The sequence below is a fragment of the Maylandia zebra genome, linkage group LG8 (assembly GCF_041146795.1).
Source record: "Maylandia zebra isolate NMK-2024a linkage group LG8, Mzebra_GT3a, whole genome shotgun sequence".
NCBI classification, from domain to species: Eukaryota; Metazoa; Chordata; class Actinopteri; order Cichliformes; family Cichlidae; genus Maylandia; species Maylandia zebra.
In genome coordinates, this window is record NC_135174.1 from 8,645,287 (window position 1) to 8,789,465 (window position 144,179).

At 39.8% G+C, this 144,179-nt stretch overlaps 1 protein-coding gene and 2 long non-coding RNA genes across 3 annotated transcripts; 2 read left to right on the forward strand and 1 right to left on the reverse strand.

The window, feature by feature from the left end:
* Positions 1–4,966: 4,966 nt before the first annotated feature.
* On the forward strand, positions 4,967–8,781 carry LOC112434722 (uncharacterized). Its single transcript, XR_013099786.1, has 8 exons — positions 4,967–5,261; positions 5,725–5,764; positions 5,910–5,956; positions 6,269–6,313; positions 7,153–7,182; positions 7,961–8,029; positions 8,210–8,284; positions 8,642–8,781. It is a non-coding gene; the product is annotated as an uncharacterized LOC112434722 (long non-coding RNA).
* Positions 8,782–11,705: 2,924 nt separating this feature from the next.
* On the forward strand, positions 11,706–106,668 carry uts2r (urotensin 2 receptor). The gene is made up of 5 exons (XM_004557539.5): positions 11,706–11,760; positions 41,760–41,933; positions 43,150–43,865; positions 47,206–47,584; positions 104,556–106,668. Exons 3-4 carry the CDS (start codon positions 43,152–43,154, stop codon positions 47,581–47,583), a joined length of 1,092 nt encoding a protein of 363 aa, XP_004557596.1. The 5' UTR covers positions 11,706–11,760; positions 41,760–41,933; positions 43,150–43,151; the 3' UTR covers position 47,584; positions 104,556–106,668.
* Positions 65,816–66,303, reverse strand: LOC143419951 (uncharacterized). Its single transcript, XR_013099977.1, has 2 exons — positions 66,066–66,303; positions 65,816–65,984 (listed from the first exon to the last, which is right to left on the reverse strand). It is a non-coding gene; the product is annotated as an uncharacterized LOC143419951 (long non-coding RNA).
* Positions 106,669–144,179: the final 37,511 nt, after the last annotated feature.

The following is a 144,179-nucleotide window of genomic DNA, read 5'->3' on the forward strand; positions in this document are numbered from 1 at the left end:
TGTCTTTATTCACCATGATCTCTTTTTCTCTCTCTTTAACACCAAGTTAAACTAAGCAGAACATACTAAACTTTAGGTTATAGATGTTATAGAAACAACATGAACTGGTGAACTAAAATGAGCCTTCATTCAACAACAAATATGTCTGAAACTCTGTTATCCAGCTGAGAAGTTCACTGGACCAGAATCAATTTTGGGAGTTTCAGAGCAAAAACTGATTCATAAATATCTGTGATCTCTTCTTCCATGCTTCACTGCATCTGCTCCCAGGTATATCTATTTTTTTCTTGGTGAACTTTCCTGGTGCACCTTTGCATATTTTAAATATAAGCATCTTTTCCTTATATTGAATCTGCAATATAAGAAACTGCCACCCATCCTATATTGCCACGAAGTGACTACAACGACAAATATTTTCAAATGTTAAAAAACTAATACATATATAAAAATACAATATTTTTGTCATCGTAAATGAAGTGCTAGTGAGTGATTTTTGGAAACCGACTATGATTAAACAGTGGCGACCCGTGCTGGTGTATATGACAGCATTGCTCTACTCCATTTCAGCATAACTACTCTAGTACCATCGTCTGTCTTTCCCTTAAGCTTGTTTACACAGGTGAGTGGTAGGACAGAAGATCTCACTAGCTTGCCAGCACTTTGTGTTCTTATTGGTCAACATCACAGAAATGACAGAACCACTGTGGAAGATCAAAAATAACGTATTTCTGTCAGAATGTCCTAGTGCCTGTCCCAAGTCCAGATAAATAGGAAGGATAGTTGTGTCAGGAAAGGTATCGGGCATAAAACCTTGGCTAAATCAAACATACAGGTTATAAATGAGTTCCATCCCAAACTGGTCAGGGCCCATTGTTAACAACGACTGCCCTCGGTTGGGTGGTGACAGTCAGGTACATTTTGTGGGCAGGAGACCGTAAAGAAGAGAATCAACGCTAGGAGCATTTGAACTTACCATGGTGTAGATGGGAAGAACAATGGGGTTCTTCTCATCTACACAAAGAGTAGAAGTAGTGGAAAGAATGAGAACAAAGAGTATGTTTATAGTGTTGTAGAGTAGAAGAGAAGTTCAGACAGTTTGAAGGTTGAAATCAAAGGAGTGATGTTGAATGTTGTCAGTGCATATGCCCCACAGGGTGGATGTCAGGAGGAGGAATGAAGCATTCTGGAATAAGCTGGATGAAGTAGTAAAGTGTTCCAAGAGGGGAGAGACTGTGATTGGAGAAGACATGTAGGGGAACAGGGGGGATGAGGTGATGTTGAGGTAGACATGGTGTTAAAGAGAGAATTGTAGAAGAGCAGATGGTGGTGGATTTTACATAGGATTTAAGAGTGGACTACATTTTAAGCAGAAGGTGCGAACTCAAAGAGAGCAACGATTGCAAGGTGGTGTCATAGCAGAATGTCACTAATCTGCACTGGAAAGTAATCTGTAGGGTGACTTTGGAAATCAAGAAGAAGAAATGAGTGAAAGCAGAGGTCATGATTAAAGGGTGGAAACTCAAAAAGGGAGAATGTTGCACAGAGATGAGGGAAGAGTTAAAACTGGCTCTGGGTAGTAGTGAAGAGTTGTCAGAATACCGGGAAATTACAGCTGGTGTGGTGAGGGAACGTGCCATGAAGGTGTTTCCTCTGGACAAAAGAAAGAGGACAAGGAGAACTGGTAGCTGTATGAGAAAGTGCTTGAATGTATTCAAAGGAAGAGGTTAGCAAAGAAAAAGTGGGATTGCAGGGAGATTAAGAAAGTAGACATACGGTAAAAAAATACATTTTTCCTGGCCAAAATATATTTCAAATATATGGTAAATATATTTTGTATTTGTGATGCTCCAAAAAAATATATTTTTGAAATTGAAAATATATTTCTTTCAAACCAAAATACATTTCAAAACATATTTTAGGGTGAAGAAAATACATTTCCAACCTTACAGTAGAATGTATATCAAAGTATCCTTTATTTAAAATATATTTAGTGCAATAATGATGATAATGATAACAATACTAAAAGTAACATGTTTTATGCACATCTGCAAAAAACAGTTGGATTCAAACAAAACAGAGTCAAAGGTCTATCACGAATTAGGTTGTTTATTCATTTGCTTACAGTATTTCACATTACACAATATCTCACTATAATGTAGCGTTCATTGACTTTGAAATTATCTGTCAGTGATACAGTAAACAAGATACAACAACTGCTATGTACACTTTAGTTTTTGACAATATATACAATTTAGTACTTAAAGGAACACACTCCACTGTTTTGGAAATAGGCTCATTCTCCACCTCCCTCAGAGTTAAAAATGCAGCGTCTTCTTTCTAGATCCGTACGTTAATAGGGCTCTGGAGCGTGATCTTACGGGATGGGGCGTAGCCAGGATTTTTGGTCAAGGCGCCATATTAGCAGGCCAAACAAATGCTTGCTGTGTGGTCGGTTGTAATGTTAGATTGCACTACCGACAGAGGAATAAGCTTGAAAACAGGCTCTCTTTTCATTGTTTCCTCACCTGGAAACATCATGAGGGAGCTTATGTGTTGGATGTTACCAAAAGAAGGCGTCTAGCCTGGATAGCAGCTGCGAGACGAGCTGATATTCAGTTCTCTACCAGCCACAGATATCTGTTGGTGTGCTCCAGTATTTTCATTCAGGTAAGTTCTAAATAAGTTCATATTATTATTTATAGCCTGTTAATTTTATTTTCAATAGCACAAACTTAGAACAAACATGCAGAACTACCTTCTATTTATAGAGTTGCTAATTATTTGGCATTATTGCAACAAACCAGCCTATGAAATGAATGAAACAAATCCTGACTGGGTTCCAACACTACACATGGGGCACTACGAAATCCCTGCTTCAAACTACATGCTACATACCACCATGCCAATCAGATTACTTCTTCCATGTGAGGGTAAAAAGGTGACCTTCCTGGATAAGATGGCAAAGGTTTGCTGCGTTTTGGTGAACATGTGCCCCAGTGTGGTAGTAAAACCAGGGAAAAATGCTCTTGTTAAATACTTTTAAGTCTTGTGCTGTTTATGTAGTGATAAGTTTTCAAAAGAGACAGTAAATTACAGAATGCTAGTAGTGGGTGATATTATACAAATGCTGTCATGATTTTATGTGAACATTTTGTCATTTGTAAACTATACATAACATTTTTTCTACATTGTAACTGATGTGATGTTCGACAAAGTGCTTTTAATTAAAAATAGGCAAACATTTCTTTGTTTCTTTATTCAACTTTTGAACAGTGGTATTTAGTAAGTACATATTCAGTAAATGCAAAGTATTTACATGGCCCCCTAAATTAAAACATTATGGGTTATTCAGAACAGAACTATGCTTGGAAAAATATTGTCCCATCAGTTGATCCAACTCCTCCACAGTAGCAGGTGGAACCTTTCTTTTTTGAGGATGGCTTCTTTTACCTGTCACAACGAATGGTCTGTTTATGTTTTGATCAAGAACCTTTTTTTTTGGGCAGCTGAAGAGGAGAAGTCTATCTTATGGCCAACCTCTGGCTGTATCTTGGTCATATTACCCAGCAAAACCCAGTATGCAGGTTCATCTGTAACAGTCCTTGTGCCACAGATCCTCACTGTTGCTTCTACATTAAACAGAAGAGCAGTGACATGGCTGCAAGTCTCCACGACTCTAGCCATACAGCTGCAGTGGGCGGCTTCAACCTTCCCTGTGATGCTCACAATGACCTGTGGCTGCAATGCTGCAATTCAGTCTTTAAGAGTGCAGGACCTAAAACACACACAGACAAAGTTCATTTAAAGACAAGAACTTTAATAAGCCAAGTCCGACACAAATGTGTTTTATTTACTTTCAAATCCATTTATCATAAATGTAACAAATAAAGTGTTTTTATGTATCCATCTATAGAACGCTGCATGTTATATTCTAAATCTGCATGTTTCTTTTTAGAAACCTATCAGCAAAAAATGAATCTAAAGTATGTAATGCAAGGATGTAATCACTTTCAAGAGGGAGAAAACATAAAGTTCGACTTTAAGTGACAACTATGGACACCTAATATGACAAGCAGATTCTGCAGGTCATTAATCAATGTATAAAACTAAAACAGAATGTATTTTTAGTGACACAGGACACAAACAAGGAAGCAAGATGTGTAATTAGGATTATTTATAATAAATATGAATTAATTAGGGCAATTTCTTTAACCATAAAGAATAACTAAATCCTTCAGGACAATGTCACATCAATGCACTGAACTCACTATGTTATCCCTCTAACAGAGCCTCTACATGTTCTCACTGTAATTTCCCCCTCACGAATGAATTTTTGCTAGCACTAATTTGAATGCTGGGGGGAATCAAACGCATTTTACTCGCAGTACTCAAGCTGACTTACCTTTGCTTGAATGACGGCGTACTCACAACGTGGAGGCTTAAAAATAGCCAAATCTTGTACCCAGTCCTTGGTGAATTGGATGTGCGCCTCCAGAGATTTATAATTGCGAAATTGGTGCGCCGTGTATGCTCTGACTCCACAGACAAGGTATGAGAGTAGATCATGCTAAGTCAATAGCGGTTTGGTCTTCAGGGTTTCTACTCCACGGCTATATTTCATACGGGTCCACATTTCAACAATCAAGTACCGTCTCTTTGCATCTGGACAGAATCTGTCTCTATACCGTCATTTTCTTTTGAGCTACGTTTCAGAATGGTTCGTAGCAATCTTGTTTTGATTCGTGACCTGCCAAGATGGTGCTGCGCTCCCACAATGCATTGCGACATTACGTCAACTCCAAAGCCCTTTGCGTGCAGGAGTGTATGCGCATGCGCATTGCCACGGTGGTTTAAAAAATAAAGATATAATGAAAAGTAATTAATAAAAATTAAATATTTAAACATTCCCACAAATGTGCAATGAACGTGCAAAAACTCTCTTTAGTAGTTGTTGCTGTTTCTTTCTTTCTTTCTTTCTTCTTTTTTTTTTTGAAAAATAACGACGTCTCTGAGGCGCGAAATCTGACAGCGAGAGGAACGGCCGGATACAGGAGACGGGAAGAAACAAGCCGATTATGTTCGCGTTAATTAAGTGGTTGGAAGATGTAAAATTCTCAATTCTGCCAACTGAACATATACGAGATTTTAATGAGGATGAATAATTAGCCGGCATGGAGGAAACGGACCTTTATTTCGTGGAGTGGCGACAAGAAGCCAAGGCGGGTGGCCAGTCTAAGAAGCCTCCATCATCAAGCTAGCAGGTGCCTTTTCCCATATAATATTACTTTATTCTCGTGTATTTGGAACGGAAGCGTAGAGCTGCCACCCAGGCAAAAGAGAAATATAAGTATATCACGTTATAACGTGAAAAGTTTATCGTTCTAACAATATACTATCATGTTTGAACAACATTGTACGAAAAATGTACATAATTATCACGTCCGTACAATATTGTGCGAACGTGACAATTATGTATATTATAATAACGTGATATTATATTATACAAACATGAAAAGCATAATGTTAGAACAATAAACATTTCACGTCATAACGTGATACAGCTCTATTTTTCTTTTGCCTGGGTGGCAGCTCCACGCTTCCATAATTTGGTAATCAAAATATGTAACTTAATTAATTATATTGTGACGTACTTTTGCCTTTTCTTATTATTCTGCCTTCTCAATAACTATCAAAGCCTATTCACATTTAATTTGGCTTTCACAGAAATCCTACCTCTCCTTCTGGCTACAGAGTACTTACCAAGGTTAGAAACAAAGAACAGTTATGCTTTATTAATGTTCGCTAATTACAATGTTCCACATTTCCTTGCTTTTTAAGTCATTTTTAGGCTTTTTAGAGTTTTTGTTTTTTATTTTTTTAGCAGTAATGTTTCTGCCTATTTATTTCAGCCCATGAAATCGAATGCAGATCTTCCTAATGTGAGATTTACATAAATGTAAGTAATTTTGTTTGTCATTGTCATTAATGTTGTTGCTGTTGTTGTTTTTGTGCAGTTTGCAATCATATAAACCTAGCAAGCATCAGTCAGCACAGTGACTAACCTAAACAGATTCTTGCTTTATTCACATATATTATATGTAATTATATATACCTGCACATTGTACCTAGGGTTGCAGCCACTTGGCCCCACCCCATTGTTGTGACAGCCCTGATTGTACTTATACACTGCATCTGAACAGGGAACAGTCTGCCACATTAATGTATTTTTAAGTGACTTGTTTGTAATACATGAATTTGTTTTTTACAGATGTCAAAGTCTCAACCTCATGCTGCCCTCCCCCATCCTCCTAAAGTAAGTATTTGTTGTTGTAGTTTTTTATGCGGTGTCTGTGTCACATGCTAATCATAATTATTGAAATAACTGTTTTCTAACAGATTTTCCAAAACACTAGTTATGTTTGTTGTCATTCAGACCAATACTACTGCTTAGACATTGTTTAGTGGTCATGCATGTTTGACAAGCTCGTTATGATACCAAAACAGTAGGCCTATCACAATAATCGATATATCGACTTAACACACAATACATGTACATGACCTCAATAATTGTTGATGATGTAATTTATCCGCCATTATATTTACAAAAATAAAATATAATGATAACATAACAATAACATTAAATAACATTGTTTTCTATTTGTTAGAAAATTTACTATTTATTCAAGTTTTTAAGGTATCTAATATTTTGATTCCTAATTTCAATGATCTAAATACTTTAAGAATTAGATGTTGGTTTGTCAATTGAAAGTGTGTAGATCTTGCATTATTATGGTGTTATATTATGATTATACATTCAAAGACATAAAATGGTCTTAAAATGACAATGACATAACTTGTCGCAATTGTTTATGGGGCAATATACCAACCAACAAAAAGTCGCTATCGTAACAGGCCTTCAAAACAGACGGTTTTATGATTGATAAATTCAAAAAATAAATACATTTAATTTCTCTGAGATTCTCTAATATTCAGTTACAGTTCACAACACAGTTACCCGTACATGCAGTATTATACTGTAAATATAAATCTCTGCATTTAGCATCCCACTAGAAGCGTCACAGTTACTGCCTCTTTTTTTTTTTTTTTTAAATACCTGTACTATCACTAACACATTTACTGTTTTACTTTTAGCCTGTGGATACAAATGCAGATTTCCTTAATGTAAGTTGTGCATTTTAATTACATCATGTTATTTTTATTATTATTTATTTATTTATTTTATTTTACATTCAAATATTTCAAGCTTCTTGGTTAAAGAAGCTTCTAATTTGTGTTGTACAGTTATTTCATTTTTAACCTTAATTTATATTTTATTCCTTCCCAGTTAAATTTACCCTTCATTCTAATTTGTGTTGTACAGTTATTTCATTTTTAACCTTAATTTATATTTTATTCCTTCCTAGTTAAATTTACCCTTTTTAATTTTTCATATTTATTTCCTATCTTATTCATAGCCTTTTCCTTTTTTGTTCTCTTTAGGTCACGAGCAGTTGTCCAAGCATTTCACTACATATCGTACTGTGTATGACTGTGTACGTGACAAATAAAATTTGAATTTGAATTTGAATTTGAATTTGATTGCTAGTAGGTAAAGAATAGTTCACCTATAATTCATATTCCCAATTAATTTCTCACCTCTGATTGAATGCCTTTGTTTGTTTTCCTTTTGACTATAACAAAACATTTTTGCTGGATATATATGGTGAATTTATATGCATAGATACAGTCGTAGTGCTTGACACATGCAAACAGCAGTAGATGTACTAAAAAGGAAATAATTACAATCATGATGTTGATTGCTGATGTCAGTATATATATTTTAGAGGAATGTTTTGTTTTTCACCCAAAATGAACTATATTGCTTCAGAAGAGATTTATTACCCTATATAAACAGTATCTATATATTGTTCTGTTTTTTGTTTGTTTTTGTTATTTTCAGGTTCAATGGTGCGTGTTCTTCTAATGGCCGCCTTCCCACTGGAGGTTTTGATCCACAGCAATTTAAAAGGTAATCAGCTTTGAAAGTCAGTTCAAATGGTTAGCTAATAGTACTTTAAAAAGCCTACTTCTCTGTCACCAGTTTCTTTACCAAAAAGCATAATATTGTAGTTCAAATGTTTAGATGAACAAAGATCAGATTTTTGGAAATTTAACTAGCCAGACACTCAAATGTTAATGCTTTTTATAGGAGGACACAGCAAAACAGACATCGGCGCAGAGCGAAGAACTGCCCTTGATAAAGAAACCATGACAGCCATATATAGTAAGTGAAGACTGTGTATCTAAAATTGCATACTGCACAAGTAACTCACTTTGCAACAATAAAAATTGCACAGATAGGTGATGAAGCATTGAAGTGGTTGGACTCAGACAAAGAAGGTCAACAGATTGAATGATGGAGAGTAAGGATAGATGACCAAAAGGGGTGTTAGTATTACTGTAATGTGAACTGGATAGACTTTCCATCGAGGGGGAAAAAAAAGGTAAAATTATGTGGAAAATATATCTGTATCTCTATAAACGGAAATATCTGTTTGCTAAATGAAGCTAGCTAATTTAAATCATGTTTTTATTTTAACTCTGATAAAAGTACTAGAACTGTGACTTTTGTTTGTTACAGTGGCGGTAAGGAAGAGGTTCCCCAATGTATCCAGAGGGGCTTTGGGGATTGCAGTCAATTCAAAGCTGGGGGAACTCAGACTGTTGGAAAAGAAAAAAAAAGTTACATTTTAAATATGTTTTATGTTCGTACACACCCACATATATATATCTATATATATATATATATATGTGTGTGTGTATTCCTCTGCTTGTTATTGATCAGTAAACATCTTTGAGTGATCACATTTTTATTGTGTTAATAGCAGTTCACATCAAATTCACAGTATCGTTACTTATAAGTGTTTGTTGCAGTTGCATTTTGTATAGTAAAATGTATGTATATATATATATGTGTGTGTGTGTATATAAATATATTTTGAAATGTATTTTAGAGCATATATTTTTTGGCCAATTTTTGTATATTTTGAAATATATTTCAAAATATATTTCAAAATATATTTTTTTACCGTATGGGGTACTGGGAGGCTAGGAGTAGAGCTTAGCAATGAAGGCTAGAGAGAGGTGAAAAATGTAAAAGGAAAGGCTTATAGTGAGTTTTATTTGAGGTGTGTGTATGTGTTAGTTGATGAGCCACACCATGAATATATGGGAAAGAGTTGTTTAAGCTAGTTTAAGAAGAGAGACCACAAGAAGCAAAACGACATCATGCCAAGAAAAAGCACTACAGATGCAATGCTTACTTTAGTGCACCTATGTTTGGCTATGCTGTCATGGCTAGCCAACTACCTTTTGTTTTAATGACAAAGTATCAGCATGCTATTTGGCTTCTTTAATAAATCTGAATTCTGACAAGTTACAGAAACATACAATGTTGAAAATGCCGGTTGCGGTACATTAGCTAATGGTACGTTAGCTAATGTAGCCTAGCTAACTGTAGGTTTTTCAGAGACATGACCGGTTACCATGTGACATTAACATGTCAGCCATTTTGGACATGTAATAATCTTGAAACATGCACCTGACTGGACAGCAGGATATAGGCCTTGTGTGAGAAAAAAAGAAATGATAATTTATTTTTAAAGTATGTATTAGTGATTGGAAGCAATCGCTACTACTTACAATAACTAGCAGTAGAACATGGCTCTGACTTCCGCTCATTGCCAGATTGCCATTCTACTCATGTGGTAGTATGTTGCATCTCTCCATGTACTTGTCTGCTAGTTCAAGCTCTTGTGCACCTTGTACTTGCCTGCCTGTCCTCTCTGTCCTCCTTGAAAACTGCTGGAAAGCCTGTCCAGTTTTGCCCTCCAGGTGGGTGTGTCCCAGTGATGTCTGGATGTCTGGAGCCTTGATCTCCTCCATACCTGCTTCATACCCTGGAGGACGGGGCTGTGGCCCCCCCACACCCTCTAGCAGATCATTACATGAAGGAACCTTTAAAAAAAAAAAAAAACAAGCGCGTCCATGCTCACAGGTGTACACACGGGTGATCACACCCACAAACTACACCCTTTTTGGCTCCTACCTCAAAGCACACTGTGTTCTGTTGATCTTATGTGCTGCATAATAATGTTTAATATTTACTGTCATATTCCCATATATCATTGTGATGTTGTTTATTCTATTACTCTTGTTCTCTTCTGCTTGTTTTCTTTTTTCTTTCTCAGCAGGTGATCCAGGTGATTGATATATGCATTTTATTATTATTATTTTTTCCCGCTCATTCTGTTGGTTTTTGTTTTTTGCCCTTCTCCCCCGTCCCTCTTCTCAGCTGTTTCTCTTTCCCTCTTTCTTTCTCCCCTTCTTTCCCCCAGTCAAGTCTGTCCCGTATTCAGTAAGTGAAAATAAAATAAACAATAAAAGGTGAATCAAATAGACCATTACGGCAAGGCTGGGATGGTCAATTTGGTAAAGTAAATCCGTTGGGCATCTTTCTTTGTCTTTAGACAATAATTCTGATGGCAAAAGAGCCAAACGGGACAGGCAAAAAAAAAAAAAAGGAAAGGAAAATTCTTCCAAGGTTTCTAAATGTCTAGACTTTGTTGTTGTGAATGTGAGAGCATTACTGATGAGATGCCTGTGCATCTGTCACTCACTTTTTCACTACCGCAGGTTAGCAGTTAGAAATATTAGATTGCAGCAGCAGTCTTACCATTTCCCACTGATTTAGGGCCAAATAGACAAGGCAACCATCTGTTTAACTCTGTATGCATGTTTCCTCAGCAATTATTCGTTCCGGAGCATCTCAGGTCTACTGCCAACTCAACACTATCACACAGATACAACCTTTGCACATGCAAAAGAGAGCAGTTATCACACCTAAGCAACATTACTAAGCTGTCACGATTTCACATTTTTCAGAAGAATTAGAGTCTAAAATCTCGAGTGTTTATTGTATGACAGTCTGTAGAGTTGCTGAAAACGCAAAGGTCAGAGAAAGGTAATTAATGTAGGGATGAGGTTTAACAGACCACACTGAAGCAGAGCAATAAACACAACACAGATCCTGCAGTTTTCTTTGTTGAGACAAACTGACCGGGTCAACCACGAGACGCCCCGTTGCTGAGATGCTATCACGTTTGCTTTAAACTGAAAGATTTCCGGAGCTGAATATTTTGTCTTTCTTCCTTTCCTTTTCCCTTAACCAGATAACTGAATTCAATGCCACTTTAAGGTATTATCAGTAAGTAAATTGACTGCAGTTTAACCGTGTGGTCAAGTTATGAACAGATAGCTGTTCACATCCTCTGTTTACCCAACAGAAACCAAAGACAATAGCATGATTTCCAGGATAAGAGATTTAATCCACTGGGAGATTGTAGGAAATGGAAACGCTTTCAAGCTCTGGATGTAAACACCTTGTTGTTGCTTTGAAAGTTTTTCATGCACACTTCCCTGCCAACAGCATTTTCTTCACACTGTCCCCTGGTTACACTTCCTGTGAACAACGAATCATCTTAAATTAACATAGAAAGACTCTGTGCTCACAGCCATGACAGAGTGGAAGGGCTGCTAAATTTACATAACACCTGTAGCTAATTCACCACAGAAACTAAATCAGGCAATTAGAGGATGATGAAGTCTCTCTGACAGGCGCTCTCTTCAAATGGGGTCTTTGCAAGAAAAGATTTTCAAGTTAGCAGGGTGCCTTTCTGTTTTCAACTGGTTGGACTACAGGTAAATCACTTGTATATTTTCAACTAATGCAAGTTTTCCAATCACAGCATTAAATTACAGAGAGCTTGATTTTGCTGTTCTGTCGATTGTCTAGGCCAGGCATGTTAAACTATTTTATATCATGAGCCACATACAGTGGGTTTTGATCTTAAGTGAGCCTGGCGAATGAAACTCCAATTTCTGTCTGTGTAAAAAGTTTAACTATGCATTTAATCAGTGAGATATTTTAATATTAGAGAAACAACCTACTGTATGTCTCAGGTTGTCTACATGATAAACAACTGCTGCTGTAGTAAATTAGATTTTAAGGATGTGTGTTGATGTGTATTTAAAGAGAACGGGTTTGTACCAAGTTGTAAATGTGCTTTTAAAAGTTGTTCAGTTGGGTATTTAAACTTTGTTGTTGTTGTTGTTGTTGTTGGGGACTGGCTCCCCTTTGGCTTCAACTGGCAAATCCAGGAACTGCAGTTATTGGCATTGCTTTGGTTTCATTTTCATTCCCATAGGATCCCACTTGGTGCAGACTCTGAGTTGCTGTTGCTGCTGGTGTTTAATACTTTCCTGCAATTTTGTCTATTCCTTAAGCTTCTCGGGGGTACAATGAGTTCAATATGCTATATTAGAGTTTTAGAAATTTGTAAATTGTAAATGACTCAAATAATGTTTCTGATGTAACACAATCAGTGTTAATGACATTTTTTGATCCTGACGTGTCAAAATGCACTATGATGCAAAAGTTTTTCTGAGTGTGTAACCTGGTGTTTGCCTAGCTGTGGGACTGCCTGCACTCCAGCGGGATTGGAGTACGGCATACAGTTAGCAGTGGATGGATGTATTAAGAACTGGATACATAATGAAAAGATGGTCTCTCATTCATTCAAATAAATCAGCTTTAAAAGAGCAAAATCAAACTTCCTCTAATCTTCCACGCTGGCAAATTTGACCAATAGAGAAAATGTAGGCCCAATATAAAATCTGAAGACGTTTCTTCAAGCTACATAAGGATTAAATCAAATAATCATCTGGCTTTGAACCGAATTTTGATATTGAGTAATTTAGCATGTTTTGGACAGAGAAATGCTGACATCATGCTTTTCCAACAAGACCAAATGCTCTATGGTCTCGGCATTGATGTGATAATGGAGCTGATACAGCAGTGCCACTCAGGTTTGCAGCTAATTTATACCAGTGGGCATTAATGCGCAAGGCAATTAGTGAAACTGCACGGCACTTCTCCATAATGCACCCATATTTTATTTAGAAATCTAAAATAAATTATTGAAATAAATATTCGATAAACTGAATATTAAATTAATATTCAAAAGAGCAGGTCACGCTAGAAAAATGTGTTCCACTCCTGCCAAATGGACATAAGCCCCTCTTAGGTGGGAACAACAAAAAAACAGCAAATAAAAAAAATAGTTGTAGACAGTCTGTCGAGGTGTTAATGTCATAAATGTAGTTCATGCAGAAACACAGAGGGTGAAAGTACTACTACTAATGTTCCTGTTCAGTTCCATGTTCATGTCTTATTGTCTTAGTTTTCCCAGTTTAGGTTTTAGTTTAGTTCCCGCTCCTATTCACCTTGGCCTGTTTTGTGTTCATGTTTGGGTTTTTTGGGCTCTTTGTTAAACCTTAGTTTGTTTCTCCCGTGTCTGCATTTGGATCCGTTCCATAAATATACCGGCGTGTCCCGTTGTGACAAAAACTTCCAAGTCTTGGGGCTATCTGAGGAACACGTGAATTTTAGCTGAAACGTTCAGTTACCAGACCTAAGCTAATGTCAGCTTAGGTCTACTCACTTTTTTCTTTTTCAAATTTGCATAAATAATGAGGTGGATAAACTAACTCCAAAAAGACGCAAAATTCATCCAGAGGAGTTTGATGCAATGACAAGATTTCCGGTGGGAGATTCATTCATTCATTTCTCAATGGGCAAAATATATGGAGGAGAGGTTTTAAATGGAGCGCACAAAGAGATTTACTAACATTTTGTTACACTGAGTTTATTGCTAATTGTCCCGATATTTAATGCCCCCCCAAACAAGTCTTATTTTTTGTACTCCATATTCAACTGACTGCACCTGGATTAAGGAAACAGAGTAAATACCCTGTAAATTACCCACACCTATGAACACTATATATCAATTGCGCTCACACCCTATTTTGCCCTGTTTAGTAAACCCCTTCAGTCACTGGATTTACACAGGAAGGTTAATTTATTCTGGGAATAACTTGGGAAGCACAACAGTCTTTGGATATGTTCTCTACAACAGGTGTATCAGCACAGTTAATTTAAGCAGCTGGAACCAGAACTACATGTTGTATCCATTTAAATGAAAGGAAGTGGCGTCAAAAGGTGTTTGTCCTTGTAATTGTCTTGGGCGCACAGCTGTGAAGCATGCGTCACAAGCCACTCACGTAATGGGGCACCTTGTAGTCGTCTATTGGAAAGCTGTTTCACAGTATTTTAACAAATATCAACAAAGTCTCTATAAGCTTTGTTGTTAAAAGTCACATTGAAAACTTTATTCTACTGAGGCATGATATCACGTAACACAGACTGTTAAAAGTGGGTAGCAGTGTTTCTGGAATAAAAGGGCTTCTCTTCTTGTTCCTAATGTGCCACATATGGTGATTCATATATAGGTTGATACAATGTCAACCAACCTGTCAGCAGTGGAAAATTAGTCTGAAATTACCTGTCAAAATAATCATTTTGATTCATGAGAGCTGTTCGTGTTCCTTTAAACTGTCTCCAATTATAACTTTTTTTTCATCCAACACCTTAGAGGTCTCCAGTAAGTTAAACTGTGTAATTGCAGCACTTGTGTCACTGTAAAACAAAGATGTATAAGGTACAGGCCCAGTTCTAGGTTCATAGGAGAGCTGAAGCAAAGTAAAGATGACAGCCTGTAAATAAAAAACTAGCACTTTACTCTTACTTTGTTTTACTTTTCCAAACCAATTTCACTTAACCGTGTTTGTCAAGTTTCACACTCATTTTGTTTCTTTCTGGCTTTAAGTCTTCTTTTAAGAATTATTTTTTAACATTGCCGTACACAATACAAGACCAAAGTTGAACTTGTTGGAAGTTTTGAGATGTGTCACATTTCAGTGTGAAGCTAAAGCTGTTAAGTCAAAAGAACATTATCCCAACAATCAGACATGGTGGTGCTGCTGCCGTCATCATCCGTCATCAATTCTGCTACACTGGCAGGGCTAGGGGCCAGGACTCTCCTCTCCGGGTTCTTGGGGGATGTTGCTAACTCCGGGTCTGAAAGCAGGCAACCCACCCGCAGTAGATGTGCTCGGTGTGAGGTCTCGCAGCAAGCTATCAAATACGGCGCATTTTTCGGCTTTTAAAAAAAACGCTATGCATCGCCAGGTGTTTCATCAGATTTGAGGTGTTACCACAGTATCAGCTTAAAGCACTTGTTGCAGGCTGCTGAGTTTGCATATTTTGCTGTGAAGTACAGCCAGGCTTTTGACCACTTCGCCTTGGGCGTTTTTAATCTGTAGCTCTGCTCTAAAAGAACGTACGTACCTGGGCCCGCCTACTACACTTGGAAACATAAAATGATTGGCTAGAATCTAAAGTGTATCACAGCTCAGGAAAAAAAAGCACCGAAATAAAGCACCGAAATGTGCGCTGCTTTTTGGTCTGGTTACTACCGTTTATGTCAGAACCTGTGCCATCATGGCACCAGATACCGGTACCCATCCCTAGTCTGGGATGAGGCAGCTGGTTGCACAAATGAGTCCATAGTTTTCAAGTGATGTCAGAGCTACTGGGAGACACGCACCTGGAGGCAAAATTCTACTATGGTCATTTCCCCTCCAGCCTTCCTTTGAATGTCTTTGAGTTTAAATTAGTCCAACTGCAAGATAGGTGCTGTGGTATTGGACGCAATCTATGTTTGTTTACAGCTGCCAGAAGGGTGAAGAACATGGCACCAACATGGAGTCACACCTCTCCTCACCCTGGCTTACAGGCCAAATCTAAATAATTTACTAAATTAATTGTGCTCCTTTTTAATTTCTATTTAAAGTCATTGATGATTTTTTTTAAATACTGTATTACTGTATCATTTGTAGGTAGGGTTACATAATTGCTTGTCTAAAACCATCAGAACATGGGTCAGAGCATTGAGGGAGGGATGGTGCTGTGAGGGTAACACTCACTCAGCCTGAGAAGCTCGTGGCTAATTCACCACAACCGACTGTTTTCATGAATTTGTGATTTTTGCTCATGTAATTTATATCTTGCACTCCAGGACCAACAATGCGCAGTTTCTGCTTCTAAAGTAGGCAACATGGCAAACAAATCCCATCTGCAGTAATCAGTCAGATTCTTTAAATACACCTACATGAAACAGATCTACAGTATCAGCTGCTTTACAAGTATTTAATGTGGAGTCACTTCTGTTAGGTCTTGTGTCTGTGTCTGCTCATATTTGTAAGAAACGGCTCCCCTTCTGATTGCAATTGTGATAAACCAGCTGGTTTAATAACAGTCGAGGAGTTCTGTGAAATTGGCCAAAAGTCTGGGGCTGGATTTTAATTAGACTTCAGTCAATTAACAAACACAGATGGACTGTCAGTTATAGACAGTGTGTTTAATATACATAAGTATAGCCCATGGTAACTGCTGATGTTTTCAACATACCTGAACAAGTAAACCTCTGTTATTTTATTTAAGGCACAGTTTCAAAAAGGATCAGATTACAAGTCAGTGATTAGATTCTCGTTATCTTATTTCAATCTGTCTTTGCTTTTGAAGTGTGTGTAGCAATCGAGCCAAGCCCGGAAAAGCAGAAAAAAAATGTTGTTTATGCCAATATTCAACTTGAAGGCAAATTATCTATTAGACCAGAGCAGAATTGCTGTTTTCCAATGAAGACATGGGCAAAAGCAGACATTTTAGAATAAATGAACTCTGAATTGTTAAAAGTTATTCTCATCAGCAGCCTTTAACCCTTTAAAGCGGTCGGAGCGGGCACGCTCCATTTTGCATAACTATTTTTAAATCCCGGTAGCACTGCAACCATGTAAGCTAGTGCAATAATTTTTTTTGCATATGAAACCGGAGGAATTGTACTTACATCTTATGCCATCGGCTTGTCCTAGGTCACGGTTTCCTTCCACATAAAGCTTTGCAAAAATTGCATAAAAGCACTTGCAGCAACAAAAACATAATATTCCAGAATTGTGGTGCTGACACTCACCAGTCCCCGGCCCCCTTCCTTCCGCTTAGGGTACAGCCTCAGGGTGCTGGACTTGGGGTGAAACCCTCCATGCATGGTAAGGAGCTTTCTTGTCTTTATGTCAGTGGCTTCTATCTCCTCCTTTGGCCAGCCTATTACCCCAGCAGGGTACCTGATCACGGGCACGTGTTGATGGCCCGGATCTTGTTCTTACCATTCAGCTGACTCCTCAGGACTTGCCTGACCCTCTGCAGGTACTTGGTGGTTGCAGCCTTTCTAGCGGCCTCTTCATGGTTCCCATTTGCCTGCGGGATCCCCAGGTACTTGTAACTGTCCTCTATGTCTGCAATGTTGCCTTCTGGTAGTTCAATCCCCTCAGTTCTGACTACCTTCCCTCTCTTTGTTACCATCCGACTACACTTCTCCAGTCCGAACGACATTCCAATGTCATTGCTGTATAGCCTGGTAGTGTGGATCAGTGAATCGATGTCTCGTTCACTCTTGGCATACAGCTTGATGTCATCCATGTACAGGAGGTGGCTGACAACTGCTCCGTTCCGTAGTCGGTATCCGTAGCCAGTCTTGTTAATGATCTCACTGAGGGGGTTCAGGCCTATGCAGAACAGCAGTGGGGACAGAGCATCTCCTTGGTAGATCCCGCACTTGATGGTGACTTGTGCTATGGGCTTGGAGTTGGCCTCTAGTGTTGTACGCCACATCCCCATTGAGTTCCTGATGAAGGCTCTTAGGGTCCCATTGATCTTGTACAATTCTAGGCATTCCAGTATCCAGCTGTGGGGCATTGAGTCATAGGCCTTCTTGTAATCAATCCAGGCAGTGCACAGGTTGGTCAGTCTGGTCTTGCAGTCTCGGCTGATTGTTCTGTCTACCAGTAGCTGGTGTTTTGCGCCTCTGGTATTCTTGCCAATTCCTTTCTGTGTCCCGCTCATGTATTGACCCATGTGCCTGTTCATCTTAGCCGATATGATGCCTGACAGGAGCTTCCATGTAGTACTGAGGCAGGTTATTGGTCGGTAGTTGGAGGGGACCGGTCCCTTCTTGGGGTCCTTGGGGATCAGGACCGTCCGGCCTTCGGTTAGCCATTCCGGGTGTCTCTCGTTAACTAACAGCTGGTTCATTTGTGCTGCCAGACGCTCGTGGAGTGCAGTCAGTTTCTTCAGCCAGTAGGCGTGAACCATGTCGGGCCCTGGTGCTGTCCAACTCTTCATACTGGAGACCCTTTCTTGGATATCTGCCACTGTGATGGTTACTGGACCCTGTTCAGGGAGGTCGCTGTGGTCTGCCCTCAGATCCTCTAGCCACTGAGCATTGCCGTTATGGGTTGCATCCTTCTCCCATATGCTCTTCCAGTATTGCTCCGTCTCCAGCCTTGGTGGTGTTGTTCTCTTATTGTTCCCTTGCCACTGAGAGTACACCTTTGCTGGTTCTGTGGAGAACAGCTGGTTTATTCTCCTGCCTTCTATCTCTCTGGTGTACCTCCTCAAGCGGCTGGCCAAGGCTGTGAGTCTTTGCTTGGCAGTTTCCAAGGCCTCAGGTATGGACAGCTTGCTGTATTTCTTAGGCACCTTATTCGTCGCACCTTTCTGCAACTCCGTTAGTTGGCTAACCTCCCTCCGTGCTACTTTGATCTTGCCCTCTAGCCTCCTTCTCCATGGAGGGTACTGCCCCTTGTCGCTGTTCAACTTGTAGCCAAGCATCTCACTGATCACTGCTGCCGTATTGTAGATCAGCTTGTTAGTGTCGGTAATCGTGGTTGTAGGTATTGCCCGTAGTGCTGCATTAACATCATCTAGCAGACCTTCTGAGGGTACTTCACGTAATCTTGGTAACCGGCTACGCGGAATCCAGGTTTCAAGCTTGGCCATGATCCTATTTTTCAGGTCAGTTCCTCTCGCACTCAACGATCCTTCTCCTATCGCACTTGGGGCTATGTACCCAATCTCGGGTGGGGGTGATGATATCTCCCCCCTGACCTGGCGTCCTGACTCCTCCTTGCCGTAGCATTTGTGTTGTACCTCGTCAATCTCTAGCTGTGAGAGCAGTCCCTTCTTTCGAATGTTGGAACACTGAGCTACTAGTTGTTTCGCCGTCATTGTGGATGTTGGGTATCGAAGAATCCATAGGTCCCTCATCCTATTCATGTAGCCCCTTCCGCCGGGGTTACTTGGGTAGTAGCATTCCAACAACGCCCTGTTTTCGTCTCTTGCCCATCGATGCCTTCTTCTTCCAGTAGCCCACTTTTCGTCAGGGTGCCCTGGTTCCTCAACATCTGACGCGGACCTTGTTGATCCGGGCGACGTCCGAGCCGGCATGCCTTCATATTTATCTGTCTCGCTCATGTCTGCGGTAGGCTTGCTTAGCATAGGGGGTCTAGCCTTAGGACCCTTACTGGATACAGACGCCCCAGGCAGGAATCGAACTTGCGATCCCCTGTTCCAAAGGCGTGTAGTCTAACCACTACGCTATCCAGCTGCTATATATATATATATATATATATATATATATATATATATATATATATATATATATCGAACAATACAACATTTGTAATTTATTTTATCAATTTTCCTTCTGACGATGCTGTCTGTGTTGAGCGCTCAGTGAATCTGCGTTTGACTACTCCGCCTAGGCTGCACTGTCCAGCGCAGATCCACTGAGCGCTCAACACAGACAGCATAGTCAGAAGGAAGAGCGCAGGGCAAGCTAGCGAGACAGAAGTTAAGCTCTCCTTTTAACATGGACCTCCCCCACTCTCATTCAGATCTGGCGTTTGGAATTATTTTGGTTTTCATGTGACGTATGACCCTGACCCACTCAAGGCTGCTTGCAAATTGCATCAATCCCCACCCACACCAATGATACAATAGCTAACATCGAAAATAAACATGTACATCAATAATCAAGAAAAAACTAAAATAAAACATAACTGCGAATGGCAGGTGGATGGACAGACAGGAAGTTGGGACAGTTAAGAGTTCACCTCATGCAGTTATCACCGAACGGCACCGACTGGCCAACTTCGTGGTGCTTCTTGGATAATTTTTATTGCAATTATCTCAAATGCCTGGTAGAGCAGTTCATTCTACTAACAACCTCCCAAAAAAGTCTCAAAGAAGTGCCCCCAGTTATGGTGAGTGAGAGTAATATTTTAACTGGTGTTATTTTGCACTAATTAGAAAGTATGTGTATATATATTTTTGTGCCGTAAATACAATTTTTTTTTGTCTTATTTCCAAAGTATTTGTTCAAGTTCCATTATATTTTATGTGCTTTTGGATCAATTTTCTTTTTGTGTCAATTATCTTTTAGTTGCAGTGTGTTTGACCTCTCAGGGCCACTGTAAATATACCCATGGAGACTATAGCTATGTCCCAATTCATAGGCATCCTTCGGAGGACCTGGCCTTCGCGGTCTACATGGGCCGGGCCCTTCGAAGACCAAGAAGGCCGGAAGTGTGTGGCGTAAATTGTTGACCATCTCACACGTCTGCTTAATCAGTTTTCTGTTTGGCGTTTATTCAGCTGTATGAATTTATAACTTTAATCTCAGCCAAACCAATTCAATCAGGAACAAATAAAACACTGACAAAAGCCAAACAAGTTAAGTTATCTAGGTGGCTTATATATCATGTTTAACCTGAGTAGCAAAAGAGGGTCTGAAAACGATGTGCTGGGAGTCCGATGTTCTCGCTGGCTCTAATGAGCCTCGACCTCCCAGTCGGCTATCGAGCTGGTGGGTAACAGATGTCTCGGAACACTTTTGCAAATATGTGATGTCCTGATAAATCGAAAAGATATTTGAAGTTTAAACAGCTACAGTCTCGACTGAAAATATCTTAAAAGTTTATTTTGTGGTCTAGAAAGAGTAATATTAAAACTAAGTAGCTGCTGCCATTGTTGGAAACTGGAATTGGCTGGGCCGCGCTATGAATTCAGGAATAGGGTGGGCCACGAAGGATACACCCGACCCATTCTTCAAATCTGGGGAAATGAAGGATGCATTTGTTGTCCGAATTGGGACAGCCTTCGTCACCTAGCTGTGACGTAATCGGCCTCCAATGGATGTTAGTATTCCACTCTCTAACCTTGTCACTATTTCTCTCTGAAAATTAGGCTGGAAATGGCAACAATGCTAAACTTGAGGATTTAAAACCGTATCCTACAAACTAAAGGGTTTTGTCTGATGGATGTGTCCATCTTTTATGGACAGTCTATAGTCATGCAGCAGCTTTGCCGTCTTTCAAATTCCCAGTATAGCCCAAGATGTGAAGTCTAAATCAAAGTCAAGATAACGCTGTTATGAATTAGTCTGAGAGATACAGCTCTTTCAGATCTGCTGAAGTTATTATACAACTGTACTCAATGTGCTTCTGATCACCAGTTTCTTCAGCTTCATTAGTGACATCCCCACTGTTCCCCTTTACAAGTGATTGTGCTTCTACAGACTAATTATCAAATGGTGATTAATGATGCTGAGCTGGCAGTGAATGTACTTGAGATCTTCACAGACAGTTTGTCAGCCCCGTGTTTCTTTGTGTGTGAATAACTTTTAAGAAAGCATACACTACTTTCTATTACTCAAGACTTTTTTTTTTATAAACAGTACCGAACGAGACCAGATAATAAAACCAAAAAACACAGGTCACTGTTCTTGGAGGCTACAATGCACGAGTGTAGGATTCGGCTATGGGCTGATGAATATGGTTTAGAATTGGACTTGGTCAGCATGATGTGTGATTTTAGCCACAGCAAGGCTTTGAGAGCATATGAACAGATAAGCCACAACAAGAGTGCAGAGAACAAAAATAAGATAACCACAGCAAAGAAATATTTCAAAAGAAACAAAACAGGAATGATGTCACTAATTATTTTAATAGAATTAGTTTGTGACATTTAGCCACATCTGATTATGCTAATATAATAATAATTAAAAAAAAAAAAACTTTGCTAGTTTCAACATTCGCTCCATGAGTGACATCGTAATGTTCATCATAAGACAACGATGGACACAGTTTGGACTTTCGCAAACTTAAAGTGTCTCAAACTAGAACAAGCAGAAACCAGTAAACGGGGAAAAGTTTTCTTTTATTAAAAAGAAGCATTTTTTTACTTTATGAATGTCCGCAGTACCCCACGGAGCACCTAAGGGCATTTAGTCTCACAGTTAAATGAATTTCTTTAGACAATTTTTGGCAAATATTGAGAGTCTGCAGATTTCTGTCAGAGACTGTTTATTCCTCCAAAGCAGTGTTGTTTCAGATCTGTCTGCTTTGCCTTCACCTCTAAGATACTACAGCACTATGACACTATATCGATTGTTTTCTGTGTATTATACATCTCATAAGTGTTGTAAGTCTCTTACTTAAAGGCCAGGATTATGGTTATGCTCACAAAAGTATTTCTGTTTTGCATATCTCTTATCTTCCACCAGTTTACTGGTGACCTTTGATAGGTGAGACCTAGTGACCTAGAGGTTAGGGCAAGGATGAACTCTTGGTCTGAGTCATCATCAGTGGCAACCTCATCTCTAACCCTGACACTGTAGCCTTAGGCATTCAGATTATGGAACCTTTTATTTATCATTGTAACTGAAACACATTAAAACCCATTCAGTCTTTGTCTACCTCTATTTTATAATTTTCTGCCTTCTCGGAATAGAAGGAGTGCTAAAACGAGAAAAACCATAATGCCAGAATGTACAAGACTTAATTTGACGTGTACCATCTCCCAGTGTCTTTGGCATGTGGCTTACTCAAATCTCCAAAGATGGTTTACAAAGGCCTGTTAACAGTTTAAATATGAATGAGGCAAAATTTACATGAGTTTTCCAAGGCACAGAAGTCTTATATAGATTCATGCATGAAATATAAACCTACTTACATTTTACTGGAATGCAAAATTCTTATGTTTCTTTTCTGTTTCCTTTTTATATGTGAGAAACGTGACACTTAAAGAGAGGAAATGAAAAGTAACAAAGAAAAGTGGGCATTTCAAACCACACCATCTCTGTTTTGACAGAAAGGCAACCAGACGTCTTTCACACAATGCTCGCTCTCACACAGGGAGGCTTGTCTTACAGCACTGTTTGTGTATCATTTCAATTAAATCGTGGTCATCACCACGAATGGTTCCACCCCGCACAGCTTTTATCTGCGTCTGTGGTCACATCTGCCTGCAGACCATCACAGTGCTCTCTATGTAATGTAATCTCAGCTTAACTTGAGCTGGGAATCAATGAGACCTCTTGATCCCTCATGCGCACGTACGCACACACACGAACCACACAATCAGCCTGGGGGCCAGTTTAACTGATCAAGTGAATTTCACACTGCGGTTGTGTCCTTTAAAGGTGAAAGGCAGTGCGTTCGGGCCTGTGGATACTTGCCAAATGCCCTGCTGCTTCATCATTTTGCTCATACTCTATTAAATCAAAGCATTCACCATTCCTTTCACTTCCTACAAATTCATACACTATAAGCGACAAAGCTTAAACAGCCAGTGCACTGACATCTTTACACATCCTTTATTGTTATTGTTAAACATCATTTATTTTGTGTCTACACTATATTAACAACAAGATGCTCTGTTACTACCTAATGCAGGCACATTTACAGCGAGCACTCTGCACATATTTGCTCATAAAATGTCTTAATTATTTATTGAGTATGTTAATGGCTTGAATGGGGTTCTGTCTTCCAGAAGCCATAACAGCTACTGTGTGTTTGTGTGATAGCTTCCTGTGTTGTTATTCAGGTTGAGAGCTTTCCACAGTGTTGCCTGTGGGCTCAGACCACTAACTTATAGGTTCTGGGGTGTGCCGCGAAAACAACACCTCCTGGCTGTTAATCAGGCAGTTATTTTGAAGATGCCGACTAAATTCATAAATACCGGGGGGGAAATTGGAGAGAATGTTGTCTTCCCGAAGCAAGGTTTAAAGAGATTTACTTTTCTCTCGCAGGTTTTTATGTTTAATAATGTCTAGCTTGTTTTATCAGGGCACTGAACAAATGCCAGGCCAATCGATGCTGCAGATAGTTGCTGAAGAAATCTAAAGAAATGATCACAATATCGTGATACAAGTAAGTGCTCAACAATTGCAGAAATATGAAGTTCATCCAGGAATCCAAGAATCATACTGCAACATTCATTGTGGCTATTAAACACGACATGTGTACATCAGCTGCTGGTAATACACAGGGATGTAACATTGGTGTGTAAATGGTTGGAATGCCATAAAAGAAATAGAAAAAAGAAATTTGCAAAGAAATCAGAGAACAAATAGGTAGGTATATAGGTATATTTAATAGGTAGGTCACAAACTCATATGTGAAGATAAGTCATGCAACACAGCACAGCGAGACATGTAATTAATAAAGATATAAGATCTAGACATGACCCAAAACCCACATCCAAACAATTATAAACCTTGATCTACAGGGAGTGCAGAATTATTAGGCAAGTTGTATTTTTGAGGAATAATGTTATTATTGAACAACAACCATGTTCTCAATGAACCCAAAAAACTCATTAATATCAAAGCTGAATGTTTTTGGAAGTAGTTTTTGTTTGTTTTTAGTTTTAGCTATTTTAGGGGGATATCTGTGTGTGCAGGTGACTATTACTGTGCATAATTATTAGGCAACTCAACAAAAAACAAATATATACCCATTTCAATTATTTCTTTTTACCAGTGAAACCAATATAACATCTCCACATTCACAAATATACATTTCTGACATTCAAAAACAAAACAAAAACAAATCAGCGACCAATATAGCCACCTTTCTTTGCAAGGACACTCAAAAGCCTGCCATCCATGGATTCTGTCAGTGTTTTGATCTGTTCACCATCAACATTGCGTGCAGCAGCAACCACAGCCTCCCAGACACTGTTCAGAGAGGTGTACTGTTTTCCCTCCTTGTAAATCTCACATTTGATGATGGACCACAGGTTCTCAATGGGGTTCAGATCAGGTGAACAAGGAGGCCATGTCATTAGTTTTTCTTCTTTTATACCCTTTCTTGCCAGCCACGCTGTGGAGTACTTGGACACGTGTGATGGAGCATTGTCCTGCATGAAAATCATGTTTTTCTTGAAGGATGCAGACTTCTTCCTGTACCACTGCTTGAAGGTGTCTTCCAGAAACTGGCAGTAGGACTGGGAGTTGAGCTTGACTCCATCCTCAACCCGAAAAGGCCCCACAAGCTCATCTTTGATGATACCAGCCCAAACCAGTACTCCACCTCCACCTTGCTGAGTCGGACTGGAGCTCTCTGCCCTTTACCAATCCAGCCACGGGCCCATCCATCTGGCCCATCAAGACTCACTCTCATTTCATCAGTCCATAAAACCTTAGAAAAACCAGTCTTGAGATATTTCTTGGCCCAGTCTTGACGTTTCAGCTTGTGAGTCTTGTTCAGTGGTGGTCGTCTTTCAGCCTTTCTTACCTTGGCCATGTCTCTGAGTATTGCACACCTTGTGCTTTTGGGCACTCCAGTGATGTTGCAGCTCTGAAATATGGCCAAACTGGTGGCAAGTGGCATCTTGGCAGCTGCACGCTTGACTTTTCTCAGTTCATGGGCAGTTATTTTGCGCCTTGGTTTTTCCACACGCTTCTTGCGACCCTGTTGACTATTTTGAATGAAACGCTTGATTGTTCGATGATCACGCTTCAGAAGCTTTGCAATTTTGAGACTGCTGCATCCCTCTGCAAGATATCTCACTATTTTTGACTTTTCTGAGCCTGTCAAGTCCTTCTTTTGACCCATTTTGCCAAAGGAAAGGACGTTGCCTAATAATTATGCACACCTGATATAGGGTGTTGATGTCATTAGACCACACCCCTTCTCATTACAGAGATGCACATCACCTAATATGCTTAATTGGTAGTAGGCTTTCGAGCCTATACAGCTTGGAGTAAGACAACATGCATGAAGAGGATGATGTGGACAAAATACTCATTTGCCTAATAATTCTGCACTCCCTGTAATAAGACTAGAATTTGGAACTGGCCAGGGTGCCAATTTGGCTTCTTTATAAAACTGCTAATTAGGGGCTTTTTCATCACAGTCACACAACAGTTTTACAAAAGGTCCCCACGACCTAATTAGACTACGAGAAGCCCGGTGTCTTTATTCTGCTGCTGCTTTTAGTGTTATATGATATTCGTATTAGATCTTGGGATATCATTTGGACTGGAGAATGTGGCCGAATAATTGCAAAGAGACGGACGGTGAGCTGGACAGAAAAGGTAACGTTTCCAAAAGGCAGAATGGTGGACCAACAGGAACCAAAATTCATGAAGGTCAGCGACAACCAAATACCTGCAGAAGATAAGTCCGGTGCTGAGAAGCCAGATGAACAGCCATCCCTACGTATGCCTTAAAAAGCTATATGAATAATAAGCTGACCACTGGAGGAGATGGATGCCACTGATGTCAAGACACGAAAACTCCTCACACAATGCACAGAGGTGTTGATTAACGAATGTCAGAGGCACAAAACAGGCTTAACAACCTTACACTGTAAAGGTTAACTCAATTAACTGCAAGGTTATCGTGAAATACATGAAACGTTAAAAAAAAATACCTGAGGTTGTGATGGCCATTTAAAAAAAGCAGTGGTGCGCAGTAACTTTTAAACAAAGGCAAGTGGACATGATGACCACCCCTGCTTATTTACAGTAACTAAAGATGAGTTGTGGAGGATGTTCCTTCAGTAAAAGTAGCAGTTAGACTCAAAATCGTGCAGCTCTGGCAAAATTTTCTTTCTTTTTTCTGTACAAGTACAAGAAAAGCAATTATTCTGCAGAAAAGTATTCCCTGGAAAATACTTGAGGGGGCTTTTTCACCATTACTTGACAGCACAGTGAAGATTAGAAAGGAAAGTGGTGAGAGAGAGAGAGAGAGAGAGCGGTGGAAGACATGCACCATTTAGTCGAGCGTCATACGGGCATCTGCTCACCGGCACCCACTGCTGTATTTGCTAAAGCGTGAACTCAGGTTAAATACTTAAATATATTATATGTTTGTAGTGACTCACCTGTGAGGACATGGTGTGTATAAAATGCAAACAAACAGAAAATGCTGAATTAAGAAGGTTGACTGTGAATACCTTCAAACCGTAATGAAAAAGTGGTTTCCTGAATGGTTCTTCATTAAATACACAACTGATTAAGTGTAATCACATTATTTCTCACATATATTCATCTGAAAATGCTGGTGGAGACAGCACCTGTTAAACTTGCCTGATATATTCAATCGTAGTAGACAAGAGTTGACATGGTCTGTCAATCAAGGCTTTCCGAGGCTAAAGTTATTTAACGTTTCTTGATACTTTGTTCTAACTCCTCTAGATCAGCGGTCTGCAACCTTTTTTGCCCCACGGACAGGTTTATGTCCGACTATATTTTCATGGACCAGCCTTTAAGGTGTCGGGAACAAATACAACAAAATAAAACCAGTACCGGTACCAAAAAAAGAAGATCTAAAAAAAGACCCAGGGAAACTGAGTTAACGATAAAAATGTTAAAAAAAAAATAAAGCTAAAAACTGATTAAACCCCTCAAAACCATGAATTTCACACCCGAGCCTCAACTCTTGTGGCCCGGTACCAAACAACTCACGGACCACAGTGTTGGGGAGTAATGGAATACATGTACCGGAGTTACGTATTTAAAATACAAACTATGAGTAACTTTATTCCATTACAGTTAAAAGGTGGTATTCAGAATACAGTTACTTTGTTGAAATTAATGGATTACACGGCGGTATTTTCCCATTTCATATGTTACTCAATGATGTGAAGAAATATTTTTAAAAATTATTCACAAAAATTATTCAATGTGAAGGTAATAGGCAGAGTATTACAGGCATTGCCTTAAAGAATGTAGCCTTATGAGCAGTGTAGTCTGTGCTGCAGGGAGAATGGACTGCCATACCCGTTATGTGTCTGTGAGCGCAAGGGAGGGAGTTTTCAGCTACGAGCCTGACAGAACCCAACGTATTAGCCAGAGGTCCCTTTACGGTTTTACGCCTTGACGGTTCGGAGCTGCGAACCTGTTTCACAGGTGCGGAATAGTTTTCTATACGAGATCGCTGCAAAAAGTGCAGCCTTACCTAATGTCAACCTACTGTTACTCATTTTATATCAAGTTTTAAAATCTAGTTGGTATTGGTATGGCAAATAACCTTCAGTAAAATTAATAAGTCACACAACAATAGTACATTCATGTAGTTGTAAAAAGCATGATAATATATTAAGTAATCCAAAGTATTCAGAATACGTTACTCTCATTGAGTAACGGAATACATTACAAAATACATTTTGGGGCATGTATTCTGTAATCTGTAGTGGAATACATTTTAAAAGTAACCTTCCCAACACTGACGAACCGGTACTGGTTTGTGGTCTGGAGATTGGGGGCTGCTGCTCTAGATAACACATGTTGGCCAAGGAAATTAGTCAGAGAAAAATATATCTTTTGGTGATAAATCACAGACTAATTTTCTTGTAGATAGGTGTGCATTTGCACAAAAGCATGGAGAGCAGTAAAAACTGAGCCAAGACTAGTGTAGCTTGTCTAGCATTCTGCTTTCCTTGAATTCTCACGCTCAAAGACTAGATGTTTGTGCAAACAACCAGAAAAAGTCTGGGACGCAGACATTCCCAAGAGAATAACAGAAACTTTAGATTCCAGTAGCTCCAAGTCACGAAATGTCAAGCTAGCTTCCGGAGACAAAAGCCATCTGCAGGTACAAAGTGGTAGTTTAGAGGCTGGATGCAAACATCCAGAAGTTTCTGGATGGATTGTAGTTCAAGATGCAAGTAGGCAGGTTGCTTTCACTTGGTAAGTTGGCAGATTTGTTTATACATATATCGTTGAGTGAACTAATCATATTTCTGGAAGCCCTGCTATGGACGATGCGTGTTTAACAGCAGTCACAAGAAGAATAAAACTATTATCTTGAAACGAGGTCATCCACCTGTCTGGTAAGGAAAATCGATTTTTATATCTCACCCTGATGTCCTTTGTTCTTCAGTTCTCTTATATATATATTTTTTAAACACAGAAATACATTAGATGACCTTATAGCTGCTTAACGATTAGATTTTGTGAAACCTCTTCATTCTCTGCCCACTTTTTAGTCCGAAAATTACCAGTCTGCATCTTCTGTTGCTGCATTTATTCTTAACCATGTCTGTCTTTTTGTGCGAGATGATTGGATCCCCACTCTATGGATAGTTTGAAGCTTTGATAGTTATATGTAATTTAATATGTGGGATTTAATAAGTTTTCTTCGTCCCACTCCTTTTTCAGGCAATTTTTGTTTTTTGTTTTGTGCATTTTATGTTCAATATAGGTATTTGTTGTGCCTGGAAATGAACAAATAAATGAAATGAAATGAATGAAATTTCCATTTTCACAAGATACATCTAGGAATTGATTCTGGCCATATCTGATGATTAGGGCTGGGTATCGTCACTGATTTCTAGAATCGATTCAATTCCGATTCACAAGGTCCCGAATCGATTCGATCCACGATTCGATTTAATTCGATTCGATTCGATTTAAATCTGGGAAATTTTGACAGTCAGAGATATAATTCAGATCAGGACATTTACATATTTTTGTATCTATAAAAAGGAAGCTGACACTCGCAAGACTTTATCCAAGGTGTGAGCATCACAGCAGATGCCTTTGTGTCAAAGTAGCTGAAGATAAAACACAGAAAAACATGTAGGTGATTTTCCGGGCCTGGGATTTTATAAAAATATTCTGCAGTACATCAAAAACGAAAGAAAACCATTAATTAATGAACATTACCTCTGACGTTACAGCGGTTTTATTAGAGACACGGCTAAGCATTTTGCATTTTGAATAATTTTAAAAAGTTTCAATTTGTTCAGTATTGAACAGCAGAAATGAGGTTTTCTTTTCGGAAGAATGTAAAAGGGGAAAAAACAGCGGCCGACAGCGCTGTAAGCAACAGTAGACTTGTGTAACAAGCAAGCGAATAATGAAGAAAGCGAAACTGTTCGAGAGAGGGGGGGGGGGGGAGAGGGGGAGGGAGAGAGAGAGAGCTGCGCATCGCAATGGAAGCAAAACAGTAAAAGAGTGAATTCATGACGATGTTTATGTGAAGCGTTTGGATCTTCTTTTGCTGCTGATTCGGTCAATATTGTTTGGAGAGAGATCAAACTAACAGCTTTAGAATCAGCGCATAAAGGGCGTGAACACAAAGCGCGGACCCGGATCAGCGAGCTGTCGGCTTTCAGCCCCGACTGTGAGAAAGGCAACATCTAACTGATTCTGATCCGCGGGTCGCGCTGTGTGTTTAAGTCTATGTGCAGAATCCCTGTACCTGCTCTCATTTACTGTTTGGTGGTTCTTGAAATTTTGTGAGATGTCACCAGAGATTCTGGCATTTCGGACAAAATAAATTTATATTAAAAAATCGATTCAGGATTTTAATGAATCGATTTTACGTTATCCAAGCCAGAATCGATTTTAATCGATGAATCGATTATAAAAACCCACCCCTACTGATGATACAAGCGGCATTGTTCTGAACGGGAGTCAACCTGCACCCATGTTATGAATTTCCCTGATATCTCATTATAATGCAGCCTCCTGCTGCTCTGTTTTCTATGAAGGAGTAATGAAGGTCGTGCTGATAGGCTGCAGATGTACATTCAAACCCATAAGAGAATAAAACAAGGGATTTGTCTTTGAATCAAATCCCTTCCCAATCTCAAAGAATGACTGACACCCATGTGTGTGTGTGTATTGGAAACATGTCTTGATTGAGACTTGTCCATGTGGGAAGATTGACTGTCTGTCAGTGTAATGAATGAACGGTGATGCCAGCCTTTAGTGGCAAACTAATCCTTACATAACTCAAAGACTTCATTTCTCTGCTGTTCTCTCTTTGTGGTCGCCGCCTCTGTTTTTGTGCTGAAAGCAGCTTTGATGTGGCCAATAAGTCAGATCTAATAATGAAGTAGTTGGCTTTATTCAACCTGGAAGAAAGCCTCAATTTGCTGCAGTATAATAACCCACCCACAAAACCAAGTGGACCAGCTTTCTGCCCACTAATGTGTCACAAAGTTTACACTACGCGTAGAGCATAAAAAGACAGCTCACGTCTCAGTGCAAGAGAGGTGTAGCTTGTACTAGTAATAGGAAAAATAATAATGGAGGAGCAGCCATGTTGTTAGACACTGTCGATCCAGTTTAAAATATAAAAACTTTTGTAGCAAAAGCAATACTGTAAAATTAAAAAGTTATTCACAGCATCCAGTTTCTTATGAGAGCTTTAAATAATGTAATGAAAAACTATCAGCACATTAAAATAAAGCCATAGTTAGTAGTGACTGCTGGTAATGTGTTGCTGTTGTTCAGTGTGCATATAGACATAAATCTTGAAGCTAACTGAATGGTATGTTTTATTGAGAGAGGCTTCATGCTATGTGATTTTAAGATTAGCTTTTTTTTCTATCAGTATGATTGATAGATGCAAAAGTATCTTTTTATGACAAAGTTGTGTTAAAATGCATAGTATATTATGCAAGTTACACTGCATTGCTATTCTATATTAATTCTTAAACAGGAAGAAATTGTGAGATTCACTATAGTCTCCATGTCCATGAAAAAAGTTATTGGTGTTAAACGATGGTAGCAAATATTGCAGTATGTGATAAAGTATTAAAAATGCCATTACAGATTTTTTTTAATATAAAATAAAAACTGAAACCTCACAGATTTATGTAATATTTTTTCTGTTTAGTGTTAATTTATTCAGCCATTTTTGAAAAAACTGATTCAGTAGGAAATGCTCGTAGGCAATTATCAGACTATTGAGGTCCTCTTGGTGAAATTGCAGGGTGTTAACCTCACAATGCAGAGTGATTTGAGATGTTTTTTCTTATTTTAAATAATATTATTATGCATAGAATGATTTTGACAATTGCTTCCAGGCTTGCTGTTTTTGTTAGGTGAAAGTGTGGCAGTGGGAGGTGAAGATATTTCCCAGTCACTCCACCTTCCCCAGTCACCAAGTTTTGGTTACTTATAATCTCTGGCATCAGCTTTCTTCACTTGGTGACAGTTATGTTAATAATGAGGCTCTTGTGTCAGAATACTGATTAACAAATTTCTGAACTGTGGTTGCACTAATTTAGAAGTTGGCTGGTTCCATTACAGTTGTCCCTCGCTAACGCGGTTTACCTTTGCGGCCTCAGTGTTTCGCGGATTTGTTTGGTGAAATTTTCCATGTTTTGTTTTGTTTTATTTTTTAAAAGCACATTGTGTCCTGCATCCCGATTGGCTGTAGACCATTGTCAATCACTCTCGTGCCGTGTCTCCTGTCCAATACAGAATCTTTCCAGCTTGTCAAATTTACATAAATCTTCGATCACTAGCGCTCTGAAGTGCTTAGGGATGGGTACCGGTGTACGGTGCCATGATGGCACCGGTTCTGACATAAACGGTAGTAACCAGACCGAAAAGCAGCGCACATTTCGGTGCTTTATTTCGGTGCTTTTTTTTCCTGAGCTGTGATACACTTCTAGCCAATCATTTTAGTTTCCGAGAATAGTAGGCGGGCCCAGGTACGTACGTTCTGTTAGAGCAGAGCTACAGATTAAAAATGTCCAAGGCGAAGCGGTCAAAAGTCTGGCTGTACTTCACAGCAAAAGATGCAAACTCAGCAGCCTGCAACAAGTGCTTTAAGCTGATACTGTGATACTGTCAAAGGAGGCAACACCTCAAATCCGATGAAACACCTGGCGACGCATAGCGTTTTTTTTAAAAGCCCAGAAATGCGCCGTATTTGATAGCTTGCTGCGAGACCTCACACCGAGCGCATCTACTGCGGGTGGGTTGCCTGTTATGCAACATCCCCCAAAAACACGAAGAGGAGAGTCCTGGCCCCTAGCCCTGCCACTGTAGCAGAAATGATGAGGATGATGATGCAGCAGCAGCCGTTCTTTTCTGCGTGAGTAGCTTCATGTTGTTCGAGTGTAATTTACGTTGAGTAGGCTAACCACGTTATTACATTAATGCATGTAAGGTGAACTAGCAAATATCATCATAGCTACATGCAGCTGTCTTCTTGTTTGATGGCAGATACTCGCTTCACCCTGGCCAAAAAGGCTAAAATGACCAAAGAAAAAGTGGAAAACAGTTAAATATGAGAGGTTTTGGACAAAGTTTGTGTTTTTTCCATTGTTTAAGCACTGCTTCCAGCCAAGAGTGATACCATATATGCCCCATAGCTGCAGAAAAGGCTAACATTGTTATCTTTTTACAAAAAACCAGCTGAACATGAGAGGTTTTTGGACCAATTTTGTGTTCTCCATTCTTTAAGCACCGGTTTGAGCACCGTTTGAGCACCGGCACCGTTTCAAAAGTACCGATTTGGCACCGGTATCGGATAAAACCTAAACGATACCCATCCCTAGAAGTGCTGTACTGTATGTTTGTAAGTTTTCTCCCCAACAAACACAACAATGTTGACAAAACATTTTGGACCGTCAGGTAAGACACAGGTAAGGTGTCTTTGGTTTCATTCTATAATACTGAACTTATTTTTCTACGAAGGTTTGAACTTTGAGAGCATTTAAACAAGAGAGAAAAGTGTGAAAATGTTCATGCCTGTCTGACAAAGTGTATAAAGTGTGTAGTGAGGGGTTTTACAGCCTTGAAACATCTATAATAATTGTAAAAAATAAAGTTGGCTACTTCGCGGATTTCACCTATCGCGGGTTATTTTTGGAACATAACTCCCGTGATAAACGATCGGGGACTGCTGTATTCTTGACTACGCTGCGTGATTATTTGCACCCATTGGCCGTTTAGGGAATCATAAAGTCACATCAAATTATGTATTATAAATATTAGCTTTGGTTAACGATAGAAAACTGCCCTACATATAGCTTATGGTAGAATGCATGTTAAAGAAAACAGTGGTTGGAGAACGCAGCACTAATATTATTGCGAATGTGAACTTGTGATCTTGTTACCTGTGAAATGGCTGCTGTGAGGACATGGACCAGTTGTTTCTACAAAGTGTGTTTTGTTCGTCAATATGACGAAAATAACACCAATAAGCTGGACCTGATTTCGAATAAAACAATTTACATTAGTTACCTACTTTTGTGTATCATCACCCCTCTTTAACCCACAAATTTAAATCTCTATTCATGAGCAGACCTGTGGTGTTCAAGAGTCAACTCTGCAACGTTATCAGATGCAAGTTCTAACTTGTGAATGATGCAGTGAATGATGTTCAGGTCAGGCCTAATCCTCTCTCACAGGAGTGTGGCTCCTCACAGCAGCTATAGACCATCAACTGCAAAAGCAACATTGTACACAGAGTTTTTCACAGACCGCTGCATAGCAAGGCTTTCTAACTGTGGGATATTAAAGACAGACAGAAACCCTGCTGTATAACTGCATTTCAACAAGATCAAAAAGGAAGCTGCAGGTTTTACCTTTGTAGAGAATTCTGATGTAGATGATCAGGTACGTATCTGACACTTATTAAGGTTATTTCTATGATTTGTTTCTTTGAGTCTGCTTTTAAATCTGAAACTCAATCCTTTTAATTTATCTTTATATAGTCAGTGGTAGTTTTTATTCCAAAACAGTGATAGTATAATGGTGGCATAACCAGTTGAAATGGAACATGAACAGTGGTGGGACTAGGGACTAAAAGGGGTGAGGACCTCCCCAAAAACCAATGACTGTCATAAGTTATCAATTATTTTGCAACTGATCGCCTCTGTCAGTGCGCCCCAGGGTGGCTGTGGCTACACTGTAGCTTGCCATCACCGGTGTGTGAATGTGTGTGTGAATGGGTGGATGATTGTGTATAGTGTAAAGCGCTTTGGGGTCCTTAGGACCAAGTAAAGTGCTATACAAATACAGACCATTTACCATTTGGTCACAGACTGACTCTGACTGATTGCAGTTGATTGATTAGATGGCAGTTATTTGCAAACCTTTGACAATCTGCAATCCGTCGAACCCGGACCGCCATTGTTTGCCTCCCACAGGTTGACCTGTGCAATCATCTTCCATTTAAAAGTGCCTCAGAGAGTTTAATCTATGGGTGACCAGTTGGTTGCCACAACAATAAGTCACCAATAGGTCAAAAAGATTCAGTGTAATCATTATTCAACGACAGATTTTTCCAAGTTCCAAGGTATTGCTGTCCTATGTTTACTCTTATGTGACTGAAGATTTAATTGTATGGATTTTTTTAATAACTTGAAAAAAAAATTTCACAGAAAATAGTTGCTATCCCCAATTGCCAAATATGGATGACTCCTTGGACCTATTTTCTTTTGAGGATGAGGACAGAGAAGTATCGCTCTTGCCTACCCTTGGAAGTACCAGCCTTCTACGGGCAGAAAGGATTGTCAGACTGCTCATACATGAATCCCCTTGTGCTCTGTTCAGTCTTCTCATGTGAGTCATTGTGATTCTTTATGCTGGTTGAAAGCCTGTTGTGCATATTTAAGACCATTTTCATCTCTTTTGATGGTGAATTACATGGTTTGAGGTGCAGATTGCCTTAATTTCCCTTGTGCCCAAATCCTTGTTGAACTTCAAACCGCACTTTGTTTACCAGGCCCTCTGGGTGCTGAGATCAAGAATCTTTTTCATCATTTTGAGGCAATGATAGTGAGGCAAAATAAGGATGTGTTGAGTCATTTTGGTGAAGTTTTAAAAACAATTAAATTCACATAATTTCAGGTTTAATTAGATGGTGCCAAATTACAGCAGAATTCACTCAAAAAGCATGTTATGCTGTAAGGTAAAGACCCTACAGTATTCTGGAGAAAACCCCAACAATCAAGCGACATGACCCCACCACCACGCATGAGCCTCATCTGTGGGAAGGAAAAACAGGAAGAAACTTTTGACAGAACCAGGTTCATGGAGGGGCAGCCATCTGTCACAACTGGTTGAATGTGTAGAAGAGAAAAGAAAGCGAGCATAGCACAAGGTGCAGGTCAAAACACAGACCAAAGGGGAGGGAAGACCAAAAGTTAATGACACACGCTCCTGTGGTATATAAACACATGGGAAGAGGTGAGTGCTCAGTGCATCTCATTAAGTCTGAGCCTAGTGCATAACCAAGGAATGGTTTAGGGACACCTGATCCAGTGCTAACAACGTTGCTCAAACAATCAAATGAACATGTCTAAAAAGACATCAGATCTCAATGGAGGAGAAAAATTCATGCTCGATATCTGTACTGATGGAGTGATGATGATGGACTGAGTAATGTGTTAGGAGTGAAATCATTTGATTGCAGATTAAAATGATCAACCAACAGGAGGGTTGAATTCAAAGATACCCTGAAAATTGAAGTGAAAAGAAATGATGCGGCAGGTTTCTTCAATTGCTGAAATTTCACTGCACCAACTCAGAATGGTACTCAGTAGTTTGTATGGCCCCCACGTGCTTGAATGGATGCATGACCACTTTGGGTCACGCTCACAATGAGATTGTGGATGGTGTTTGGGGTATTCTGAGATCGCTGGATTTAGGTCAGGCAAGCATGGGGGCCAGTCACTCGTATCAATTCCTTCATCCTCCAGGGCATCGGTGTATACCACGAGGAAGCCAGGACCCACTGCACCAGTGTAGGTTCTGACAGCTGTCAGATCCTACACTCTCATCTGCTGACCTTCCAGTCTGGTATTATGGAAAGTGCCAGTCGGTCTCCATAGTGCCAGGCAGTGAGTAGAGGGCCCACTAAAGGACATGGACCCTCACACACCCCTCAAGTCTGTTTCTGATTGTTTGATCAGAGATATTCATACAAGTTTCCTGCTGGAGGTAATTTTTCTTGCTTACGCAGTGCTCATCTTCTTCCTCTGTACAAAGGAGCAGATAGCGGTCCTGCTGATGGGTTATGGACGTTCTACGGGCCTGTCCAGCTCTCCTAGAGTAATTTTCAGTTTCCTGGAATCTCCTCCATGTTGTTGAGAGTGTGCTGGGAGACACAGTAAACCTTCTGGTAATGGCAAATATTGATCCTAGAGAAGTCAGACGACCTGTTTAACCTCTTTAGGGTCAGGGTATTGTCTCATGCTACCAGTAGTGACAATGACCCTAGCCAAATGCAAAACTAGAGAAAATAAAAACAACTGAACAAATGAGGTAGGAAAAATGTCAGTGGCCTACACTTTTAAAACCATTCTTGTTTTGGATGGGTTGTCTCATTGTTACATTAACATTAATATTAATTTCATTAACACCAAAGCAGTCAAAACTGACCATCCACCACCTCTACTACTTAACTGATCAGATCTATCTTTAACTTAATACTATACTCTGATTAAATATGGTTCCTTTCATTTTTTTGAGCACTAAGTTTAAATAATAAGGGACATTTTTAATTTATTTAACACCTGTGAACAAGTTTTTGCATGTTGTACAAAAATGTTCACCCATCATAACCGTTATTTTTTAAAGTTTATAAAGATTCCTACTCATAGTTCATTTGCATATTTTTTGTATCCCATCATCAAAGCTCTCAGCGCCATTAAATGCAAACCTGTAACATGTGACAGCAGTGTGTGTCCTAAATTGGAATACTGCTTTTACTGTTTACTGATTTGACTGTTTGGTGATGTTGCTATAGGTAGGGATGTAGATCGACCAGTAAATCGACAACTTTGCCTTTTCACACTCTATGATACTATAACAGACTGGCACCAATGACTTTCCCATCTAGACTCCAACTCCACTATTCCCCTGTATACTCATGACATCAACAATCTGGGACAAAGCAACCCGTAGTGTGTAGTCTACCCTTTTTTATACTCAGAATCCATGGGCTCCATCATGAAGGTGATAATTCTCACCTCTCCTGCTTTGGCTCCACTATGAGCTGGACTTCACGAGTCGGTGATGCCAGAATGACCATATCATTCATGCAAAGTCACCAAACTGGAAAACCTGGGTCTGACACAAATTAGCCAGTTGGAATGACCACGTGTATCTGCAGCCCATTTTTATTCATTAATATTTGTTTCCTTGTATTTCTACATTTGATGTAGAAAGTACTTCACAATGAGGACACATTATGCATCCTATGTGCTCATACAATCGGCGTCAAATGGTGGACACAACATGCACACCTGTCATTACACACACACACACGGTCATGGAATTATGAATGTGACTGCAGATGCATTTATTTACTCTATCAGATTGCAATTTAGCTCAGATTAAAGATAATAGGTTAAAGTGTGTAATTTTCTGAGCCTCTGACTGGTGACTACACCTTATCGACTGGCCTGGCATTTAGCATGGTGAATGAGGGTAAGCACGCTAATGTGTGAACACATATGCAACAGAGCTGCCAGTTTGATGGGGATAACAATCTATCTTTGTGTACGGCCTGATTACTGTTTTTGTTACTAGTCTAGTCTCAATTGGCCCTTCCTGTGTGTGAGCGTGTAGCGGGTAATGACACGGATGTGAGTGTCATCCTGTAAAATCTCATGACTGCAGCAATCTGCAACAGGCAGTTGCACTGCATAATTTACCATGCAATCACTTCTCATGGGCAGTCTTAATCTGGATGTAATAGCTGCTCATCACAGCTCTATTAACCCCTTTTTCCATATAGCTTTTTGGTGAGGGTGATGTCTAAACATTCTCACACACATCATGCAGAAGCAATGTCACCCAGGTCGAGATAAGACCCCACAGACAGACATTATGAACTCCAGGGCCATTTCACACACTCACTCCCCCAGAGCAGGGGATTGCATAACACCTGATAATTTATTTTCTATTGTTTGTGCAGAGTGCTTTGGAGAGGTCGCTTGCCTTTTTTAACTGATGCGCATGCATCCGGTTATACCCGCTCGATTTTGATAGCAATTCTTTAACATTCATTTCCATCCAAAAAGCAAATGCACACTGTCAAAAAGATTTCTGTCTCTTTAGAGCCTCCTAAGTGTTCTTTTATAGCAGCCACTTGTCATTTCACCTCTGTTGCCAGCATGCATTTGCTGAAGTTTCATGAATACTTCATGGCTGCTAGTTGAAAACAGTTTATCATCTAGCTAGAGTGTCTGTGTACATTGACTCGCAGTGAAGAGAGGCTGTACTGTGATAAATGGAGTTCCAACCTTTGAGGTCAGAAGGTAACCGCTATAAATGTGAGAGCCTGTCTGAATGTCCATCTCTGTGAAAAATCAGCCTGCCTGGAGCCCAACTCCGATCAGATAAGTGGGAAACAGCAAACAGAAAGCGGTGGGGGTTACACTCGCATTAGCCTAAATTGTTTTCTACTACAAAACAGAGTTCATATTATCATCCTGCTGTTTATGGGCCCTCCGCACCATTCCATGTATATATTCTGGAATAGAGCAGGCGTCAGTGGCACCAGACATAACACAGATTAAGTTGGAAAAAGCCTGAATAGCATCAAATGGAAGATCTGTTTGGTAGTAACCCACTGCACTCATGGTGTCACACCTCTAAGAGAAGAACTATTAAGCTGTCACATTCCATTAAACATGCGCAGGATAAAAAAAGACTTGTCAGGCATTTGTGACAAACTGAAGTTAATATTTAGAGTGTAAGACAACACCAAGAACAGACAATATAGAGTACACGGCTGTAATGGGAGTTGGCCTAATACTCTGCAGACAAAAACTCCTTAGCTGAAGTATTACTCTACCCTACTGACGTATCCACTTGCTAATACATGTTATGGATAATGTGCATGTGCCAGCACTTGTCTTTTGACTTCTGTCCAATATGATCATTAACCTCTGCCTGTGGATCATTTTGCACGTCCCCCATGGACCTATTACAATAATCGTAATAGAGCTGTTTCATTTAAAGATTGTGCCGCATTCCTTTCAATAAAAGTTGTTTAGTAAGCACATTAAACATCTGTCCTCTACTCTGACCTGCATCCTGTTTCTCTTTCATTGGATAAAAGCATTTTATCTGCTACTGCTTTATTTAAAGCTACAGCAAGTACTTTTGGGTGGTGGGTATTTAATAGAAAAAATACACTGTTGTGCTTTAATTAAATGTTATCCATATAGTGCAGAATTATAACAGCAGTAACCTCAAGGCACTTTATATTATAAGGTATAATATATTTTATTTATTGTTGTAAATAAATGTGCGCCTTATCAGTTACTTTTAATTTAAAGATCATAAAGAGCTCTTTATTTGTACGTGGATATTTTTATTATTTCTTTCTGATTATGTTTTTCTATGCTTCCTCCATTGTTCTCTCTTCTTCCTCTTTTCCACCTCCTCACCTCAGCAACAGATGGTTATAAGCTAAAATTTTGCCAGCTAATGTTAGGCTCTAGTCTAATAATCACACTTCCCCTCTGATAAACAGTTTTATAACATTCTCACATCTTATGAAAGTTTATTAGCTAAGAGTAAAAGTCCAACAATGTTCAAAGACAGTTTCGCCAATGCCCGCTAACGGAGGCTAACAGCAGCTATCGCCTGACAACGCTTACTAAGACAAAAGTTCAGGATATCCTCAACAACTTTCATCAGTATCACTATCATCAGACAAAAGAGAGGTTCACTAAGTCGTTGATTCATATCAGACTCTTTTCACAAAGTTTTACTGTCTTCCCTACAGAAAATAGGCGAGGATAACCAGTATACTGACATCTAAGATAAACGGCTAACTAACAGCAAGCACTCACTACAGATGAATGGCAGCTAGTCCTTTTTTGTCCTGCAGTGGTCACCATAGCTAGTATTACACAGGCTAAATGGTGGGGGTAAATTCAGCTGACTGCAATTTATTGACACCTAGTGGTAAAATTTTATACACTGTAATTTTACAATTGCTCTTCTAGGTAAAAAGGGGGAACTACGCGTCTTTGACCTGACATGCAGTTGTATTAACATGTAGTCCATATTCAGCATGTAGCAGTGACAGAAAGCCAACAACACTGTTTAATTTATATCAGCTTCTCTGCAGCAGTCTGAGGCAAATTGCTGCAGTGGTAGTTGACGCTGACTTTGTAACCATTCAGTTAAAATAACAAACACAATCTAACAAATTGCCATTGCTGTATATCTTTTATTTACTGCATGTTTTTTTGTGTGTCTGTGAGGCTGTCATGCGAGTGTGTCTCAAGTCCTGTTATTGCATATCAGTTTGTTGCACACGCCCCTGTCACATGGAAATAGAGGGCACAGGGGTTACAGAGTGAAAGCGAGAAGGAGAGAGAGCAGAATGCATTTCCTGCATACCTCTCTGCTGTCCGTTCTCTGCGTCTTCTCCCTCCTACTTTCAGGCTTCTCAGCGAGAGTACCTCACTGATAGCTCTGTTTCCCTCCCTCCCTTTCTCCCTGCTTTTGCTCAGCCCTCTCTACCTCTGACACTCACACTCTCTCTATAACGCTCTCTCTCTCAGTCAAACAGAGGATTCTCCATAGCCAGCTGTAGCTGAACGTGATTCTCACTTCTGTGATTGTTTCACTGATGCTTTCTTCCCCCCCTTTCTCTCTCTCTCTCTCTCTCTCTCTCTTCCGATTCTGCCGATGCTGACATCCTGTACGTGGATGCTGCTAAGGTGCACAAAGAGTGAAGGGAATAGGAGAGAACTTTTAAGGCTGCTATCAGTGCACTTTCTCTTGAATCAAGACACGTTAGATTGGTTGATTTGCTGTCGAGAGACGAGTCAACAGTGGAAGGGTTTTTGTTGTAGTCGATGACTCATTTAGGTCATTTTCCTCCTTCAGGACTCCTGGATATACATTTCTTTTCCTTTGCTCCACCTGTGGGTTTCCTTTCTACACTCTGTGGGGACTTTTATGGAGTGTGAAATTTGTCCAGCAAGTGTGAAGTTTGACAGAGCATGGCCAGTGGAACCACAGCTGAGTGTTGAACCTCTTCTGTCCAGTAAGGCAGCCCAGGTAAGTCAGCCAGTTCACTTTATTTCCCAAATAGATTTGTAATTGTGCATTTACATGCATGTAGTAGGAACTGCTGTTCTTTTCTGAGCTTGCCAGGAAATTCTATTACTGAAGGCTAAAATGTAATATAAGTCCAGCCTGACTTTATCTCTGCCCCTGGTGCTTTTTGGTACTACTTAAGTCACAACGGAGAAATTACATCTTAGTGATTTCTGTCTGAATTTTGACAGGTGAGCATTAATCTTGACAAGAAGATGTCTATGACTCAGTAAAGACATCAGTGCAACAACTGGATCAACTCTGATACATTTAGCTTTAGTCTTACTTCTGAGAAATGACTTGGATCATTTTTCAGTTGTGCAATGTTCATGAGACTCTTTTTCTTAAGTTGTGCGGTAATCAAATGGGAATAAGCAAAATTTTCTTTAGAAACTAAGATTCATGGTTCCAGCCTAGACCTAAATGTGTAACCAACTGACCAAGTTAGAAATTCACAGTATGTTTACTTTAAGTTCAGCACATAAGTCATAATTCTGATTCATAACACGGAGTCATAGCTTATTCAAAGAATAACATACAAGACCATAGGCTACATATTTGTTAGTGCATGATAAAAAAAAACGAACTTCTTCCCATTTAAAAACTTGCAGAGAATTATGACACATTTTTGTCACCAGAGTTTAAGATTGTGCTAATGTTAATCAGACAGATAACACTCAATAACAAGAGCGCTAATTTCCATCAAAGATTATTTCAGTGTCAGATTTTCTGCATCATTTGAGTCACAGTGTGCAGACTGAATCTAAACATTAGTACTACAGTTTCAAAACTTAGGATAACGCCTCACTTCTTGACCAACTTGGTCTTACTAAAACACTGCTTTGGTAATTTTTATTAATCAGATTAAACTTTAGTCAGACAGAAATTTAACCTTTTGTTTAGTAGTTTTGACACTTTTTGGTCTCCACCTCTGTAAATATGCAATGAGTCAGAGACTCAGAGTGAGAGATGGTTTAGATCTCTACCTATTGGCGTGTTTTTTCAAAATGGAGATGATAGCTTGCAGAAAATATGCCAGTATAGTCTTTTTAACACTTTAGCAATCTGTTTATAAATCCCCAAAAGATCCACTTCATTAAAATAGCTTCCATGCATTGGCTATATTGGAGAGCTAATATATCATTTCCCTGTTCCCATACATTTCTCTTGCATCCAGACATGACAACAGTGTCCATGGAGCCTGTGGGAGTCCTGGTGGAAAGGGGCGGCAATGCAACTGACCCTCCTCTGAACTCACTTGAAGATACAGCCGCCACCTTTACCATTGGAACCATCCTCTCCATCATGTGTCTCATTGGAGTCTCCGGGAACATCTACACCCTGGTGGTGATGTGCCACTCCATGAGGTCTGCAGCCTCCATGTACATCTACATCATAAACTTAGCTTTAGCAGATCTGCTGTATCTTCTCACCATCCCCTTCGTAGTCTGCACACACTTCCTGAAGGGATGGTACTTTGGAGATGCAGGGTGTCGGATTCTGATAAGCATGGACTTCCTGACTATGCACGCAAGCATCTTTACTCTGACAATCATGAGTACAGAACGCTACTTTGCAGTGCTCAAGCCACTCGACACAGTGAAACGATCGAAAAGTTATCGGAAAGCTATTGCCCTACTTGTCTGGGTAGCTTCTCTAATCCTCACCCTACCGATGATCGTGAGAATTCAACTGATGGCAGTGGGCACCAAGCCTATGTGTCAGTCCACTTTGTCACCGCTCTCCTACAAGATTTACATCTCCTTCCTGTTTTGCACTAGCATTGTCGCTCCAGGACTGATTATTGGCTATCTTTACATCCAGCTTGCACGCACTTATTGGATTTCACAGACAGAGACATTCAAGCAGACCAAAAAATTACCAAATCAAAAGGTAAGTTAAGCACAAATTAATGTGTTTAATGTGACTATTTTGCTTTATCATTGCACTTACTGTCTTACCACTTATCAAATCCTTTTGTGTGGGTTGAATATTTAAATGCCACTACTCAGCTATCTATGCCAATTCTATTCAAACCCACATTTCTTCCTGGAAACAAAAGGGCAATACAGTGTTTCCCACAGATTTAAAGCCCTTGTCACACAGGTTTAGAGACTGGTTGGTGACTGCCTGGTAACCACCGGTTGTTAGAGAAAAGTCAATGTCATGACTGACTGGTTGCCAAGTGGTTGCAAGAGGTTGCTTGGTGAGACTGATAACAATGAGATAAAAACCTTCCTGTCATCTGCTAGTGACTCCATTACTATTAAAGATCCTGTATTAGTATGTTACATAACTAAGAATATGTAATTATAATTACACAACTTTAGTTTAAGAACAAAAACCACAGAGAAATGGCGCGTGCGACTACTACACTATTTGTATCAAATGATTATTATTAGATAAACTCTTTATTAGTCTACAGATAATTATAATGTTCTAGATTTATCTGCTCATTATTTTTTCAGCCAAGCACATCCTCATATATAAAAGCTGGAATGAAAAAATAAATCTTACTCTTAGGCCAAGTTATGTACAATACTCTGAAACAACTATATCAATAAGAGAGCATCACATAATATCTTAAAAATTCTTCAGTTATTTTCACACAGACTCTCCAACTCGATCTCAGTTCTCCTTTTTTGGTGAGCTGCCTCAACTTCGACCTCGTCTCTTGCATCTTTCCCAGTTTTCAGCTCAGCAGGAGATGAACACATCCATCAACACCAACCTAATGAATATGTTTGAAGTTAGACACAGTGATGCTGTACAAACTTCCATAGATATTCCACTAATAAACAAGAAGTACTTTATGCAGTGTTTGTCTGATGCACATTCCATTTTGTTTCATAGCAGGGCTGAAGATGGTTTTATTCTCTCCCGACACGCTTAAATGTAACCCATCACTTGCATTTAAGGGTGAGAATCTTGAAGCGCAAGGGAAAATATAGACTACCCTACCTTTAAAATTGCTACTATTTGATATCCTAACAATTCTCTCCTTCCCTACCAGGGCTGTGCTTCACTGTGAATCTCTTGCTGTTATCATGCTGCACCAAGAAATGAGAGAAAATTACGTCAGTATTCCCCACAGGGAAATAGTTTGCAATAGTTGCTAAAGTCACACAAGAGTACAAGAAACACAACACAACCAAAGTCTATAGGAAGTTACTGAAAGGATTAATGAGTTAACATTGGCTTCCATACAATACCTTAGACGAGTTACTGTGTAGGGACACTATTAAAGATCTGGGGCCAACCAGATTTACTGGTCACTGATATTACAGTGCACGAATAATTTGAGTCGCCAAAACAACTTATGCATGCATTTTCCCTTTCTGTAATACGTTTTTTGTTTAAGTATGCTAAATAGGTGAAAATCATAATCTGACTTATGTTAACATAATCCTAACCATACCTATAACCAGAAATTGGTTGGTAGCTTATTTACCCTCTGACGACTAACTCATCATTAATAATGACCTTTAACCCAATCAAAATATGTAATTTTTATTAAATTGTCCTCCAAAGTCTTATCACTTAGGGAACAAATCATTCTGATAACTGATACAACTCAAAAACTATTTACACTCTATCCACAAAAGCTGGTTTTGCCTTTCTCCAAAATATAGGGGTTTTGTAGGGTTTGGGTTAAGTCATTTCACTTGGCTAAAGTGATATGACTGAAATGTCTTTTTTCTTAGTGCGGTAGACCTTCTACAAAATAGCCATGATATAGTGACATTTACCGGAAGTCTTTTGACCTAGCAGCACCACATAAGGCATCACATTAAAGAAGCAGATGTTCGGTTATGAACAGTACTAATAGTTTACTATGGTCTTGCTACTATTTTACAGCAAATCAAAGTTAGTGTAATATATGTTGCTATAGCACGTTATTGTGATGTTTGACAAGTTGGTGTGGAAGACTTTAAGTCTGCACATTGTATTGCCCATTATGTTTGCTATCCATCCATCCATCCATCCATCCACCCACCCATATATATATATATATATATATATATATATATATATATATATATATATATATATATATATATATATATATATATATATATGGTTAGCACTGTTGCCGCACAGCAAGAAGGTCCTGAGTTCAATTCCACCATCAGGCCGGGGTCTTTCTGTGTGGAGTTTGCATGTTCTCCCCGTGTTTGCGTGGGTTCTCTCCGGGTACTCCGGCTTCCTCCCACCGTCCAAAGACATGCAGCTTGTGGGGATAGGTTAATTGATTAATCCAAATTGTCACTAGGAGTGAATGTGAGTGTGAATGGTTGTCTGTCCCTATATGTTAGCCCTGCGACAGACTGGCGACCTGTCCAGGGTGTACCCCGCCTTTCGCCCCATGACAGCTGGGATAGGCTCCAGCGCCCCCCGCGACCCTGAAAAGGATAAGCGGAAGCGAATGGATGGATGGATATATATATATATATATATATATATATATATATATATATATATGAACTGGACGGTCAGAATTACGCCACGAGATCTCTAGGTGGAGTGAAACTCAGCCGTCTGCTCCTTGCTATCTAAAATATAACCGGATGCTGGCGTAGATTCTCGACCGTCTCACATTTCTGTTTAATCAGTTTTCTGTTTGACGTTTATTCAGTTGTGTGAAAACCCCGGACGAATCCTCTTGAGGGATTAATAAAGTTTTATTTAATCTAATCTAATCTAATCTAATCTAATCTAATAACTTTAATCTCAGCCAAACCGATTTACTCACGAACAAATAAAACACTGAAAAAAGCCAAACAATAACATTTTTAAGTTATCTAAATAACTTATCATGTTTAACCTGAGTAGTGAAAGACGGGGGTTTGCTGTTCTCGCCGGCTCAAATATTTGAAGTGTACACAGCTACATTCTCGCCTGACAATATGTTAAAAGTTTATTTTGCGACCCAGAAAGAGAAATAAGAGTAATATTAAAACTAAGTAGCTGCCGCCATTGTTGGAAACTGGAATTGGCTGGGCCGCGCTTTGAATTCTGGGATATGGTTTTTCAATTTTGTTGTCCGGGTGAAAAATCGGGAGAAATTCGGGAGAATGGTGGCTCCGGGAGATTTTTGGGAGGGGCACTGAAATTCGGGATTCGGGAGGGTTGGCATGTATGCATTAACATTAGCTTGGCATTTTACATCCCAATATCAAGTGAAATCTGAGTCTCTCTGATGGCACCTCTTTGTGCTCTTATGTCCTTGAAGGTGCTCTACTTGATCTTTACAATTGTGCTCCTCTTCTGGGCATGCTTCCTGCCCTTCTGGATCTGGCAACTGCTGGGTCAATTTCACCCCTCGTTGCCTCTCTCCACCAAAGCCAAACGTAACATCAACTACCTGACCACATGCCTGACGTACTCCAACAGCTGCATCAACCCGTTCCTCTACACATTGCTCACCAAGAACTACAAGGAGTATCTGAGGAAGAACAAGCGCTTGTGGACAACTGGCAATTACTTCAACAGGAGGAGTCGTTTTCAACGTTCACCGCGTAGATCGCCATCTGCCAGCAGTCAGCAGTGCACTGAGAGCTTCATGCTCACGCACACGGCATCACTACGAGCTCATAACAGCAGTTTGTGAGGTAGGAGCAGCTTTTTCTCTAACATTCCTAAAATTTTAACTGATAAGAGAACAAGACAAGACGTGCTATAAAATTTGCTAAGTACAGCTTTGTGCTTTGGTCATTTCTGGCAATTAGGCATCAGCAAAATGAGAGTCATTGCATGCTTTAGAGTTGGTGGCTTTGTTGGGGTTTTCTATAACAGGAAAGACTGAGTTATGTGATTGCAGATAGCGCTGAACACGTCTATTCATGTTCTCAGAATTCCTACTTGCTGGTATGCACAACATCAAAACTGTGGCGCTTTTTTGATAACTGTTGCTTGATTCATCTATATTAGCACTGCCATCATTTTGGACTACAAACACCAATGGGAAGAGCACAATTGTACAGACAACACAGCTGAGAAAAGGAGCTTTCTAAGTAGAATAAAGCAAATCAATATTAAGCAATCGTTTTCCCAAAACGCTGACAGGTAATTGTTCACAATCATCTCAGTCATTATTGTTGGCTCACAGTCGGCGTGGGAAGGAAACTATTTATCAGTAGTACTGAGATTGTGGGTGTGTGGGTGTTGTCACAAAACTTTTCATAGGGACTGAAATGTACCAATAAACAATCTAAGAGCCAAATCAAAATTGCCAAACCAAACATCTTAAAAAAGTCGTCAACTAAATGGACCTGACAGGCGTCATGTCTGACTCACAGATATCATTAACATAACTGCTTTGTTTTACTGTTGTCGCAATGTGTGTATTGGACATTTTACTCTTCACTGATTGCATTGACAGAGCTCTGTATGCTGATGTGACATGCAGACTAGTATTCTTATTTCTTAGGCACGGAGATAACATCTTATACGGAAAAGTTAGAAAGCTGGTAAAACATCAGAAATCATGAATAATGAATTCTTAGTAAGTCCTAAGTTGTTATAGTTATTTGAAATCTACATGGACTAACAGGTTACAACTCACTCACACTAATATTTTGTCAGAAGCTGTGGTGAAAGATTCATATGCTCTTTCATAACATTTATCATGACTGTGCCTACGATGTCCAGTGCATTTAAATGTGATGTAAAGGGGCATGATCAGGTATCTGTATGTCATGAAATGGAAGAGAGGTCTGTTTCACTATAGCCTCACTGTGGGCTTTGACAAATGTCAATAATTTGATATAAAAGGCTGATGGAGTATTGTCGTCAACCTGCCGGGCAGGTGGTGCGATGACCCAAGCTTGTCCATGACGAAGGAGTTTCATTGATACCATTGGGCAGGGATGGCCAACTCCAGGCCTCCAGAGCCGGTGTCCTGCAGGATTTAAATGTGTCCTTGATCCATCAGAGCTGATTTAAATGGCTAAATTACCCCCTCAACATTTCTTGAAGTTCTCCAGATGCCTGGTAATGAACTAATCATTCGATTCTGGTGTGTTGACCCAGGGTGTTATCTAAAGCCTGCAGGACACCGGCTCTTGAGGCCTGGAGTTGGCCACCCCTGCCATAGGCATATCTACTAAAAATATCTGACAAATTTGAATCTCAGTGACCTTGACCTCAAGTTCAAGGGCAGAGGTAGATGGTATTTCTGAAATAGCGCTGTTGCTTTTTTTTTTTTTTTTTTGATGGCCAGAGGGGCTGATGGCACGATATGGCAGCCTCGCTTCTGTCAGTCTGCCCCAGGGCAACTGTGGCTACAACTGTGGTTTGCCTGCACCAGTGTGTGAATGTGAGAGTGAATGAATAGTGGAATTGTAAAGCGCTTTGAGGGTCTCGAAAAGTGCTATATAAATGCAATCTATTAGTATTATTATAAATAAAATTGTTAGCAAAAGTCTACATAAGTCATAAATCGTGGAGTCACCCCTGATGATATAAAGTACCCTAACAGTAACTCTGGAGTACTTGAATATCCTATTTTTGACTTCTGAAAATTTTGGTTACAACTATTCATTACAGAGGAAGCTGGAGAAATGGCGACAGTGCAGCAGAGGGAAACAGAGGATGAACTCAGGGGAAGGGGGGCGCGAGGATTAGAAAAGGTGGAGGTGCCAGGACACACAAAGACCAGCTTGGCAATAAGAGCTTTGGAAGGATTGCTATGGGTGTAGCCAGCTGATGTACAATGCAAAACTTGCTGTTCTTTTACAGATTATGTTCTATAGAAATAACTGATTGCATTGCAGTTATAATGCAGATCATATCTAAGTCCAAACTGACACGACAGGATATCACAGCTGAGCAGCTCAGCTCAGCTTTTATCTTCATACATTTACTAATGAAACGAATCTCATTTATGTTTCACAATAACATCCCGATTCTTTCTTTCCACAAAATAACAAATAGCAGGAAAATCCAATATTTACGAGCAGCTAATATATTGGTAGGGCTTTACTTTTGATTACTTGGTGGTTTGTCAATGAGAGTAGCAGTGTGTCATATACTACCACTGTTGGATAACAATGTGCTGAGTGACGCCCACCACATATATGCATGCACATATTATTCTTCTCTAATGCCCTAACCACTACCATCAAAGTAAGGCTTTCATGTGTATACAGTTGTGGTTTACAGCCACTCATGGGCATGAATGTCATAGTAATTTGAGGGTTTTAAAGTTTTCTTTGAACTGTTCTTCTTCCAGGGTGTAATGATTGTACAGCAATCATCTTTAAGGATGTAAAAAAACAAGATTTGGGTGTACAAGTTTCCATTTATTTTGGATTTATGCTGGAACACCTAATGTAAATGACACGCATGGTAGTCTGGGCTGACTAGTGGTTAAAAGGAAATCATCTTATACTGTCTTATGGTCAATTGAAACTCTACTCATGATAAGAATATTTAGTCAGAATACTTGACAAACATGATTTGAAACAGAAATAGGTTTACATTGCTAAAAGTATAACAAAACAAAACAAAAACAGTACAATTGTCCATGCGTTGCCCTATACTACTGTAGGACCAAAAAATACAGAAAAATATGGGTATGCTGTATTGTACACACAAGCCTACAGTAAACACGCATGCTAGTAAATACTAGCTAAGATGCTAAGTTAGAATTTAGCACTAGCTAATGCTAAACTGGCAGATAATTAAAGTTCTCATTTTCTAAACAGTCTATAACATATAATCGTCTGTGTGTTGCCGTATACTACTATAGGGTACCAGTCAGAGAAAATATAGATATATTATTGATTTTACACTTGATAACCATTGTTTTGCTAACAAAAACAAAAGCCTAGACAAATACACAAGCTAACATAAACCTAACTAAGCTAGGTTAGCATTAAGCATTACTGGCTAATTCTAACCTGGCACATGCTTAAAGTTTTTTCTTTTCTAAACAGTCTATTACTTGTGTTATATACAGAAAATACATGTGTGTCTTAAGGTGGCTGCTAAGCGCTGGCCCTCTCAGAGGCAATCACAACATCCCCTGACACTTTTTAATTTAATTCAGCAAAATATATTAAATTGCTGTTTTAAGTATGAACTTTTAATTATAATGCCATTTGAACAGCTTACATTCCCTGAAGAAACACAGGGGGGTTTAAAAGCTATCATAAACTTTGCCAAGGGGGGAAAAAGGCACTTGGACCCCTATCACCAAGTGGATTGACTTTATATCATGTTATTGTAGATTGGAATTAAATGTGGATGTGCCAGGATTCTTTGACTGTCAAACAGCAATATACTTTGCGCAACTCTCACAAAGAAAAAAAAATGTTTCAGGATAGATACGTAGCTGTCAAAGAAAAAAATATTTAATTTATCTCAATCATTCAACTATTGCATAGTGGCATCTTCCCCTCCCTACACCCAAAGGCTGCTTCACACTCCTGACTAATGAAAAGTGCTGCATGTTTCCAGCTGAAGGCTGGCCCAGTGAGACTTAAACACCTTCTGAGAGACAAATTTGTAACAAATGAGCTCATTGCGTCTGTTAATTTTTTTTTTAAACTTGTAACTTTACTTTTTATTAGTGTCCACATACGTCTTTGGTTGGCCAAAGCAACTTTTTGTAAAATGGACCTAAATGTGAAGGTAATGGATAATTTTTTCCCTCCATTAAAGGTTGTACATGGTGACAGCTGCCTGGCAGGCTGTGTCAAAGTGCTCTAACTCCTAATGCGTCCTCGTAGAAGCATGTTTATTGCAGCTTAGGCCAGAAATAGGTGGAAACTGGGATTTTTATGCACTTAGTGTGGAAAATGTATCCCGTAGGGTTTTGTTGTTAAACAGGGCAATGGTTTAACAGTCAGTGCATGACCATATGGAACCTCGTCCTTGACAAACTGAATTCTTCTATATTTGTACTGTAAAAGATGAATGGCTATAAAGAAAAAGAAACGGTAGTCTCTTCTTTTTTATATACATATATACAACAACATTATACATTCACATATTTTGTGTGTACATCATATGATTTTGAACAGCAGCTTTGTGTAGCATGCTCTAAAAATACAGTAAAATGTCATTATTGCAGTGGCAGGTCTAAATGCTTGCCCTTTTCCTTCCAGATAAGCAGAGGAAATTAGTCAGCAAGGGATGTGGGAATATGCATGAATGATTTTGCAGTAATGATTGTCGGTGCTTGAACATAAAAAGTGAATAATTCATACACAAAAACAGACAATTGCCTCCAATAAATTATTCATTACTTTTAAAGCACTGTCTTTCAGTGATTTTATATGTTCATTTTGGTCCCAGGAAAAGTCTTCTGATGCCTGTGAGTTATTTAGGGGGAAAAAATAAGGCAAAGGAAAACAAATAAAGCAAAGGGAAAAGAGAGACTCCTGGATTAAAGTTGCAATTGTCGATAAAATCTCATTCAGGGCTCCTACCACTCTGTAAATGGAAATTCAGGTCTGCGTGAGAGCCTGCCACTTTGATCTCATCTGAAACATTGCATCATTATGTAATAAAGTTTCATGAGTATGCTTTTATGCTTTCTGTGGCAATTATCTTCAGTTAGAGACGTCATTTAATATATCTCAACACATTTTTGCTGGATTATTGTGAAGCTTTAATAGTTCACTGACAATGGCGAATCATATTATATTGTAAGTAAGCTCAGATCAGATTCTGTAGTTAATTATTCAAATATCTGTCTTTGCACAAAATGTTGAGTCTCAGAACAACACAGCTAATACATATTTTATTCTCCCAAAGTTTTTGCCCTGTGGTTTCAGGCACTTTCAGCTTTAAATATTGTGCACCAAACTATTTAACTACCATTAGTTTATGTGCAACTTTTGCACATTACAATAAAATAATCATTTTTGAGAACTCTTCTTAACGTCAGAGTCCAATTTACTTTAACGTGCGCACTTATTGAAAAAGTACGATTTAGCGTTTTCTCTTATATTTGCCATAGTCAGAACTGTCAATTTCACTCATTCACAAATTAAAAATCAGTGTAGAACACCAGATGTTCTTTCTTATTCAACTGTGTCATGTTAGTCGTAGCTAACGTAGCTTTAAGCTACATGCCTAAAACAAATTTGTAGTAGCTTCTGGGAAGTGCCTTAAACCTGAGTTCTACCTCAACATCTCGAGCTGGCAATAGCTGTGGTTGCAAAAACACTTCTGGTCATTAGAAGTCCATCCATCCATTTTTCTTCCGCTTGTCCGGAGCCGGGTCACGGGGGCAGCAGTCCCAAGCAGAGAAGCCCACACCTCCCTCTCCCCAGCCACCTCCTCCAGCTTGTCCCAGGCCAGCCGAGAGATATAATCTTTCTAGCATGTCCTGGGTCTGCCCAGGTGCCTCATCTCGGTAGGACAATCCAAGAACACCTCACTCAGGAGGCGTCAAGTCATTAGAAGTCTACGAAAAAAACCTTTCTGCTTTGATCTATGTAAATATTTTACTATTACAGGATCAGTTCCTCATTTCAGGTCATGCTGAATAAGAAATTGTGGCTAATGACTTGTGACAGACAAGTCACTGGCATTGCTAGTTGGTGTTATTGTCAGACTCGCCTTCTCTGCATCCATTTGTTTTGTAAACCAAAATAGCAGCGAAAACGCTAGAGACATGAAGAACTACACAAACCACCAATGACGTCGCGATAGTCACGTCCATCTTTGATGCTGTTTAAGGACGGAAGCAGGCACGAGGAGTCGGCTAAACAAATCCTGAAAGCTAGTTTTGTTCTAAGTTGGAATTCATTTAGAAACATGTCTTCAACCTCAGTGATGCGTAATGAGTGAACATTCTGATTCCATTGTACTTGATGCAACTTTTTTCATATGGGCATTAGAACTATTTACCGTAATTGTCGGGCTATAAGCCGCTACTTTTTGCACAAGCTTTGAACCCTGCGGCTTTTAGTCAGGTGCGGCTTTTCTATGGATTGTCCATGATTTTTGTCATATCGTAAGACGATTTGTTTTGTTTGTTCCGCTGTTGTACGGCACTACGTTGCCTGGCGGAAGGATCGGGGTTCAAGAGTGGTATGTTAGTCACATGTCCGTCCGCCAGGCAACGTAGTGCCGTACGAAGTAGCCCGAAAAACAAACTTCAAAGTAGCACTACGCGTTCAGCTGGAGGCGTGGATGATGAGCGGCGATAAACTTGCGAAAAGCAAGTTATGCCCAACTCCACTGGTGGATTCTGACAGCGTGGAAAAGTGTGAAAACATCCACGATCACCAACGGATTTTGAAGGGCTGGACTGCTGCATGATGGAGAGGAGGACACCGCCACGGCCCTTCTGAGGGTGTTCAACTCTGACACTGACAACGAGGATTTCTTTGGTTTTGAAAGTGACAACGAAGGAGAGAAGCGGAGAGTGGATGACGAAGCCATCCTGAGCCTGTTTGTATCCGACACTGGAGGAGAGGACTTTGGTGGTTTTAGTGCGCAGGAAGAAGAGAAAGATGGTGGTGAATGACTGACTTTTCTTCTTGTTAAAGCTGTGTCACTGCACCTGAGCCTAAAAGGTAGTCCGAATCTATTTTTCTGGTGTGCTATAGGTTACTGTTATGTACTACATGTGCAAATATGTACCCATAACTTGTTTTTCAAAATATTAATAAAAGTGATGTGTCTCCAAACAGCCATCTCTTTCCTGACAATTCCCTTTGTGCATATTCTCTTACATATGATAAGTCAACATTGAAACACCTGCGGCTTTTAGTCAGGTGCGGCTAATGTATGTACAAAACAGGATTTTCCCCTGATTTTAGCTTGTGCGGCTAATATTCAGGTGCGCTTTGTAGTCCGGGAAATACGGTAGACATCTTTAAACTGACACGTTCTCTGGCTTATAAACTAGAGTACTGGTTATTTGGTTTAATGCTAACAAACTAAACTAAAAATATGGTGAACATTATTTTGGAAAGAGCTGCTATTTTCTCATTTTAGTGATACACATGATACCTGAGTTATGAATCTAAACAGAAGACTTTCTTTCTCATGTATCTTTGCTAACCATATGATTACCACAGCTTTGTAAGGGCCAAAGTCCAACTTGTATGACCAGTTTCAAAGTTGTTTATGCATATATGTTTGGTTGCTATGCTTGTTATTTCAATAAATGATCAAAGCTATAAAATATGTCTAGTAGGTCTTACATGTTCACAGCCTCTATAGCCTATACAGCCATGCACACATTTTTTCCAGATGAACTGGAAGATCAAACAGGAGGATCCTTGACTGCTAGAGCGCTGCATAATCATTCCCTGTCAGACCAGACATGTTCCAACTTTAATTATAATTACTTTAATCCCATGTCCAAAGCCGGGCACATCAACACCACTTAAAAGATATCCCCATCTCTCACAGGCTGCAGCAGACAATGTTATAGAGTTATTGATAGGCCACTCATTAACTCGGTTATCATCTTATAGCCCCTTTCCCATAACGCTTTAATTTCAGCTGCCAAATGAAAATGCATTTGGACTTGGTCATGGCTTGGTTGAATCAAGCAGAGGTCACTCCAGAAATGCAGATGCTAATTCTCTTCCTTCCTTTCATGACACTAAAAGGTTTATTGATCGCCCAGTCATTTATCTGAAAGCTGATTACATTGACTTGGCTCAACCTGGGAATTGGAAATGGGAATTGCTATTCTTTGGTCGCAGGTGATAGGAAACTTTGAGTGTAATAGCTAAAGACTGTGTTGTCAAAGAAAGTCTCTGGTGTGATCAATAAGCACCCTGACTCTCCCGCTTCTGTTGTTCAACAAGATTATACAGTATAGAGACGTGGATTGATTGAGTGCCTCCCTTATCTTACCAGGGTTCATGTTAATGGTCCAGCGCTCTTTTAGAAAGGTCATAAGCTGATGAAACATTGGCTCCACAGATGATTCGGGTCACACTCACAGAATTTTCAGCACCTAAAGAGCTCATGTTATATTTATTTTTTCTGTCCCAGATTCCAGTCAGACACTTTGAATGGACTGGGAATTACACGAGTTTAGCAAAGTAAGTGCACAGGAATTGATAAGAAACTTAGCAGTTTTGCTGAGGGTTGTCTTCTCATATGGTTTACTCAGTATATGTGTGATTTTTACACATTCAGTTTCCAATGAAAACATTTCAGCCCATTTCAGATCCTGCAAAAGGAGTTAGTCTAAATGGGCACAGTAAAAAAAAGAAGAGAGAACCTGTTTATTAGGCCTCAAACTTGATTATTTACAGTGATGGAAATTTTTATTTCTTGCAACATTGATAATAAGACAATTACAAGATTTATGGCCAGATTTACTGAGCAGGGTGTTTTTTTAAGGCTTCAGTCAGAAAAGCCATAGCTGTGAGTAAAAGGTCCTGCGATGATGATTCTCTCTAAATTCACGAACAGAGAGCTGTAGTCATTTCCTTTTCAAAATGACCATCATAGACCTAATTAGGGTTGTAAATGAGCTGACGTATGAGTAATCTACAAATGACACAGTTACAGCTTGTTACTTGCAATGTGTGAAACATAATATAGGTTTTACGATGTTTGTGAGTGTCTCTCAGGAAACTGCATGGCAGTACTGACCAAGAAGAGAAAGCAAAAGGAAGGTTCTCTGTGGGAGAGTTTGAAGTTTTTGTGGACAAAATGTAATCAATTTAATTTAACCAAATCAACCTTTGACATACTCAAAAAAATGAATTTTGTTGACAATAAAGTCTGTGCTCATTCTCCATTTATGGTTGGTGGCCTGTTGTTTTCTTTTTTTCCTTTTCTTTTTTCTTTTAGTAACCAGCAGTTTGTTGGAAACACTGTTTGCTGCCTTTGGTATTTAAATGCAGAAATCTGTGGGAAATCTTATACTGTTCAGCTGAAGCTTTGATATATTTCATATAAGTTAACTCATTTGGTAAATTGATTGATTCTTATACACCGCTTTTCTACTCTCCTGGAGCACTCAAAGCACTTCATGCAACATGAACTTTCTTCTATGCTTTTAAGTGCTTACTAACTAACATTCACCACCATTCTTTCTCCAATAGATGCATTAGAGAGCAACTTAAGGTTTATATCTTGCCCAAGGGTATTTGCAGAATAGCCAGGGATTAACCCACCAACCTTCTGATCAGTAGATGACCTGCTCTACCTCCTGAGCTACAGCCAGGAGACTCTTTGGCTGCAAGCTGCCCCCACTTGTGACCTGGAAGTCCAATACAATGGCAAAATCCACATTATTTGCAAAAAGCAGAGAGGTGCAATAATAACTGAGCCTCAACTATGGTTGTACAGGGACTTAATGGCCCAAAATTATGGACCATATGGACATTTTATGGACATAAAACATATGTAGACTGATTGGAACGAAAGTTCTTGTTGGTCCAGTGCGATGTTCATTAAGACTCAAGTGTTTTGTCTTCAATGGACAAATAGGAAAATCAGCCGTGGCTGAGTATCTACTGAACTGTTAAAAGAAAAAAAATCAAGATGTCAGCTGTAATGCTTTAGTATCTAGGTAAGGCTAAAGTTGCACCATGGTTCTTGGTTCTAAATCGTAACATCAACATCAGAATCAGAATATTTCATTGATCCCTGGGGGAAATTATAGTACAATATATATATATATATATATATATATATATATATATATATATATATATATATATATATATATATATATATATATATAAGTCACTTATTAATAAATAGCTGAAAAAGAAACATGTGTAGCTGTAGCAGTAAACAGTGTGTTAAGTGGATGCGTTGTACAGAGAGATGGCCACAGGCAGGAATGATTTCCTGTGTCGTTCAGTGGTGCTTCCGGTAATCTCAGTCTTTCACTGAACGTGCTCCTGTGACTGACCAGCATGTCATGGAGTGGGTGGGACAATATCCACCTCTCCGACACCACCTTAAGGGAGTCCAGCTCCATCCCCACAACATTACTGGCCTTAGGGATCAGTTTATCGAGTCTGTTGGCATCTGCGACCCTCAGCCTGCTCCCCCAGCATGCAACAGCATAGAGGATCGCACTGGCCACAACAGACTCGTAGAAAATCCTCAGCATTTTCTGGCAGATGTTGAAGGACCTCAGTCGCCTCAAAAAAATAGAGACGACTCTGGCCCTTTCTGTAAAGTGCTGTGGTGTTTTTAGCCCAGTCCAGTGTATTGTCAATGTGAACTCCAAGGTATTTATAGTCCTCCACAATGTCAACACTGACCCCCTGGATTGAAACAGGGGTCAAGTGTTTCCTGGTCTTCATGAAGTCCACTATCAAGGAGGAACATGTTCTCATATTCATAGTGGCAATGCAAGGTCAGGCTGCTGGTAATGTCATCAATATTAGAGGTACTAGAACAATAAAAAATCAGGGGAAGCAGGTGTTGCTGAAGTCAGTAAGATTAATTTTCTGGAAACCTTTAAAAACCTGAACAAATCGGGACTACTTTAGTCAAAAGACATTTTCTAACTGCAGTAATTTTTTTTGGCATTGCGGACACTGATTACATCATGAACAGCATAAAAGGTGGAGCTAAGGAGGAAGTTGCAACGCATAGCTATCGTGGACAGGCTAAACCAGCTCAAACAATGTGCCAGTGATCGTGTTGGGGTTACTGCTGAGAGCAACTCATCTGCCTGAATGTTGGATGAGCCACAGAGACAGGCTCTTCCTTCTGCCTCAGCCTTTTTTTTCTCGCTCCGCTTCATGTTGATTGGGCTCCTTAATTAAAGGTTTATTTGTAAAAGTTAGGAGACTTGCATTGCTTTCTCTATTAAACACAGTTTTGCCAGAGGCGTGTTCACCATGAAGGTGTCAAGTATCTTTTTAATAGAAAATTATTTAAGAGTCAAAGAATAAACAAAGTAAAAAACTCACATCAAAACAGCTCACATTAAGAATTAATGAGAACTGTGATAGCTGTTATTGTACTTTTCTCTTTGCCCAAATCCAATGAATTTGCATTTATATGAATTACATAACCAATATACAGTTTTGATTACTTTGTCTTTGTGGTAATCTAGCCTAGGGAATTTGGTGATGTTCTGTACATTATCAGGAGTGTGATGACATTTGGGTTAGGAAGATGAAGAGGCTATGGATTTGGGGTTGTGTAAAAAGTGTGTGACTGACCCAGGACAGCTGTATGTGTTTATAGTCCACAGGCTGCACACGTGCTTGTAAATACTTATCCTCTGACCCTGGACAAAAGTGTCTGGCATCTGCACACAATTTGGCATCCTCGAGCAGTGGCCAATAAATTTCACATTCAACAACAAGGCATTAAAAATAAGCCCTGCTCTAGTTTCTGTGAATCCACGTCTAATGTACTGAACACCTCCAAATACTGCAGCTAGCTTTTGTTTCCCTATTCAACTCCTTCTGTTTCCGTTTGCATCCCCTAGCTCCTCTATAGGGAAGCGTGTGAGAAGAACTGTGTGATACAGTTCAGTGGAAGTTGCTGAGCCATGAAGATTCTCTCCACATTGGCGTCAGTCAGTATGAAGTATTACTGCATCTCATAGTAGTAGTAAATGGACCTGCAGAGACATCAGTTTTTGTGTTCAGGCTGACATCATTGGATGGATGCTGACCTTGAAAAATGAGCAATAGTATTTTTAAAGGTGCTGAAATTGATTGATTGCATAGAAGTCGTGTCCCCAGGCAGTAGATATTCATAGCATTCTGGCATTCAACTCAGTGACCAAACAGAAACTTTACAGTGTGTCCAGGGAATATACACAGCGCTTAACTTGTTCCACATTTTGTCATGTTACAGCATTATTACAAAATAGATAGTTTATTGAAAGTCTTTCAAATTCCAAATTTATTAGAAATAAAAAACAAAACAAAAAAAATAACATGTACATAAGTATTCGCAACTTATCAATTTGAGCAGTCGAGTTAGAAGGCCCTTAGTCAGTCAGGTGACCAAGAACCCGATGGCCACTCTGGAAGAGCTCCAATGACAACCACTTCTGCAGCACCCCATCTATATGGCCTGTACGGTAGAGGGGCCAGGCAGAAGCCACTCCTCAGTAAAATGCACATGACAGCCCCCCTGGAGTTTGCCAAAAGGCATCTGAAGGAATCTCAGATCATAAGAAATAAAATTCTCTGGTCTGATGAAGCTAATATTAAACTCTTTGGCCTGGATGCAGAGGGTCATGGTTGAAGGGAACCAGGCACCGGTCATCACCTGACCAGTACATTCCCTGCAGTGAACCATTCTGGTGGCAGCATCATACTGTGGGGATGGTTTTTGGGTGAATAAAGCAATGTACAGCAATGCTCAGAGCACTCTGGACCTCGGACTGGGCAAAGGCTCATCTTCCACCAGGACAATGACCTTAAGCACACAGCCAAGTTAATAAAGGATTGGCCACAGAGTGGACCACTCTGTGAATGTCTATTACCTGACCAAACATCTCTGGAGAGGTCTGAAAATAGCTGTGTACTAACTATTCCAACTATAACATGCTGGAGCTTGAGAGGTTTTGCAAAAAAGAGTGTGAAAGACTGCCTAAAAATAGATGTACCGAGCTTGTAGAGTCATACTCAAAAACATTTAAGGCTGCAACTGCAGCCAAAGGTGGTTCAACAAAGGACTGAATAACAGCGGTGAATACTTATGTACATGTTTTTGTTGTTGTTTTTTTGTTTTATTAAATTTGCAAGAAATTTGAGCAAACTTTTCTGACTTTATCATTACGGGTTATTTTGTGTAGAATTTTGTAGTGACAATGAACTGAATGTGTTTTGGCATAAGGTTGTAACATGACAAGGTGTGGAACAACTGAACTGCTGTGAATGCTTTCGAGATGTGCAGTGATATTCACTATTACTCCAGAACCACCATCAGGATTGCGGTGTCTACTTTACATTCACACGCTATATCCACACGGAACAACTGGGATTAAAGAGCTTAACAGTTAACTAGACAGATTAACATTTTGGGAATCATTTGATTTCTGGCTAATAGTTGCATAGGCCAGGATCAGTGTTTGTCCTTGCACTGCCAAATTGAAAACCAGTCTAAAGAGACTTCAAAGCGATGCTATAAAAACATATACCAGTATAAATGGAGGCTAAAACATGCAGGTTTGACTGGTCATCACTGCTTCTGTTACCTGTGGAGTATCAGGCTTTGGTTGGCTTATATTCAACTTTAACATCACTCTGGGATCTAGCAGTGGGTTAATATGCTGTTTGTGCAGATAAATGCAAAGAGTCACTGTTCTGTGTTGCTTTTGTCGTTGATGAAGTTTGTACTTTATCACTGCACTCTTGACTTTTTCTGGAAAACACTGAAGCGAAATCAGTTGATTGTAGCACCAATAAGTGCCTTGAGGCAACTGTTGTGATTTGGCACTATATAAATAAAACTGATTCAGCTGAATTGAATTGAATAGCACAAGTGCACAGGTAGAAAAACACACTGTTAGAAACACACTGTTAGAAACACTCTACACCTACGACTGCACAGCCACTAACAACTCCAACATCATTGTGAAGTTTGCGGACGACACTACAGTGGTGGGTCTTATCACCAATGGTGATGAGACGGCTTACAGGGAGGAGGTCAGCGCCCTGACCCACTGGTGTCAAGACAACCATCTCACCCTCAACGTCGCAAAGACAAAGGAGTTGATAGTGGACTTCCGGAGGTGCAGAGAAGTACACACCCCCATCACCATCAACGGCGCTGCTGTGGAGAGAGTGAGCAGCTTCCGCTTCCTTGGGGTACATCTGGCTGAGGATCTTACGTGGTCAGTACACACAAACAAAACAGTGAAGAAGGCGCAGCAGCGCCTCTTCTTTCTCAGGAGACTGAAAAGATTCGGCATGAGCCCCCGCATCCTCAGGACCTTCTATCGCTGTGCCATTGAGAGCATCCTCACTGGATGCATCACCACCTGGTACGGCAACAGCACCGCTTACAATCGCAAAGCTCTCCAGAGAGTAGTGCGGTGCTCTGAACGGATAATTGGAGGTGAGCTTCCCTCCCTCCAGGACATCTACAGGAAGCGGTGCCTGAGGAAAGCGGGGAGGATCATCAAGGACTCCAGTCATCCCAGCCATAAACTGTTCAGACTACTTCCCTCAGGAAGGAGGTTCTGCAGCATCCGGTCCCGTACCAGCAGACTGAGAGACAGCTTCTTCCACCAGGCCATCAGACTGCTGAACACTTCATAGACACCTCAGCTTCACTACTGGAACTTCAACATTATGCACTCCATACTGTACAGTAATGCCACTGTTTTGCACATGTCTCAACTCTGTATATTTTTATATATTTTATTTTATTGTTTACTCTATTTAATTTGTAAAATATGTATACACACACACACACACATGCAGAAAAACATATTTAGTATACACATCCAGAAATGCATATACTGTATGCATATATATATATTGTACATATATTTATTAGTTTCAGATGTAGCCATTCTTATATTTTGCTTGTTTTACGTTATTGTATTTTGCACAACTCTGTTACTTGTGAAGCTCGCACACAAGAATTTCACTCACATGTACTGTACCAGTGTACCTGCACATGTGATGTGACAATAAAAGTGATTTGATTTGATTTGAAACACATTTTTCTTTCTGTCCACTCGTTTTAGAGATAATTGAAGAACCTTTGTCATGCAAAAACAACATAATTCTAAATTAAGTGTGTTTATTGAATTTAGTCTGCTTCCTACTTTTTCACATATCACCTGTGTTAAGTTCCAAAGGCAGCTTCTGAAGCATAAAAAATTAAGCCAGTACATAAGTGGACAAAACTACAGTTCGTCTTGTGACTACTATAGGCATGTTAACGTGTGCAACTATACAGCATTAAAAAGCAGGTTCACATGCTGCCACATTGTTTGTTTGTTTTTTAAAGTCCATGTGAGTCGGAGAGTGGCTGTGTTGATTGTGGGTTCAATAAAGCCGCTCAGCATCTGCCGGGCCTCAGCCACTCCTTCAAGTCATCACACTGGAGCTTTTTTTTCCACTGTGGAAATGCTATTAGTGCCTTTGGGGGCATTTTTAATGGGTTATCTGATTAATATTATCCCTTAATGGATGATACAGACCATCTAAAAAGTTTTGGCTTCAGTTTATGAGTAAAAATCTGTTTTTTAGTCCATCACTTAGCAATAATTAGCAGCTATCTATGTCTCTGTTCCTGTGAGATTGTTTAAATCTTTACATCCTCCAGTTGCCTCATGACTGGTAACATTCAGTTTGGGGTTTTGTTTCTACCATGCAATGAAGCTTCCAGCAGAGAAACTACTGATAAATTTGCCTTTTTTTCTCATTTTGAGCTAGTCTGTGAAGCAAACGTTACACAGTGCTGCATGGAATATTGAGTTTTTGCCAAGCTTCCATATTGACTACCCTTTATTCTTCAAACAAGCTTTGTTTCTGCCCTTTAAGAATATAATTGAACCCTGAAAGTCTGATGCTTCAGACATTCTATAAACCAAATTTATTGCTTCTTTAATCAGCACAATGTTTTTTAATGGCTCTAACATAATTGGAAAAGCTTTTGTTATTTAAATTTGAAAAAAATAATACAATAAACCTGTATTAGAGAGCATATGCCACTGGAGAACAGAAGCGATGTATGCAGAAAATTTGATTTTTTTTACGCCTATTTAAATTCATAAATAATTTATGTCTCATTAAAATTATGATTACACTCATTAAAATGTTTTCATTTGCAAATGTAAATGTTTTAAATAAATGCAAATGTGCTTTTCTTTAAAATAATGGGGTTTGAGTCACAGTGAATGAGAAACATGATGTCTGTGCGTTGAGATTTGAGTTACAGCTCTGGGAAACGGCACAGTGATTTCTCACCCACACACTCACCTCAGATACAAATGAGCCCTATTTCATGGTAAACATGGTGAATTGTGGTAGTGGAAAAAAGGCACTGTTATAATAGAAAAACAACATTAACTACTAGATGCCATATATTTGTCTTACTAAGTTATATATCAGAACACTGGAAGTGTACATCGCAGTTAAGTTTCTAGTTAGTCTATCTCTCTTTTGCTTTAGCTTCCTGTCTCCTAACTCCTCATCCAAACAGAATATTAACCACTGATGGACAGGTTGTAGCAAGTGCTACCAGGGAAAACTGAACCAGTATCCATGGGAACAAAGATCAGTGTACAGGTTTGCGTGTGTCTGTTTGCTGAGGGATCTGCACTCTGCAGGATCTAATCTGCTGCAATAAATCACTATCGATACAATCAATGGGATGTCTGGGAATGTGGTCATCCAACAGCCTACATGTCAAATATCTCTCCCACTTTTGCACTCTTTAAAAATATGCAGGATTCAACAGAAGGCTTCATATATTTAGATATTTTTTAGAAAACCGCCTGCTTTAAGCAAAAAAGTGCGAAACCTGGAACCTCTATGAAATCTTTTCATCACAACAGACTCTTTCACACTTATAATCAGAGGTGGGTAGAGTAGCAAAAGATTGTACTCAAGTAGTAGTGGCTCTACCTCAACGTAGTTTTACTGAAGTAAAAGTAAAAGGTAGCCAGAAATTACTTAAGTAAAAAACTTATTCAGTAAAAAAGGGTACTTGAGTACTGCGTAATTGATCAGAACATCTGATTTAATGTTTAAAAATTATATAATTAGAGAGACAAAAATGTTACATAAATATAGTGCAAATGTTGGTATTTTAAAGACTGATAAGCAAAAAATAAAATACTATATAAAAATAACATGATTACGATCTAATAAATCGAAGTAGAAGAAAAACTTTTCCAAATCATTATTAAACTAATATTTGTATATGGTGCTACTTCACTTCTCCAAATGGCACAGCAGGCTCAGCAGATAGAATAACATTAATACAGCAAACCTTATGTACAAACAAGAAATCTCCCTTTGACATAAACTGTAACTCATGCATGTTTGGTTAAAACCTGTTTATTATTCATTCACTGAAGTTACACTGAGAAGATTAGCCAGAATTTCTTTATCTCAAGTAATTTAATTCAATTCAATGCAATTTTATTTATATAGCATCAAATCACAACAATAGTTGCCTCAAGGCGCTTTATATTCTAAGGTAGAGTCTACAATAAGCTACAGGCATGCACGATGTACTTTCAAGCCTTGCTTGAATCCAAATCTCTTCAACATAGAGTGTTGCAGAGTACATCACTATAAGTGATCGATTACATTCAACAACAGTGAGTCTGTATAAACTTCCATAAACTACATTTGGGTTTAGTCTCGCCAGGAAGTCTTCTTTCTGCTATTCTTATAAAAGGTAGACGACTCTCTTTACTGTGTTCTTTTTCATTCAGTTGACAACAAAGCAAACGTGTTCTAATGGACTTGGACACTGGACTGTGGTTTTCAAAAGAATTATTCTGACTGATCACTGAGCATCTCACGGTTTCAGTAGAAGAAAATCTTGCTGCTCAAAGGGCACAGAATAAAGTACAGTATAAATGAATGAATGTGGCTTGTATATGAAAACAAACAATCCTACAAACAATATAGTTATTAGAAATAGAAAAACTGTACAAATGAAAGCCTATACTTTAAAAAAATAATCAACTTATAAAAGAGGTACACGGTAAGAAATTAAAACCACAGTTAAATAAAATGAAAGGGGAAAAAGCAGAGCCTTGCATGAAAATTAAAATATAGTGTGGTTAGAAGAGACAAGGACCGTTAAAGTATGTTTTTCAAAAGGTTTGTTGTGTTTCAGGACACTAAGACACAGTCTGGCTGCTGCTGCTGTTGTTATTAATTGTCACGGTCTGGCTGGCAGACCGTGGGGAGATGGGGAAATAGGACCCAAACGCCGGACTCTTCAGTGCAACAGTGTTTATTTACAAGGTGGTGAAGTAAACAACAATAAATCCCCAGTTTCCCAGACTCCCGTGTAGTGTCTTCTTCCCAAAAGTCCCCGTGTAGTGCTCTCTGCCCCAGTGTCCCTGCACTCCCCGTGCTCACTGCTCCTTCTCGTCCCACACTCCTCCTGAGGGGAAAACAATAGAGGCAGCCGTTAACACTTATCCCAGCAGGCATACACTCACACTTGACTTGTTTGAAGACTGACGTGTAGTCAAACGCAATAATCCAGCGTCGGTGGAAGCTCCATCGCTCATCTAAATAGCTCCCCCGACGAGCCCAGATGAGGAGCAGGTGTGCGGCCAGGACTTCGGGTGTGGCCAGCCCTCAAGTTAGACCACGCCCCCAGGGCTGAAGGTGCCTGTAACTTGGCCACAGCAGAAAGGCAAAACACACACACACACATACCTGCCTACATACAGATGTGCATAGGGGCAGTGCAGACAACACACCAAATAATAATAATAATAATAATAACCATAATAGTCACAGTCCCCACTGCCCACGGACCCCGAGTCCCCAGAGCCGGGTCCGTGACATTAATAGTTATCAGTTTACAAGCTACACATTTCTAACCCTTAACATGTAGATAGGGAGTTGAAATGGAAATTGCAGTCGCAAACAAAATAAGTGAGAGCAGTCATTACTAGTTCAAAATAAGAGTGTAAACAACAAGGCACTTCGTTTTTAATTCCCACATCAGAAGTTTAGTTTGCTTTGAGAGTTTACTGAAACATTATCAAAAGCAAATACCATCTGGCTTTGGAGTTATAAATGAAACTGCATTCTGTTTTAACGTTTCACAAGCTCAAAATATAAATAAACTACACTGTTACAAAAAAATCTTAAAAAAACGGTAATATTCCGGCAGCTGGGGCGCCAAAAAACTACCGTAAAATAACAGAAAATAACTTTCTCATGAAAATACAGTTATTTTCAGTAATGAAAATAGAGTTTGTTGCGCTAATTTTACATGGGATTCTGCCTTTTCCAATTGCTTTTAGACATTAAATTAGGAACATTTTAACGTGATCAAACAATGAAATTACCTGTAAACAAGGTCAATGAATGTGGCAATATGAATCATAATGCGTAAATGTACAGAAATATACAGTTAACAGTTGGTTAAAATAATAATGGATTGCATGCCCTGGGACAGACTGACAGAGGCGAGGCTGCCATATCGCACCATCGGCCCTTCTGGCCAACACCAGTAGGTGAAGAGTCTTGACCACGGACACAATACCGAGAGTGTCCGAGCCGGGGCTCGGACCGGTAACCTTCTGATCATAAGGCGAACTGCCAACTCTTGAGCCACGATCGCCCTAAATAGCAATGATAATAATACTTATGTGATGTAACACAAGCTTATAGGAATCATGTTATATACTTTTCCATAGCATTACATTTGAATTCAACAGTTCAATCTTTCAAATAACGAACAGATGTTTCTGAAATCATGATACATTTGTGAATGTATTTTAACAATCTAAATATGCATATGTACAGACAGATACATTTAATAATCATGAAAATTATGTTTTATTACATTACAATGATTTAACGTTAATTTACATTTGAAATGTGAAGTCACAGTCTATTTACGTAACTTTAATGACAAAACTGTAAAATGCACAGTAAAATACTTTTATATTAGGATGTTTTCCTACAGTACAGCCATACCCGCGACCTTGTGGTTGTTAGTTCACATTCATTGGCCGATGCTTAGCGTCATGTTATTATGTGTCCCAACATCCAATGGCACGTCACATTGTTTTCATGGCCACACCCTCACCCAGGTGCAGAGGCCTATTTCTGTTCAGGAATGTTGTGAATACTTTGAGATTCATATTAATTGCAATTCCTAGCTCTATATTTATTTTTTAAAATATATAATTAGCACAGCGTGGCCATGCAATGTTTTATATGGGTTTTTTTAGTTTTTATTCCTATTAATTATATTTTCACTTGTTACCTCTGAATTATTGAATCAGACCTAGATGACATGAAATTTTCAGCACAATTATAATTCAAATACTCCTTTAATTATTGATTATTCTCATTCATTTTCGATCATTTTATATATTTTTCCATAGTATTACATTTGAATTTAACAGATCATTCTCTCACATAACAGACAAATATTTGTGAAAATACAGTTATGTATTTTTACAAATAAATATGCATATATACTTTATTTGTACAAATATGCATATGTACAAATAAAGTAAATTGTGTTTTACTATATGTACAGTGATGTTATGTTATTTTACCTTTGACATGTAAAATCACAGTCTACTTATGTACATTTCATGATATTCTAGAAAGACAGTACAAAACTGTAAAATATACAGTAAGATACTTTGACATTACTATTTTTTGGAACAGTGTACAGCTGAATTAAAGAGAAACGTAAGAAAATGGCAAGGAAAGAACCAACTGCACAAACAAAGTTAAGAGCTGTTAAAAACACACAGTTGGTGTACAACAGTAGAGCAGTCATCAGCAAGACACACAAAAGGCTACTCGTCAGTGCCCAAACCAACATACCTATATTTCTAATTTTAAAAGAGTTCATTTCTTACATGTCTTTAAATAAATGTCTATTTTAATCTGCATAAAATGAAAACACAAGCTCCCACTGATGTGGCTTTCCAAATGAACATTTTAAGTCCTTTAATCTTTGTAAATGCTGTGCCGGAACTAACAAAGGCCAGTTTGCAGATTTGTTAAATCAAAGTCAACTTAAAACAGTCAAACTTGTTAAACTGATTTGATAAAATAAATACCTAAGTAACAGCTCTAGAAACTAGTTTGCGACCACCAGGCAACCACTTGTTTCAAAGGAAAAATGTACATTCTGTTTGCAAGTGGTTGTTGGCAGTCGCTGGTGCGAAACTGATCACAAACGGGTGTACTAACACGGAAAACTTATTTGCGATTTGCTTGGTGATTAGCATGTTGACATAGTCATCACATGGAAGACACTGACTTGTCTGCAAACACATTTAAACTGCTTGAATTGGTCGTGAAACTATAAAAAGTGTGACATAAACTGGAAATTTAAATCCAACATTTTTTAAAAGCACAAATTTTACTTCGAAGGTTTGCGTTACAGTTTCTCACAGAGTTTCTCTACAGCTCTAAGTCAGCGGACCCCAACCTTTTTGGACCGGTTTATGTCCGACAATATTTTCACAGACAGGCCTTTAACGTGTCGCAGATAAATACAACAAATTAAAACCACCAGTACCAAAAATGCTGTTCTAAGCAACTGAATTCACCCGGCAACAACCAGCAGCCTCCAGCAACCACTTGTAAACCAATGAGGAATGCACATTTTTCCCGTGGTGATTGAAGGTTGCTGACTGGTCTCAGGACCTGTGTGACCATCACCTAACTGCCCCCTTAGTGGGCTGCTTTATTTTTTAATTCTTCATAAAGTCTACATTTTTACAGTGTAGCATTCATATTTGAATAAATATAAAGGCCAGTTGCTTGGTCTCTTTTCTCCTTTTTAATCGTTTAGCCCACACCCACTGTTCTTTTTGACCCATCCCATCATGCAGCGCTCCAAAATAGCTGGCTCTCCTGTAATCCCCCAGATTAATGACTAGTTTGCACCCCAGAGACACATTGAGCATTGCCCTTGCTTTGTCACCTTAATTGAACAAATAAGGGGATCAAGTGATCCATCAAATTAAAACATCGGTATGCTGCCGCTGAGAGTGAAACAGAAACACTGTTTAATGTGGAATTTACAAATGCTCTTTCAGGGCTTAACAAGATTCTGCTGCTTTTTATTAAAGGCCTCCAGTGTATATGTGCAGTGGCAATTCATATTCTCAACTATAGGTTTTACTGTTAGTTGTCTTATTTGCTATAACTTTGGGAAATAAAATGTGAAAATGAACTGTTAAATATAACATGCTTTTTCCATGTAGATTTTTATCCTGATTTGACTGTTGGGAAACTCTCACTGGAAAAGCCAAGCTATCTTTACCATCACTCTTAACAAATCAATAACGGGTCTGTCATTTATAAATACATTATATTGCCTGTGATCAGAGTACATACTCCTCTCTCTAATTCTGTGAATGGTTAACTGAAAATGTATTTGTGTGTGTGTGAAAACTAAGCTTGTTCAATTTCACAGAGAACCTAAAAAGAAGGATAATCAATGATTAGCCCAGTTTCATAAATTATTAATTCTCTTGAAGCAACTATAGAGTCTGTTCAGCATATGACAGTTTATGCGGTTACCCTTGGTAGGGATAATTTATAGCAGAATCCCTGTGAATCTATGTAAATTGCATGTGTTTTGTTTGTTTTTGATGCCTAACTTGATGTCTGGTATTCTGGAAGAGTCATGAACAGATGCCTGTACCTGTTCTTTCTGTCCAGTCATTTTATGAGCAGACTTCCAGTTAAGATAATCCATAAATTCTATCCAATCAAAATCCCATCTCATAATGAAAGCCATTGCAAATCTACTCTCTGTGTTTGACACATTTCAAAGGATTTCTAATATATATTTAAACTTAGTTTTTATCAGAGTTCAAAATAAGTGTATGATGTTTACCAGGTCACCAAAAAATATACAGCCCTTACAGTCCATATCCAAACCGTTCACTGTCATAAATTGAAACGGTTGATATTTATCAAATTTGGGACTCTGGCTGGATGGAAAAGACAAAGGCTACACTTTGGAAACCTCAAGGTTAGACTCTGCAATGCTCAGAGTATATACTCTTAGAGCTCTGGCAGCAGACCTCAGTTAGTATGTTTAATGTTAAAAAATGATGGGAATACAATTAGAAAAAACACTGATTAAGTATGGTTTGTTTGGAAGAGATTCCAGTAGAACATTTCAAATCTCCAAAAGAAACATGGCAGCACAGCTTCAATTTTCAAAGTGGTGTCTGAGCAAACCACAAGTCTCCCGAAACAATGTCCTTTTCACAAAAGTAGAGATGCATGGCTATAAAGCACTATGCCATATTTGGCAAAAACCAAACAGATCATATCAGCACAAACACTTAATGCCAAGTTTCAACCATTGTGGTGCAAGGGTGATGATTTCAGCTTCACAGCCAATACAGCTGGGAACCTTGCAGTCATTCAGTCGACCATGAACTCCTCTCTTTACCACAGTATTTAAATGTGAGGCCATCTGTCTTACAGTTGATATGTGGCCAAAACTGGATGGATGCAATAGGACCCCTGTCACAACAGCAAATCTACAACAGAATGACTGAAAAATGAATCCAGGCGTTAGGGTGTCCAGACTTCAACCTGATTGAACTTATAGGGTGAAGCCTTAGGAGAACATAACAATTCCCTGCAAACCTCAATGAATTTAAGCTTTAAGCTGTACTATAAAGATCAGTGGGTCAAAACAACAATTTGAGAGACATTAATGCCATTCACATCAACAAGTTACTACAGTAAATATCAGAGTGTCACAGGACTAAAAAGAGTCTTGTGAGAACTTTTTTCACATGACCACAGGTTCAATTCCAAGTGTAACTCTGAATATCCATCAGTTAACTTTTAAATTTCTTTTTAAACCTATTTGGCTTTATGAAAAGTTGATGGATCATCAAAGTTTATTGAGTTAAGATGTTTCCGTGTATGACCATAAACATTGCAGCTCTGGAAAAGCTCTGAATATTCTCCTCCTTTCCGATAATTCAGTCTTGGTTAAAGGGGTAGAGTGATTCACCGTCTAACAATGCTGGCCTTTCAACAATACCTTGAAAAAATACAAACAAGTTTAAACTTCTGTTGAGGTGAATGTGAGCCCATAAAGACTGATAACAGCAGGAGGTGGCGTTAATAACCACCATATATGGTGGTTATGTGAGGAAAACAAGTTTAAGGTGGTCCCAGTGGTTTTGAAGGGCAGCCAAGTGTAGGATATTTCAGAAGTTTGCTCTCGTGTTTTGTAGTTTATAACAAATCCAGAGTACATACCCTTGCATGCACCTTTAAACCTCATAAAATGCTCTCACCCACAAACTAGCTGGCAAATTGGGGAGGGAAAGACAAATGGGGAAAAAACAATGGTAGAAAAGAGTCAGTAATCAAGACATTCAATGTAATGGAAGGGAGTGTAACAAGTAATCAGAGACAGAAACCAATGGAAGCCAAGAACGAATACCCACAGGGTTACTTTCAAACCATTAATAATTTTAAATATTCTACTCGAGATTGAATGTTTGTTACTGCTGGTTCTCACAGACTAATTTTGCTGTGAGACATATTTGTTCTGAAACGGCCACAGTTGCAATTAGTGTGCTATGTCTCCATAGATATATGGAGAACTTTCCAAGACCCCACACACACACACACACACACACACACACACACACACACACATAAGAAATCCCTAAAGCACTCGTTCCAGTCTTGACCCTCACAGTGATTACCCAGTTTGAAAATAAAGGAATGTCATTTTAGAGTTGTTGTTTTTTTAAGTGTCAAAGAAAAGAAAAGAAAAGAATTATCAATTTAGATCAATACACTGGACCTTAAGCCACTGGTTGCATTGTTTTTATTAGAATCCATCAAAGAAATTGCCACGAAACAAGACTGGCACTTTTATATTTGTCATGTGTCCACGTTTATTTTCTAAGGAAACAATCTTGAGAACACGATGAATTGAACAGTTTAGAGTCTGACTAACATCAGTAAAGTGAGGTCTCCTTTTCACAAACAGCACAAATACCAATCCCAGCAAAGGACACGCAAAGAAAGCTACATCTGAGTTTTCTCTTTTTACCACTTGCCCTTTTCCTTTCAACAGAAACACAAGCTTTTATAAGTTTATTTTTTCATTCAAAAACTATAGTATCATTGATGTGAGCAGAAGGGCTACTCAAAACAATTTGGAACAGATGTCTAACTTACACATGATTTAAAAAATATTGTATTCTTTGCTGATATTATATAAGATTTTAACTTTTAATATGAAGTAATTTAAAAGATATTTCTGAATTGTTGTTTTATTTATGTATTCTCTTATGTATGGTATTTTTGTCCTCTATAGGAACTGAAAGAGTTTAAGTTTTTATGGTATCCAATCTAAACACTTCATGGACATGATTCTGTGAAGTCTTTAACTATTGAGGACTGCCCCAAACTAAAGTTACTCAAGTACACAATAGACCTCAATTGGTCTGCGGGGGCAGCAGCCTAAGCAGTGAAGCCCAGACCTCCCTCTCCCCAGCCACCTCCTCCAGCTTATCCGGGGGAACACCAAGGCGTTCCCAGGCCAGCCGAGAGATATAATCTCTCCAGCGTGTCCTGGGTCTGCCCCGGGGCCTCCTCCCGGTGGGACATGCTTGGAACACCTCACCCAGGGGGCATCCTTGTCAGATGCCCGAACCACCTCAGCTGGCTCCTTCCAATGTGGAGGAGCAGCGGCTCTACTCTGAGCCCCTCCCTGAACATGGCTGAACTTCTCACCCTATCTCTAAGGGAGAGGCCAGCCACCTTTTGGAGGAAGCTCATTTCCGCCGCTTGTATCCGCGATCTCGTTCTTTTGGTCACTACCCACAGCTCATGGCTCTCAGCTCCCTCTTCACCACAACAGACCGGTACAGCGTCCGCATCACTGCAGCCACAGGCCCAATCCGTCTGTCGATCTCCGGCTCCCTTCTCCCATCACTCACGAACAAGACCCCGAGATTCTTGAAGTCTCCGGGTCAGGAGAGTAAATATTTGGAATAATTCCTGATATTTTCAAATTATTTGCTCTTAGCAAGAAAAACATAGAATCCCATCACCCACTGACACCCACTCGCATTTGACATCAGGAAATCACATGCTAGGGTGGGCTAGGTTTCACAGCGGGTTCACGCGAAACCTTGGCTGATTGTGACCTACACCCGTTTTCACACCTTGGCTCATGTGATTAGGTAGAGGATCATTAGGGGGTTTCTTGACGCCCTTGGGGGGCACTCCCCTAGGACCTAAATTTGGGACTCTCCACCTTTTGGCCTTAGAACCGAAGAAGCTTCTCAGATGAAAGGTGAAACATCTTCAAGCAACTTAAAGAAGTCCAGATGCTTTTCTTTCCAAGCTCCTTAGTCTTAGACAATGGTTATCTTGGACTTCACAGACTGACAGTAGGGAGGGTACTATTGCCTTTTCTGTTTCACAGGTTTTGGACTCATTATAATAGATTACTGGTACATTTGATGACCGCACTGGATTCTTGCTAATTTGGCCTAAACTCCAAAGCATCTGTTATTTGGTCCAAGCAAGGATATCGTTCACTGTAGGAAACTAAAGGCACTTTTAAGCCACCTGCTATCTGCTCTGAAGTTTGAGCTTGGTGAAAAGACCATTCATCTCTCAGCATGCAGCTTATTTCTCTTCCATTAACTTTTAGTTCACCGGGTCCTCTGCATGTTCTGATCAAAGTTTATTTTTCAAGTGATCCACAACCAAAAGTAAACTTCATAAAAGTGTGCAAAAAATAAACAAATAAAACTTAAACGTCCTGCTGTGGATGAAGGCAGAACCCTGATGGGTGAAGATCGTTAACTTTGTTTACGAACTCTTCAATGAGAGATTTTAAGTTGGCACAAATGTGGTTTCTGGTACTTTATAGCTGACAAGGGGGGAGTGACATTCAGAACTGTGAGATGCGGGAAGTACATCCTGCACACTTTCATACAGTACTTTGAGATATCTGAGTCCTTCAAAGTCCTTGGAAGATTAAAAGTCTCCTTTGGACCTGATTACAGAAATAGCTCTCTGACACTGTAGATTACTGTAAATCAAACTTGGTGCATGTGACAACTTTTTCATTACCCTTTCTGAAATCTGTTCACACACAGCATGTTGCATCCCAATTATGGACTTGCAGATGCTATATTACAGCAAAGCATTCTTGATGTCAACTTAGGTGAGATGAAATCTCATAAAGAGTCTGCCCATCTTCATTTCGCCGCACTAAACAGATTACCCATGTGAGTCAGGGTGTGATGGAAGCATATGCAAGAGCTGGACTGAGCCTATTGAAAGATGAAGAGGGCCTGCAGAGGAGAGAAGTGGAGGGGAAGGAGGCTGACGTTAGGGCAGTGAAGGCTGGTGGCAGACAGATGCTGTGCTTATCACAGCTAGATCACACAGTGCGAAGGTTGGGCGGACATTGCGGTCTGCTTAATGTGAAATTTTTCCAGCCCCCCCAGAGATTCCTTCAGTACAAAGCTAAAACATGCAAACATACAGAAACACTACAGATCTTTTGCCCACACACTCTTAGACACAAAGAGATGTAAAGTAACGTCACACTACCTCGCTTTTTTGGTGAAAATTAAAACCATGACCAAATAAATAGCAAAGCCTGAAGTTAAAATGCTAACTAAAGCTCAAAGAAGTGAACATAGTTTTGGTTTTTAATGAAGGTTATTGAGCTTGATCCTGTAATAGCTCGAGGAATTATGTTCTGTAGTTTTGCAACATAGCTGTTAAAAGTTTGGTTTTGATTTTGTCTCTGAGAATAACAAGACTTCACTTGATGATAAAATTCTAACTAATACTATCAGGATAGTATTAGTATCAGAAGATTTTATTAGGGATATAGCTTTTTGCCTAGCAGTGGGAAATCATAGTAGAGAATAATGCCCCGAATGATTAATGATTTGCTATGATTGGCCATAATTCACATAGCGATGTTTTGTGACAGCATATAATCATGAACACTACATGCCAACTGTTAAACACGGTGTTGGAGGAGTGATGATTTCAGCTTGTTTAGCCGCAACTAGACCTGGGCACCTCGTAGTCATTCAGTCAACTATGAACTCCTCAGTATACTTACTGTAATATATAAGTATACTAGTACAATAAAGTCAAACGAGCTCGACAGCTAAAGCTTGGTTAAAATTGGGTTGTGCTGCCAAAGGTGGTTCTACAAGGATGAGGACTGCATAGTCTCGTAGATCAGTGTTTCCCAAACTTCTGGAGCCACGGCACATATTTCACATCAGAAAAATCACATGGCACACAACCAGACAAAAATGTAATAAAAAGCACACCTATGTGCAGTGGCACAGTGGTTGGGAAACATTGTCGCAGATAATCCCTTTATCCATTCCTGTGAGGTCTTTCAGATAAAAACACTGATTCAAGCTAATCACACTGGAAAGTGAAGACAGTAATTAGTGTCCACAACACTGTTCATTGTCCTTCTAAAAGCCAGAGACATAATTTATTGGTTAAAATATCCACTTTTTTCTTAACTTTTTCACCAGTTTGATCACATCATAATTGGCCTTCACTCTCTCATATATCAAAGTGTTGACATACTTAGATAATAAGATAATCTTGTTATCTTATTATTCATTAAAATGAATGTTTTTGTGGCTTGTAAGGTTTTGGTAAATGTTATCTGCTTAGACAACAATTTAAAGTGCTTGTCAGTAACTTGTAAGTTAACCAGCCAACAATAATCTTTGATAGTGGAATAAACTGAAGTTGCAGTTCATACCAGGATTGAATGGCCAACATAAAGATTGACGTTACACTTACAGGAGAGAAATATCCTCTATATGAAAAAGCAACAGAGACCAAAGTTTCTGGGACAGCTTATGCACTTTGGGTAATTTAGTGAAGCAAATGCACACAATTTGATGACTGTCAGTAATTTCTCATTTCTGCTGCTTTTTTAACAATTCCTCAACATAGAACAAAAAGGAGGGACTTGAGCTGGAGTGAGTATAAGCATTAGATCATTTCAGCAACTTTCAACACGCTTGCTCATACAGAATGCAGGAAGATGGCATTAGTTTTAAAGTGCCAGAAGCTTGTGGCAGTTTTGTTTCACAACACAGATTCGATAATCTCACTTCCTGAAGAACACTTGGCTCTTTCCATACGGATTTCTTTGTTCAATGAATAAAGACGTGAGAGGCACATTTTGTACTGCGCTGCAGGAAACATCACAGTCACTCTCTTTCGTGCATTATTGAGGTCGTGTGCATTAACGTTGCTTTCTGTTGGGAAGAGCTCTGTTTTCTATGCTTTTAAATTGTTGTAACACTTATATGCATATATAGATATACAAGTTTGAATTAGATGGCATAAAGAGTGCAAAAAATTCATTTTATGATACACATTTATGTTTAATATTAGCAAGTATACAGTCTCTGAGAGCACTGGAAAATGTTATTATGGTCAGTGCTATCATGTTAATATAAAAATATGGAAATCCTTCCTTTTGTTTTGAGGAGTTGTATACTAAACTAGTTTCTTATCTGGTTTGATTCTAGAGAAAAATGGAAAGGAAACATAATAAAGTAACAAGCCATTTTCAGCTATGCTGCTACTCTGATTCATGCTTCCTGTGTTGGCGTAGTGTTTGGTCCTTTGTTCAGATACTTCCTCTGAGGACTACAATTCTTGATGTGTTGGAAGGTTTTTGGCAAAGAGCACAACGTGACAGCACGACTAGAATGATGTCACCGGGAAGCATATTTTATATGTGTGCCATTTCAGATAAGAGCAAGGTCATCAGTATGGAGACCTTAATTAGGGATCCACTTCTGCAACCGCAACAGAAGATGTCACGGCGACACACCACACATACCTCGACTCGCAGATGTGATTAATTGGAAATGCCATCAGTTTGTGTGGAAAAATCTCATTAACTCATACATATGCACGCAGCTCGGCGAGACGGCATGAATCGTTTTTTATTTTATGAACCATCTAACTCGACAATAAAAGAATGCCTCTATTTTATTATAACATATATGTAAATGTGAGTTATTTACATAATGACCAGCTAAAGGAAAAACTCTGAAAACATGCGTGCAAACAAACACACAGAGTGGAGGTAATACTTTTTTTTACTTTTTTTCTCCCTACAATCAAGATTCTGAAACACAGCAATTAATGAAAGGAGTCTGCTTATAGCAAGTTTTCAAAGTAAATGCTTGAGGGCTATTCTAAGAAGTGCCCTAACATTATACAATAATTACCACCTGCCGCAGACTAATGAAAGAAGTGGTACGCAAGTGGATGCAATTATTTGTTGCTTTTATGGCTACACGTGTAACTTTAAGTCGATCAAAGCCGTTGTTATTCAGTGGGGGTGCGGAATACAAAGGATGAGCTGTGTGATTACTGGCCGCATGACAACAGTGAAGCTAAACCCTTAGGAATGAGGAACTTGAACCCCTTTGCCTTTCATTACCAAACAGTGGCTCTGCTCCCCCCATTGGTACCAAAGAGGAGTCAGAATCAGAATCAGATGCAAATCACAGTCATATGGAAAAGATGCAGTCCTGCACAATCTAGAAATGATGGTTTCATACTGCTTCCAAAGGAATTAAGAGTGAAAAGTGTGAGAAGAGTGAAAGTAGCAACCAGGTGCTGCTAATCAGATGCACTTCATTAACTGATCATCAGCAAGTGAGAGCACCTCTGTCACAGCAACAGTATGACAGTCAGGTGTGTGTTAGCATGATGCCCCAATCTTTTGCAGTGACGTCCCCTTGACACCCCAGATTCCACAGGCCTCGTTTAGCACGTTAAGCCTCTAAAGCTGGGCAAACACTGTTTAATTTTTGGCTAATTTTGAGATGATTTTTCAGTCGTGCGACTGTTTTGGGGATCGGCCCGAGTTTCGCCTTAATCGTGAGTCGTGCATCGTGTAGCATACATGGGGTAACAAGAAGCGATTAACACCTCACGACCAGCTCCCGATCATCGTACGGTTGCAAGAAAATCAAACCTGTTTGAAATCTCCGTTAGCGAGTTACCGCGGATCGCCCCGTGCATGGAGCCGCACGCCACGCTGTGGAGGACCTGGACGCGTGTGATGGAGCATTGTCCTGCATGAAAATCATGTTTTTCTTGAAGGATGCAGACTTCTTCCTGTACCACTGCTTGAAGAAGGTGTCTTCCAGAAACTGGCAGTAGGACTGGGAGTTGAGCTTGACTCCATCCTCAACCCGAAAAGGCCCCACAAGCTCATCTTTGATGATACCAGCCCAAACCAGTACTCCACCTCCACCTTGCTGGCGTCTGAGTCGGACTGGAGCTCTCTGCCCTTTACCAATCCAGCCACGGGCCCATCAAGACTCACTCTCATTTCATCAGTCCATAAAACCTTAGAAAAACCAGTCTTGAGATATTTCTTGGCCCAGTCTTGACATTTCAGCTTGTGTGTCTTGTTCAGTGGTGGTCGTCTTTCAGCCTTTCTTACCTTGGCCATGTCTCTGAGTATTGCACACCTTGTGCTTTTGGGCACTCCAGTGATGTTGCAGCTCTGAAATATGGCCAAACTGGTGGCAAGTGGCATCTTGGCAGCTGCACGCTTGACTTTTCTCAGTTCATGGGCAGTTATTTTGCGCCTTGGTTTTTCCACATGCTTCTTGCGACCCTGTTGACTATTTTGAATGAAACGCTTGATTGTTCGATGATCACGCTTCAGAAGCTTTGCAATTTTGAGACTGCTGCATCCCTCTGCAAGATATCTCACTATTTTTGACTTTTCTGAGCCTGTCAAGTCCTTCTTTTGACCCATTTTGCCAAAGGAAAGGACGTTGCCTAATAATTATGCACACCTGATATAGGGTGTTGATGTCATTAGACCACACCCCTTCTCATTACAGAGATGCACATCACCTAATATGCTTAATTGGTAGTAGGCGTTTCGAGCCTATACAGCTTGGAGTAAGACAACATGCATGAAGAGGATGATGTGGACAAAATACTCATTTGCCCAATAATTCTGCACTCCCTGTACAAGCCAGGTCTCCACGGCTCTACTCTGTTTGTACATACATGTGTACGGTCAATGGTACGGTCTCTCTAAACAGATGCACTTAGACCCCCGGAGAGCAGTCATTTTGGTTTTCTACCTTAGACCCCCGCGGAGTCATCATTTTGCGTTTCTACCTTTAAAAGCCGGAGAGCAGTCAGTCAAATGCTGGAGTCATTCATATGTATATTAGGTCGTTACCTAGGAATTCTGGAGGGAGGGGAGTGGGGGTGAGTGATTGAGGGGGTGGGGGAGTGGAGTGTTTCAGTTTGCCATCTTAGGGAGAAATCAACACATGTCCTTTGTATGTCCTTTGTTGCTGACATTTATTGATGAAAACAGTACAAAAAACCAACCATTTGTACACATATTTACAAATAATGATAAAAAGTGAGTGAGTACATTTCAACATTTTCAGCAATCACTCACAATCCTGGCACTGCCACGGTATCTGTCGTCTGCATTTACCACATGTGTACCTGTAGCAGTGAACACATCGCACAGTGGCCTGATTTTTTTTGCATCTGTGTTTGACCTGACACGTGGCCCTTTTTCCAGGGCTCGGTGTGGAGTGGCATACCTGAGTGGTGAATTCATTGCGATCTGTCTGTCTAGTGGATTGAGGAATTTCCCTGCGAATCTTGTTGACTGTGCCGAGGATGGTGGTTTTCCGTCCAAGAAGTTTTTGCGCAAGTGAAAGCGATGTGAAGAAATTGTCCGTGGTAACATTTCTGCCCTTGTCTAGGAATGGTTCCATCAGCCTCATTACTACATTTTCAGAAAGTCTCTCCCCAGTGGGACGATTGGGGTCCTTGCCAAGATATGGGAAGACATTGCAAATGTACTTGGATTTTAGGTCGCAGGCCACCCAAAACTTGATCCCAAACTTGTCCGGTTTACTTGCAATATACTGCAGGAAACAGCACCGAGTCTTTGATGGGAAAAGCTGTTCATCAACGGTGATATGTAGACCAGGGTTGTAGCACGTGATGCAGTTGGTGACAAATGATCCCCACACACTGGAAATTGCAGCAAACTTGTCAGTCTTTGCTCGATCACTGCGGGTGGACTTGTCATCAAAGCGTAGGTGTTGCATGATGTCTTGGAAGCGGTTTCGTGCCATAGTTCCAATTATCTGTGGGTTTCCCAGGTTTGCTGACCAGCAGTCATTTACCGATGGAACCCTGTAAACCCCCCGCAATTGCAATAAATGCCATTAGTTCAGGGAGGTCCATGAACCAATGAACATGCTCCGTTTGCTGTGCATGTTGAATAGTCCATTCTTGAATGCTATGAAGCATGTCAAGAGTGATGAAACACAGGAAGCTCTGAAGGCGACTCGAGATACTTCTCCTGGCCTTAGCCGTTGGCTCTCCATCTGCAGCGTACGCTTCTATTGGGGTGAAAGGTAGTGTAAATGACTGCTGGTCAGCAAACCTGGGAAACCCACAGATAATTGGAACTACAGGGAGTGCAGAATTATTAGGCAAGTTGTATTTCTGAGGAATAATTTTATTATTGAACAACAACCATGTTCTCAATGAACCCAAAAAACTCATTAATATCAAAGCTGAATGTTTTTGGAAGTAGTTTTTAGTTTGTTTTTAGTTTGAGCTATTTTAGGGGGATATCTGTGTGTGCAGGTGACTATTACTGTGCATAATTATTAGGCAACTTAACAAAAAACAAATATATACCCATTTCAATTATTTATTTTTACCAGTGACACCAATATAACATCTCCACATTCACAAATATACATTTCTGACATTCAAAAACAAATCAGCGACCAATATAGCCACCTTTCTTTGCAAGGACACTCAAAAGCCTGCCATCCATGGATTCTGTCAGTGTTTTGATCTGTTCACCATCAACATTGCGTGCAGCAGCAACCACAGCCTCCCAGACACTGTTCAGAGAGGTGTACTGTTTTCCCTCCTTGTAAATCTCACATTTGATGATGGACCACAGGTTTTCAATGGGGTTCAGATCAGGTGAACAAGGCGGCCATGTCATTAGTTTTTCTTCTTTTATACCCTTTCTTGCCAGCCACGCTGTGGAGTACTTGGACGCGTGTGATGGAGCATTGTCCTGCATGAAAATCATGTTTTTCTTGAAGGATGCAGACTTCTTCCAGCTCTGAAATATGGCCAAACTGGTGGCAAGTGGCATCTAGGCAGCTGCACGCTTGACTTTTCTCAGTTCATGGGCAGTTATTTTGCGCCTTGGTTTTTCCACACGCTTCTTGCGACCCTGTTGACTATTTTGAATGAAACGCTTGATTGTTCGATGATCACGCTTCAGAAGCTTTGCAATTTTGAGACTGCTGCATCCCTCTGCATCCCCTTCTCATTACAGAGATGCACATCACCTAATATGCTTAGTTGGTAGTAGGCTTTCGAGCCTATACAGCTTGGAGTAAGACAACATGCATGAAGAGGATGATGTGGACAAAATACTCATTTGACTAATAATTCTGCACTCCCTGTATGGCACGAAACCGCTTCCAAGACATCATGCAACACCTACGCTTTGATGACAAGTCCACCCGCAGTGATCGAGCAAAGACTGACAAGTTTGCTGCAATTTCCAGTGTGTGGGGATCATTTGTCACCAACTGCATCACGTGCTACAACCCTGGTCTACATATCACCGTTGATGAACAGCTTTTCCCATCAAAGACTCGGTGCTGTTTCCTGCAGTATATTGCAAGTAAACCGGACAAGTTTGGGATCAAGTTTTGGGTGGCCTGCGACCTAAAATCCAAGTACATTTGCAATGTCTTCCCATATCTTGGCAAGGACCCCAATCGTCCCACTGGGGAGAGACTTTCTGAAAATGTAGTAATGAGGCTGATGGAACCATTCCTAGACAAGGGCAGAAATGTTACCACGGACAATTTCTTCACATCGCTTTCACTTGCGCAAAAACTTCTTGGACGGAAAACCACCATCCTCGGCACAGTCAACAAGATTCGCAGGGAAATTCCTCAATCCACTAGACAGACAGATCGCAATGAATTCACCACTCAGGTATGCCACTCCACACCGAGCCCTGGAAAAAGGGCCACGTGTCAGGTCAAACACAGATGCAAAAAAAATCAGGCCACTGTGCGATGTGTTCACTGCTACAGGTACACATGTGGTAAATGCAGACGACAGATACCGTGGCAGTGCCAGGATTGTGAGTGATTGCTGAAAATGTTGAAATGTACTCACTCACTTTTTATCATTATTTGTAAATATGTGTACAAATGGTTGGTTTTTTGTACTGTTTTCATCAATAAATGTCAGCAACAAAGGACATACAAAGGACATGTGTTGATTTCTCCCTAAGATGGCAAACTGAAACACTCCACTCCCCCACCCCCTCAATCACTCACCCCCACTCCCCTCCCTCCAGAATTCCTAGGTAACGACCTAATATACATATGAATGACTAGCCAATTTAGCTTCCACTTCCAGCATTTGACTGCTCTCCGGCTTTTAAAGGTAGAACGGTAGAAGCCTAAGAATCCCAGTGTCAAGGCGTGGGCGTGGTTAGCTCGCTAACGTGTCAGCGCCGTGCAGGGTGATCCGTGGTAACTTGCAAACAGAGATTTGCCGCATTAATGGTGTTAACGTCATTTTAACGAGATTAACGCTGACAGCACAAGTTATAAGCTTCATGTTATGGACGCACAGTGTGAGCACTCAGGTCGCATCATAGCATTGGGCTGTATAGTGTGAGACCCTGCATCGTGACCTACGAACTTCTAACCCCTGATTTCCATTATGATTCAATCGTACAGTTTGGGCAGGAGTTCAATAATGCGACTGAAAAAAAATCCCTGTGTATGTCCAGCTTAAGTCATCAGGTGTGCTAACCCTAACCCTAACCCTACCCCACACTTTGGAAGGGAAGCACCAACCATTGCTGGCAAATGATGCTCTGGAATATCAATTTAAAACCAATCTGATCCAAAATATCTATTAAAATGTGAATCCAAACATTTTGCTTTTATATGTATCATTTTACATAGTTTAACAGTTATCGTTATTGAATCATAAAATACCTAAAAAAGCAACATGGTTTGTTTCAGAAGTTGATATGTTCAGATGCTATGATGAGGCCAAAGTGGCTATGCTTAGCCGTCATGCACAGGTAAAGCTTGGCCTAAACTGGATCGTGCGATGGGGCAATGATCTCAAGCACAACAGCAAATCTACAACAGAATGGCTGAAAAGGAAAATCAATGTTTTGCAAAGGTTCCATTCAAAGTCCAGACCTTAACCTGACTGAAATGCTGTGAGGGGACCTTAAGAGAGCTGTGAATACACAAATCTCATCAAACCTCAATGAACTGAAGCAATGTTGTAAAGGAGAGTGGGTCAAAATGTGTGAGACGGATAAAGTCAGAGAGAAAATGAGTTATTTTCACATGATATTGTGTTCTTACACTCTATCTCCCCTCAAAAGCAAATCTTCTCTCAGACTGACTGACAGTCAGTGTGATTTTATCTAATACTGAGTCTGGCTAGATTTAGGCTGTCAGGAGACATAGCCTATTGTTGTTTCTTTCTCTTTCTTTTCTTTTTTTGGGAGGCAGTCCCAGTCAGGTTTTCCAACAGGTCTGACTCTTATCAGTATCAGATTTCCTTTTCAAAACGATCAGTGAGTACAGACACCAGCAGATGGTCTTTCACACTGCTAGACTTTCTAAAAGCCAAACAGTCATTTTGGACTTATTCCTTCATCAACCAAAACAGGAGGATAAAACAGTGATTTGGTGTAAAGCTGTTGAAAGTACAGCATAATGGAAAATGCTTAAATGCCATTCAGGAAGCTTTGATCCATTGAGAAGCAGTTTGAGATTGCAGGCGCCACTACTGCTGACACAAAAACAACAATTAAAAATAAAAATCCAGTCTGTCATTATTCACAATGACATGCATCTGACAAGCATCTAAAAAGCTGAATTGTCTATATGTCACAAAAGCACATGGATAGTGTGCAGTTTGTGTTGTAGTGGTGTAGGAGCTTAATGGAAGCACTTCATTCAAGCAGAAATTCATTTCACTGAACAATGCACGCCTACGCTGTTTAAAGATGCCTCCTGGCTCACGAAGGGCTCTTCATGAAGTGAGCGCTTTTAAAATTGCTCTACAGCATTAAGGCAATTGAAATGAATAGCTGTTAAATTCACAAAGTGAGATACTAAATTGGGATCAAATGATAGCAGGTAAAGTATAACTTAAAATAAAACCTGCCACAGTATTGTGCTATTGTTAAAATACCATGAATGAACGGAACTTCTCCAGTCAGTTTTGCTAGCGCCACAGCACGACTCTATAATAGATCCTCCACTGCTTTGCGTTTATCAGCTGCATCCAGGCCTTCTGCTTTCAAGCAACTGGTTTTGTCACCCTGGCAGAGTCCAGACTATTAAAAGACCCAAAGGAGCCTGGGATCACAGTAAAGCAGTTGTGGGGTCAACACAATCAAACCACCTGCAGAAAAAAATAAATAAGGGACCGCTTGAAAGTCGGTTGGCTGTTTTATCAAAAAATGATTCCTGGGAATTGAGCCGGCATTGTTCAAAGTGCATCAACGGGTTTGAAGATCTCTGCTCACAAGTCTTATCCATCCTGTGAAATGTGACACTTGGAAATATAAAGATATCTGTTCTATATTCACCCACCTTGACACAAATAGCCAAGTGAGAGCTGCGAAATGAGCACACACGAGAAAGAGTGCATGGGAGAGCGAAGGGGGAGAAGGGATAAAAGACCTAACGTGGGATCTTGTGAAGGAAGAGGGAAAGAGTGGCTAATGGAAACAAAAAGGGGGAGTAAAGCCCTGTGGTTGTCTGGGTGTTCTTTACCATCGGCTAGTCCCTTTTGACCAGGTGCAATTTTTTAGACACTTTGCTCTTAAAAAGTAAAATGCAAAGTAAAGCATTTCACTGTGATATTCCTCCCAGGACTTTAAAGGGAAAGCGTAATCTGTCAGATTTGGACCAGCTCTACACTTTAAGATGTGCTCGTAGGCTGAGCAGGCATTACTTTTTAAAGATCTTATACAAAATAAAACCCTCAAAATGAATCAAATACCTTTTGTCATTCATCTCTATTTCATATTCATGATGCTGAATATGATCCAGCTCTGCCCACATGAAAACAGATTCCCAAAGACTGCAGTGCAAATCACATGTAGACTACAAAAGCAGCTTTCAAAATTATTTTCAGATTGATCCCATGACTACATGCATGGGGAAACGGGATTAGTGATAAAACCACAAAGGATTATCACCCTTTTCCCAGTCAAAAAGGCCTTTAAGCTGTTATATTACACCTGTATTTGCTAAAATTTGACTCCACATATTTTTGCTAGATCTTATTATTATTAATATAATGGATCTAATCCTTTTGGAACATGTCAAAACTTTTATTTTATTTTCAAAATGCTACATTTGCATCAAAATAATGTGGCATGCTGTGGACACAAGTATTGAAACTAGAAGTACGGACCATAAACTAAATAGAAAATCATGATCAAGTTTCTTTTTGCAACCACAGAAGTTGAAGGGCGTTCGGTTATTCAGAATCTTGGTCTACATTTTCTATATACCACTAGATACTATAAGTCTATTTCTGTTACACAACTTCAGTTTTTTCAAATGAAGCTGCAGCAGTAGGAAATGTGTATTAAATGATATTGTGCTGCATTAATCAGAGGGCCAAAGGATGAATCAACATTGGACCCCCCGATTTGATGATAGTAACCTAATAGAAATTAAAAGAAAAATCAAATTACTGCAGAGATGGTGATTGACCTCGCATGAAAAAGGACACATGATATATGATGCGTCTTATCCTTGGAAAGGATGTTAATGTCGTGGAGTACCAGGGGATCCAGATCAACAACAGGCTGAACCGGACGACCGACACAGGGGGCTGTGTACAGCCAGCTCTGTTTACTAAGAAATCTGAGATCTTAGAAAATGTTGGAGAGTTTCTATCACTCAGTTGTGGCGTGCACATTGTACTTTGCTTTGGTCTGCTGGTGACCACACAGAGTGAGGCTGTGATTGGCTCAAAACTTGGCACTTTTGAAGCAGTAATGGAGAGGAGATCACTAAACAAACGGTCATCCATCATGGATAATCCTGAGCAACCTCTGCACCACTTACTAGGCAGGCAACAGCACACACTAATTCAGCACCACAATAAACCAGTTTAGTGATCTGGAGTATCCACCACACTGCACTTTGCACCACTTCAATGTCATGTGATATTTCCTATGCTGTTTATTTTCCAGTATTTGTTTAATCTCATCTATTTTATCTCATTAAAGAATTGTTATGAATTTAAACCCCATCATGCATGTCTGTGTTTATGTAAATAAATAAATACTCCATGGTATTCATTTGGATTTCAAATTTCTGTGACTGTGTCAATCATTGTAACTCTGGCAAAGTGAAACAGCACCAAGCTTAATGTGCTACCAACTTACAAACCAATACACTGGGATTTAGGCTGCTACACCAGCAAGCTGACCAGTACCCACCATTAGCTAAATTTAACTATGAGATATTGTTCTCCAAACGGGAGTCTTTTGTTCTGTCTTCTTTCAAGTTCCTATTTTTCCTTGATTGGAAGCTATAGCCAGCGTGATCGTTCTTTAGCTGTGAATAAAACCAAGGATTTTAATAAAAGAAAGAAGTGCTCGGTTCTACATTTATGACCCGCCACTGTAAACGGTTGCAAAAAGCTTAGTACTTCTTGATTTGAAGTTTTTCTTAAAGGCATATAGGTGAATAAAAACACCAAAATAAAGGCTGAGCTTAGTTTATTTAGGTGTGCCGAGATTTCCTGTTAATGTGGAGCAGTTTGATAAGTGACATTCAAATATGAGATGAGATCAAAGGATTGCCCTTGTTGCGGCACTGAGGGTTTATATTTGATGCTTCCCTGCAGCGAAACAATGCTCAGCTCTGTCCCATTGCCATGTGATGCAGGCGTCATTATAATTTTCCTTATTTCCTACTTCTGAAGAAAGCCTTTATTTCCCGCCGACCTTTCCTTACTCCTCTTTGTTCTCTTACACATCAAAACCTCAGCCACAGTGTGACGCTCCGTAAAAGCATCCAGAGAGATGTAGACATATTAAAAGGCTGTTCTGATCTTCACTGCTTTTATAGGAGCTGTTCATGAAAGAGCGACAAGTGAATTATAATGCACCTCTAGTTACTTACTTAGAGTCTCAAGAGAAGATCTCTGTGCATCTATTTGAGAACATAACCTCTCTGTAACATTCCTAAAGAAACACAAACGACTAAACAACGTAAATGATGTAATATACTGTGTGTGCAGGTGTGGAAAGAAAACATGAAAGAAGCACTTGACTTTTAAAAAAAAAGAAAATAGCAACAACAATGCTCTGCAAGGAATGCCGTGGGTCTTTTTTCATTTTCTGGACATTTATATCTCCAAAATATGAACATGAATTATGGGTTCTTACAATCACTAACTCGCTGGCGACGCTTGCATATAGACACACACTCACTGTGTCACTGCACAGCAGCTGCACAGCCTCTCCTCCTCTTCTCTGTTGCTTGCAGTGAGCATGCAGACAGACTGATAACCACTGATGAGCCTGAAGGAAAAAGGAGATGTCACATGTCAGGACATTTTTTCTGTCGCTGTGGTTTTCAGAAGTATTGTTGCCAATTTGGTAGCTTACACTATATGGACATGAATTCCGGTGTTCCAATCGCTTCCATGCCCACAGGTGTATAAAATCAAGCACCTAGGCACGCAGACTGCATTTGCAAACATTTGTGAAAGAATTGGTCGCTCTCAGGCGGTCATTGAATTCCAGCAATTGGGAAAGACAGCAACTCAGCCGCGAAGTGTTAGAGTTTGTAAAATCATACACGGGGTCAGCGGATGCTGAAGTGCATTCTGTAGTTCACAGAGGTCACCAACTTTTTGCACAGTCGGACGCTACAGACCTCCAAACTTCATGTACTCAGAGAGCTTCATGGAATGGGTCTCCATGGCCAAGCATTTGCATCTGAGCCTTGACCAAGCACATTAGAAAGCCCAGCTGAATGCAGTGGTGTAAAGCGCGCTGCCACTGGGCTCTAGCGACGATGTGTTCTCTGTAGTGATGAATTACCCTTCTCCTTCTGGCAATCCGATTGGATAGTCTAGGTTTGGTGGTTGCCAGGACAACGGTACTTGTCTGACTGCATTTTGCCAAGTCAAGAGTTTGGTGGGTGGGGTGGGTTTATGGTGCGGGGTAGTTTTTTAGGAGTTGGACTTGGCCCCTTGGTTCCACCAGTTTTCATCCAACATCAGTGTCTGACATCAAATGGAAGTATAGTCAAAAACTCCCATAAACACTCCTAAACCTCGTGGAAAGCCTTCCCAGAAAAATTGAAGTTGTTATAGCTGCAAATGTGGGAAACATAATATTAAATCCTATAGATTAATAATGGGATGTCAGTCGAGTTCATATGAGTGTTGTAACGGCGGTCTGGCGAGGCAGCTAGCAGGTCCAGCAGGCATGTGGGGTGGAGGTTAGCCGGACCACTCAGAGGCCATTCAGTTAAATAGAAAAACAGGCATTAACAGAACAAGACCATACAGGGAGTGCAGAATTATTAGGCAAGTTGTATTTTTGAGGAATAATTTTATTATTGAACAACAACCATGTTCTCAATGAACCCAAAAAACTCATTAATATCAAAGCTGAATGTTTTTGGAAGTAGTTTTTAGTTTGTTTTTAGTTTGAGCTATTTTAGGGGGATATCTGTGTGTGCAGGTGACTATTACTGTGCATAATTATTAGGCAACTTAACAAAAAACAAATATATACCCATTTCAATTATTTCTTTTTACCAGTGAAACCAATATAACATCTCCACATTCACAAATATACATTTCTGACATTCAAAAACAAAACAAAAACAAATCAGCGACCAATATAGCCACCTTTCTTTGCAAGGACACTCAAAAGCCTGCCATCCATGGATTCTGTCAGTGTTTTGATCTGTTCACCATCAACATTGCGTGCAGCAGCAACCACAGCCTCCCAGACACTGTTCAGAGAGGTGTACTGTTTTCCCTCCTTGTAAATCTCACATTTGATGATGGACCACAGGTTCTCAATGGGGTTCAGATCAGGTGAACAAGGAGGCCATGTCATTAGTTTTTCTTCTTTTATACCCTTTCTTGCCAGCCACGCTGTGGAGTACTTGGATGCGTGTGATGGAGCATTGTCCTGCATGAAAATCGTGTTTTTCTTGAAGGATGCAGACTTCTTCCTGTACCACTGCTTGAAGAAGGTGTCTTCCAGAAACTGGCAGTAGGACTGGGAGTTGAGCTTGACTCCATCCTCAACCCGAAAAGGCCCCACAAGCTCATCTTTGATGATACCAGCCCAAACCAGTACTCCACCTCCACCTTGCTGGCATCTGAGTCGGACAGGAGCTCTCTGCCCTTTACCAATCCAGCCACGGGCCCATCCATCTGGCCCATCAAGACTCACTCTCATTTCATCAGTCCATAAAACCTTAGAAAAACCAGTCTTGAGATATTTCTTGGCCCAGTCTTGACGTTTCAGCTTGTGTGTCTTGTTCAGTGGTGGTCGTCTTTCAGCCTTTCTTACCTTGGCCATGTCTCTGAGTATTGCACACCTTGTGCTTTTGGGCACTCCAGTGATGTTGCAGCTCTGAAATATGGCCAAACTGGTGGCAAGTGGCATCTTGGCAGCTGCACGCTTGACTTTTCTCAGTTCATGGGCAGTTATTTTGCGCCTTGGTTTTTCCACACGCTTCTTGCGACCCTGTTGACTATTTTGAATGAAACGCTTGATTGTTCGATGATCACGCTTCAGAAGCTTTGCAATTTTGAGACTGCTGCATCCCTCTGCAAGATATCTCACTATTTTTGACTTTTCTGAGCCTGTCAAGTCCTTCTTTTGACCCATTTTGCCAAAGGAAAGGACGTTGCCTAATAATTATGCACACCTGATATAGGGTGTTGATGTCATTAGACCACACCCCTTCTCATTACAGAGATGCACATCACCTAATATGCTTAATTGGTAGTAGGCTTTCGAGCCTATACAGCTTGGAGTAAGACAACATGCATGAAGAGGATGATGTGGACAAAATACTCATTTGCCTAATAATTCTGCACTCCCTGTACAAGCCAGGTCTCCACGGCTCTACTCTGTTTGTACATACATGTGTACGGTCAATGGTACGGTCTCTCTAAACAGATGCACGGACAGCAGCATGTTTGGCTGTAATGGCTGCCGCTGCACTCACACTAGGAGACTTTCCAACTACTACAATAATAGGATGACAACCCCTAGTGGTGCTATGCCATAATAAAGGTTCTTACAGTGTGAAGGCAGATGAACGAATACTTTTGGAAATATAGTATATGTGGTAAATGTGTTCAGAACTCTTGTGTTCAGATTTTGTTTTTTTGTTTCACATCCGTTAGAAAGTCATTTCAGGGCCCCGTACTGACCAGGTGTGGTTTCTTTTTTGTAGTCTGAAGTGCTTGAAAAGAAGGCAACTGGACTTCTTTAGGTTCATGAAGATGTTTCTACTCTCCATTCAAGAGACTTTCTCAGTTATAAAACAACTAATGGAGGGTCTTAGTTAGGTACGTTGTCATGAAAATGAAAAAATGTCCTCAACTTGCTTTGAGATAAACCTACTGTGGATTAATATAGTGACTCCTGGAATACTGATTTGTTTGTGCACAAGAACAAAATCATGTTTGGGTGTATTTTGTAGTGGTCGTTCATGTATAGCTCTTGTATTGTAATCATATCAGAAATCGCATTCGTTTACAGCGATTCATGGCAAAAGAGTGTTTAAAAGTTAGTCAGCCTGCTGTTCTGTTGTCCATAAGTGATTCCATGGGAATCCACACCTGGTGGTGTATCAGACACTCTGGGTTATTGCTTAGGTAAAATGTTTCATACACACTTCACACCTGCACCTGTCAGCGAAGGCACCCAGCGGTGACATCCCCGGCGCGTTCCTCTGCCAAGGTGAACCTGCCAAGCTCGTCTGTCTGTCTGTTTGTATGTGAGCTTGAAAAAAAACCCTGCTGTGTTTCAAAAAATTTGGTGGAACAAGGGAAAAGTGAAGAAACAGTTAAAACTGGCCGTGGATCACACTTATTTTCTTTAAAAAATAGCATTGGCCTTGACAGTAGGATGCATGTGTGCCCATCTGCTGGGTTTGGCAGCACCTGTAGTTTAACAATAAAGCAAACACTCAGCGAAGAACTGCTCTGTCAGAAATACAACAGAGGAACGACTCATTTATCAGCTTACGGTGCAGCCAAGAAAATTCATGCTGTTTTAAAAATCAATCAGTCGTAACCTGGAGCAACTGTGATCTAATTTCACGCTTTAGGACACAAATAGTTTTCACATAAAAGCTGGGAACAGGGGTTCGCTGCATTTTTGATTCCCAGACACTAAAAACAACATAAACTAATTAGGCTGAAAGTCACAGAGTTTCTTTAACAGAAGAGATTATTTAATAAAAGTGTCCTTGTATACAGTACATGCACAAACTACATTTATACACCGATCTGTTATTACATTATGAGCACTGACAGGTGAAGTAAATATCACTGATTATCTCTTGATCATGAGACCTGTCATGGGCGGGATATTAGGGACCAAATGAACATTTTTATGTCAAAGTTGACGCATTAGAAGGAAAGCAGTAGAAATGGGCAATTGAAATGATATGAATGAGTTTGACAAGGGCTAAATTGTGATAGCTAGATGACTGAAACATAGCATTGTCGAAACTGCAGCTCTTGTGAGGTGTTCCTAGTCTGCAGTGGTGAGTATCTATCAAAAGTGATCCAAGGAAGGAACAGTGGTGAACCAGCCACAGGGTCATGGGCAGCCAAGGTTTATTGATGCATGTAAATATTTGTATGACCAACCAAATATTTGGCGGGGGGTCATAAAGCCTAATCACTGTATGTTATCTGTTGTTGTTAGTGGCTGATTTCATTGTTTCAACTTGGGATTCAGACTGTCAGAGGCCTCAGAGGACAATATGCAGCATGTAATCCATCGGCAGTGGAAACAGTCACAGGAAACCTAAAGCCTTTAGAATAGTTGTTTTTGTCTTTTTCTTATTTTAAATATCATTTATGTTGCCTTTTTTTCTGAGCTAGTTCAGGCAAGCAACTCAAGCTACATGGCATCCTGCCACTTTCCAAGTACGCCTTTCCAATTTGGTGGTTGATTTAAGCTGCAAATTTTGCAACTCTCTCTCTTTAACAAGTCAGTGCTGCTGCTGTCCTGCATTGCAGCCCACACTTTAAACCACTCCACCACTCCAGCATCCACCCTCTGGGGACTCAGGGGGAATGTTTACACAATTTCTGTGTGCATTATATTTGCATGGAGAAAAAAGCTTGCAGTCTAGATACCAAATTCTATCTGTATTCTGCTGCTGTAATGAAACAGTCGAACGTACGTAATAAAAATTAAATACTACACCACTCATTAGTGTAGTATTTAATTTTTATTACGTACATCACATACATGCACATATATAGTGCTGTATATAGAAAAGTGCATTGACACGTTAACAACAATTAACAAGAAACATTGCATTGCTAGAAAATGATCAGCGTTATTGCTACGTTGCTTTTTCCAAGCACCAAGCAAAACATAAATAAAGATTTTAATAATATTTAAAAAAAAAAAATTTTTTAATAATATTAATATATCTGCATATGTAATGAGTGAGAAAATTTAATTACCACACCACCGTAATGAGTAAATCAAAACACCATTCAATTGATGAACGTTTAAAGTTAATTATCAAATAAAAGCTTAAATCAAAAGTGTATTTGTGGAAAAAAAAAACCACACACATTCTCCCATTAATAGATGTTTGTGTGCAGTGTTGTGATTGCATGTGTGGATGAGGCCTGCAGTGCTGCAGGGCAAAGATAGGAACAAGCCACTGAGCTATGGGTGTTAAGCCAAGTGCTATGAGCTAGGTCTGTGTGTCCTGCCAGAGCAGAGGGAGTCAGAATAAGAAGCCATAACAAGCAGAATACAAAACTGGAACACCAGCTCTACTTTTAACCCGTCTTCTACCCGGACATTCAGTTAAAATTCCACCCAGGCCCAAACACACCCCCACACGCGATTTTACACTCGACACGTCTTGATCTATTTCTCGTCCAGAAGTGTAGTGTTGTAGTCCAAATTCCACAAGCTGGCATCCAAATTGAACATGGTCCAGAGTATGTGAAGTACATAACAATAGAAACTCTGATAACCACAATAATTAGCCTGTAAGATTTTCTCCCAGCCCTTCCACGGAGATTTATAACACTGTGCCGCTAATATGCTTTGCAATCAACTTTGTTTGAAGGGCTGGTAGCTAAATGCTTCCTTCAGCGCTTCAAACAAAAGTCACACAATTCCTTAAAGATGGAGAAAGAAACCACGCTGAAGTTTGCTCTTTTCCCCACTTAGCTGAATAATTTACATATGCGGATATACAGGAAATGGCAGAGGAAATCAGTGAGCCCTCACTTCCTCAGCACACTGAGATCCACATGGTGGCTGATGAGCTCTTAATGAGGCTTTGGCAAAGATGGTGCAACTTGCCTGATGGATGCTGCCAAGTGGGCTGTAAGGTGGTTTGGCTGCCACTGAGGACACAGGGGAGGTTTGCTGGAACATGACTGTGGAGAAAATGACAGTGGGAGGAGGAGGGAGGGGGTGTGATGGAGGAGGTAGATCAGTGCAAGGGTGCAAAGCCAGATGCATAGCAATCTCAAGTCAACAGGTGTCCAATGAGCAGTCATTCAACTTTCTATTTTCTGCCCAGTGCTATTCTAACAGCAGAAGAACAAAGTGGTGAGCTAGAGCGATGCGGATAAGAGTCAGCAAGCTTAGGCGGCTCCAAACTGTAGAGCTTGCATTAATGAAACATCATCTTGAGGAGAAAAACTACACTTGAATGTTCATTTATATACCCTATAAGCACGCTGTCGTCAAATAGTCCCCAAATGTGTGCCTCCTATAAAGAAAAAATCCTTTCAAAAAGCGAAGATTCATCTTCCTTACTTTCATGCCCGCTAGGACCTGAGTGGGACATGCATGCTGCAAAGTAAAGAGGAGATAAAGCATGTGCTCGCAGCCAAAGCAGGAAGCTGGAAAAACATCGGATAATAAGCCAACAATGAATATTTCATGGCTGTGTTAGTCAGCAGCAATGAGTCAGACAATTGTCCACTGAAGCAGTGATTGACCATTCATAGTACAGCTGTTTTTCTTTTTTCAAATATAAACCATATAAATATAATATAAACTTGCAGCTCGCCTTACAGCCTGGGCCGTATCCAGCTGTAGGACAAACCAACTATGAATATAACATGTATAAGGTCAATAACTAGCTTATAAAGTTCAGTTTATTTTAGCATTATATGACTATACAAAACAGCAGTATTCAACAATGGACAATATGCATAAGCAGGTAATATACATATATACTTGCTGACTGATCAGCAGTGAACGATCTGTGTCACACCAAGGCTAAACCTGAGGTTACTGTCCTTCAGGCCCAAATCGAGCTTCGTAGTGCAGACCTCAGCAGAGTGTGATTTGTGAAGGGGAAAAAAAAGAAAAAAGACTTTGGGGGGAGGGGTATGTGTGTCTTGTCCCTACCAGGGATAAAAATAATTTTAGCAGAGGCAAAGATAAGTAGACCAGAAGGGGGAAGTCCCACATATCCCGTCTCGGGCTTGTTAACACTTCTGAATATTTCAGCCAGGTGGATTTGTATGTCCAAGGTCCCATGATGCTCTCTCCCTCTCTCTTTATATCTCTCACTCCTTAAGTGTTTGTCTGTGTGTCTGCTATTATCTTTGTTGTGTGAGTCTAAATGTGCTTACAAAGTCACCTGAGAGAACCATCTGAACTTTGAGGACAGAAAGTTCGTTGACTGTATTATGAAGGCAGGGTTAGGGTTAGTCACTAATAGATGGAGTTAAGGTGCCCTCATTAAAAAAACACTTAACCATGACGTCATGAAAGACAGAGTGTTGGTGATTGCTGATTGGAGGGTGAATGTGTGTAAATCTTAGATAGAAAGCACTTCAACGTAGGAAACAAGAGCTTGTGTAAATGGGTGGATCAGACTGTATAAAACACTTGGAGTGTGCAAGTAGAGTTGAGTTTGCAATATTTAGTATAATAAAGTCATTTAACAGGATCCTATCAGGCTACTCTAACTTAACTGAAGCAACATACGGTAACAAGTTTTAACTCTTTGCTCCTTGAACACCTACTAAGGACCATCCTTGAAGCTCTCCTCTGATCTGAGTGGTGTCTGTCATATTTCAGGCTTGCTTATAGAACAAAATGACTGGGTTTGCATCAGGAATGAGTCAGGATGGTCTCTGTCTTTGTAGGTACCCAAAACCAGGAAACTATTCAAATGGTCATCAAACCACATCTTTATGGATATTTACAGAGTACTGGGGTGGTTGTCAGGGAAAGAGTGAAGACAATTGGCCCCTGATCTGCTAAATTAAGGTGCAGAAACTTCTCTAAGCTTGACTATCAAACTGGGCTGCATGCACTTTAAAGATAATTATGGAAGCACCAATAGCTAGGTGAAGACATATGTTCAGATGGCATGAATGCTGGCTTTATTTGGAGCGAATACCTACTGATCTGAGAACTTTTACTTGAACCACCTAATGAATTTTTACTCACAGTCCCACTTCATCTGATGAGCTAAAGGTGACTTCACATACACCTGTCAAACCTCACAAACACAGAACACTGCTAATCAGTGCATGTTCAGCTCCCACTGATTGGCAGAAAAGACATGTGTTTAATGCAGAATAAACTCCTATAGTAAGGGGCCTCTTGGATGGATGGATGGATGGATGGATGGATGGATGGATGGATGGAAAGCTTGGTAGTTGAACTGATGGCCTGCCATAAGTTACAGTTTGATATCATAGGGATGGGTTCTTACAACAAATCATTCAAAACTATTTGAGTAGCACAAAAAATGAAAGCATGGATGTGGAAATCATCATAATAGTGGAATTGTAAAGCGCTTTGAGGTTCTCGAAAAGCGCTATATAAATGCAATCCATTATTATTATTATTATTATAATAGATCGCCTTTAATTTTCCAAGGTCTCCAACCCTATTCCTAACGCTAACCCTAGGTATATCCAACATGTATTCTCTCTTTTTATTACATTGTTAGACACTTATATGTCATTTTAATTGGTGCGTATTAAAATAAATAAGTGGAAAACATGATTTATGCAAGCAGAAATCCTTAAAATATTTTACTGCAGATCAGTTGGACATTTAGTCTCAGCAAACCAGGTACTGAAGTATCCAAGCATCCAAATAAGAGTCCATTGAGTCTCTGCGTGACTTCTTATTGCTGTGTACTATGAAAAAAAAAACCCAGAATGAAATTGAATCAGAGGAAAGGCTGAATGAGAAACTGATGATTCTCTCTTCCAGAAATTGTCACAGCACCTGCAAACAACACAATAGAGTGGAGAATGTCGTTAAATATCCCTATTGTGTGCCAAGTTTGTGAGCGCACACGTGTGCGTTCTGCACTTTGCAGAGTGCTTACCTTTACAGGGCAGGGCGATGCTAAGTGTTCCAGTCAAATGGATCCAGTATACAGGATGTGGAAACACTGACATGTGTTTCCACATCCAAAAAGCATCCGCTCACGCGAATACGTACTGACACATTCGGAGGCGAACGCATTACACTTGAAAGTCAATGCAGCTAAAAGTACTGCTCGGGTCCAGCATATTCAGAAAGATATTAAAGCATAATGAGAGCTCAAAGACTAATGCAGTTTGCTCATTTCCTTCAACGTTTTGTGCTTTAGAACATTCAGGTCATGTTCACGATCGCGTTACTTAGTCGTCATTTGGTTCTTCGCCTGTGGTTTCTAAATGTCTTCCTTTGTCCCTGCATTGTCTTTGCTCCACTCTCCGTTTGTCTTTGCATTCTAAGTCTGTTTTTAATTACTTTCTCTTTTATGTTGCTTCACATTGCTTTAATTTGTCTCTTCCAGCCTTTAGATTGTGTCCTCCGCACTGGTTTCAGCGTTGTGTTGCCTTCAGCACTAAGTTTCAAAGGTTCAGACAATAATATAATGAATTTACGTTGAATAGACGTGTTGTATATACATTCTTAGGTAGATGGCCATTTTACTCTGTCCACCACTTTGGTCCAGGATGGTTTTTGAATTTAGCTCGATGGACTGTGAATGTCTGAATGGACAATTCTCCCTACAAGTAGCACCATTAGTACAATTTTTGAATTATACAGTATTTTTGTGCACCTGTGAAACTAGTGACATTAGTTTGTGTTTAGTTCCTTGGAATGATAAAGGCAGTAAGACAAACACAGTGCTGGAGGGTAAAGGAAGTGTGGGGAAATGAGTGGGTATAAAGAGAATCAGACTAGGGTGATGAAAACAAATGAGACCAAGTCATGACTCACAGCTGCAAAACGTGTATTATATATTTTGACAAATTTTTTGATGCAAATTAAATTGCACAACAATGTAAAATGAAAATGATGACCAGTTTATGAAAGACCGGGGTGGCTGGGCCGTTGCGATAAGATATAAGCAGTAGGGGTGCAACGATACTCGTATCGATATTGAACCGTTCTATACAGTGCTTTCGGTTTGGTACGCATATGTATCGAACAATACAATTTTTTTTATTTATTTTATCAACTTTTCTTCTGACGATGCTGTCTGTGTTGAGCACTCAGTGGATCTGCGTTCGACTACTCTGCTTAGGCTGCACTGTCGAGCGCAGATCCACTGAGCGCAGCGCAAGCTAGCAAGACAGAAGCTAAGCTCGTTGCAACATGGCAACTACCTCAACGCTACCCGAAACTGAACCTCCCCCACCCTCATTCAGATCTGGCGTTTGAAACTATCTTGGTCTTCATGTGAAGCATGACCCTGATGGTAAGTGCGTCATGGACAAAAGTAAAACAGTATGTCGGATGTGCCACGCAATGCTCAATTGGTGGGAGCTAGTGTGTTAGCGCAGTTAGCTCGTTAAGGTGTTGGCCGTCCAGCCCCACGCACGGGGCGATCCACGGTAACTCATTAACGGAGATTTGCCGCGTTGTGGCGTTAATGTCATTTTAACGAGATTTACGCTGACAGCACTAGTGGGAACACAACGAATATGACTGCACATTTACGCCGACATCGTCCTAGTGCAAAGACAAGTGGAAGCAGACAAAAACAACAAGCACGCATGCTACAAACTTTACCCGAGTCATTTAGACAGCTGTTAGCACATGATTCTCCTTATGGGGACCTGATATGTTTAATATGCTGCTGAGAATATAGCCCAGAAGAAGCAGAAATTAGGGTACCTCGAGGGGTCACAGCAATCAGTGTGTGAACAGTGAACATTAACAGGCTTGGATACTGGTCTATAAACAATTTCAACACACAGTACATAACACACAATTGGGAAATGTTACCACCTCCTCAATCTGGCATTAAAAACCTAATGTGAGTTGTTTAACCATCAGTATTTTCTTAGGGTATTTAAGTATTTTACATGCTGTTAAAGGACATTTATGCATCACTATTTCAAAGTAAAATATTAAAAGAAAATAGCTGAGGACCATTTGTAAATTTTTACTCTCACAGTGAGCTTACTGGGAACGGACTAATTAAATATTTCCCATCTCAAAGATACTAAACGCATTGTTCAAATTACGCCTTAGATTCCATTATAGTGCCCGGTCTTTTTCTTTATTTCTTTTGTTCTTTTTTCCGAGGGAGATACTGATTACATTTGGGAACAGTCTGCAGATATTGAGAAAAACACAGCCTCTTTGATGAATATTCATTAATCAAAGGGCCTGGGTTCATCAAGATGTAGCGAACAGGAAAGGTCATTTTTATTGCACTGGAATTTGTCTTCATTGAGTGTCTCTGTGGAACAAGTGAAAAGACCATTGCAAACAATCTGTCTATACTTTAATAATTTAAATGAAGTTAGAAGTACACTGAAAATAGCAGATAATATTATTCTGGACCACCCATCATTTAAGCATGCCTTTATTCAGCCCAGAAAAGACCAAATTTAATTGATTCTTTGTGTCAGTATACTAGGAATGGCATATATAACACCAACTGCATGGGCTTTTCTACTTGTGTGTAACCGCAATAAATCTGTAAAAAGATGAACGGATGCCGAATGGATGGATTTGCATCTGACCCACATCCATATGATTAGAATAACAACGAGGACCGTGGTAAAACGCAGACTTAGGTAAATGTGAGCTATGAGAAGACATTTTAGGTTGAGGCCAAAAAGGAATGAATGTTCAATCTATAACAATAAAGCTTGCGGTGATGCTAACATGATGATTATTTAGCGTGTTCAATAAGCCGCTAGTAGTGTTGCACTTAGCTGTAGAAAGTGCTTAAGAGAACTGATGCTGTCTGTTGTAATGCCATTAAGCTGTTGCTCTGGTACTACAGTGCATGACTCCACGATCAATTAAACAAGATCAATTTAAAAAAACAAGGTGAGGTGAAGGAGAGTCCATCTGTTAATTGTCTTAATCCATTTGCAAACTGCCAGCAGGGCTGCTTATATCAAAGCACACACGATGAGTAATGGCAGCTCCGTGTTATTTTCAGAGTCTAGACCAATTAGCGAGAGCTTATGTGCTTGTTGCTCTATGGACTTGGCTGAGGCATGTACAATCTATATGTTTTCATCACAAATAAAATATATTGATTAGTACAGCAGCAGTGAATGAAGTTATTCAATAATTTGGAACAATCAGTAATACAGCAATTAATCAGATTGGCAAGGCGTTCAGTGACGAATGCAACCCTCACCTCCCAGAATTCTCTGCAGTGCTCTGCTTTAGTCTTCCCACTTCATGTCATCCTTTATCTACCAATTAAGTCATATATATCTTGATCAACAATGTTGGAAGTAAATCTCTATAAAGTAATTACATTTTTCTTTAACAGCACATATAGAGTCATTTTCAGTAATCACACTGCAGTTTAATCACACAGTGGCAAAGATTTGTTACTTGGTATCTGACTTCAGGAGGAGTCCACAACCTTTTACACACGGTGTAATTTTATTTCACAAAAGGACAAGAAAGAGCAGTGTGCCTTGAAACAACTGCTGATAACCTGACATGGACTCTTTGCACTAAGCCAGTACACAGTGAAGCTGAAGTGTATGCTGACCCTGGCCAAGCAGTCAGAGCCTGACAAACAGGTAACAAAAGCAGTGATGAGCAGTCAGGCTCGTTTCATGTGTACCCTGTTTGCACCTGTTTCTACAATGGAATTGCTTTGGCAATCTCTGTGAAGTGATCTTTGGGCTGCTTTTCAACTTTGCACTCAGCTTTGTGTTAATACTAAAACACCAGGAAAAGGTCTTGTGTGTGTCCATATTAGGATCAAGATTTATGTTATTGCATGGCCTAAAGTTTACTTTGTTAAATGGTAAATATGTGACAATCCATCTCAAGGCCGTGTTAAAGTAACAACACAAAAATAATGTAAAGTATTGTGTAATGCATACTGTGTAAAGTCAAGGCCTTTACACACCAGACACCTAAAATCTGTGCAGTTTTTTTCCTGCCTGTCCTCCCTTAGACATTGTCATACTGTACCACATATAATGTAAAATCTAAACTAACACAGACAGGACTTAAAAAATATTATTAAATATGTGTTAAAAAGAGAGTGAGAATGAGAGTCCCCTCATTCTTACTGCCGCTGTTCGCGCCGACCATGTAATCTCGCAGAATGTATTTGCACCAGTGCATTTGGCACAAGCGGTCAGAGCTCAGAACTTGCAGGTAACACTGGTAAAATAACATTATTTTACCTCAGACACACAGCAAGATGCTGCTCCAGGTCAATCGGCTCTCTGGAATTATTTCTCCCTCCTCACATGTGTTTCCAACACTGCCAGCAAGACCTGGGTCAAACCATGAAATTCCCCCTCTCTCTTCTCATGAAAAATTGGATGGACCCAGATTCTCAGTTTCTTAATTTTCTTTCTTTGAAACATCAGGAGCAAAACCGACAAAAAACCCCATCAGGAGCAGCTCATCATCGCTTGATGTCAACTTTGTTTTCACACCGTTTATTTTTAGGCCTTAACAATAAAAAGAATCAGTCCCATGAATGATGAGTGATTATAGTCCATGGTTAATTTTGGTAAGCACCTCATAGTATAACAGTCATGTTGACTTGTTGACTACAGTAGTGTAAGAGTTAATATTGTTGCCTCACAGGAGTAAACTGGGGTCTCTCTGCATAGAGCTTCCAGGTTCGTGTGCCTGTGCAGGTTCCCCACCCCACACCTCAAGTTAAATGAGGGATTATGAAAATGGGTGAATAATCTACATAAACCTCCTTATCACACAACTCATTAGCTGCACGTGTGTTCATTATCTGTCTCCAAACAAGGATGCTTCAGTAGTGACTGACTTATGTGGCAAACTTGTTTTATCTATGAGAGTACGTGCTGAGGAGCACAAATGTAAAATTACTATTGAAGAGTCTGCAACACATTTTGTGGTTATTTAATGGGTTTTTTTTGTCTTTTGCTTAAAAAAAAACACTTTCTGATCACATTTCCGTAACTACCTTTAATGATGTTCTTCTGGCAATCCTCCTCTACTGATGAGCTCCACATCTGGATTCAGATGTGCATTCTCTGCAGCATCCTTGATTTGTGGTCAGACTTTCGGGAAATTTTCTGCCTGCAAAAGGCCTGTGAAGACTCTAGCATAATTTCTCTGACCTTTTTGATTAAACTCAGATAAATGTGCACTTACTTTTGAATAAGATGATTATTATGATTATAACACCTTATGCTTTCCAATGCTGAGATTGAAATCCATCAAGTAAAGCTGCAAAGACGATAACAACAGAGCAGATTATGAAGATTGATTTTTGTTTTTAAAAGGGAGCTGGGGTTAAGCTAACTATTTAAAAGTTGTTCCCTTAGCAATAGTCATATACTGTTGTAAAAAAAAAAAAAAAAAGAAGAAGAAGAAGAAGTAATGCAGAGGGCTCTACTCATAAATTATGTTTGTGTCTGGCAACACCCCATTGTGCCCAAAGTAATTTGGCCCAAAGCAGAGCAGGAAGTGAGATCTGCTTTGCATTCTCATACCTTAGGCTTCCTCCCAATACACTTGCACAAATCCCTATCCTACTCAGCATGCACACAAGTGCTTTCTTTTGGTGTTTAAATATTAACACAAAGCTAAGAGCAAAGCGGAAAACCAGCCCATAGATCACTTCATTGAAAATGTACCACAGCAGTTCTTCTGTTGGCGTGAGTACAGGTACAAATGGAGGCTCCAGTGTTATAAGCATGACTACTCATCTCTGCTTTCATTACCTACTGGTAACAACTCTTTGATTGCTTGGGTTGACTTGGTTCAGGAGTGGCTATGGGGAAAAAAAGATTTCTCATTTGGAGGTTTTGGCTCGTGTATCTCACAAACCCTCGTGTATCTCACATCCTCGCTGCAGAAGCAGTGATGTGAGTAAGGCTACGTCTACACTGATAAATTTGAAAACAGCGTTTTCGTCTAAAAACGCTCCGCGACCGTTTTCAGTTGTTTCATCCACACTGAAAATGTCCCTGTACTGCGCATGCATCAAATGTAAGACCATTCAACCTGCATCATTTTCGTCTGCCATTTATTTACTTTCCGGCTCTTTGAAACGGCGTGGCAAAATGTCAAGTGCCGAGTTTTATCTGGAGCTATCTGGAGCATGTCCAAACTGATATTAATCTGTAATAGGGCTGACAAAATTAGGAGCAAACAAAAAAACTGCTGTACAATGCCGCCCGCCGTCTTAGTTTTAGTCATATATGACTAAAATGTGTCATCGTTTTCGAAAATCTCAGTTTTCGCAGTCCAAGAAAAAGATGCGTGCGGAGATGGCCTGAGGGACATTGTAGCGTGAATAGTCCCTGTTGGATGGATGGAGGGGTGGATGGATGAGTTGGTCAAACATTGGAAGTTAATGCAAGATAATGCTGTTTATTTCCATAGTCCAAGTTACTTGACAATGTCTGTTGTACGCCTTTATTGGTGTTTACGATTGTGACCATGGCAATGAAGAGCCTGTATTTGTAACTGCAAACCTAACTAAGTTGTTTTGTGCCTATAGGCAAGATTCTGATTCTCCACTACCAATTATAACCCATAGGAACAAATCTTGGAAACGTAGTACCCTCATGGACTTTCAAACAATTCTGCAGGAATGATAAGGATGGACACATTTTGTCTGTGAAAAGCTGTAGCTTCAGCTTCATATTTCAGAGGCGCAGTTCATTTAAAGAGATTATACATAGTGCACGGTGATAAACTTTCTTTTGGAACAAAAACCAAACACCCCAGGGATGATAGCACTGAAACTGTAGACACCGTTTACTGCTAACCTGATCCTGCCAGGCAATCCTGTTTACTGTGCACTCTAAATCACACTGTAATGATTTCTTTGAGCTCAAGATGTCTGTTTAAGCAACTTGAAAAAAGAGAGAGAAAAAAGCTGTGACTACCTTCGTAAACGCACGCTGGAGCTGATAACAGCTTCTTTGCTATTTTTACCTCCATGTTGCTTCCAAAGAGGACACACTGTGCAAGTAGGGAGAAGTGTTTGTGTGTGTACATGTAGGGAGAAGTGTTTGTGTGTGTACATGTAGGGAGAAGTGTTTGTGTGTGTACATGTACAAGTTTTTTTTTAGAGGATTTACAACCACAGTAATTATAGCCATGCTCTGTCCTGTGTGTCCCTGACAGATATGACTGAGCGCTGTGAGGGGACATAAAAAGAAGAAGCAATTGGAGACACAGATGGGAGCAGAGCCCGAACTCCACTTCACTCCATTCGACCACAAGTGAGACTGAGGACAGAGAAGATGTCTTGAGTATTTTGTTTTTTAACATGTGCGGACACAATTATGTTAAATGAACACCTGGAGGAACCAGTGCTGTTGGACACAATGTACAAATCAGAACCCCCTCCTCACCACCCTCGCATGCATATTCATCACTTGCAGAACTTCCTGTTGCACAGAGAGAGATCAACGTCTCAAAAACACAGACTCGTCATATTTTTTCGGGTTTTCTCCCATGCTTGCTTTCTGTGCTTGCACTGGGTCAGCCTGCATGCTGGCCCAGGTCAAGCTGTTATTTCCTGGTGACTGAGAGAGGTGTACAGTACATGCTGCTGACGCACAAGTGGGAGGAAAAACAGGAATCGAGGGTTTGATTTTGAATAACACATAAAAAACAAAAACAAAAAACAATGTACTTACGTTGGTCAAGTGGCAAAATATTACACAATGTCTTTAGCTGGTCCTTGCGACCCCTTCTTGGAGGGCACTGTAAATGTTTTGTTCTTCAAAACAGCAGGTAGAAAAAGATACCGACTACAAATGAAGACAAATTGTAAATGCTAAAACATGAATGCTGTTATGAACTTCTAAACTCCCACTCTCTTGATTTCCTGTTTTATAAAGAGCGCTCATGAGATACTCCAAAATTAATGGAGCCCTAAGGAGGTGTAATCCAAATATGTACATTGTGTGGTGATTTTCTGCAACCACCGTAAAGAGCTGCTTTTCTTTACTGATGTGCTCATCTGCTCTGGTTTGTATGGAAGCTTGTTTCCGCCACTGAAAATGTTTTTTTTAGCCATCCATAACTCATGTATCTCAAAGTTTTGAGTTAATCAGCTAAAACGTTTAAGAAAATAACTCGGCTAATCAGGAAGCGCTGTAGTCAACATGACTGTTATACTATGAGGTGCTTACCAAAATTAACCATCATTTCGATGTTATCCTGAAGCAGAACATGGAAGGCATTAGCTACCAGTGCTATAGCTAAGCTAGCAATGCTACAACTACGCTAGCAGCATTCGGCTGAGTTACCAGCGCTACTGCAGCTTGTCATAAATGTTCAAATGTTCAAGCATCGGGTTAGCTTAGTGGGATGAGCAGGTGACCATATGCTATATGGCCAGGGAGAGCAGTAGACCCTGGTTTGATTCTAATCCGTGGGCCTTGCTGCATGTCTTCCCCTCTCTCCCCAGTTTTCTGTCTCTTTACACTGTTACTATTGAATAAAGGCTAAAATGGCCCAGTAAAATAAATAAATGTTCAAACTGCTGAGTACTCTCAGCATGGCTTTACAAATGATGAAATGTGCTATTAGCTGACTCACAGGCATTAGCATAAAAGTAGCTTGTTCATGTTTACTACATTTCGGTAGCACATTGATGATATCACTACCTGATTTTCAGTACGCATTTGTCTATGCCATCTGCTTCTGGGTAAGCAGCTTCCTGATTTGCAGAGTTAAGTCAAAATTCCAACAAAATAACTCAAAATTTCAAGTCATGCTTGTCCTCTTTTCTCCTCTCTTGAATTCCTACCAACCAATAACATCAAATAGCAAAATACTGGCATCTTTTAGAAAAACAGCTTTCATGTAAGTAAAACTAATGGGTATTTGTAGTGTTTTATTTCAGTGCAGACACATTATTGATTGTGTATTTGTGAAAATAAAAATAAAATATGTGCTTTTGTTGTCTAGAAGCAGGTGTAAATAACTATTTTAGCCATTTAGCTTCATCCAGTCTTGTTGAGGCTTTCTTGTGAGCAACCCTGCTGCACCCTCTGGTTGCATTACGGCCAATTTCTGTACAAATGGATGGGAAATTGAATGGCTGTTGTAGATTGGCTGCTAGGTGCAATTTTTTTTGCGCTCTAAATGTAAAGCCATCTTAAATAGAAGCCTTTTCAAAACGACAGGAAAAAGGAGAAATTTCAACTCTTCCTGCTATGCCCAAAAATAAAAATCAATAATCCATCTTGTATTCTTTTCCCCTTTTTTAAGTCATAAAGATATTGTTAGCTCCAGACTGGTCTTAACCTGGATTCAAAACATGTTTTTTTTCTACAGAGCCAAGTTTGATGTCAGATATCCCAAACAGCACTCTCTGAAACACATGGCTCTGGCTGTGAGCACAGAAGCTACAGAAACTAGAGATGGACCGATCCGATATTACGTATCGGTATCGGTCCGATACTGACCTAAATTACTGGATTGGATATCGGAGAAAAATAAAAAAATGTAATCCGATCCATTAAATATCACGAAAGCACCTCACAAAACTTGCAACACGCCGTAACTCACCTCAGGTTAGCACGTCGGAGCAGTATGCATCACGTGATAGAGCGGCTGTGGCATGCGGGACCTGTCAATGGTCTGGATAGCATGTGGAGCTTCGCTAGCAACCCGGCATTTCATCTCCGACAAAGTTATCCCGAGAGAAGTAAAGCAAGTGTGTAAGTCCATCTCTGAATGTTTGTAAAGCATTCCTGCGTTAAGCTTAACAAGCGACTGCCTCTTCTTGCTGCTACTTCGATCATGAAACTGCTTAACGATCAGCTGATCGGCTTTTCTGTCGCGAGTCCGTGTCTCTAGTTTGCTTTTGGCCCACTTTGCACCAGAAAGAGGAAACCAGCGGCTGAACAACAGCAGCACGTTTAAGCTTGATCAGCTATTGTTAGAATGTATTTAATATTACTTTCTACTCGAGGATCTTTTTCTACGTAGCTGACGGCTGGTAACTGTGCAGGGGCGGATCTAGCAAAGTTTAGCCAGGGGGGCCGATAGGGCATTAACAGGGAAAAGGGGGCACAAAGACATACTTTTCTTTCTTATTCTCATTTAAAATGTCTAGCTTTTAATAAATAATTATCTGACAGCCAAAGTTTTAATTTGATGTAAAATGAATAGAAGTCAATTACTGTATATAGTAACTATTAAGTCTAATATACCCTAGTAAGCTATACTACTTTTTCCTTTGGGAAGGTACCATCTGTGCAGTCTGCAATTTTGTTGAAGAAAGATGTTGAATCTATTTAATATTTCTTGAAAAATAATTGATTTCTGTGCATTTTTTTTTCACACTGCATCAAATTAAGGTTGATTACGTCGATTAAGCATCATGAGGTGGAGCGTGAGGGGTGGTTCCCTATTTTTTATTTATTTATTTTTGTTGTTGCTGGGAGTTGGAACCCTATTAGTTAGGTTGCTTAATATTTATGCTAAGTACTCTTTAAAATACCAGAATAGGGAGGATGGTGTAGGTTTAAGTTTATTAGATTGATCAGTATTGCTGTACTATGAAATATTTTTTTTTGCATACAGGTATAACAGAATAGCTTTAGTGTAGTTGTTGTTTTAAACTTGAGTATGAACTTATACAAAATGCAGCAAGATATTTAAAAAACAGTTTTGTTGATTAAAAAACACCATATCGGATTCATATCGGTATCGGCAGATATCCAAATTTATGATATCGGTATCGGACATTAAAAAGTGGTATCGTGCCATCTCTAACAGAAACCTGCTGTTTACATCTTTTTCTGTAAGAGTCATAAGAAACTTGCCTTAAAAAACGAGGAAAGGAAGCATAAAATGGCTTATTTTTGAGATCTGAGCTGAGGTGCTCAACCAGGCCAAGTTCATCTGTATAGCACAAAATCACAATTGCTGCCACAAGGAACTTTTTACCCAACAGTATTGGGTGGGGGCAAGGCTGGACTGGGACAAAAAATCGGCCCGGGCATTTTGACTAGAGACCGGCCCACCAGGATAAAGATTGAAAATGTGACGTCATTCAGGGATAAAACCGCAAAGGATTCTGGGAACTTGTGGCAAGAGGTACTAGCGCACGCAGGCTTTCAATTGAACTCACTTACACAGCTATAAAAAGAAACCCAAAAAATGGCAAGAAGCTGTTGTATTATTATTAACTGCAATAGCCGGTCGCATGACAGCCACAGGAAGCCGACGGGTAAAGAGATTGTTTTTTTTTATCGGATTACGTCGTTGAAGTGAAATTTTTTAAGCCATGTTTCCGAAGTAAGAGCCGATGGATGGTCTGGATATACCAAATATAACATCTCAGAACCCTCCAGCTCACAGGTTAGTCTGCTCCAAGCATTCCCACAAAGGTCAAAGTTTTGTAGTAGTTAATATGTCATTTTTCTTAACATAATTGGTGATATAGGTTACAAGTCTGGCGCTGAACAGAAATTGTCGCGCTATGCTCCTTTGTTTATTGTGCATAAATAGTGAATTGTCCTGACACAATATTGCGTTTCGCTTCTGTTATAACCATGGTACACTGACAAAAACATATACTTTTATTCACAGGATAAAACAGGTTTTTTGTATCACTAATTGTCCATTGCGATTACAATATACAATATTATTGTCACTGCTACATTTCTGTAATGCTACTGTAACCGGTTTCTGCTTCATCCCGCTGCAACAGTTCGGCCCAAACAGACTCCTCGACTCTGCGTTGTGTAGTGTTTTTAAAAAGACAAGGAGTCTCTGATCGATCGTTGCCACTTTATTTCCTAAATGGAAACAACGGTGTATTATCAGTGCACAGGCTCGCCATACACCACTCCGCACAGCTCACTCTCGTATGGCTACGGCAGACTGGCAGCGATTACTGCAGCAATATTACAATTTCTAATATACAATAAAATAACAGCAACAACAAATGATGTACCTGAATGGAAACAACAGTGTATTATCAGTGCACAGGCTCGCCACACACCACTCCGCACAGCACACTACGGCAGAACATCTCATTAGCATTCCGCTTTAGCATACAGTTTCACACATTAATAAACAAATGAAAAGTACATAAAACTGGTGTTGGACATGTGTCCACTAAGCACTTATTACACTCGGTGCTCGTGAGCTAATCAAACATGTTTTATGTGTCTGTACTACTTAGCTATATTGTGTGCGGAACAATACAACTCACCTCTCGTATGGCTCGTACGGCAGACTGGCAGCGATTACTGCAGCCAGCCACACCGAGAGGGGGGGCGCTGTTTCCCCATTACACTGATATTTGTGGCAAGTGGAATAATACCACATAAACACTGTTACACTACCAGAAATTATTTCCACTACTAATTAATTACCGTTGAGCTCAAAGGTTATATTAATAAACTGTTAATGAATGTGTATTTATGAAGACGATTTGTGAGACTGGTAAACTTATGATATGTACAATAGTCTTTCGTTCTACACGGTGCATTTCAAGGTCCTGTACCCATCCGTCGGTAAACTGTACCTGGGCTTGTTGCAGTGACCTGAAGTTACTAAACTTCATGAGTGTATGCACTCACTCCAAGAAGCCTATAATTATAAATCTGAGCGTGGTGAAAGTTGGGCAGCACGCTGACGTCTTTTGTCCACTCTTTCACTCTTTTGATTTTTTCCTCGTATCTTTTCTTTGTCTTTTCGTCGAGTCTGTCTTTGTACGGACCGGCATTGTTCTCCTTTTGTTTTGTACATTCCTTTTTTGTGCGGCAAAGAAAAAAAAAGAAGGTATTGGAACCGGAGAATGAACGTTTTGCGGTGCTGCAAATGTTTGCATTTGATGCGGTACTTGGATTGTTTTGCCACGAGTTCCCGGCATGCAATGCGCGAAAATCACGTGATTGCTAAAGAAGGGGGAGGGTGCAGCCAGCCTCCTCGGCTGTAATTGGTCCAGCCCAGAGTCGATCATGACCAATTGGCCAATCCAACACCTTTCATTATATATACCCTTCCTTAAAAAAAAAAAACTAAAAAAAACCATCGGCCCATAAAAACAAAAAATCGCCAGCGGCCCACCGGGCATATGCCCGGTATGCCCGATGGCCAGTCCAGCTATGGGTGGGGGGGAAACAACAATCAAGCAATAGGTGATGATGGGAAGAAAAAAAACTTCACTTTTGATAAAACCTTTAGCAGAATCAGGCTCAGTGAGGGGTAGCCATTTGCTGTGACCGGTTGGTGGTGTGGGAAATAAGAAATGAAAAAGGCGAGTAAGGATAGGCGGTCCTCTTTAAAGCTCTGCATGTGACGCACTTTGTGGTCACTTGTGGGTGAATTTTGTTTCCTTTGTTACCTGTTTCCAGGCAAAGCTAGCCAGGTGTCTGTGATTGCATCACAAAAACTGTAAAGAATAAAGAGTTAGGAGATCACCCCCCATGACAAAGTTCAAATCTGTGTTTCTTAGTTAGTCTGTGTAAACCAGGGGTGGGGCTACTTCAGGCCTGAAGGGCCACAGTCCTGCAGGTTTTAGAGCTCACCCTGGTTCAACACACCTGAATCAAATGATTAGTTCATTACCAGGCCTCTGGAGAACTTCAAGCCATGTTGAGGAGGCAATTTAGCCATTTGAATCAGATGTGTTGGATCAAGGACACATCCTAAACCTGCAGGACACCAGTCCTCGAGGCCTGGAGTTCCCCTGGTCTAAACTGGCAAGAGCCAGCTCCCCGTTTTCAGAAAAATATCTGATTTTTCTTCTACTCACACCACGGTATTGATACTGATGCACAGTATTTTTCGTCACTTAATGAGTAGTTAGTAAAACAAAATAACAAAAAAAAATCTTTCATGCAAATTCAGTTTTCATGTTCTGCAATCCGGTGGTCCATGGCGAGATTAAAGCGGTGACATGATTCAGCCCGCTCAGTGAAAATCCTTTTTTCCATCTCCTCCCTGTGATGCAGCGTCTAGCTAGCGGTACAGAAGTTTTTCAAATTTCAAATTCAGTGTTTCACACAGAGCAACATGTAGCTTATGATACGCAACCACTTTATTTGGAGCTTGGCACAAAATTTAACAGCAAGTTAAGGGAACAGTTGCCGTTTTATCCAGGGAAGAAAAACAAATGTTAATGTGTAATCATTTCTTCTCAAAAAGATGTGAAAAAAATAAAACAGGAGATTTCTAATGTAAACTTTAAATTTAAAGCTTAAATCTAATGTCCTTTAAGTTTTTATTAATCAGATATACGATCTGTACTGCTGAAGCGATCTGGATATTTCATATTGCACGCTACACCTGAGCTAAGAGTTCTTCCTCCTGCCAAATTCCGTATTAATACCTGGTGTTTTCCTCTGCAAAAAGCTTTCAGAGTCATGGGTTTGTTCCCCCACTGCATCTCTTGGATTGCCATGAACTGATGAACAAATATAGCCTATTAGCTTTGTCTTTAACGGGATTGAATCTAAATTAGCGCTATGGCTTGCAATATCCTGTATTTTCTTGCATAGAAAAAGTGTGAAGAAGAGTCCAAAACAAAGAATGAATAGGTCTCAAATGTCTTTATAGCTATGTGTAGCTTTAGCTTGATTCACAAACTGCTAAAAACACATCAATATGGTTAGAGCACGGCATGATAGCACTGTGTTGTTGTTTTGCCTAGACTGTCATAATAATGTTGGTACACGATCAACACTACACTGACCAACAACCTTGTCTTAGCATTCACTTAGCATTAGCCAAGCTGTTAAAACTATTGCAAGCCAACAATATCACGTACAAATTAATAAAGAAAACATTTCCTTCCATCACCCCTAAGCAGTCATGACAGATGGCCGTCCCTCCCTGAGCCTGGTTCGGGCGGAGGTTTCTTCCTGTTAAAAGGGAGTTTTTCTTTCCCACTGTCACCAAAGTGTTTGCACATGGAGGGGTGGGGTCATCTGATTGTTGGGATTCTCTCTATTTTTGCTGTTTTATATAAACAAAGACGTTTAATTTCTTTTTTCTCCACATTCCACCCATATGGAAAAGATATATATAAATCTTATAAAGTTTGTATTTGTCTTGTGTAAAACTTGTATGAAAAGCATACAGGAGTGAAAACAGATATAAGATCCCTTGAAAAATTATATAAATGAAACTTGTATGTTTTGGATACTTACTAAAACAATATATGAAAGTAATGAGAAAGTGGCCACTTTCATGAGTAAATCATATAAGCCTTATATGATTCACTATATGAAGTAGGCCACATCTTATGCAAGTCTTTTATGAGTTTTTTCTATTTCTTTTCCATATGGGCAAAGCTATGACGTCACAACAACTGGTCAGTTGCAATGTTCGTCCTGGACCAATACTATTAACAACACCATTCTTGATTGGCCGGCTGCTCCTGGGAAGGTTCACTACTGTTCCATGTTTTCACCATTTGTGAATAATGGCTCTGACTGTGGTTTGCTGGAGTCCCACAGCTTTAGAAATGGTTTTATAACCTTTCCCAGAGTTAAAGATCTTAATGACTTTGTTTGTTATTTGTTCCTGAGTTTCCTTGAATCGTTGCATGATGTCTGGCTTTTGAGGATTTTTTGGTCTACTCCACTTTGTCAGGCAGGTCATATTTAAGTGAAACTAAACTCAGCTTTCCAAAAATGTGAGACACTACAGCTAATTTATGTTAAAACGAGGGGGTGGGGCACTTTTTCATACCGCTGTTGCTCTGTCAGAAAGCCAGAGCTGAAAATAGTACGCAAGAAATGTACTACTTACTACACAATAAACTAACATAAGAAGCTCTTCAAATTATTACAGCTTAAAACAAAATTTAGCTTGATATATTTATTTCTTCAGTATGATCAAATGGACACGCAAAACAGAATATGGGATGAACTGACACAATGTAGCTTTTCTTCTTTGCTGGAGAATTGAAAATATCGTCAGTCATGTGCTTTGAGGATTTTTTAAAGCCATCGTGTATGTTCTCAAAATTTCCCCTTATTAATATTGCATACAAGTTTCTTTTTGTTTATGTATAGTTTGAATCCTTTGCATGTCAGCGTTCCTTTTTAATGCTTCTTTGCAGTCTTATCGGTTTCTACAGTATCCCACTGAAAAAGCGAAAGGCGCCTTTTGTGTGTGTTCTTTCAGGTCTGCGATACTCCCCTGAGGCCAGCATTGTCATTCTGGGCCAGTTTAATCATCGTATGGCTTCGATTCAGATAAAGGAAAAGATAGAAAGAGAGCTAACAGAGTTACTGGTTGGAGCCACCATGTTACATCTCTATTGATTCTATTCCCCGTGCAGCAAGAGACGAGCTGGGCTGTTGCATTTTTTAACAAATCTATCCTCTGAAGAAATCCTGTTGGATTTTGGGAGGTTTTCTATGCTGGGCTTAATGCAAAAAGAGTAAAGCCAGATTTCATGCCTTGAGACTGAGTCTGCCATGTCATAAATAAACCTATTTTCTGGCTGCAGATGGAACTGCCTGCAAGCCAAAGACCATGACAAGGTTTGGTTTCTTTCATACTCTTTGAGTGAACAGCAAGTCCCATACAAGAGAGGGAGGTTATGATTTTTAGTCTGTACAATAGCACTGAGCCTCATTCCCACATAACCATAACTGTTTAAATTTGTTTATACACACATAAAGAAGGAGAAATTCTACTATTCTTCAATTGTTATTTATGGCAAGGCCAGGAGGTTCTTTTAATGACAAGAACATTTGAACTGTAATCATCAACCAATCATACCGTTTGAATTGCCCATCCCTTATCTACAGTTTCATCTATAAAACATAGAGGTCAGTGGGCCCTAAATAGTCAGAAAGCAAACTCCATCACCTTCAAAAATCAGCATCAATTGACAGAACTGCTTCGCATGCCGATGTTTGTATTTGGTTTTGTTTTTGAGAGTTTACGAAAGACTGAAAAAATTTAACTTCATGATTTCATCAGAGTTTTATTGGCTTGGGGCAGGATACTTCACATTTTTCAAGGATTACAAGCAAAGGGTGCAGAGTTTCAAAGACTGTTCATTTGCCTTGCAGGAACAAACAAATTGGAATTGGTGACCAGCATGTTTGGAATGCTCCCACACTCAGACTAAAGGATATTGGGACCTCTACTGCTCCACTGATTTTTCAATTGTTAATCCAGCTCTCATGAGTTTACCTGGAATTGTAGCAGCCCTTTAATATTCACATAGGATTGAATTATGTAGATTAATGTGACAGGAAATTGTCAATAAGGGACCAAAAGCCCTTATGTAATTAGAATGTTAGCAAATCTTCTCAGGTATGCTTAAGTGAAACTACCATGGGGAATCAATTCCTTAATAACTGCCCACTATGAATAAGATATTCAGATATTTAAGACTGTGTCAGAAAAGTGTCAGGATGCAATCTTTAATCTGAAAGAAATAAACCCATAAAAAATAATAATAACATACAAACATCCAGTGCTGCATTAGCACACTGTAGGTGCTACACTGCTATAACTTTCTGGATGGAGTCTGTGCTTTTTGTACCAGCAGCATGTTATGTTGACATAAATACATTTATAACAGTGAATATATTTCATGTCAAGAAGATAAGCCAAGATGGGATCAAGCCTTTCCACAATACAAAGGCTAAGGACTCAAAACAAAAAGGGTTAGCACAAGTTTGCAGTTAGCTAGCTGCACTTTAAGTTTAAACCCGTTTAATATAAACTGTGGTTACATTAGGCTAGACTTAAATCCAGTCCAGCTCAAGACTACAAATATTTGCCATCCTAATCTAAGTTTTTCTTTTCTTTTTTTTAAATGCACAAGCAAAGGGTATTTGTACAGCTAATATATCCAAAATCAAAGGTTGGACCTTTTAGCTGCCTGTTCTCTCTTTTACTCACACCTGTTATTAATGCTTTGGGAAATATGAATCAAATGTTTCAAAGGGAAAACTTTTTTATGCATGCTGATGTGGCCATTAATGGGATTTTCATTGTGGGTGGATATTCTTTAGTAAACTGTATGAATCTCCACCTGCTTAATTAGAGAGTGTTGTAAAAAAAAAAAAATAAAGAATCACAACACGGCCAGTCAAGGGTTTGTGTGCAGTTCAGCAGATGGTGTATTTATATTTAATCGCATTGTTCCTGTGGGTATAATGACACCTGGAGCGGCCTTACTGTGTAAAACAGATGTTGTCTGTTAACTGCTTTCCAGTGATGACAGTGAGTGATATAAATTATGTACATTGTTATTAAAAATATGTTTGACCTGCCTATTACCATCTTTATTTTTTTAATAGAATATATTGTAAAATCAAATTCAGGAGTTAATGGATTTTAACCCCACTTACTATTTTATCATGTTATACATGTTTTTTTTTCCTGTTGAGCATGAGACAAATGAAGCCATCACAAGCATTTGTGACCGTTTATTACATGCATGCTAGCTAACAATACACGCACTGATATTCATCTAAATCCATTTAAGCTAAACATGAATTTTTCCCACAGCTAACTAAGTCCATCTGGTGCTGACATCATCGGTGTAACTTTGTGCTGAACATTGGGGGGGTCAAGATCTCTGTCTAAATAAATAAATAAATCTGGGTAAATTCCCAGATGATTAAACATTGCAACTATTTTGCTGGTAATACCTGAAATGAGTAAAGAAAATCAACAGCCTATTTATGCAAGATAATTCATAATTTTATTGGGGGGGTTATATTGCTTGGGTCTGATTATTGGGGGGTCATAACCCCCCTAACCCCCGTGGAAATTACGCCCCTGGCTGACATCCAACCAAACTGTAACTAAAACAGAAAATAATAAAGTAAATCTTAAAAATAATAAGCTAACTAAGTTAAACAAGACACAAACCAAAGTCATCTGGATGAAAGATCAACAGAACTGCTTCCTACTTCAAACCTTATTCTTTATATTACCTCACATGACTTCTTAAAACCTTTCTGGCACAGAGCCCCTCTGCCAGAAAATCCTAAAGGCAAACTTCACTACTACATATCAGTTTTCCTCACTTGTTAACTATGGGCACCATTAGCTAAAAAGATTTGAGAAGTCTCTGCTCACATTGAAGTCACCCTCTGCAGAAAATCCTTCCCTCCCGCCCTCAGCCACCTAACCAAAATCCTCTAGATTTAGTAAAAACTGGGTCAGGCGTGCCCTTAATGATGTTCATGGACAGATGGGATGGACTGGGGCTTATACTGAAATATAGGTTTTGAACTCTAATATGACTCCTCTGTACATTTGATACCACAGTGCAATCACTAGCTCATAGCTGGTGACCAAGATATTTTTGCTCTCACTCAAGCAAAATGGTTATCTTAACCATGGATGGTACGAAGCTTGTAGTGGACTTGATAGTGAGCTCCAGTGTCTTAGTTTTTGCCATGAAGACATTGGCACAATATGTTGTCCCGAGAGATCCACTGCTGATTAGGATTGTGCATGCTCTCCTGATCATTTTGCAGAGATGAATCAGAAAATGGTACCAAGATAGCAAAACATCTGATGATTGCAGCTTAGAAATTGGATTAATTGGACTATACCTAAACAGTAACAGTGATACTGAGTGATAGTAACTGCTGATCACCACAGGAGCTGAGAAAGTGTTTAAAATTTAAAAATGATGCGCATTAAATCAATTACCTGGTATACATATCACCAGTTTGTTGGCCTGGATATATGGACCCAAACCAATAATGCATTTCCTCACCCATGTTATTATGCTGCAGTATAAACTACAGTTTGGGGTTTTAGAAGCCTCTTTATAGCCAGATGGGCAGATATAGGAACTAAACTTTGAATAATAAAGTGCAAAGATTTTGATCCATGATTTATTTATACACATGTTGCATCCGAGGAGACAAACCTTTGTTTTTTCTTTTTCAAAAATACTTCTTCAGGCTCTCTGGGGGTCTTTTAACGTTTTTGTTTAGACATTGGCTGACTTTTATCTAATTTTCTGTCCAGTCTTGTGCTTGACTATTCTCAGGGGAACGTTTTTTGTTTGTTAAACCACTTAACTCTAACCTCTGAACCATTCAAGCATAAAGAAAGCACCCAACTCAAGAGATGAGTCATTTTTTCCACCAACGGCTTAACAAAGAACCAATTTATAAGGCTCTTTGTTACCTGCAGGATGTAAGAAAAACACATAATTGATTTCAGTTTGTTTGAATCTACCAAAAAATGACAAGGCTAACACCGTTTTACAGGCATTACAATATTATTTTTCTGCTGTTCAGGCCTCCATTTCTGGAAATGTAAAAATAAAGATCATTTTTTGAGCTTGACCACTCTGAGTCCAGTTTTTCCTCTGTCGCCAAAAGAATTCAAATGAACGGAATTTAATAACACCAACAAGCTGATTCCCAAAAAGCTATTAACCAAAAAGTTGGCATATCCTAACATGATGTGCAATATAAAACACCCAGCACGCCCCTGCGGGCGGTTTATCCTTCAAGCTCGGGTCCTCTACCAGAGGCCTGGGAGCTTGAGGGTCCTGCGCAGTATCTTAGCTGTTCCCAGGACTGCGCTCTTCTGGACAGAGATCTCCGATGTTGTTCCCGGGATCTGCTGGAGCCACTCGCCTATCTTGGGAGTCACCGCACCTAGTGCTCCGATTACCACGGGGACCACCGTTACCTTCACCCTCCACATCCTCTCGAGCTCTTCTCTGAGCCCTTGGTATTTCTCCAGCTTCTCGTGTTCCTTCTTCCTGATATTGCTGTCATTCGGAACCGCTACATCGATCACTACGGCCGTCTTCTTCTGTTTGTCTACCACCACTATGTCCGGTTGGTTAGCCACCACCATTTTGTCCGTCTGTATCTGGAAGTCCCACAGGATCTTAGCTCGGTCATTCTCCACCACCCTTGGGGGCATCTCCCATTTTGACCTCGGGACTTCCAGGTTATACTCGGCACAGATGTTCCTGTACACTATGCCGGCCACTTGGTTATGGCGTTCCATGTATGCCTTGCCTGCTAGCATCTTGCACTCTGCTGTTATGTGCTGGATTGTCTCTGGGGCATCTTTACACAGCCTGCACCTGGGGTCTTGCCTGGTGTGATAGACCCCAGCCTCTATGGATCTTGTGCTCAGAGCTTGTTCTTGTGCTGCCATAATTAGTGCCTCTGTGCTGTCTTTCAGTCCAGCTTTGTCCAGCCACTGGTAGGATTTCTGGATATCAGCCACCTCCTCTATCTGCCGGTGGTACATACCGTGCAGGGGCCTGTCCTTCCATGCTGGTTCCTCGTCTCCCTCCTCTTTCTTGGGTTTCTGCTGCCTGAGGTATTCACTGAGCACTCGGTCAGTTGGGGCCATCTTCCCAATGTATTCTTGGATGTTCCTTGTCTCATCCTGGACTGTGGTGCTGACACTCACCAGTCTGACACAATTATCCCATAAAAATGTGAAGTGTTTTCAAAAATAAATACTTTTTCATTTCTTAGAAAAAATTCTTACACTTGCAGATTTCTGGCAGATATAAAAACTGAGAAGAACACCAAGCATTGTCTTAGACACCCCTCCCAAAAACCAGATTCCTCCATCTCTGTAGAAGCTCTGCTACAGTTAATATTCACCACTCACTACAGTGACTAAACCCCTTCCTCCTGTTGTTAGTTTGCCCACAGTACTCTCAGAAATAATCTTGATTACAACTCATTTTTCGCTGTTATTAACTCACTCGCGCCGCTAGAAACACTCAAAGTTTAGATATGATGTTATGCCCCCTGTCCTGATCAACATCCCAACGCAATTTTATCACAAAGGTCTTGAGAGAGCCTGTTATACTTGACTGACTTCTTTTTTGTCTTGACATGTCATAGGAATTGTGGAACCTCAAACACAGGTGTGTCCCACAGATTGAGTCGGCATGAAATCCAATTTTATCCATTTAAAACAAACTCTACAACACAATGAAATGTGCAAAAAGAGAAGAGTGAATAATATCAAGTTACTACAGGGAGTGCAGAATTATTAAGCAAGTTGTATTTTTGAGGAATAATGTTATTATTGAACAACAACCATGTTCTCAATGAACCCAAAAAACTCATTAATATCAAAGCTGAATGTTTTTGGAAGTAGTTTTTAGTTTGTTTTTAGTTTGAGCTATTTTAGGGGGATATCTGTGTGTGCAGGTGACTATTACTGTGCATAATTATTAGGCAACTTAACAAAAAACAAATATATACCCATTTCAATTATTTCTTTTTACCAGTGAAACCAATATAACATCTCCACATTCACAAATATACATTTCTGACATTCAAAAACAAAACAAAAACAAATCAGCGACCAATATAGCCACCTTTCTTTGCAAGGACACTCAAAAGCCTGCCATCCATGGATTCTGTCAGTGTTTTGATCTGTTCACCATCAACATTGCGTGCAGCAGCAACCACAGCCTCCCAGACACTGTTCAGAGAGGTGTACTGTTTTCCCTCCTTGTAAATCTCACATTTGATGATGGACCACAGGTTCTCAATGGGGTTCAGATCAGGTGAACAAGGAGGCCATGTCATTAGTTTTTCTTCTTTTATACCCTTTCTTGCCAGCCACGCTGTGGAGTACTTGGTACATGTTTTTCTTGAAGGATGCAGACTTCTTCCTGTACCACTGCTTGAAGAAGGTGTGTTCCAGAAACTGGCGGTAGGACTGGGAGTTGAGCTTGACTCCATCCTCAACCCGAAAAGGCCCCACAAGCTCATCTTTGATGATACCAGCCCAAACCAGTACTCCACCTCCACCTTGCTGGCGTCTGAGTCGGACTGGAGCTCTCTGCCCTTTACCAATCCAGCCACGGGCCCATCCATCTGGCCCATCAAGACTCACTCTCATTTCATCAGTCCATAAAACCTTAGAAAAATCAGTCTTGAGATATTTCTTGGCCCAGTCTTGACTATTCAGCTTGTGTGTCTTGTTCAGTGGTGGTCGTCTTTCAGCCTTTCTTACCTTGGCCATGTCTCTGAGTATTGCACACCTTGTGCTTTTGGGCACTCCAGTGATGTTGCAGCTCTGAAATATGGCCAAACTGGTGGCAAGTGGCATCTTGGCAGCTGCACGCTTGACTTTTCTCAGTTCATGGGCAGTTATTTTGCGCCTTGGTTTTTCCACACGCTTCTTGCGACCCTGTTGACTATTTTGAATGAAACGCTTGATTGTTCGATGATCACACTTCAGAAGCTTTGCAATTTTGAGACTGCTGCATCCCTCTGCAAGATATCTCACTATTTTTGACTTTTCTGTGCCTGTCAAGTCCTTCTTTTGACCCATTTTGCCAAAGGAAAGGACGTTGCCTAATAATTATGCACACCTGATATAGGGTGTTGATGTCATTAGACCACACCCCTTCTCATTACAGAGATGCACATCACCTAATATGCTTAATTGGTAGTAGGCTTTCGAGCCTATACAGCTTGGAGTAAGACAACATGCATGAAGAGGATGATGTGGACAAAATACTCATTTGCCTAATAATTCTGCACTCCCTGTAATTTGTCCATTGCATGAATAGTTGCTTAGTTACTAAAAAGTTGAATTTACTTCTGAGAACAATTATGTTTTCTTGAACAACAGATATACATGTATGATACACAATGTATTATCCATAAATTGTACTTTGTGTTCTGTTCCTTGTAAACACTTTGTATGCACCTTCAGGTGAAAGTAATTATATTAAATACGGCTCCATTCAAGCATGATGGTTTGCATTCATTTCAATGCAATCTTGTAGATCATGACCCATGACCCATCCAATCAAAAGCACTTTGATTGTGTTTTACTCAGCTTCCGCTGTGTTTTGTGTGCATTTGCAATGTTTTTCTATTTGCTGGTGTTTTCTTAAGTTACAGTGCATTTGATCTCTAAGGCCAACCGTGCCTTCAGTCTGTAGATTTTACCACTTGCCGTTAACTGACAAAAGATCCAGTTTTTATTTTGAAGATGAACTCTCTCCATTTCCTGTTTGTGTTGCGCTTGTTTCATTTTTTTGTACAAATTTCAAGCTGCAAGCTTCAGTGCACTGAATTGTATTGCACAACTTTGGGCATTTATTGTCCCTTTGGACAAAGTTTAAATATCATTTACGCATTTGAATTTGCAAAAGCAGAAAATGAAAATAAGAAATAACCTAAAAACTGATTCTGTTGAGGTTTAGTACATAGCCTACAGTAGAGATGGCAGATAAATGTGTCTGTATGTGAGCACACTACTGCACACACACTGATGCAGTTACTCCCCAGTGATTCAAACACAGCTACCCACACACCACTGCAGCAGCAGCAGCAGAGGTCCTCTGCACCAATTTCCAACAACTGAAAACAAATGACAGACTAATTTATTTGCATTGAATTCCCACATGATTACAACATGCATATCCTCTGATAAACAAGAAGGTTCCACTCTATATAAAACAATACAAAACAAACAAAAAACAGAAACAACCAGATGACATTTGTAACCAGAGGCAATTACACAGAATAGCAGGAATGTACAAGTAGTCTCAGCTGGATCCAGCCCTGTTTAGTACCCTTTTAAAAACACTCTATGTGTTAAATAAGCCACAAACGACTGTGCAGAGTCTGAGACTGAAGAAAAATCTGGTCAGGTTCCTAATGTCAGCAAGAGGACAATCTGGGAACCCAGTGGATAATTTTTCCAGGGGTATCGATGTGGCTGCAGCTCAAGAACAAGGAGAACAACCATCCATATCAAAGACTTTCTGTTCTATCTGGTTTAAAAAAATATACATAAAAAAAAATTAACAAAATAAAATAAATACTACCATTTACAATTGTTACATTCTCTTAGAAGAATGTAAAATGCATAAGCTCAGCGTTTACGCTGCTTCCAGGTCCTGACCTCTGAGTCCCACCCTTCCCTCCTACTGGCTCCTGCTGAGCCTGTTTTCCTGTAATTGGCTGAGGTCTGGTCATGCAACCATAAAAGCTGACTACAGAGCCTATATAAGCTGACTGAAGCTTAGATACTGTAGGTGTTTTTGAATATGCTGCTAGTCTTAGTTTTGCGTGCCTGTTTTTGCTAGGCTAATGTTTTTGGCTAGCTTGATTTTGGTTGTTGACTCTACCTTCAGAAGAAGCTTGAGGGGAAGAGCTGCCATTTTCTTTTAATATCCACCCTTTTCTCCTGGTCTTCCTTGGTTGACAGGGAGTCGAGGTGTAGGTTAATCTGTTGATGGGGTTTTATTTTAAGTTAGGACTGTTTTGTTCATTGTGTTGGCCTTGGCTCTCCCTGAAGTTAATTTATGCTTCTGCCTGCTAACAGTTTGGCAATAAGGTGTTTAAAACCAACCAAACAGCCTGCTCATGTTCCTCCATCTATTTTTAATACTGCTTCCTGTCACACTTAGACTGTTTTGGGGATTTAACCCCCAAAACAGTCTAAGTGTTCTGAATATAAGCAGAAAACAAAACTCTTTCATGACCTTTTCATGGAAAGCTCTGATTACAACAAGAAAACAACACTAAACCTACAAATCTACATGTTTTTGAAAGGCAAATCTCCATAATAACTGTCCACAGTTCACACCTCCCACCCAATGAAATAATCTTTTAGCACATTTTGGAGAAGAAAATGTGATAGAGAAGGCTGTGAACTTTGGAGCAGCTGAAGCTCTAAATCAAGAACTAAACCAGAGCAGCCGGTCAGCTCAGTCCTCAAACGCTTCAAGAGTCTTGCTCAAAGAAGACGTGAAAAAAGTGAGAATCAGCCCCTGCTCTGAGTTCTTTGAAGTGCTGCTGGCTTATACTATTAAAAAAATAAAATATATATTTTTTAAATTGTTTGCAGCATTGCATGCTGGGATTTAATTTTTTATTTATTTTTTACATTTCTTAGCTTCTTATCTTTTTTGGGAAAATAGGGGGAAGTAAAATTAAGCTAAATAGAAGTAAGGCAAATCTTTATACAAATATATATCATCATAAAGTGATTTTTTTAATCTCAAATTGGCAGTAAAAAAGACATCCGCATGCTTTCATGACCCTTGGGAGATTATGCACACACAGTGTGCGAGCTTAAAGCGAGCTTACCAATTTTTCATCAGTGCAACAAACCTACAATAAGAGTCTCGGAAAAGAAACCTGCAAATCGAACATCGTGGGGTCAGCTGAATACATGGAGACAGCTACATGACAGCAACGATGAAAAGTGTCTTCCTCATCACTGTGTCAGTTGTCAGGTGGGTCAGCAGGTCTTTTCAAAGCACAGCACAGAGCAGGAGGATTGATGGGAGGAACAGCATGCTCCAGTTATCTGCTGGCGTATTTTATCATACAGGCGCACACATTGCATAGCGATGAACTCATCTCTGTTTGAAAATGATGCTCTGGTGGAAGAAAATGTGGTTCATGTGGAATCACTTAAATGTCATTCATGCGTCAGAGGTAATAATTTGTCCTTTGGCTTCCTAGCCTTCTTATTCTACTCTTCTAAAAGCAGTCATATATCCTTTCTTACTATTACAACCTCAACAACTATTTCCAACACTGAAAATATCCATTCCTCATGTCTGCACAGAGCCCATTAACCATTAGTCAGGACCATGTTATTAAACCAAAATGTCAAATAAGTTCACTGTATCTTTAAAATACCAAATTAAGCAGCAGTTAAACAAAAACGTACAAACCTCCATGAACAGATATGAGACATAAACATTGACATATAGGAGTTAGTTTGCAGCACAGTGAGTGTTTTAGCACCTGTGTAGTTTCAGGGTTTCTCGGGGAGCCTTGAGTTGGAATGTTTTTCTTTCAGCAGCAGGAGGAAACCTAATTGCTCGATGCTGAAGGAACAAAAGTTTCATCCAGTCAAACGTGTTCTTAGAGCGCATCTCAGATACACATTAGAAATTGTAGGAAACCCATGAGTGCTACAGGGGTTTTCTAAGCCTGACATTTGCCGGGCAGCTTTGTGAGTCTGATGAATTTGCCAGCAGCACAGATCATACCGCAGCGGCACCACATTTCCTCTGGCCGGCTCAAAGTTAAATGCCACCTGGGAATTTAAAGTCTGTAATAAAACTACATCGGCTGATCCTCACAAAGTGTCCAGCACTGAATGCAGCAGGCTCCCTCTGGGCTTCCATCACGCAGAGAGGACCTTTGCTCACAACACTCCTTAGTTCATAATCCTCTTTTAAGCATAAAAATGTGAAGGTAGAATTTAAGACAGAACTTCTGCAATTACACCCACCAAACCTGTCTAATAAAACAGTTCATTAACAAGAAGCTTCCACCAAGGCTGCTCACTGTCTGAGCAGTTTTTACTCTTAACGCAATAGTTTTGTATGTTCTATATATGTATTTGGTTTTCTTTGATTACACCAACATTATGTGGGAGTAGGTCTTGGATACCAGTTAATGATTTGTAAATATCTGGACAATAATAACTGAGCTTATTTAATAATATTACACTACAGTAAATTTCTAACTAACCAGCCAGCTCGTTCTCTTCCCCTTGATAATAACGTACTTAAAGTTAAAATGCATTTTGGGGTCAACTTTAAAGAAAGGCAGATGTGAAATGTAAAATTGAGGTCAGAGGCATAGCTTTAAAGACAAAATTTTATTTTATGACATTTTATGAAATTTTGAGGTTATTTGAAGAAGCCAGAGGTCAAAACCATTCCCTATATATCAGCAGTCCCCAACCCCCGGACCAAAGACCGGTACAGGTCTGTGAGACGTTTGGAACCGGGCCGTGAGAGTTGAGGCTCAGGCGTGAAATTTATGTTTTTCAGTGTTTTTATCAGTTGTATCGTTATTTTTTATCATTATCATGTGAGTTATCACATGACCAAGGGCCATGGCGAGCACCAGGACATTTCTGTTGGCCTGAAGAATGCTTTGGCCTGCCATGAATAATCAGCTCAAACAGCAAAGATAAAACAGGCTGAAATGAGCTGACTGTCACTGAGGTGGGATTCTTGTACTTTCCCCATAATCTGTACAGTGATAAAGAGCACATATGCCTCCTGCCAGACAACTGAATATTTCATGAACCTTAGCTGTGTATCTGAGTTTGTGCAGCAACACTGTTGTAACCTGGTTTGCTGTTTTATAGTAAATGATCAACTTTTAAAGAGGAGGAACTGGGCATCTGTCATCTTGGGCATGACACAATTCTCTTAGATATCGAGTTAAGTGTGAGAGGTCTCCCTTATAATGTCTGTGTTGTCATTCAACTTCACACAAAGAGTCAAATGAAAAATTCATAGAGAATATTTAGAAAAGCTGTCAAAGACCAAAATCAGTTTGCATTAAGTTCAGGTGCACCAATGTCAGTGTCCTGATATTGTTCATACTGACTCACATTTAATGAATTCAATGAATTAATTTCTAATCTTATTTATTTTGTAAGAGCTTACTCAATCTATTTGCAGACTGGTGCAAAATATAGGGCATGCCCCAAGCGAGCAGACCCATGGGCCCCAATGGGGGATGTTTGCTAGGTAAACACCTCAGAGCAAATGTCAAGCAGAGAGGAGGAGAACTGGTAATTAGGCCTTGTTTAAACCAGAATGTTCTAGAGTCAAATGTAAGGCCATCTGTCTGTCAGCTAAAGTTTGGCCGAAACTGGTTCGTACAACAGGATAATGATCCCAAGGACACACCTCAGCCCGACTGACATGCTATGGTGGGACCTTCAGAGTTGTGGATAAATGAATGCTTGCAAAGAAGAGTGGACAAAGATTTCTTTAGTTCATTACCTTAAAAAGCTGGTCAAAGGATTGGTGGATATATTTTCCTTGGATTTCCTGTGTTTGTTAGATTTTTATTTAGGAGACATTAAATCAATGTACTTGTTAGCGGTGTGCGATACTACATGTTTTGGTATCGATCCGATACCAAGTAAATACGGGCCACTATCCCCGATACCGATACTTGACAATAAATAAGGTGGATGCATCACTGAATTGCAAAATCTCAATTAATTTTCATGACCTTATGTGTTTTTTATTATTGAATAGTTAAAACCCAGGACATAATCACGGCAAAGTTTATAATTAAATAGAAAATGCTTTATTATCAATTTTTCTTTTTAGAAAAAATCATAAATAAAAAGTGCATACAAGCCAATAAACAAATTAAAATTAGTACAGTTGAGAAACTATATTACAAAATTACAATTAAAATTCCCAACAAGAAAAACTGGTGAAAACATAAATAATACGTAAACAACTTAACAACCCCAAAAGCGTCTAAGTCACGTCACGTGACAGCGCAACATCTAAACACAAGAGGGGGGAGGGGGAGGAAAGTGCTCTGCGCTGACACGATAGCGGCGAGTCTGGCTGTTTCGTCTTTGCCGAAACCACACCATTGCAAACAAGAGCGGAATTTAAAGTAAAGAATCCATCTTACCAGGCTAGTATTGATCTGATACCGATGCTGACTTGGTAACGATACAATCGATATTTGGATCGATCTGCCCACCACTAGTACTTGTATTAATCATTAGTTTTTGATAAATAAAAGTTTTAAAACTACTCCAGGGTTTGCACTCATGCTTGATGCCTGTTTATTGTGAATATTTTAAGTGGACAAAGCCTCACACGTGGTTTTGTCATCAAATAACTAAACCTGGGACCATTTAGCCTCTGCCTGCTCTTCATTCTCATCTCACAGGCAGAAACAATGCCAAGCCATTTTCTTTTGATCTAATTTAACCTCCTAAGACCTGAACTCTTCCACAGCATGCATTTTTAATTTCTCTTTGATATTTGGCCATATTGGGACCTGATGAATGTAAAAACAAAGAATTACCAGATTTTCTTTTTTTACCTGATTTCTGTTTCTAAGAAAAATGAGAGCCACATATGAGGATATTAGTTTAAAATTTTGATTGAACAGTGGCAGTATAATGTCCTCGTAAGTGGATATCAGGCCCTTGCAGAGCAAAATTTAGTATTTTGGTCTAGACAACCCACAATGTGATGTCCACATATGTGGACGCCAGGTCCTAGGACAGGGGTCTGCAACCTTTAACACCGAAAGAGCCATTTGGACCCAGTTTCCACGCAAAAGAAAACACTGGGAGCCGCAAATACTTTTTGACATCTAAAATGTACCCAATCATTGGGGTCAACCTTCAGGATCAATAAAGTTTTATTGAATTAAATTGAATTGAAAAATGAAGATAACACTGTATATATTGTTTTTTACCTTTATGTATGTGTTGCTTATGAAATCCATAAAGTGCTACAGAGAAAATTACATTTTATTTATGTAATTAACACACTTTGAACTTTTAAAGAAATATATCAAAAGGAAAGACACCCAGCTGAATTAAAATGATGTAGCAAACAAAAACTGCTGTGAGCCAGCCTTATATCGCCTTTGGGCTTTTGGAGCCTTGACCTGACTTTTAAAAAATAATTGGAAAAAAGCACTATGTGTGACGCTTATTTTGAGCGATGAAAAAATAATAGGATATAATTTTATTTTTATATTTCAATATCAGAATCATCTTCCAATTTAGAACTACAAGTTAAAAAAGAACTAACATAAATAAAATACACTTCAGCTAAATACTTCTAATTTATTTTCCCAAACCAGGCAGAGCCGCACTATACGGACTAAAGAGCCGCAGGTTGCTGACCCCTGGTATAGGAGGTTAATGTGAAATTTGCTCACAATCCAATTAGATTGGAGTCTAACAGTTTGGTGCTGTAACAGAGTGTAATATATTCCCTGAAAGAGAAAAATGTTTGTTGAGAGAAGCTTTTGTTCAGGCTTAACTGGAACTGACAAGGGCGATTTTTAGAGATCAAAACATTGGGTTTACATCAGATGTCATAAACTCAACACCGATCAGGCCCCCAGCAACTCTTAAGGTTTGAGCTGTAGAATTACCACCTAGAACCTATAGTACAATAAAAAAAACAACATCAACAAGATTATTTTAGGTCAGGATTGTCATGTGGCCAGCTTTGGCTTTGTACTTCCTTGTACAGTCCCTGAGAATGGTACCGTTTTTAAACTTGTTTTTATATACATATGAGATAATGTGCATCCCATGTGCCTATAAACACCTGATTCCCAAGTGAAGCTTAATGTATCTAATCATAGGGAACACTTTCTGATCAGAGTATAGGGTCTAGTTAGTAAACGTCTGGTCAGGTAAGTATCAGAGGGGATTGATCAGTTTCACTTGCTTTAGAGGGGCAACTATGAGACAAACTCCAAAACAGGAATGGTTTTACAGGAGAAGGGAAATGACATTTTTCATCTTTCCTTGATGAAACTAGTTTGCATTTGGCCAGGGTAGGTGTCACTACTGACAGTGTGATACGATACCTGGACCCTACAGAGGTTGCACTCCTCCAGAGTGGTAAATCAGAGTGTCAATGCCAGAAGTTTGCTGTGTCTTTCACCAATAGCTGGACAAGACCATAGAAAATCCTTAGACCATGAGCAGGGCTGGTATCTGCTGCTGTGTGCAAGAAGGAAAAGCACTTCCAGAGCTACAAGATGACCTCCAGTTGGACACTAGTGTGAATGTCTCTGACCAAACAATCAGAAACCGATTTCGCGAGGGTGGCCTGAGGGGCCCAACGTCCTCTAGTGGGCCCTGTGCTCACTGCCCTTTCTGTTCATATATATCCATCAAGCTCCATATCTACTCCCTTCTCCAGACAAATCACTATTATTGCTGTTGCATTGAAAGGATTTGCGAATTTGATTGAATATTCTTTGATGTTGGCAAATAGGCTTCTGCTGTTAAAGTGGGTAATTGATATTTTACTATCTTGTCTGTCTGTGGAACTGTTCACACACGAGGTAACAGCAAGTGTTAATGGCGCTGGTAAAAAAGTTAATGCTCCATACCTATTCTGTCCAGTACATCATGTTCAACAATCCTTTGAGAAGAACGTATAGTCTTTGAACATGGTTGAATGGGTGGAGCCAGTCACTGTTCTTTTTGTATATGTTGGGTACATTTCTAGTTGTGCTGTGATGACTAGTATTCTCTCTTGTACATATAATTATGAGTGCTTCTGTTGTCCCTTTCCGTTTAATAAGAATTTTGCAATTAGTCCAAGTAGTTTGGATTTTCCTTTGCTTGAGGAAGCCGTGCTTCCAGGGCAGTGTCACTGACAATGTGTGGTTTTTTCCCATATTACTAACATGCCAATTTGTTTGTTGTGATTTATTATCAGCCACACCCATATTTGCTTTAAATGACAAATTTATTTAAGACGGAGTGATTTATGTAAGTCTGGGATGGTACGTATTAACGGCCGCTTATAGATCCTACCTGCCGGATCTTCTTTTCATTGATATTGCTGTTATGACTGACGAAGCCGAGCTGGTGAGTTTCTGTGTTAACTAAGTAACATGTTAAAGCTATAAATATGACTATTGCTAAACTGTACTGTCATTAATAGTGTTGCTTTGTTAATGTTGTATGGTTGTTTTATTTTGTGTCTTTCAGTTGATTACCTGGCTTCTGTAAAGGCGCGGTTACTGTACTGGTGTTAGCTTATGCTTGTGCAATAAAGCTTATAAAAGGCAGCAATCAGATGTCCGAGCCTGAGTACGACACAGTTTCAGCAGTTAAAACACACCCTTACGGTGGGAGTTTACTAAATTAAAGGTAGTTAGCTTAGTAAAAAACCGTACAGACAATGTCGGGGCAATTTTATAATAATAATAATAATGGATTGGATTTATATAGCGCTTTTCAAGGCACCCAAAGCATTTTTTAATGCCACTATTCATTCACTCTCGCATTCACACACTGGTGGAGGCAGCTACGGTTGTAGCCACAGCTGCCCTGGGGCAGACTGACAGAAGCGAGGTTGCCATATCGCGCCATCGGCCCCTCTGGCCAACACTGATTTGCTGATTTCTCTCTCCTATTTTCTGTGGCAGAGGTTTGCATTCCTCAGGGTTCGCATTCACTTCAGTTCTCTTCGAGTAAAGGAACGCTGTTTCCTGCTACTCCAAGAAGTTTAGATGCAGCTTGCTGGGTGCCCTTCGTTTCCAGTTGTAGTTAGTATCTTGCCCAAGGATATTTGGCATGCAGGCTGGAGCAGCCAGGGATTGATTTGCTTCCACGAAACCAATTATATTTTGTTGATACAATATAAAGTATTTTTTTTTCTTTTACAGGAGCAAACTTGACATTAACTGGGAAAAGAAAAGGCTACACTTTTAAGAAGATTTTAAGCAAAGAAGAGTGAACTGCCTACAATGAATGAATCATTGCATTTGAACTTTAATGACTATTTTAATTTTAATTAATTTTTCCGCTGAAAAACCCACTTTGTATTAGAACAAGTACATAAAATTGGAAAATAACACTGAAATAAGACTAAAAAAAACCTCAAGACTATAAACTAACTGAAACTAAAGCACAATGAAAACAAAAACTCAAAAGGAAATTAAAAATAAAAACTAATTAGAAAGACTAAACTGGGATATCTCTGAGGCCCTTTCCAAAGTTTGAATTTAGTTAAAAACAGATCATTTTACTGAAAGTGACAACACCGAGGGCTAAAAAATACAATTACACAATTTTCACTTTTAAAAAATTAAAATAATGATATTTCAGAGACTGTGATTTGAGGAAGGTCCTTATTAAGGACAGGGCAGCTCGCAGGCCAGCTAGATCCAGTTAGAAAAGGTGAGGGAGGGTAGTGCAGGAAGGCATTTATATATCTACAGTATGACTGGAAGATGAGTGTATGAGATGTGGTACCGCTTTGAAAAAAGTACCTCAAATTCACTGCATTCAAACTTGTCCATTCACTGCTAGTAACAAAAGACACACTTTCCAGTCATTTTTGCAGCCCTCAGCTGTACAAGGTAAAACTTTGGTATCTACAGTCTGTGATTCTGTGCTACAGATCACTCCGGTAATATTGCACTGTTAAATAAAGAGTGTTTTACAAGTTACTTTTATATTACTATCGTCAGTGGAGAAAAGCATAGCGATTATGTTAAATGTTAATCACTCAGGCAACTAGATATTTCTTTATTAAAATGGAAAAAGTATTTTGCTGTAGGATCTAAGTTCTGTTTCAAAAGGAGGGTGCTCTGATAAATTAACTTGAGCTTTTTTGTTCTGACAAAAGTTAATCTGAGGATAACTCTCCAAAGGACTCTCAGGGAAGAGTACTTTCTAAAGGTAATGAATATCTGAATATATCTGTAACATATAAAGGAAACAAAGAGGAAACCGTATAGCTTTAGCTGATGGCAATCACATTCATTTGTGATTGCACTGCATTTTAAAAATGACGATCTGACGGTTGGGCCACCGTGTTGTTCCCGTGTTTGCTGAACTGCTAAGCGATGTTCACTTAACACGTGCACTGACACCAAGCTGGACTGGGATCTTTAAGCAAGACATTGTCTGGCTTTTTTGTGTGCACTTTCATGCAAGTCTCTATTTCCCTTCCAAGTCTTCTAGGGACTTGATTAAGACAAACAATAGGATCCAGAGAGCTCCTCCAGGAAATCCCAAAAGGATCCCAAAGCCTCTATAATTGGAAAAAAAAATAGTGGATCATCATGGCCTTGCCATATTGGTCCGTTTGATTGACCTTTATTATAATTATGTATTTATTTTATTTTCATTTTTTAAAGACGGGACAGACATGACTGGGGGATAGGACAGGGAGAAAGAATGAAAGAAAGAGAGGGAGAGAAAGAAAAATAGAGAAAACAAATAGAGGGGAGAAGAGACGGTGAGAGAGGGGGGAAGAAAAAACAAAACACCTGGATCACCTGTATGGAGATAAAAAACCAGAAGAGAAAACAAACAACAAAGAGCAACATAATAAAAACAACACCATCACAATAAACTAGCTAACAATAAATAACAGTAGATACTTTTTTAATTTCACCTGTTGAGAATGAAAAAAGAAAACAAGCAGAAGAGAACAAGTGTAATAGAATAAACAACATCACAATGATATATGGGAATATGACAGTAAATACTAAATATTAAACATTATTGTAAGATCGACAGCGCACAGTGTGCTTTGAGGCAGGAGCCAAAAAGGGTGTAGTTTGTGTGTGTGAGTCCCCGTGTGTACACCTGTGAGCATGAACGCGCTTGTTTTTTTAAAAGGTTCCTTCATGTAATGATCTGCTAGAGGGTGTGGGGGGGCCACTGCCCCGTCCTCCAGGGCATGAAGCAGGTATGGAGGAGATCAAGGCTCCAGACATCCAGAGGCCCTCAGAGCACAAGAGACCAAGGAAGACCAACAGAGGGGCAGCCGCGCCACTGTCCCAGTAAGAGCTGAGGAGAGTCCCAGATGAGGGCTCACTCAGCAGACGCGGAGCAGAAGCCAGGGGGAGTTGCAGTGACGTGCCCGTGAGCTCCGCCGGCAGCCAGCTGTGCCAGAGTGACCGAGCCCCAGGCCGAGGGCACCCCACCCCCGAAGTGGCCCGAGCAAGCCCCAGGCTGTAGACTTCTAAAAGGAAGATGACAGAGAGAATTGAATATAATAGAAAAATATATAATAAAATATAATAAAAAGCTGAGGACAAGCAGCAGTTGTTGTGATCTAATGTTGGCGTTATTTAATTGAAGCTTCTTGTTTAAATTTGACTCTTCATTTTCATTTTCTCTATACTTGTTTATTATTAGGATAAGTATTCATTTATTCTAATTATCACATCCAATGCTGATTTTTCTTCCTTTTTTTGCAAATAGGCAAGTGACATATTAATTTTGATTAGTGCTGACACATTTAAAGGTAACTTCTATCGCCTGGTTTAATCTGGCATGAAGAAGCATCGAAGCTCAGCTCTGCAGACTGGAGCGTGCCCATAATAACGTCCCTTGCTGTGCTTTTATTTACACCCCCATGGGTTAGGCTTTCAAAACACAGGGCCAGAAACAGTAACAATAAGTGGCATGGCAGCTTTCAAGTGAACTGTGTGGCAGCAGGTTTAGCAGCAAGAGAATAACTGAGGGCTTAAGTATGCCTATTAAAAGGACGATTCGATTACACTGATGACCCAAAGCGTGATGACCCTGGCTAATGCACAGCTGGTCCACTAAGTGCCACCAAAACAGTCCTGACCAGCTGGGATATTAACTAATCAAGACCCCCGAAGGTGCCCTGTGATATGTGTCTCTAGCAGCACATTTGAAACCCTCTGAAATAATCCCAGATATCATCTCGTCTTTAAAATGTTGTTGGAGCTAGAAAATGTTTTTTTTCTCTGTTAAATTAGATAAATTGTCTGGCAAACCAAGTTATCCATGCAAAACAAACAGTATATAAAGTTGTTAAAGGTTTAAGACGGCGTTACTCATGTCTATCCATCAGTTCTCATCCACCATCTTTGTTGGTGATTTTTATATTTAATGGTATCAGTTTCAGTGGAAACGGAGTAGCGTCTGACTTTTAAATTCAGAGGCTACTCTGTTCAAAACGTCTCATATGAACTGTTAAGCATGGTGGTGGAGGGGTGATGATCTGGGCTGTGTGCCACTAGGCGAGCTGCTGGTCTGTAAAATAGCTTATAGCATCACATCTCCAAAAGGTGATTCTGTTCATCTGGACGCAGCGTTTTCAGTGGGAGAAACGTTTCGTCACTCATCCAAGTGACTTCTTCAGTCTCAGCTGACTGCAGGTTTCCCCGATCTTATAAACAGTACATTTGCATAATGGCTGAAAGCAGCCCACTGAAGGAACAATGGGCTGGGAGGTATGCAAATGTATGCAAGTGACAAAACGTTTCTCCCACTGAAAACGTGGGCATCACTGCATCAAGACGTCACAGCCTCACATTTCTTTTGTCTACTTTAACATGTAAGCTAGCAGAACATTTGGATATGTTCATCTCTGCTGCTCTGTTTTGTCGGGCACCAGTAATGGAGTGATTTTGGAGAAAGCCCTTTTTTGTAGTTAACTGATAAAAGCTGTGGATGTTAAGATGTACGCGTTTTTAAGTTATTGCGCTGTATGTGCAGTGTGGCTTTTTTTTTTTTATTGTATTTTTTATATCTGCAGTGTAGTATAACGGTTTCATCATACTGAAAACTGTATGTTCTCTTCATATAAAACAGAGTTAAATGTGAGGCCATCTGTATGACAGCTAAAGCTTGGCCAAATTAATTCATTGAACAGGACAGTCCTGTATACCCTATGCCGTTGGTTCTTGTCTCCACAGATGCCTGCACAATCCTTGTCAAAGTTGCTCATAAACAAATATCTCCCAAAACCAGCGCATCAACTGTTGGACCCAACCAGTCACTTACCACTTACTGATGCTAGCAGATTGTTATTACAAACAACAATAAATCCCTACACAGTAAAAAATGTTTAAACAGTTTATGTAAAAACTTACAATTGTACTAGAATTATGCCAAAATGTTTGGACTTACTCAATAAGCTCTTTAAAGTTCAGCAGTTCTCAGAGTATGATCTTGAAAGCCAAAGAGAGACATAAGTTAAAAGCCTCTGACAGACTTGGACAACTAGAGTCTGATGCTTGTTTCCTCTCAAAAGGAACTGAGGGACATGACTTATTTGAACAAAGAAGAAACAAGACATGCACATTCCCTGTCCTTTCAGTTATGTTCCGTGGAAATCAGTAATTGGAAGAGTTATGTACATGGGTCTGCTTCCCTGCTGTGCAGATAACGTGGGTGTGTGACAACCTTGGCAAAGTTGGCCACCCTACCTGTGGCTCAACTGTCAAATTGAACCATTAATAGCTTTCTTTGATGGACCGTTGGTGGCAGAGTAGAATAATGGGGGCTCAAACTGTCTGAAGGTGGAGATAGGGAAGGAGCATATACTACTGTACCAAATGCAATTAACCCAGCTTCTAGTTAGAAGAAAGTGAAAAAGTTATTAAGTAGACGGAGATAAGAAGAGCAGAGAATCTGTGATTGGTGTAAAACTTTGTTCATTGTTACAATAGTGCTGGAGCTCGGGTAAAAGCAGCAATGAACCTATTAGATAGATGGAAGTTATCATTGTTCAGAATTAGCCCATAACATAGAAATCTTTCTCCTCTTTACTGGTTTTCACAACTCTTAAAGTCAACCTGCTGCAGAGCTGCAAACCCCGAGCTGCCACCTCATGGTCAGTTTAATGTGCAAAGTCTAAGAGGAGGCCCAGTCAGAAAATGTTCCTCCTCCTCAGGGATTTATCCAGCTTAGGGTCTCCTATCACTAATCAGTTTGTGAACTTCAGGGGAAATGTTCTTTAGCCTGGAGAAAAGTAACTGGCAACAGCAGCCGACCGCGCTCCCAATTTACATTCCTCAGCCATCAGCCTCAAAATACAGAAGGTATTAGTGTATGCAGTCTTGATCCTTCACTCACCACAGGCCTATAATGCTTTTAACTCCTGCCAGTCCTCAGAACATCCAGTTATCTGTGGCTTTATGGTGCGTGGCTCAGCTTTACGCTCCTCTCTGAAATAAACCGATGCCCCATTTGGAAGGTTTTCTTGGTCACCGTGATTTTGTTACAGCTAAATGCCCCATTTTTTATGATCGCATCTGGACAGCAATTTTGCTTAAAATAGCCTTCTTAATTTGTGCATGTGTGTGTATTTCTGTCTTTCAACCAACCCACCTTCTTTCGAGTCACTGCTTTTTCAGAAAGAATTTGAAGCACACACAGGAAGCGTTTCAGGTCGAGAGTCATTTTTTCGGCTTCACGGCAACAACAACAGTAACAACGATAACAGTGACTTCACAGTCCAGACGACTCCAGCTCAGACCTGCCTCCTCCTGTCCCAGCGGGCTACTAAACAGGGAGGGCATGATTAGGAGATTAGTCCCGGCTGCTCTGCCGCAGAGCGCAGACCACACCTCCGCCACAGTAATGTAATATTTCATAATATTGTATTGTTCATTTACACTGTAAGCATAAGGATCTAGAGCATGGATGTCAAACTCATGTCACATACGGTCAGATGAGTGAAACTCCACCTTTTTGTCCGTGTAAAAAAGGGGTAAGCAACCTTTTTAATGATGAGTGCCATTCCTCAGAAGTCGGTGTGCCATATAATTGCATTAGCAATAAATATAATAATGCTCTATATCAACAGTTACACACTATATAGAACAACTTTATAGAATTATATTTGTTCGCAGATGTTGGCAGCTATCAGCGAATAGTTATCAGCTATTTTGAAACCAAAAAAAATACACTTTTTATCCATAACAAGAAATCCATAACAGCAAATGAACTGTACAACAGAAAATGCATGTCTTGTTGGTATATGTATAATTTCCATACATTTTACATCAGATAAAAACTTTGGTTGTAAGATTCAGATAATTATTTATTAAAAGTGAGACATTTTAAATGAGAATAAGAAAGAAAAGTATTTCTTTGTGCCCCCCTCTCCCTGTTAATGCCCTACCTGGGCCCCTGGCAAAACTTTGCTAGACCCGCCCCTGCACAGTTACCAGCTGTCAGCTGCTTAGAAAAGGTTCCTGGTGTTATTTGTATCTCAGAAACAGCTCATAACTTCCCTTCAACTCATTCATGTCACCTAAAAGGTAAACCTGTTTCTCCATCACCTGTTCAGCTCTGTTCAGTAAGAACATCTCCTGGTTTCATCTTCATGTTTCCTTCTCACCACATATCCAAATCAATCAATCAATCAATCTTTATTTATAAAGCACTTTTCATACAGCAATGTAGCACAAAGTGCTTTACATGATTAAAAGCAGCCCCCCCCCCCCCCCTCCCCCGAGGAAACACTGGAGATATGACCTAATAAGAATATATACAGGATAAAAAGATAAAATAAATAAGAATGGGATACAGTATAAATATAAATAGAGTAAGAAGATAAAAAATGAATAAGAATAAAATCAATAAATATTAGGTAAAACCTAAATTAATAATATAAATAGAATAACAGGATAGAATAAATAAGCATAAAATAAATAAACGTTAGGTGAAAGCTAAATTAAAAAGGTGGGTCTTGAGCCTGTTCTTAAAAACATGTACGTTCTCTGCGGCCCTGAGCTCCTCCGGCAGGCTGTTCCACAGACGAGGACCATACCACTGAAAAGCTGCCTCTCCGTGAGCATGTGTCCTGACTTTAGGGACAATCAAAAGGCCCAGAGGACCTCAAGGTCCGCAAGGATTCATATGGTAAAAGCAGATCTGAGAGATAAGAAGTCCCAAGACCATTAAGACATTTAAAAACCAATAAAAGAACTTTAAAATCGATCCTGAAACACACGGGGAGCCAATGCAGCGATTCTAAAACCGGTGTAATGTGGGCCCGCCCTCTGGTCTTCGTCAGCACACGAGCTGCCGAGTTTTGCAAGAGTTGTAAAGTTGAAATATTCTTCTTAGGAAGACCAGAGAGCAGGGCATTACAGTAATCAATGCGACTGGTAATAAAAGCATGCATCAGCATCTCCGTGTTGGCCTGAGAGAGAATAGGGCGGACTCTGGCTATATTTTTTAGATGATAAAATCCAATTTTGGTTACATGTTTAATATGTGGGATAAAACCAAGCTCAGAGTCGAAAATAAAAACCAAGGTTTTTCACTTGTAGTGAAGTCTTAGTGAAAATGCCTCTAATTTAGACAAGAGTTTCTCTCTCTGTGAGAGAGGACCGACGATTGAAACTTCAGTTTTGTCCTGGTTAAGCTGTAAAAAGTTTTCTACCATCCAAGATTTAATATCTAGAATACAGTTAAAAGGGCATCCATTGGTCTGGTGTCATCAGGAGACACGGAGATGTACAGCTGAGTGTCATCAGCGTAACTGTGGAAGTTCACTCCATGCCTCCTGATGACACTGCCGAGAGGGAGCATATACAAATTAAAAAGTACAGGGCCTAGAACCGACCCTTGAGGCACACCACATGTCATTCTATGGATCTTAGAGGAGCATGTATCCATACTCACCATAAAAGTTCTGTCAGAGAGATAGGAAGTGAACCAGTTGTGTACAGCACCAGAGAGGCCCACCATGTGTTTCAGTCTGTTTAAAAGAATAGCGTGGTCTACTGTATCAAAGGTTGCGCTCAGATCCAGTAGCACCAGGACTGAGAGCTTTTGGGCGTCCCAGTTACATCTAAGATCATTTAAAACCTTTAGGAGAGCCGTCTCTGTGCTGTGGTTCACCCTAAATCCAGACTGGAATATCTCCAGGATCTGTCTATCATTCAAAAAGTCATTAATCTGAGTAAAAAAAAGTTTTTCTAAAATTTTGCTTAAAAATGGTAAGTTGGATACAGGTCTGTAGTTATTAAATTCATTACAATCCAAATTGCTCTTCTTCAGAAGGGGCCTCACCACCGCCGTTTTAAAGGCAGCAGGGAAGACACCCAACTGAAGAGACCAATTCATCATGTATAAAAGCTCAACTTCAAAAAAATCCATGAAGTGTTTTAAAAAGTGAAGAGGGGATTGGATCTAAAAGGCATGTGGTGGGTCTCACTGTGGAGAAAACTTTCTTAAGGTTCTCAGCATTAACCACGACAAACCTGTCCAGTGTCTCCTCAGGTACAATCGAGCCCTCAGATGTGTTTAAAATCATATCACGAGAAGATAAAATGTCACATCTGATGGCGTTGATTTTTCCCCTGAAGTGGTCTGCAAACTGCTCACAGAGCGAGTCTGTGGGGGTTCTTTGGGAGCTGTTAAAATCAGGGTTAAATAAATGATCTATGGTGGAAAAGAGGACTTTGGGATTATTTTTGTTATTACTGATTATTTTGGCAAAGTATGAATTTCTTGAATTCCTTAGTGTATTATTGTACATTTTAAGTTGCTCGCAAAGTATTTGATGGTTGATTGCATTTTTATTTTTCCTCCATCTCCTTTCTGCTGCCCTGCAATTTCTTTCAAGTTTTTTGACTTCTTCGTTTCTCCAGGGTGATACATGTTTTATGTTAATCCTTTTGGATTAACATAAAACACCAATATCATGACCAGCAGCTTTTACAGCTGTGGCTCCAGCAAACATCAGCTGATACTAGAAAGTAATTTTAAATAAATTCTAACAACAGCTGATCAAAGTTAAACGTGCTGCTGTTGTTTAGCGCGACATCCGCTGGTTTCCTCTTTCTGGTGCAAAGTGGGCGATAAACAAACAAGAGAGAAAAGCTGATCAGCTAATTATTGATCAGTTTCATGATTGAAGTAGCAACAGGAGAGAGAGGGGGAGAGAATGAGAGAAGAAGAAGCAGCTGCAGCGTAAAGACACAGAATAAATCCAGCTTTGTCTTTTTCATTGTAGCTGAAATACGGGACAAACTGTTCCTTTTCACCTCAACACGAAACAGTAATATTTTCTCTGAATGCGGGACGATTCCGTTTTTTATGGGATGGTTGGCAACTCTACTAACTAACCTTATGAATAAAATAAAGTTCACTATCAGTAACATCATAGCACCCACCCAGCTGTATAGAAACTCAGTCATGCTAGCTAGTAAGCAGTACGAGTTATTGTAACTGACTGTAAAAAGTCAGCATAACGAAAATAAACTCCACCTAAACTTGGTTTATATCTGACCCAGATAGACTGCAGGTCATAACTTCTTACCTGAAGTCGAGTTCACCTGACACTCAGACAGGCGGCTGCCTCGGGTCTCTCCTCCTCCTGCCTCCCCTTTCTCTCATCCACTCTGTGGAAACTCCGCCAGAGTTATTTTTACACATCTGCCAGCACCTGGCCAATCCACCAGGTTTCATTGTTTATACCGTTACTAAAAAAAAAAAAAAAAAAAAAAATTCATCAGCCCATAAAAACGAAAAATCACCATTGGCCATTGGGCACATGCCAGTCCAGCTATGGTCGTGCCATCAGTTAACCCTCCGTGTGCCCAGGGTTGCCGACCCCTTTGTGTAATTTCATTATTTAGCTATTACTTATTTACTTTGTGAATGGTACTCATGGCCAATCACACGACACCAGAGAGTTAGGGAATGGTTGCTATGACAGCACTGTGGTGAAAGATGTTAGCCCCCCTCCTCAGTTCAGAGATGGTCTTTCCCTTTTCATGTAAATGGCCTTGTTGAGTCCCCACATTCCTCCATATCCTGTTTAAATCTAATGTTTTTACGCTCTGTTAATCCTGTTAAAATTGGCTTCTCGCTGATTTAGATTTTTTTTTTTTTAATTTGTATATTCTTTTTTTCTTTTATTTTAAAGAAAGAATGAACTATTTTGATATTTTTTCCCCTTTCCACTCAGGAAGGATGGATGCAGCGATGGCATTTATGAATGAAAGCTAGGTCAGGATTTTGAGTGCAAATTCAGGTGGTTCATGTGACTATACCGCATGAGTCACACTCAAAGAAAGAGGAAGCTCAAATCCATCAGCACACAGGTGTTATGTGTGGAAGCAAACGGAAAGGAAGATTTTGCCTTCTTTCAAATGACTGAACAGTGTTTGTGTGACAGCCTGACCAAACGTTTACAAATATATGTGAATTTCGAAATAAATTATATTAGTCTCCACTAACTACATCTCACGTTGTTTTTAGTGCTGCTTTGTGTCATATTCAGACATTAGTGATAAACAACTCATGAGGTCTTCCAGATTGGAGGTCATCATTTATTGTTTTTACTTGGCTTTTATTTTTTTAATGTGAAAAAATAACATAACACATGGAAAACTGCACACACTCCACAAAAGATACAGTGAGAGTAAAATAACTACAACTGCTGGTTGATTCCACAGTGCATCACTGTCATCACAAGGTTACACATGAAGTGTCGTATTTCAGAGAAGAGCGAGCAGCAAACTGTTTTTGCAGACCTAAAAGCCCGCAGGTCAAGAAGAGTAAGTGTGCTATGCTGGCAAGCTGAGTAAGTGAGGCACTGCCCACAAGCATGTATTCATACACAGAGGGCTTAAAGATGTACAGTCTCTGAGAACAGGCCTATTGTGCAATGGGTTGAGTGAGTTTTTATGTTTCACGTTTTAATTCAAACATAAATATGCCATTAGATTTATCTGTGTGTCTAATGTAATTTTGTGCTAGAAGATTAAATTTGTCTGGTAAAAATTTGATTTTTATGAAATGCAAGTAGAAACATGATTAATAAAGCAGGAGCTTCCAGGTGCTTTAACAAAAAATATCACAAATTGGTAAATGAGGGCCCAAATACAGACTCCTGAGGCAGGTAAGGTTTAGCTTAAAGTGCACATTTAATAAAAGGTCGATGGAGCAGTCCAAAGAATACAAAGTCGATAAAGCCAAAGGCATTTGAAATCAGGGAACATGCAAAGCCACGTTAACAGACCCTCTGACAAAGGGCGAAATGGGAGACGGGTCATTAGACACGACAAGGGCCAATCAGGGGACAATAAGGTGAAATTAATCAGAGATAACAAGATGTGGGAAGGAAAATTAAATCCAAGGGACAAGCGGGTACCACAATGAAACAGGAAGTAATTGAGACATTGAGTGACTACATGCAGAGACAAGAACTTAAGATACATAACTTGATATAGGGTTTATTTTGTGTCATTTCCGGTGATTGCTTTGGGTTTCCCCTTGTATCCTTCTAAGCAAAATACAGATATCAATAAACTGGAACAAAGAACTAAGGCTCAAGATACAATAATATAACACAAATGAAAAACAAGAATCAAAGTCTCAAAAAGCTCAGAATTCAAAAACCCAGAAACATGACAAAAAAGGAAGGAGATTTTATTTTTATTTATTGTAATGCAGTGGGGCTTTAATATACTGTTGATGGGCTGGTTATTGATTTACCCAAAGATCTTTGGTTGTGGCAAAAGTGTATTAAATGTGTTATAAATTGTTTCCCAGATGAAGGAACCTTACAAACCACAACAGGACATTTATGCTTACTTACTTTTTAACATGAGCAAGCGGTTAGAAACGTACCACATACATTAGAGCTCATATGTGTACATATCTTGAATGTTTTTTCCTACCCAGACACAACCCAGCTGCTGCACTGGGACTCAGGAATCTGGATTATTCTGGATTCTGGGTGCAGATTTGGGATTATAACGTCTTTCAGCAAATTTGAAATCACTAGAATACACTCCCACTTAAGAATTAATAATAACACTTTAAGACTGGGGTAGGCAAAGTGTTGTCACTGTCACTGGACATAAGTCCGTAATACCTTTCAGCACATTGTCATTCAGGTGGTTTCAGAGGCGGCTTGACTCCTGTACCTCATTTCAGATCTGTTTTTATTTGAAAATTGAGTCCTTGATTGGAGACTGTGGCCTCCTATCAGACTAGCTGTAGTAGGGTTAGGGTATGTAATGTATGCAATGTAAAGCAGTGGGTGGTGCAGAGACATTTTGACAGTAGGAAAAGCAAGTATAACTAAAAAAAAGTTGGTAAGAAAAAGTAACAACTCACTATTTAGTGAGCATGTAGAAAGACTTTTGGCTGGCCTTAAAGTAATGCTGGCAAACTCTCATGTAACTTGGGAGGGAGGCTGTTATATAGGCGGCATTTTGCTGACCACAACTGAAGACACTGACAGGTGGTGAGAGGAATATTTTGAGGTTCTCCTCAATCCCACTGAAACATCATCTGTTATGGATGTAGAGCCTCTGGATGAAGGGGATGACTCACCCATCACCGGGGGTGAGGTCACTGAGGTAGTTTTAAAGAGCTGACTGGTGGTAGGTACCGTGGGGTTGGTGAGATTGACCCTGAGTTTCTCAAAACCCTTGATGTTGTGGGACTGTCTTGGCTGACTCCTTTGGAAGTCGATGACGGTGCCCTAGATTGGCAGAGTTGAAGATTTCAGACTTCTGTAGCTGAGCTGTAGTGTTCCAACAGCGGTGGTATCATCTTTGTCTCCCAGGGAAACTGGGAAGGATAGGACACTGAAGAGTGCAGTTTATCTGTGAGTTGAAACTCAGATCCAGGAGGACCAGTGTAGTTTTAGTTCTGGTCATGAAACACCAGAACTAAAACTCTTTATTTTCTCGGGGATATTCAGAGATATGTTTGATTTTGCCCCACCAATTTACATGTTTTTGTGGACTTCGATAAGGCTTTCAACTGTGGATTTAACAGATTGATCTATTCTCCTAGCCTCAATTATGATCATATATTTTGGGTAGTGACTGAAAAAACAAGATCTTGGATACAAGTGGAAAAAATGAGCTTCCTCTAAAAAGGTGGATTGGCTCAGCCTTTGGCCAGTCAAAAAAAAACCCCGAAAATAACAAAACAAAATAAAACAAAGCAGTTTTCACAGCTGGAGAAAACAGAATAAAGGTATCCATGATGATATAATTTTTTTTCTAGGCTGGCAAGATGATAGGTATGAGTGTTAGTCTTTGCCACATAGCAACGGCTTATAAACTCAGCTACAGTGCTGAAAAAAACATATTTACCCTTTTCCTGATTTCTTTAGTTTTTTTGTTGGTTTTTTTGCATATTTGTCATATGTAGATGTTTCAGATCAAACAAATTTGATAACCTGAGTAAAAAACAAATGTTGTTATAGATGATTTCATCAAAACAGACATCCAAACCAACCTGGCCTCGTGTGAAAAACTAAACATAAAATTCTGATTTTATCCCCTAAACCTAATAACTGGTTGTGCCACCCTTGGCAGCAAGAACTGCAATCAAACGTTTACGATAACCAACCAACCACGTCACTCCGGAGGAATTTTGGCCCACTCTTCTTTGCTGAACTGTTTTAATTCAGCCACACTGAAGGGGTCTTGGGCATGGGCGGCCTGTTTAAGGTCCAGACTTCAATCCATTTGACATATTTGGCACAAATATGTCAAATGGATTGAAGTCTGGACTTCGGCTGAGACACTCTAA

Coding starts and splice junctions, on each gene's coding strand:
- uts2r (XM_004557539.5), top strand. CDS start 43,152: ATGACAACAGTGTCCATGGAGCCTGTGGGAGTCCTGGTGGAAAGGGGC. Junction 43,866..47,205: donor AAAAATTACCAAATCAAAAG/GTAAGTTAAGCA, acceptor ATGTCCTTGAAG/GTGCTCTACTTGATCTTTAC.